General features: G+C 39.0%; 1 protein-coding gene across 5 annotated transcripts; it reads left to right on the forward strand.

The window, feature by feature from the left end:
• The first annotated feature begins 14,636 nt into the window (after nt 1–14,636).
• Nucleotides 14,637–91,158, forward strand: LOC127578701 (polycomb group protein ASXL1-like). Of its 5 annotated transcripts, XM_052031013.1 has the most exons (13): nt 14,637–15,131; nt 25,751–25,833; nt 27,617–27,619; nt 40,550–40,658; nt 60,155–60,272; nt 61,213–61,319; nt 66,818–66,935; nt 70,204–70,380; nt 73,054–73,220; nt 78,888–78,984; nt 79,799–79,904; nt 84,860–85,610; nt 87,453–90,770. In XM_052031013.1, exons 1-13 carry the CDS (start codon nt 15,066–15,068, stop codon nt 90,768–90,770), a joined length of 5,220 nt encoding a protein of 1,739 aa, XP_051886973.1. In that variant the 5' UTR covers nt 14,637–15,065. The 5 variants fall into 5 exon arrangements, with proteins under 5 accessions (XP_051886973.1, XP_051886968.1, XP_051886969.1 ...); XM_052031008.1 differs by lacking the exons at nt 25,751–25,833; nt 27,617–27,619 and having other exon boundaries at nt 73,057–73,220; nt 87,453–91,158; XM_052031009.1 differs by lacking the exons at nt 25,751–25,833; nt 27,617–27,619; nt 40,550–40,658 and having other exon boundaries at nt 87,453–91,158.
• Nucleotides 91,159–102,319: the final 11,161 nt, after the last annotated feature.

The following is a 102,319-nucleotide window of genomic DNA, read 5'->3' on the forward strand; positions in this document are numbered from 1 at the left end:
GCGTGGATAAAATTACAATGCTTAAAAGGCATTTGGACAAGTATTTAGATTGGAAAGGCAAGGAGGGATATGAGCCTAATGCAGCCAAATGAGATTAGCATAGGTAGGCCTCATGGTCGGCATGGAAATGGTGGGCTGAAAGGACTCATCTCTGTGCTGCACAATTCTATGGTTCTACGAATAATATGTCATGAATACTGACAACTTCTCCACCATTGAAAATGAACTTTTACTCCATGAGATTTTTATTGTATTTGAAGATTTTATTTAAAAAATTATACTGTCCCTACACACAAGCTTTCTTTCCCACTCATTATTTTGCTTTCTATATTGCTTTAACTCCATATTTAATGTTCTGACACACCCCAGTGCAGAAATTGTGCTAATAATTATTTGGTTTTGGTGGAAGAGTTGCCCAACTGCTTGCTCTGTTTACATAGGTCCCAAATTCCATGATAGTTGCTGGAAGGAACTTCCAGTGAACACCTATGACCATGTTTATTGAAGGACTGTTTGCCTCCTCCAATATGTCTGTTATTATAACTGGACTCATTAATGCAGTGCTATTTTGCATCTTAGCATCCTGGTGGGCCAAAGTTGAAGAGGTAGCAGGTGATGAGGGTATGAAGCTATCCTTTCTTCCATCTTTATTTTACATCGTGTATATTCCAGAAATAATGAGCAGGGGATTGTACTGAGCTGCAGGAGTGGAGATGAGAATGGTTTAATAGGTGCACAAAATCCATGTGTGGAAAAATATGCCCTGACAATTAAGTATCAGGATCAATCAGGCCCAGCACTTATATTTCAATTCAGCTATCTAATTATTAATAAAATGTATCTGGATTATCATTATCCTGATCATTATGAAATCTAAATATCAAACTCCTTCACTCAGTCCTATAGAGTACATTGTATGATTTATGGTCAGTTCCAAAATGTGAAACATATAATACTCATAAGCAGAGTAAGTGAATTGCTGCGGTGGGAATTTATTCTTATTTAAATGTAGAGTGGAACTTCCTGATTTCCCCATTCAAGAGCATCTTAATTTTAATCAGCAGCAACCTTTACAGTTCTGGCATCCTGGCTTAAGAATGAAAGAAGCTGTACATATAATACTGATTTTATGGTTGACAGCACTCAGTTCATGAGCATTGTTTAAAGTGTCTGTGAGCTGTGCAATTGCTGCCCAAGAAGAAAAAGTATGATATTTAATTCTCATATAATTCTGTTTCAGAATTGCAAACTAGTTCTCCTTCTGTACCAATCTGTAAAACATAACCATTTGTGAAAATCTGCCTTGCACAAATAAAGTTTTGAACCTGCCTTCTGGACAACTTTAAGGATTTCATAGCACTTAATGTATAAAGGAGCAGAGTGACCCTGAACCCAGCCCACTGGATTCATGGAAAGCATTGTTCACTTGTGGCTTAGGAGGACTGAAAGGCATATAGCAGCTCACTGGTAGGATTTTAAATTAAACTGAACATTAGAATATTAATCAATTCCAATATTCAAATCATGTAGTCTGGTTTTTGCTTCCCCTACAATTTGAAACTCCATATCTTCCCAATTACACCGTCCCTGATCTGACCACAAGCTCAAATTGCCTCCACTCCCCTTCCAATAGCTACCTACCCTTTCACCTCTCCGTCATTCCTAATCCCACCCATTCTCTCTGTCACACTCGCACCCCCCCCCCCCCCCAACCTCATATTGTCAGGTACTCAATTTGCAAATATTTTCCTTCTGGGTGTCCCTCAAGGACTTGCAAACCACTATTCCTTGATACGGTGATGCAGTTACGATATTATTGAACTAGTAATCCAGAGGCCTGGACCAACAAGCTAGAGACCTAACTTCATTTCCCACTTGGCAGGTGTGAAATTTAATTCATTTAACACTCAGTGATGATGACCACAAAATAACCAGATTGTTATAAAACCTACAGGGTTCATTAATATCTTTCAGAGGAGGAAATCTGCCATCCTTACCCAGTTTGGCCTATATGTGACTCAAGACCCACTAACGTAGTTGACTCTTAAGTCCTCTTTGGAATGACCTCACATGTCATTGATTTCAAAGCGGTTGAAGTTTAGGCTATAGGTGCTGTCCTTGCCAAAGATGCCCAGGTTCTGAAATTGAATGATTTTGTTTTTCTCTTTTTGATGTTATACCTGGGATATGTAACAGGTGAATGCAACTTGTTGGCTCAATGATAGTGCAACTCAACCTTAAATTGGCTTTGGAGCTGTTCATCCATGCAGAGGGATTGCTTCCTGTGATCCAGAACTCTCACTTTGTGACACACTTGAATTTCTTGACCACAATGTCCAGAATGGCTTCCCTCACTAAAGTTCTTTGCTGGGTAATCCTTGTATCATCTGGGTTCTTTTCAATTCATCTTGCTGCCATCAGCAGCGCCCTCATTTGACAGACATGTGTCCAAACTCCAGGTCACCCTGTGTGTTATGGATGCGATGGGAGGTGAGGACCTCAATACAATCACTGTCACTAAAGAGGTAGTGATGAGCAAAGTTGTGGGCCTAAAGGTAGACAAGTCCCCTGGTCTTGATAGGATGCATCCCAGGGTACTGAAAGAAATGGCAGAAGCTATAGTAGAGGTGTTTGTGATAATTTACCAAAATTCTCTGGACTCTGGGCAGGTCCCTGCGGATTGGAAGACAGCAAATCTCACACCACTGTTTAAAAAAGGATGTAGGCAAAAGGCAGATAACTATAGACCAGTTAGCTTTACATCTGTAGTTGGAAAAATACTTGAAGCTATCACTAAGGAAGAAACAGCGAGACATCTGAATAGAAGTGGTTCCATCAGGGAGACACAGCATGGATTCAGGAAGGACAGGTCTTGTTTGATAAACTTACTGGAGTTCTCTGAGGATATAATGAGTGCAGTGGATAGAGGGGAACAGGTGGATGTTGTATACTTGGATTTCCAGAAGGCGTTCGATAAGGTGCCGCATGAAAGACTTTTCCATAAGAGGAGGGTGCATGGAATTGGGAGCAAGGTATTAGCATGAACAGAGAATTGGTTAACCAATAGAAGGCAGAGAGTTGGGATAAATGTGTGTTTCTCTGGTTGGCAATCAGTGGTGAGCGGGGTGCTGCAGGGATCGGTGCTGGGCCGGGAACTGTTCACGATATAGATTAACGATTTGGAAGAGGGGACCGAGTGTAGTGTATCTAAGTTTGCTGATGATACTAAATTGAGTGGAAAAGCAAATTGTGCAGAGGATGCAGAGAGTGTGCAGAGAGATACAGATAAGGTAAGTGAGTGGACAAGGGTCTGGCAGATGGAGTACAATGTTGGTAAATGCAAGGTCATCCATTTTGGAAGGAAAAATAGAAGATCAGATTATTATTTAAGTGGTGAAAGATTGCAGCATGCTGTTGTGCAGAAGGACTTGGGAGTGCTTGTGCATAAATCATAAAAGGTTGGTTTGCAGGTACGACGGTTTATCAAGAAGGAAAATGGAATGTTGGTCTTCGTTGCTAGAGGGATTGAATTTAAGAGCAAGGAGGTTATGCTGCAACTGTACAGGGTACTGGTGAGGCCACACCTGGAGTATTGTGTGCAATTCTGGTCTTCTTCCATGAGGAAGGATATACTGGCTTTGGAGGCGGCGCAGAGGAGGTTCACTAGGTTGATTCCGGAGATGAGGGGGTTAGCCTATGAGGAGAGATTGAGTCACCTGGGACTATACTCGCTGGAATTCAAAAGAATGAGAGGGGATCTTATAGAAACATATAAAATTATGAAGGGGATAGATAAGATAGAGGCAGGAAGGTTGTTTCCCCTGGTAGGTGAGACTAGAACTAGGGGACATAGCCTCAAGATTCGGGGGAATAGATTTAGGATGGAAATGAGGAGAAACTGCTTTTCCCAGAGAGTAGTGAATCTGTGGAATTCTCTGCCCAGGGAAGCAGTAGAGGCTACCTTATTACATATATTTTAGACACAGTTAGATCGATTTTTGCATAGTAGAGGGATTAAGGGTTATGGGGAAAAGGCAGGTAGGTGGATCTGAGTCCACAGCCAGATCAGTCATGACCTTATTGAACGGCGGAGCAGGCTCGACGGGCCAGATGGCCTACTCCTGCTCCTATTTCTTATGTTCTTATGTGTCAGAAGTTTTGTGATGATTAACTATACTTTAGTAGAAATACATTAAAAGTTACTCAAAGCTCTTGAAGCTCTTTACTTTTTTTCTCTAGTCTCACAGTTAACTGGAGCCTGGTCACAATCTCCCAACAGGTCTTCTGCACTGCTGTTCATTGGAATGGATATCTTGGTATGGCAAACCCTTCTTACATCCATTTTATGTAGTTGCTCCATCAAGAAGCTATTCCACCCTGTCTGTTAAGTGACTTTACAATAAATTTTTGCTCATTTATTTTTGTTTGAAACTTAGTTCATCCTATTTGATCTTGGCAAAGGCAATGAATTTTAAAACTTATTATGAAAGCTGAAAAGCTATTTGCCACTACAATCAGCCACTTACCTTTACCAGAGTGCACCCTTGCATCACTAGCCAGAGTTTCCACAACTATTATGAGGTGAGGTCTTGGCATGTGGCCAAAATTGTGCAGGGAACTCCTGCTACTTATTCAAATGAGCTAAACCCTGGAAAATACAAGTTATCAGATTTAGTGTTCCTTGTGCACCACCAGTGAGTGATTAATGGCTCTATTTTGCTGGGATATTGAATTTGGTGCATACCAGGATACAAAATCCTCTAAGAATCCCCCTTCATAATCAATCCACTAGTTCCCATTGATTTTGCTTATAAGTGTAACAACCCTAGCATTTGGGATATCCAGGACAATGGAATTACCAAACGCAGAAAAAGACATCGAATGTGGACAAAATATGGTAACACAAATGAATATAAGGTATCAAAAACATTGTCTTTCCCCATGTTAGTTAAATTGCTTGTAAAATGTTGTCGTAGGCAATTATAATAAAAAAACTTTGCCGTTCCTGCCATCATTTGCCTTTGAGTTATGCTACAATGTAGACAATACCTAAAGACTCAATGGTGGGTATTTTATTAACCAGGGTTCAGGATCATATGGCCTGTCAAACATAGACTGACTCTAATAATTCTTTCTGCCATGGCAGGACAATAGAATAAAACTTGTACTTTTAATCAATACCTTGGTTATTATAGCAACATGACTCTCTATGTACATTTCAATTGCTGTCTGCTAATTGAAAGTTCTTATTACCTGAAGTCAGGCTTTTAGTCACCAGATTTCCAGAGGTATTAATTGCAAGTCTCACTTATTGATTGAGAAAGTTTTGTTACTAAGATTCCCAAGGCCTGGTTTTAATACCAAAAGCATCATATTTGGTTTTCGTTGTAGATTCTTAGGAGTGTGGCCAACGATACAAAACCATTTGCTTGAAGTGTTTCACTATAAAAACTATAAAAGAAGTATTGGAAGTTAAATTAAACAAATTTTAATCAATGCAAATGTTACTGCTCCTGTCATGTTCAGGAATGTGGGTTTTCACAGTTTACTCCACAGTGTTCAGCTTCATTCATGTCAGCTCTAATAATGAAGCTGTCCCAGTCTGCTGACCTGAGGAACATTCAGGATTGTGTTGACAAGTGGCAGGTAGCAAGTGACCATCTGCAGCGAGGGAAGACCCGCTGCCTTTTCCTGACCTTTAATAGCATCACTGTTGCTGAGATGCTATCAATAACTTTGGGGTCACTGTAGACCTAAATCTTAACCAGGCTGGCTGTGGTTACAAGAGAATTTCAGAGGCCACATACTCTGCACAGGGTGGTTCGGTGTAAATGCAACCATTTATTACATTCAGGTTTGGAGTGTGGTGGGATGCTTAGCTGCACGGTACAGCTAAAACAACGTCCAAGAAGCTCAGTTGCATTCAGAATGGAGCAACTCAGTGCAAAGTGATTAAATCCACACATAATAACAATCAGGGGAATGGAATGGAATTGGAAGTGGCAGATCAAAAAAATGCTTAAAAGTTCTTCTGACCATTATGACTTTGCTTAAGTGTCATAATGGTCAGCACAAAGGCAAATTAAACTTATTATAGACATATAGAATTAAAGAAAATTTACAGTTCAGAATAAGGCCATTTAACCCAGTGGGAAAAAAGCTACTTGGTCTCATCCCACCTTCTGTATCCCTGCAGATCATGGCTCTTCAAGTAACATTTCTACCTCTATCAATCCTTCAGGTGGACTTTCAGACTCCACACCATCTTATGCGTGAAAAACACTTTCCTCATCTCCTCTCTGACCCTTTTACCAATTATTTTAAAGCTATGCCCTTTAGTTTTGGACCCATCTGCAAAGGGCAATAGGCACTTCCCATTTACTCCATTTAGGTCGTTCACAATTTTATGCTCCTCAGTTACGTTTCCTCTCAACTCTTTCTTTTCCAAGAGAGCAACCCTAGCTGATCCAATCTTTACAATTTTCCAATCCTAGCAATGTCCTTATAAGTTTTCTCTTCATGTTCTCCATTATAATCATATCTTTCACATAGAATGGTGATGAGAACTAAGTACTCAAGCTGTAATCTAACTAGCATAGTATACAGCTCCAGCATAAACTCCCTCCTTTAATATTTAATGTGTTGGCTAATAAAGGAAAGCATCCTGTATGCCTTTTTAGCCACCTTATTGACCTGTCTGTGAACCTTATGGATCTGTGGACATACATTCTAAATTCCCTCTGTTCCTCCAAACACACAATTTCCTCCTATTTATCATACATTCCCATGCCCTGTTGCACCTCCACAAATGCTTAATCTCATACTTCTCTGCATTAAATTCCATTTGCCAATTTTCTGTCCAATTGACTTTGCTATCTATACCTTTCTGAAGTCTAACACTTTCCTCCCCACTGTGAACCATATGGCCAATGTTTGTGTCATCTTTAAACTTTTTTATTATAGCTCCCACATTAAGGACTAAATCATAAGTAAAGCAAGGAACTAAATACTAAGCACTGTGGAAATCCACTAGTAATATTCTTCAAGTCACAAAGACACCCCTCAACTATTACCCTTTGTTTTGTTAAACAGAGCCAATTTTGGATCCAACTTTCCATTCTCCCTTGGGTTGCATGGGTGTTTACCTTTTTGACTCACTTGCCATGTGGGACATTGACAAAGGCTTGCTAAAATCCAAATGGACTTTTTCAAACTGCCCTCATCAACCATCCCTGTTACCTTCTCAAAGAATTCAATCAAGTTAGTCAGACACAACCCTCCCTAACAGATTCAACTGTCCCTGATTATTCTGTGCCTTTTTAAATAAAGCATTATACTATCCTGTACAATAGATTCCAATAATTTGCCCACCACCGAAGTTAAACCAAATGGCCTGTAATTACATTTTTATCCCTACCTCCCTTTTTCATTAACAATATATTAGCGGTCCTACAGTTGTCTGGCATCACCCATGTAGCTAGAGAGAATTGAAAAATATTAGTGAGAGCCTTTGCACTTTGTTTTGACAGCCTGGTATATACTTCATCTGGAACAAACGGCTCATCAATTTTCAAAGTTGATAAACCCCTAAACACTATTTTTATCCAATCTCATATTTCACAGTAGTTTGCCTTAAGTATAACATAAGCTTCATCTGCCTCTTTTGAGAAGACAGTATGAAATGCTCATTGACTGAATTGCCCATATCCTCTGCCTCTACACATAAGTTACTTCTTTGGTTCCTAATTGGCTCTATTCTTTCCTTAGTTATCTTTAAGCTCTTTATGTAATAATAAAATATCTTTGGATTTCCTTTGGTTTTATTTGTTAATAATTGTACTCCTTCTCTTTGCTTTCTTTATTTCATTTTTAATTTCACTCTCTCACTTTCTATTCTCTTTTACAATTTCAGCTGTATTAAGCTCCGTCTGTTTCAAGAAAACTTCTCTTTTTTGCCTTACCTTACCACAATGTACCTTGTCATCCACTGAATTTAGATTTTGCAGTCCTGTCCTTTTTCGTGGAAACATTTTTATCCTGAACCCCCTGAATCTCTTTCTCATATACCTTTCATTGCTCAGGGAATGATTTACCTTCAAACCGCTGCTTCCAATCGACTCTTGCTGAATCCCTTCTCAGTCTCATACAATTGGACTTACCCCAATTTAAAATCTGTTTTATCTTTGTCCTTTTCTGTAGCTATGCTGAATCAAATTAAATAATGACTACTATCCCAAAAAAATTGCCAACCTACATTCTGTCAAACTAAGTCCTTGTTAGGTTTGCTACATTCTGGCTAAAAATGTTCTCCTGAAAATAGTTTAAGAATTAAATGACTACTATAGCATTTACATTGACAGTATCTCCGTTAATATTAGGATAACTGAAATTGCCTCATTATTACTCCCTTAGTGCTTCTGCGTGTCAGAAATTTTCCTCAAACCTGGCCTTATTTGTCCCTTGGACATTTTGCAGATCTGTAGTACACTTCAAACAGGATGATTGCCTCTTGCCTCTTCCTTATTTCAGGTTACATTGCCTCATCTGATGACCCTTCTGACATATTATCTGCTCTCACAGCTGTAATTGTTTTTTTTAACCAATGTTACCAATTTTTAATCCTCCTTTCTATTTCAAGATAAAAGCCAATAACGGGAACACTGCTGCTATTTGTGTTTAAGCCACATTTCAGTAAGAAGTAAAATATCACACTTCCGTTTTTCTCTCAGTACCTTGAGTGCATGTCTTTTGCACTAAATTCCTTGAAGTTAGGTAAGTACCATTCACAGCCAGATTCCGTTTTTGTCAATTTTCCAACCTTTCCTTTGCCTTTCAAGACCGCTCACTAATTTTCTGCTATTTCTGATTTTTATCCCCTTCTGAATTGATCCTCTGCTTCCCAACTTGTTGCTAAACTAGATTAAACCCTCCCCAATCGTCCAAGCAAACCTGCTCTTGAGGAGAAAGGTTCTGGTACAATTGAGGTGAAACCCATATGACCTGTACAGATCCCACCTTCCACAAAACTGCTCCGAATGCTCCAAAAATTTGAAGCCTTCCCTCCTCCAGACATCCACCAGCACTATCTTTACAAAGATTTAAAGGGGACCTGAGAAGCAAATTTTTCACACAGAGGGTATATGGAATGAGCTGCCGGGGGAGGTGGTAGAGCCAGATACAATTACAATGTTTAAAAAACATTTCGACAGATACATGGATAGGAAAAGTTTAGAGGGATATGGGCCAAATGCAGGCAAATGGGATCAGCTTAGGTAGGCATCTTGGTCGGCGTAAACAAGTTAGCTAAATGGCTGTTTCTGTGCTGTATAACGCTATGAATCTATGAATCCACCAATTTCTAAACCCACTGGTACGCCTCACTGGGAATAACCCAGAAATTATAATCTTTGAGGTCTGCTTTTTAGTCTCTTGACTAGTTTCCTAAAATCTGCCAGCAGGATCTCATCCCATTTTTTTCTGATGTCATTGTTTCCAATACGCACCATGGCCTCCCCTTCCAAATGTTCTGAGCTGCTCACTAACATCCAGGACCTTGGCACCATGAAGGCTACACACTACCTTGGAATTTCAACTGCAAAATCATACACAGATGAAGAACAAAAATGACACAATATACACTCTAAAATGGCAATTAAACATTAAAGGAGAGTTGAAATAGACTTTGGGCTCCTGCTGGGTTCAATGTGAAACATGCACAATCAATATAGAGCAGCATTTGATAAAGCCAATATGATGTTGATCTACATTGTCTAAACAATAGCATGGAGATGAAAGGAGATAGTGATCACATTTTAAAGTTGAACACATCATCCGTTTCTGGTTACCAAGAAATAATGCCAGAGGCACAGCAGAGGGAAGCTAAAAAAAAAACAAATATATAGTATCATATTATCAGAGGAATTATATTTGAGAGGAGACTGAAGATACTTGGATTTTCCAGTGTGGGAAAGGGGCTTTTGAGAAGTAATGGGCTGAATAGAATAGCGCTGGAAAACTGGTACTTGGCTCCCAACATGAGGCTAACCTGCACCCATTCAGTCTGGTACAAGATGGACACAAAATCATGATGTCTGCAACCAGCGACACTAAGAGTGCTGTTGATTGCTTTCTAGTGTCAACATGGAGGCTAACTTTGTGATCACCCTGCACTGGTTCAAAGTTAGCCTACATCAACTAAACAGGGGGACCTTTGTGTCTGGCACCAGTGGTAGAAATCATTCCGGAGAGAATAACAGCTTGCTGGAAGCCATGGCCAAACAGCAGAGAGTGCAGGCTCCCAGATTTCAAGATGTAGCCCTGGAGGTCTGGGTAGAAGTGAAGAGGAGAGCAGAGGTTCTCTACTCACAGGGGACCAGGAAGCACAAGGTAAAGCAGCCTGGGAGGCACCTGTCGAGATCAATAGAAAGAACCAAGCCCAAAATGCATGAGGCAATGTCACAAAATATTTGTACTCCCATGCATATGGCCAAGGTCAAAGAATGCACCTTCAAGTCCCATTGTCTGTCAGCTTGACCATTTGCCTTACTGGCTGGACATAGAAGGATGTGAGCCAAGTACTGGAAGATGGGATTAATTACAGATGGGTGCCCACAGGTAAATGTGGATGTAGTGGGCTGAATAGTTTGTTTCCACGTTGTATGACTGTATGTCTCTATGACCCAATATACCACAACTTTATCAGTTACGTTAGGACTTGAGCCTAATATACACGTGCTTCACCGTAATCTCGTGCTTCTCCTCTGGCCCTGCATCTTCTGAAATTCATTAACTTATTATATGGCACCTTATTGAAGTTCTTTTGAAAATCTAAATAACTTACACCTACAGCATTAATCTTGTCTAGTCCCTCTGCTATCCCTTCACGGGATACTATGAGGTTGGTAAACCAAATTATATCTTTTGAAACCTGTGCTGACTATTCATTATTTTCTGTTTAGTTACTAGACTAGATTAGGGTAGGAATTCTCTTATTTTGGTTTTTACTTGTGTCAATCTGAATGATTATTAGAGTCATAAAGTCAAAGAGTTATAAAGCACAGAAGCAGGTCCTTCAGTCCAACTCATCCATGCCGACCAAGATGAATATCCAAGCTAGTCCCATTTGCCTGCGTTTGGCCCATTTTCTTTGCATGTACCTGTCTAAATGTCTTTTAAACATTGTAATTGTACCCACTGCTACAATATCTTCTGGCAGCTCATTCCATACACCTCCACCCTCTGTGAAAAAGTTTCCCTGCAGGACCCTTTTAAATCTTTCCCCTCTCACCTTAAATCGATGTCCTCTGGTTTTAGGCTCCCCTACTCTGGGAAAAAGACTGTGACCCTTAGAGACAAGAGATTCTGCCTAGAACGTACCTATCTTCCCCCTCTCACTTGGACTCACCTATCACCTGCCTGCGTGTGCTCCTCCCCCTCCTCTGACCTTCTTATTCTGGCTTCTGCCCTCTTCCTTTCCAGTCCTGATGAAGGGTCTCGACCCGAAACGTTGACTGTATTTCCCTCCAGAGATGCTGCCTGACCTGCTGAGTTCCTCCAGCGCTTTGTGTGTGGTGACATGCACCTTACCTATGCCACTCAGGATTTTATATACCTGAACATGTTTTATTTTTCTTTTCAACTATAGCTATTATATTAGCAAACTGCCCGTCCTCTGACAGCTTTTTTCAATGAATAATTCTATTTCTGTAATAGTGCCTCTGTTACCTCATCCCCACATTATTATTAAGTACACAGATGTAGTCTATTTAGACCAAGGGTTTAATCCTCTGAGTTTCATTAGTTAATACTTCTCCTCTTTATTTTAACTGTAGTGGTATCATATCTAATCACATCATCATTGTCACATTTACTTGATATTCCTGGTAAAATGAATCAAAGTAAATACTTAATACAATCCGTTATTTTGTTTCAGTGCCTGCAATGTTATCCTCTTCATTGCCCTGTAGAATTCTTTCCATCCTCACTTTTCCTTTAAATTTATGTGCAAATTATTTTACTGTTCCTTGATCATTTAGTTTTTATAGTTCTACTTTGCCTTCCTAATTGCTTTCTTTATTCTTACCTTCCTCGTTCATATTCTGTCTTGTTCCTGAACCTCTGCTGCCCATGTACTTAGTATATGTTTCTTTTTTCACTTTTAATCTATGGAATAAAGTTTCCTTGGACTCTTTTAAACACTGCTTTAACTACTTGCCGTTGCTGCATATATCATTATTTACCAGTATATAATTGTCCATTATATTTTTCCTGGCCCAGTCCCTCAAAATCAGTTTTTCTTCAACTCTTTACCCTGTCTCCAGTGTACTTCTGAATTCTGATCTTGAAGCACATAATATTATGGTCACTATTGCCTAATATTCTCAGGGTGAAAATAACTTAAATCTCATGCCGATGCAGCTGTATACACATTCTGCTGTGTTTTAATGATTTACACTGAATGATTCAAACTCTTTCTTACCAATGTACCGTACTGCCTTTACTGGTTTAATTTCACCTCTGGATGTCCCCTAACTTTTTTTCTTTTCTGTTCTGATTCATGTCCTATTATGAGAAGCAGTAGCAAACTCTTCTTAGTGTACTGGGTTAGAAAGGAGACCTGTACAAATTGTAGAAACCCTATTCCCTCATTCACTTTATTGAATTAATTTTAGGGGAGGCAAATTCTGCTATGATTACCTATGTTGTTTACTCATTTCCTTAATTCATTTAAAATAACGAGAATAGGGAGGCCACGTGATAGGGAGGTCAATGTGGGGACCATGATTAAGAACTTAGATGGAGGAAGAGATTATGGGAGATCCGGATGTCTGTGAACACAAAGTGAATTTGAGATGAAGATTGAAATCAATGGGGATGAGCTGTCACTCGCCACAGTGGCTGAGAGAGGAAGGAATTGAGAATATATCGCTGGGAAACTTTAGGTTGGTATTGAGGAATCAATAGAGAACTAGGATTTTCAGGAGACAGAGAGAGAGAGATAGGGTGGAAGAGTTTGAAGTACTCAAAGGAACAGAGATGACAGAGAAATAGAGGGGACAGAGAAATATAGAGGAAACAAGTATAATGAAAGCCATTTCACAGCAGTTTGAGCAGCACAGAGGTTGAAAAGTACTACAAGGCAGGACCATTATGTAAGAGGAAAGTTGTCAGCCCTGAGGCTTATGTCTATTAAGTTAGTGATTGCAACATAATCAAGAAACATTTGTAGATGGCAATTGCATTCTTTGCAAATGAACAGATATTCTGAACAGATATACAAAGAGAGGCAGTTATTGTTGATCCATGCAAAGTCAATTGTTGCAGGGATGTGCAGATGAGAAAGGTTCAAGAGGATTTTGACCCAGGTTGCTGCATGTTTTTGTTGAGTGTTTCCAATATTTTTGTTTTTAATCTCAAATATAATATTTATTTTGTTTATTTTTTGTTCTCTATGTAGAGTACCTTTCAAAATGCAGGAACAGTCTGAGTTTATAGATAAATGTAATTTACAGTTTTATCCAATAACTTTTGAGCCCTCCCTAAATTTGCCATTGATAATAGGGATAAAGATCAACAAATAAAGTTCTTTTGCGCAAGTTGCCTGACATTTTTAAAGCGTTTTCTAATAGTTCAAACTCATGTACATTTTAACTTCCAATTTACATATCATTTTAACATGTAACCTGACTATCTCTCAAAATTATACTTTCTCATCATTTTGTGAACTTTCAGCGTTTTGGTAAATTAAATCACAATAAAAGCATTTTACTTCGACCATATAGGTTTTAAATATGTATATTTTTCTGCACCCAAACTAATTTAATCAAAAAAATCTACGCCATTCATAGAACAATAATTTTGTTTATTTAGATGATAGGCATTTAAAACAATCTTTAGCCAGTAGTCTTGGAAGTTTTGGTTCTAAATTAGTTCAAGTGAAACAAGGTATATTAATGGGACAGATTGCAAAGAGACGTAGGCATGCTGCTATTGATGAAACAATGTTTGATGTTGACACCGAACATTAAAATAGGAATATTATATTTCACTCAGTGTAACCGATCTGTGAAACTAAGTGTCCCCATTTTCATAATTATTGTTCAATCCTTTTAACAAACTATATGTATATTTATTAAAATATGTTATTTCCCAATACTTTTTTTTGCTTTTATTTAAATTCATCACTTTTATTTAATACAAACATTCACAGGGAGATTATTGATCGAGTTTTTGGGACTCGTGGAAAAATACATAGGATCATTTTAGTGTGCATAGACGACAGGAGCTATGCTCATAAAACTATTTCGGGATGGTTACTGGCTCGGAGATAGGACGTTTAATTTAGTAGAAGACCTAAATCGGCTGCACATGTATCGAGCGGTCCCGTTACTGCAATACCACTCACTGCCCCGGGGCGGCAGAGTCGGCCCTTTGAAGTAATCCCCTCGCATGCGCGGCCTTCCCAGAGGCTCACGGACGTTGTAGTTCGCGCCAGAGGAGCGGCCGCCTTCCTCGGAGGGCGCGGCCTCCCGCTGGAACTACAAACGCCAGAGTGCACTGTCGGCCGCTTTCAAACAATAATTCAGCCGCGCGAGAGAAATCTTTCCTCTCCCCAACATGCGCCCCCTCCTCCTTCAATCACCCATCCCCTCGGGGTTAGTGAGCAGCGTGAGATTCGGGTCCACACGACATAAATTGCTCGGGAGGGCAGAGCGCGGCGTGTTTTGAACGCGCGGGACTTTGCACGGCGTCCGTTGCAAAAAAAAATAAATAGGCGAAGAAGAAAACAACAATTGCTGCGGCTAATGACGTCAGTTGCCCTTTGGCCCTGTTTTCATTATGGCCGTTTGCGTAGCCTAGGAGCCCCGGGATCCGCAGAGTGAGCAGCGTCCGCCCGGTTGCAGCCCGACCATTGCACCGCTCTCCTGCCCGCCCGCAGCCCGCCCTCGGCTTTGGAACGCGAGTGTATCCAGTGCGGCGCCCGGCGCGGACACAACGTTCTGAGCTGTAGCTTTCCCTTTGCAAGAAGCAACAAAGAAGAAGCAGGGAGGAGGAGGAGGGAGAAAATGAAAGACAAGCAGCAGCAGCAGAAGAAGAAGAAGGACCGCACGTGGGCTGAGGCTGCCCGCATGGTAACTAAGAGCGTTTGAGATTTTCATTCCCCCATTCAGAGTCATCTGAAATGGGTTCATGACCCGATGGGGGGCGGGCGCTTTGCTCTGGCTCCTGGAACAATAATAAATGGAGCAATCAAGGCTCATCCAGCACACGTTTATCATGTGTGTCACCCTCCGGGGCACCCGCATCTCCTTTTTTTCCCCCCCCTAAAAGAATTTCCAATTCACTCTCTTTCTCTCTGCCCTTGCCATCTCTTAAAACCAGTTAAAGTTTGTGTTTGCTTTTACAGTTTTTGTTTTAAATTTATTTATATTAACACATGCATGTAAACATTTTAGTGCGCATCATGCCTGTGGGTAGCATTTACATGAGCATCAATAATCCATATGTGTTTTTTCTCTTGCTTGGATTTTTTTTGCTGTTGTCAGATATTCGTACAACAACTTAAAAACTATCAAGCTGTTTTCCCTTTTTTTTTGTGGCTTGCATTGTGGTGAAATTTAATATACAGTGTATTAATTTCTGGCAGTGACTCATTCTCCTTCAGTTAGTTTAGACTGCTTTGTAGTCTCCAAGAATTCCATAGCTGTGAGACGTGGTTCCCGGTCATAAATGAATTTTGCGCTGTGTAGCGTAACAGGTTTCGGACATAACCGAATTAATCTCTGGCGTGGTCATGGTGCCATGTCACAGAATGTCTGGAACTTATAACATTTGACTCTCCATTCCATTAAGGAGGATTGGCATTGATTGCATTCCCTTCCCTCTGTCGCATCACTTAATTGTGAACTGAATGCAGCTACTGTAACTAAAATTGATTGATATTGTATACTGTTAGGATAATTTAGCTCAAATGCACTCAATATTGTACTTAGGATTGTGCCATAGACATTGAGCATAAAAGCCCATGTCTATTTCACTGCTATTTTAAGGCTAATTTGTGGCATATGTTTTATCTAATCACATGATGTTTCATAGTGTCTTCTGTTAATGCGTGTTATGCATTTGTCAGCACATTGCTTATAAATAGAAATTTATGTGTGGTATCAGACTCTAGGTATAAAAGCAAAACACTGCAGATGCTGGAAATCTGATTTTTCTTTTTAAAAAGTGCTAGAAATACCCAGGGTAGAATCATCTTTGGAGAAAGAAATGGTTAATGTTTCAGATCACTCCTTCTGTTCTATGGTTTGGTTTGCTTTGTATTCTCAGCATTTTTGTTGTTTAGTACTTATGAGATCTATAGCTCTTGGTTTTGTGTAAATTGTATAAGTACTGATATAATAGAAGTTCCTGTTTGTTTTAATTTAGTGCTAAACTTTTAATGGGAACAGATATGAAATGTTTAGTATGAATCATTGGACATGGATTGGGTTGTGACAAGCACACACTTAGCCAGTGATTGTTGGATTGTGGTGTTCTGCAGCAACAATAGTAATTTAAGCCTTTTGGAGTTGGAGTGGCTGTGTTAAGCCTTTTTCCCCCATAACCTTTTGTATATCGTTGTTTTTGAGAGTTGGCATTTCATGGTGCCAATATTGTGTGCCATTTTTAGTCCTTAATTCAAATATGCTAATTATCAAGCCGTTTACAGTAAAAACATAATGGAACATTGCTTTGTAATCACTATCATACTAGTAAGAATCTAATGAGTACCCTTGTGACAGATAACAGAATGATTTGTCAATATTTTTAATGTTTAATTTGAACGCACGTGTAGTGATATGTTTTAGACATGCCAATAAAAGATTGCACATTTAGTCTTGAAGGAAAAATGAAGTTATTGACTGTGCAGTCTTTAATTTCAGCATGTTGGCTGCATTGTCGTACTCAATCTCACAGTGATCTAATGGAGAATATTGCACTTTCCACAAGTTAAAAGGGACAGCCTCTTCAAATGAACAACCATGCTGCTCTGTTTTTGGTGTCTCTTAACCTTTTACTTCCTTCCAAAACAATTAGAAGAGCAGAATATCAGGCCTACTAGTCTGCAATCTGATGCTTGTTGTGCTGGAACTGGTGCAGAAGAGATTCTAGGGACATTGCCTGGACTGGAGTACTTCACTTACTGGGTTTGTTTTCCCTGCAGTGGAGGAGGCTGGGGGGTGACCTGATACAGGTATATCAAAGTCTGAAGGGGATAGTAAAATTCTTTTTCCCCATGGTGGAGGGTGTCAAAGGCAAGAGGGCATAGGTTTAAGGTGAGGTTTCGAGGAGATCTGAGGGGGAATTTTTTTCACACAGTTGTTGGGAGTCTAGAATGTGCTGTCTGAAGAGGTGGTGGAGGAAGATACTGGTATGTAGACAAGCTATTTAAGAGCTTGTCTAGATGATTCATTTCAGAAGAATTCAGACAAGCTCTGAAGCAGCCATGGCATAGAAGGCTGTGGACCTAATATGGGTAAGTGGGATTAGTATGGATGGGGTGCATTGGTTGGCAGAAATGAGATGGACCAAAGGTCCTGTTTCTGCTCTGACTGTTTTTACTTCTCAAATGTCTTCAATGTGCTCCTTTTTTTTTGTAACGTGCTTTAGGGTAGATTGGATGTCCATTGGTCCATTATAGTTCAACATGTGTTTCCTCGGTAACCGCTTGTTATTCATGGGAGCTTTATGAACCAGTGAGGTTATCTGTGTTGTTATCTGTAGAAGAGTTTGAATTTTTTTGCAACAGAAGTATAAAATGCCATCATTTTAAAAAGTTGTTTAATACTGGGTTCTGAGTGTTACGGGACTGGATATTGACTCTGGGTTATTTAGATAGGAAATTATCAAAAGCAATACCTGTTTAGTTTGAATAAGTTCAGGCATCATTCCAACATGCTGCTATCATAAAGTAGTTTTGGTTGTTGTCTGAAACCCTACAATTTATTGCCATATATTTTCAAAGTTGGATTCTGGAAGTCTGAGACTCCCTTTTCATTACTTTGTAATTGGCTATAATTATAATAATCAGCACAGTGCTCTACTTTGATCTACTTTACAGGTACTGGGCCAAGATTTGCCGTCAAAATAATGGCGCTCAAGGTTTATTTATGTGCTAATTGTACACCAGCATTAGGAGTTGCAGCACAGCCCAAATTGTGCAGTTAGCGTCATGAGCGTTATCTTCCTCTCTGGCCACTATTGAGATGGATTGAATGGCATCAATTGCTGAATTGTATGATAGCTACAAAACTGAGTTGTGATTGTCCATTTCAGCCCACGTATCCCCTTGGCGTCATGTGAATTACTGCCAAACAATGTCTTGGGCACCGACATTTAATTTGTACAAATGCAGTGTTATTTTTGTAAACTTTAATTAGATGTTATAAAACCTGGGCTTTTATCTTTTTCAATTTAATCCCTTTTTCTTCATTTCTCATTTTTGTAATGGCATTAGATTCAATCACTCACTAATTTGCATTTTCTTCAGTCTGAGCATCTATGGGCTAGGTCTTGCTGCCATGTCCAGCCAGGGTCACGATGCCTGCACTGCCCATGCAAGAAGTCTAACTTTGCTGGTGGGCAGATCCTAGACTCCATTGACTCCAGACTGAGTGGTGCCAGTAAAGGAGCCCCACCATGAAACCCATGTTGACAGTGAGCAAAGCCCAGCTCCCAGCTTTGCTAGTTGTCAAATGAAAAGGGTTTTTAAATATTAAATGTCTCTAAAATTCAGAAATGTATAAATCTTTAAAAATGCTATGAGTTTAATTTTCAAAAAAAAACCTTTTAAAAACAAAAAAAAATTTCCAGGAATATCTGGGAAGTCTCGGTACGATGGTATGTGGAGTCCAGTGCTGGAGCAAGCTGATAGATTCAGAACTTGCTCCCATTGAAATCATCATGTGATTGCATTTCTATTCAAAGTTGCCAGGATTTACTGGCAAGATCTGAGCCAACGTAACTGCTTCTGTGAAAGCTTTTTGTATCTTCAATTCTAGCATTTAACTGCTTTACTGATACCAGTTTATTTTTTCCCTTCCCACTGCCTCCAATAAGATGGTTCCTCCTCCTTGTTACTCCAAAGGAAAGTTGCTTATAGATCCCCTATCCTGAATATGCTTTATGATAGATTGCACCTATTGTCTCTTGCGAGTTAACATGTAAGTGCACTCAGGATTAACACTTACTATTCCATCCAGTGTCCTCTAAATCATATGGCTCCTTTCCATGTAGTTGGCTTTAAGGTGGGAGTTTTTTATTCCCTTTAAATTTCTCTCATAGTGAACCCCTGTTATCCCAAGGATTAATGCTGTTTTTTGTTTTACCCAAGTCTTGGATAGTTTTGTATTTTAATCTGAACTGGATGTGTAGCTCAAAATGTAGAGTAATATGGAATCTATGTAGGTTTGGTACTAAAGGTACTTTTGAAGTGTTTCAAATGAATGCAGACATGACCATGATTTTTTTAATACAGTTTATGAAACCAGAATGCATTGCTTTAAGTTTTAAAAAAATAGTTTAAAATTGATTTTTGGACTTTCCCATTCAATCCACTTTCTGTTTTAATGGTTATTGCTGTTTTTGCTGCCCTTAGGTTGTAGGTTTCAGAATTTATCACGAAGTGATGCTTTTGATGCAGCTAGTTATTTGATGCAACCAGTGCAAGTTGGAGCTGATAAATATCACTCTTCCACATGTCTGGTGATTACTGTATGTGAAAACATTACTCATAGTATTTGTTCTAAATGTCAAGGGACTGTAGTAAGATGAGTTCATTGTGTTGGGTTCCAGATGCTGTGTTAACATGCACTTAATATGTTGGAGCTACATTAACAGTATGAAGTAAATTGCTTTGCCTGAAAATTTCACACTGCTGCTTCCTAACTTTTCGATAAGGGTTTATGCTATAAATTTTAAAAGGATTACCTGAAACTGCATTGTATAATTTTCTGGATAAAATACTGGCTAAAGGGAGATTAAAACCTTGAAAATTGACATTGAAATATTTCTTTTTTTTTAAATAGCCTTCCCAAACCTTTGAATAGCAGTTGAAATTTTTAAGGTTAGCTGTGAACCATTACTACTTGCTGCTGATGCTGAGAACACACTTGCCATTTGGTAGTTTAAATTTGCTGGACGAAAGCTTCCAAGTCTTTACTGGCAAGGCCCTAAATGAGAGAGGGCCATAGGCTTCAGGGAGGCAACACAGGCCAAGCCCTGCCTTCAGTACAGCTGAAAAAAACAACTTTGACAACTATCTTATTGGCAACCAGTTCCCTGTCAAAACTATCAAAAACAATAAATGTTAATGCTTTACACCTTGATGTATTTAAAAATTATTAGGACAATTAAATATTTTATAATTTATCTTTGATTAATTTAAGCCTTTTAAATAATCTTGAACAAGCCTATTCCCACACAGCCTTCTCTCTCTCCATTCAAATGAATAGCGATGCGGTTCCTGGTTCAAGTGTTGTGGAATTATTTCAAAGTGAATCCCCCTCTTCCAAAAGTGGAAAAGGAACATCTTGAGTGCAGTCGAGAACTCACTGGCCCAGTGCAGACAGCAAAGTTTGTCATTTGTGGGTTTGTGTGAATATATTTCTTTTAAGGAAAATAAAAGGGAAATGTGAATGTTGTGGCATTGATGTGGAGGAATGCTGGCAATTCCATGTGGAGCTGCCTGCACTTCCTGGCAAAAACTGGATTGATGGTTTCCTGCATCTTCTAAGACTGCAATTACACTCCACCTGTAGCTGTGAAGTATGTCCCTCAGGGGCAGAATGATGCCTCCTTTACCTTGCGTCCATCAGTTTGGAGTCCATGCCAAGCTTGTATAGTGATAGTGTATTAGAGTACATTTTAAGCTGATATTTTTTGTGCATTGCACCGTCCTGGATTTTATTTTTGAATAAAAGTATTTTGCAATATTTGTTCCTGTGCCAGTTTGGGGCCCAGTACCGGGCAATGTATTGATGCACATCTAGAACTGCAGCTTAGCCTTAGTCATGGAGAGAATTCAAAGGATCTGCTTGTACTGAATATTTGTCTCTTCCTACATCCTATAATGTTAAATATGAATATTTTACTTTGGTGCTTTTGCAGTTTGGATCATAGGTGAAAAATATTTGTGTTAGCTTCTGTGTTCATTAAGCTAAAACTAGCAGCATTGAATAGAATTGGATTTAATATAATTAAACTACACAGACTCCAATTTGGCACAGTAACTTGTTCCTGACTGACTTTGTGGTGATATGGTAAGAGAACAGTGTTACAGAAGCCATGTTAGAGGTTAGTTGATTTCTCTGAAGTGCTCAATTCCAACTTGCAACCTTCATCAATGTTAGGATTAAGGTTTCTAAATGTCACACTTCATGTTGCTGTTTGTTGATAATGATTGTTATTAAAGCTTCACATTGCTTCAGACTCAAAGAGCAGAACAATGTATTGCTATTGCAAAAATTCAATTCACAATTGTTCTTTATTCTAGGGGTCATAAGTGCTTACTGACATTTCTGCACTGGTCTCTAGTGATTTGGAAAAGTTTAGATAATGTGGAAAATAGTAGATTTTGGGCGCAGTGGATATAACTTTACATGGTGTTTTGCAGTTTGGGACTTAATGTGCTACAAGATGAACTATTGGTGCTTGTTTATTGATTTGGTTTTATCAGTTTATTGCAGATGCTTTTGTTTGGAAGCAGAGTGCTTTATAGCACAATAATCTGGCTTGTGAATTTCCTAAATACTATGAATGATGAGCAGTCTTATTCAGGCCATTTTTGATGTTTAGTTTTGATGCCTTTTAAAACTTGATCTGGCTGAATTCCTTGCTGAGTAATGTATGTTCTGAGTCATCAATCTAGGAACATATTTCCTTCCCAACTCTCATGACGCTCTACATGTTTGTTTTAAAAAAAATTTTTTGATTTTTTTTTTGAATGCAAGCAAAACTTCAATCAGAAATCTGCTATGATGGAAAAGGGGAGGCAGGAGGGCTGGAAGTAAAAACTTTCCTTTTTTGGAAACAAAATGGCATATATTTTGCATATCTTCAGGAAGTGTAATTTTCTTTATCCATTGAAGGCAGATGTTCAATATTACTTAAAGATCTGCAAGCATTTTACCCTTCATCGGTTTAAGATGTGGCTGTTTTTTTTATAGGGATGACCAGGAAATATAAATCTTTCTCTCCTTCATTAGCCAGTTTCTCTACAAAGATTTAAATATTTAAACCAAACCTTTTGTCAGCACAGTTTAAATTTGGGACTTCTATGTAAAATGAAACTTGATTGATGTCAGAATCCTTCCAGATCTTGATATTTATGTGAATGAGAAATTGACATCTGTGTATGTAAACATAAAATAGTTTGCTGTAGATATTTTGCATAGTTTGCAAAGTTTTCTTCATTAAAATTTATGCTCACTTAAAAGTTTTATTTTGTTAATATAAGCTGTTGTTAAATGACTAGAGGAACCTATATTTTGCTTTAAGGAAAAAAAGTTCCAGTCAGCTAGCATGTATTGCAATGAATGGAATATTTTGTTTGTCAACTATGCAACATTATTATACTTTCAATTTCTTAAACACTAAACTAATTAGAATAAAGAGCTAATGAAGAAATAGCTTCAAATTAATATCTTGAGGTCTTGAGAGAGAAACTCTTCATGTTGTGGTGAAAGTTTTGTCCTTTCTCTCCTTAGCAAGTTTCTCTACAAAATCTTATGTTTTTGTAGCAAGTAGACCAGGGGAAAAACTTTGCTAAATGATTTCACCATTTTGTATAGTTTGTCAGTTCATTGATCAACATTCTTGAGCATCAATCTTAGTAAAATTAAATAGATTTTGTAAATCTGAACTAGCACATCTAGGCAATTATTGTACATTTTGTAACCAAAACCATATAACATTATTAAATTTGTTAGTGCAATATATTCCTCTCATTGAAGTGGTCTGGGCTATAAATACTTTAGTACTTTCTTCCTGACTTCCTCCAAACAGATTATTTTTCAAATAAATTGGCTTTTAACTAGTATTTTCATTTTTTTTTAGTAAGGAAAATCTCGTAATTAAGAACTGGCATTGCACGTGATGCCTAAAAGTAGAAAATGTAGATAAATCTTTCAGGATTAGTTTTCTCTTTGGCAGTGACTCGTGTCAGGCATGTTTTGAGCAGGCAGTATACAGATTAAGAGATTCCTTGAACCGTTACCCCACTGAAGGATGTGTCCAGTTAGCAGCCTTGATAGTGAAATCTTCAAATGATCTGAAATATCTTTCTTTTTTTCCTCTTCTTGAAGAAAAACTGAAATTGTTTTTTAAAAAAAGTTATTCTTGTTTTGAGCAAAGTGACACAATATAAATTTACGTGGTAAAGTTATACCTTAAATTTAAAATTTTTTACCCCAGTTGGGTTCACACAACTGCATTTCTCGAGCACTGCTTTGAATTGGATTTAGAATGTGGGAAGACTGAACTATTAGAATGTAGAATATGGAGCAGGCCCTTCGGCCCATGATGTTGTGCCAAACTAATTAAATATGTAACTAAACTAATCCCTTCTGCCTACACAATGTCCATATCCCTCCATTCTTTGCACCTTCATGTGCCTATCTAAGAGCCTCTTAAACACATCACCTGTATTTGCTTCTTCTACCACCCCTGGCATCATATTCCAGGCACCCAACATTCTCTGTGTTTACTTTTTAAAAAAAAATTTGCCCTGTGCATCTCCTTTTGGATTTGCCCCCTCTCATCTTAAATGCATGCCTGCTGGTATTAGACATTTTGACCTGGGGGAAGAAAAGATACCGGCTGTCTACTCTATTTCTGCCTCTTAGAATCCTAGCAGATACAGTTTTGTAAATGTTCATGAAATATGTACTGTCCAGTTGTATGACTGAGAAGATTCTCAGTGATAATTACCCCTTCCACCCTATTATAAAATTTAGTTTCTTAACAGATGCAGTTGATTTAATTCTTGGCTTGCTTTGCATGTTGTTTTTTGCCATGTATCATCTCTGTTGTGTTCAACCAAGTGGTTGATGTGTTCACATATATATTTTCCCCTATTCCTGTGGGGAAGCACCTCACTCGTGTTTGGGGCCTCCCCTGACAGCGCAGTACTTCACAAACAAAGTTTATTTTCCATTAAATACTTTCTAAAATGGCATCCATGTAGGATTATTTATGTTATGTATGCCTGGGACTGGCTATTTACCAGCAGCATTCTTGTAGTACACATGAAAATGTGCATCCTGAAATAGTCAGTTTGTGCTGCATTGAGGTTAGTATTAGTGAATGTCATTATATTTCAACAGGGAGGAGGGGCACAGATCCGTTACCTTCCTATTCATTTTTATATGACCATCTGAGAAAGAAATTTCAAGTTAACACTTAAGAGGTGGTCTTCCATCAGCATCCAAATGTTGAATAGAGTTACAAACAAAACATGTGGAAACCTACAGAATTTTGCCTGAATGACTTCTGTTTCCACAGCCATGTCAAGAACTATCAAATCCCCAATTTTTTCCATTGCAATTTTACTGTTAACATAGAAGTCCAAATCAATAATGTTGGCTGTTTCATAAAGAGAACTGGCAATCAGTTACGATCTCTCCCTGCATATTTGTTTTGCATGTCTTCAGTTATTGCAATTGAAATGAACATCAGCCAGACTAAACAAAATGCATGTAGGATTTAATCAAGTTCAATATTACTGCTGTTGGAATGATTTATAGTGCTTGGATTGCTAGGCAGTTGTGAATCTGCTACAGTTTGCAATGTTGCTTTCTATAACAGCCTTGGACTCTCAAATAAAAGTGAATGACCTAATCTATTATACTCTCAGAAGTTTGGATAGCAAACTTAGAATAGCAGGTGTTTATACATTTGCAAGCCAACATACTAAAGCTGCAAGGGGAAAAAACTGAATGGAAGTTTCGGTCTGAATTTTCTCTTGCTCATATGGATATTCCCAGATACTACATGAAGTTGTGATGCTTTAGCTTTAAGGCTTGTGTAGTGTTTCCTGACTGGCTCACTGTGTTAATATTCTCAGTGCAGTACAATCTCTGAGACTAGAAGCTTCCACCTTTTAAATGCTGGTATTGCAGGAATCTCTTTATGGTGTCAATATGAAACAACAATTTGGCTTTGGCATAAAGAATAATTTATGACAACTGGAAGTACACATATGTGATGTCCATGGTTATGTTAAATTTAAGATAGTCTTTTATCTAAAAAAAAAATTGCTTAGCACTACTTGCTGCCTCAGTGCATGGAAAAACAGTTAGGCCATTGCTGCTCTGTTCTGCCCAAGACTATGTTCAATAGGTACTGTTATTACAAAGGCAGAAGTGAAATATTCATCGCCACAGGTGTACCTTCTCAGATCAAAGCATGGGTGGTAAACTGAACTTGTTAACTCTATGGGGGGAAAGAACAGCTTTATTTTGAAAGGAAAAAACTGGCTTTCTTTTAAGTAAATCATAGAATTTTTGTGCAGAATAAATTTAGAACTGTGAATCATCTGAGTACCAGTGTCAATTTCACTCAGACCATTGGAGAATATCAATTTACAAATGCTTTAAAGTCCTATGGATTAGTGAACCCACATCACGTATATTGCTGCACATAATCTTTACAACCTTTTTGTGCTGTCGGGTAATGGTTGACTTGGATTTCAGTACATATTTGTCCACAGGTGTTGGAAAATTACTCTGATGCTCCAATGACCCCCAAACAGATCCTGCACGTTATAGAGACTGAAGGACTCAAAGAAATGAGGTCAGTTGTGGTGAATGGTTTCATTAGGAGAATGTTGAGGGTTTCTTTTAATGTAAATGTTGAATTGGGAGGCAGGAAAGAACCTTATTGTTGAAGATGGACTTCTCTACAATAATAGATGGAAATACTTTTGAGGATAATTGTTTTAATTTGTTGATTAATCTCAACATTTTAGTCACTTGATTTCCTCACTTGGGGCATGCACATACATTTGTGTATTTGTTTGCTCCTTTCCTCCATTGAATTGATAGCTAAACTTACTATTTATAAATGACCAAAGGCACATTATCAAAGATTTGGAGCAGTCATCAAAGAGTTTGTTGTATGTTTTAAGAGTTTTGAAGTTTTTTTTAAGAGATGGGGCTGTGGATGTTGGGAAGATGGGAGGGATGAACATGACCTCCTTTTCAAATAGGCTACTGAGGAGAAGGGCCAAAATGATTTGAGGTTGTTGCACTGCTAATGGAGCAAAGGAAGGAGGCCAGAGTGGGGAAACCAGGACAGGGATCATGACTCACAAGCAAAATGAACTTACAGGGAAGCAATTGAAGAAGGCCTTTGAGATTTCATCTCCCCTACCTTGGGTCTATAACTACCCTGTGGAGGCCATGGAGGGTAAGTGTAGTGGGTGAGCATGATAGATTGGCGCAGGATACCTGTGACCTGGGATTTGGATGAGAAGTTTGAGGATCTTGGTGAGGTTGAACCTGAACTAGTGATTAGTTTAAAAACTCATCCATAGCATAACTCAAATATCAGTATTGGTTGGCATTTGAACTTCAGTTCTTGAATTAAGAATTCAGCATTCTCTGTAACTGGAGCTGCTGGGCTGTCTACTCTCGAAGATTTTTAGTGGATGTCAAATACTTGTTTATTTAGTTGGTAAAAAGAAAAAGACAATATATTTCTCCAATCTTTAACTTTGTTCAAAGGAGGCAATTGAAATAGTTTTAAAATGCGGTCTTGTGCCCTATTCCTTCCTTATGCCTCACTTGGGTGGCCAATTATATTCTGTTGCCCTGTATGTGTGGCCAATTACAGTCTAGCTCACTTCCATTTTAGCAGACAATTGTATTTCATTTTCCCCTTTTTTTCATCTGCTTAATAAAAAAAGGGAAGAAAACTCTGTACTGTGCTTAAATATGCCCCTCATTTCTAAATGGTTTGTGTACAATTAGATATTGATGTGCAATAACATTTGCTGTGTAGACAAATGTGGTAAATGGAAATTTGTACTGCCCAAGGCCTCTGGTTTATGGTAAAGAAATTCAATTCTGTTTTATTACATGGGATTCTGGAACTCCTCACTGGGGTTTTGAGGATTGCATTGTAGAGCTCTTGACATGAAAATCACAAATTACTGCTCTTTTTACGGTTACTAGTGATTTATGTTTCTCATTCTACAAATTCATCCTGACAGTTAACAAAGAAATTTTAATCCTTGTATGTGACTCTTTTTTTTTTACTGAGCCTCTTGCATTGCAGAGCTTATTATCTCTGCCTGATCATTTTTTTTTGTTGATGTTTTATTGTTATGGTTTCTAATAAAAAAATGGAAAAACAAAAGAATAGATTAAAGAATTAAAATTTTAAATTACTGAGTTTAATGCACAAAAGCCATGATTATATACCTATATTTCATATTGAACTTCATTTATTTGGTAAAGCTATTGGATTAGTGTCCCTGTTTTATATTGTTTTTTTTCCAGTGAATACATAATATATGCAACTAATTGTTTCTTTTCCTTTTTCATGCCCGTGTTTCGTGATGCAATGGCTGTAGAAGGTAAGCATAATTAAGCCAAAATATATAAAGATAAATGTAATATTGCTTGGATAACTAAAAATACAAGAATAAAGTGATGTATAATTAATTCTAAGTAAGTTCTAATTCTTAGCACTGATAAAAATAATTTGTTAGCAGATGATTGAATGATCTTGTTGTGACTGCAGCTTTCTTCACCTAATAATAGTGATTTGTGATTCTGTTTTCACAAATCGTCATATTCCTGATCAGTTTACTGCATTCCCTTAAGGCAAGTTTTTCTTTTGTACCGACTGCTATTAGTTGCAATAGCAAGTACACTTGTCATTCCAGGGAAAAAATCATAAGGGCCATTTTGTTTTGTATTAGCTAGGTCCAGGTATGTTTTTTAACTTTTAGACCTGGTTCAATTTATTGTGCTGGAATAATTATAATGTGTGCTTTTACCATTTTCTTTTTAAAAAAAAGAGCTTGGCAGCTGGGCGTATCTTTATTAACCTTGTCTACTTAATTGAATATTAACTCCTTCAAAAAAAATACCTTTTAAACTATGTATTTAGCAAGGTGGAAACCCATTGACTTTTTTAGAATAAAATAAATGTATTGAACATCAGAAGTTTTATAGTTATTTTGCAGCTTTAGGAAAGTAGGAAATGGCAAAGTATTTATTAATCTGGAGTTAGTTCTGTGGGATAATAAACATTGTAGACTTAATTCTTTCTGGTGCCAATATACACAGCCCTGGTACCTTTGTGGAGGTTCAACAAAACACAGCCAGACATTTTTATGTTTTACAAGAAATTTTAGCAGTTGTGACTAAGACCACACTGCTTTTAATCACCACAGCAATCACTTCCTCATGAATAGGAGCTTTTAAAAAGAGAAACAGGTGCTTATTTCCACATATCTTGTTGAAATTTGGCATTCCATGATCAGTGCTTCATACACTCTGTTTAATGTTGCTGGGAAGCCACAACCACATTTCTCCAATACAAAATTTGGATTGCAGATCAGATATGGAGGTTCATACTGAGCCTCCCAACTGTAAAGGAAATACACCCTTAAAAATAGTGTTTTGGTATTTTGATTTTTAAATTAATGTGGCAAAATTGCCTGAAGGATTTTAGGCTGGCTAGACAACAGTGGTTCAGATGACAATTGAGTTATGGGTCATATGAGTAATGATTTGTACTCCTTTTAATTCCTTGATTTTTTTTCCCTCCTAATCTGATGAACAGCCCACTTATAGTATTTGAGTTGCTTTGTATCTGTCTGTGTGTGCAGTAGACTGAACAACAAGCTTTATAAAATGCTGATTGCATCACACTGAATTGCTGAGTCTGCGCTTCAGTTTTCTTTTTCTCATTAGTTTGCTACCCCCAACAAGAAAGAAACTGATAAGTGTTTTTATTTACGAGGTATAAAGTTAGCTCTTGGGCACATCGGTTATGTAATGCGATATTACTCTGTTATACTTCACTACCACCTGCCATTGTTAATTTTTTAAAAATACAGAACTGCACAATGTTTTTCTCATTCTTTTATTTTGTTGTATTCCGGATTTTCATTTCGTTTTGTTCAGAAAATAAATGGTTACTATTCAGCTTTTCAGATTCACAGTGTTACTAATTGTTTGCCTTGGCTGAACTTATCTATACAAATACATGGAAGCTAATACTATTCATGCTTTCCTGTCAGTTTTTTTCTCATTATTGCTGCTGTTTTGTATGAATTTTAAACTCTTTCTATTGTTTCCATATAAATATCCAAATATTGTTTTGCCTGTCGTAGAGTCACTTTGAGAAAGTCATGGAGAGAAGGCAGTTAGTAAATCATATTCGACTATCCTTTCCAAGAAACTAGGGCTCATCATATCTCATCTTTCGTCCCTAATCCTATTCACTTCCATGTCCTTTTTCACTTCCATGAAATGCCTTGGGATGTTCATGTTTGGCAGCATTACATAAATGTGAGTCATTAATAATAACTTGGAAAATTGTATTGCATGCTGTCCAATTCACTTTTAAAGTTCCTTTTCAAAATGTCTTGCAAAGAGAATTTGAGCAGCTTGTCGAATGCTTTTGCAATCTGGTTGAAAATTTAAATGAGACCACAATCACTACTCTGGAATTTCCTACTGCAGGTTATCGTTGGAATTCCTGTTGTTTTGATTTTCTTTTTCTGTTTTACCACTTGATAATTGCTTTTCAATTGTGTAAATATTTGTCCCTAAATATTTGAAATAAGCAATTAAAGTCATTAGCTACATCTAACTAACTTTTCCAAAGTAAATTGGCATAAACCTAATTGCATTATCCTAATCAAGTAGAAATTCTTGTGTCTTTCTTTAAAGTAGAAGTAAATGCTTTGTGCATTTTACAGATGTACATATGTGGGTTGTCATCTCAAAAAAGCTGAATGGCAAAAGATCCTGGTGGTTATAGCTCATGAAAGATTGATGATCCTCTCCTAGTTTGTCAAAGAATACTAAAGAGAATATTGATGTGTATAACAGTATAATTAGATACTAGAACTATGGTGTAATTCCTAGCTCGTGCAAGGCTTTGGTCCAATCAGACCAAAATATTGTCCAGTTTTGGCTCCTTGCGCAGCAGAGGATTTGAGGAAGTGGAAAATGTTCAGCAGAGGGTGGGTTGATTGGTATTTGTGTTATTGAGATGAGTTCTAGCTTAATTAACATGCACTAAAAGTTGGAAAGATTAGATTCTGTCTAAATGAACAGGTTAGTTAAGCTTTATGGATGGGTAAGGTAGAACCAAGGGACATCGGTTTACCTTGCCAAAGCTAAAAGTTGGGCTAACGATTGGCTACTGTGCTTTATTCAGATTTCTTGCCAATGGAAGCTAGGTGAGGTTAGGGCTAATAACAGTTATTTCAGTGTCATGGCACGTAATTCAAGGTTTTTTGACTCTGGGAAGAATTCCTCCTGTTCTCCCAAAAGGATGCATTATCACCGAAGGGAGGATAAGGATGGTGCAACTCTGCAGTTGTGCCAGGTTCGAAGAAGGTGAGCTTGAACTTTTTGGACTTTGCACATTTGCAATTTCACATTACATTTACCCAGATAGTTAACTATAAGGAGTTTTGTTACACTACAGCTTCTCTGTGCCAGTGTCCTAGTCTCCCTTGGCACTGGAAATTCAAACACAAACATGGAAAAATGTAGTTTGAATGCCAACTGCAGATTATTATGCTCTTCATGCAGTGCTTTACCTGCTTAGTTTGCATGTGAAAGCTAAGCTGATACTTTTCAATTCTAAAATAGATTCATAATAGGTTTAATTTCCTTCACAAACTAAACTTGAATGATGTAGTTAATTTGAGGTCATAGCTTAAAAACATAATTTAGACATCTTGTGACTTTAACTTTATTCCATTCAAGTAGATTTTAGTTCCTTTTTATGCTTTACTGAGCCCACCCCTTCCCTGCCCACTGAATTTTCTGCTTGTTCCACAATTAGAAACTAGTGCTGAAAATGCACATACATGATTTATATATCTTAGATTTGGATAAAAGTGAAATACCTTAATCATGGACAAGGCTGAGATCAGAATATTATTATGCATAGGATTTGTTTATTATTAAAATTATGAAAGTTGTATTTTATCATTTATTGATCTTCAGTAATGCATTTTATTCCGGTGTTATGACTACAATTATAAAATAGACTGCTTTAAGTAAAAATCTGGAGTGATGACTGTAGTCTGCAATATCAATCTACTCTCAAGTCCCTCTTGTCCAACTAGAGTGACGCATGATCCATGTTACAAGGCAGTACAAAAGGGTCAGAGATGGTCACGAAAGGAGTGGGGGCTGGTGAGGCAATGAGTAAGCTGAATCGTGGGATATGTGCCATTCAAAGCCTTAAAGTTTGCAGTGAAGATATTGAAATTAAAATTAAGGCCTATGGCAATGCAGCAGTAGTGTGGGTGGGCACAGTGGTGTTCATTGGAGCAGTCATATCTCAATAGAGTTGAAGGGTGGATTAAGGTTTTGAGATCACAGCCAATATTTTTGTGTTAAAGAAACTATTGTTAACTGGATTTGATGAAGAACCAAGCTGAGATTTTTTTTGTATCTTTTTGCCAAACCTGACGTAATCTGTGTGAATAACAGTTGTTGCAGTTTGAAGGTATTGAAAGAGGCATTTTTTTTTACATTCCCTCATCAAACGGGGTAATGTATGAGAACTCGGTGATGGTACTTGGAATTGCAATGTAGTTCTGAAGTTGATAGAATGCACTTGCAAGAGTAAAGAGGTGATGTTGGATCATGAATGAACAGAAGCCCACATAAGTGACAAGCAAGTTTGAATCCTGGAGACAGCACAGAAAAGGGCTTTATGGCCCACAGAGTGCACTGACCACCAACCATCCACTTAGATTAATCCTACATTCCCATCAACTTCCCTGATTCTATCCTTCACTTCTTCACTTCACTTAGACACAAGGGCCAATTTATAAAGGCCAATTAACTGACCAACCTGCATGTCTTTGGGATGTGGGTGGAAACCAGAGCATCTGGAGAAGACCCATAAGGCCACAGGAGGAACGTGTAAATTCCACACAGATAGCACCTGAGTTCAGGATTGAAGAGGGGTCTCTGGTACTGGGAGGTAGTGGCTCCCCTAGCTCCCACTGTTAATGTTGAATTGAAATCCCCAAGGATGTGATATAGGTAATAACATCACATAAGATGGGAGTGATTTTTTTAAAGGAGCCACTGAGGGAGCATTAAATTGTGATTTTTTTTTTGAGTGAAATGTCTGTTAGACTTGGAGTGGGAGTGGAGCCAAAGAAATGGGACAACTATTGAAGGTGCCATCCAGAGAAGAGTGTCATACTGGCTCTGGAGGATCCTTAAATTCTGATAAATTATTACAAAAGCAGTAGGGAATAAGAATGTTTCTCTATTCATTATGCCATGAATGGGCCAGCACCATTAATGCCATTAGACATATTGCGATGCACAGAATGGATACCATATTTAATTATAAAAATGTGGCTAAACTTCAGAAAAAAGTAGTATTATGTGAAGTATTTTGTGATGTGATGATTGTAATTGCAAGTTCTTTCCTTCATTGCCAGAAGATGGTGTGAAATTTGCCTTTTTATCTCTTTGCACCACTGATCTTCCAATTCCATTCAAGTGACGAGGAGCATGTCTGTATTAGATCAAGGTTGCAAAGGAGAGATTGCTTTGATATAGAGTGCTCTGTTGTATGAATGAAGTGTGCTTTTAATCCATTGTTGAAAAGCATGCTTGTAATCCTGCAGTAGGAATTCCTGTCTGTGATTTTTGTATCACTGCTCTTTGCCGTTTATGAACTTAACAAACTGCTTCCACCAGATATACCACACTAGAAGCAAAATATCAATTGCACCATAAATTGTGTGTGTAAAATAGAGTTCAACAACTCATTGGCAGTAATTCAGTTCCTGGATTATGCCAGTTTTATAAACTTCACATGTGTGGTTTAACATTGTCAAAATGGCAGGATTGAATTATTGCTTAGTAATTTGCTGAACATTCCTTGGCCTAAACTAAGTGTAAGCTCTATCAAACATATGATGTTCAGACAGTTAGAATTAATTTTTCTCTTTGTCATCTTTCAAACATTTTGGTATGGTTCAGTGAACTTGGTTCAAATTTGCTGTATTAAATTCTCTTCAGCCTGAATATCACTGAGTGTGATTATTAGATAGACACTCATTGAGTTCCCCTCAATCTGACTACAATTTTGACAGGGGTTAGCTGGTTTAAACAAATACTTTAATGCCTCTTAAAATAAGGGAATTTAATAGAGAGCATCTTTAAATGTTGGTTTGGCCACTAACAGCAATTTCTATTCTGTTATTTTAAGTCTGAACTTCTAGGGTGTATTTCCATGCTTAGTTCCATCCCCTTCTGGTTATTTCTTATGGTTCCTCCTTTTTGCTAATTTGTTCTTGAGGCATGCCACAGGCCACCAATATTTGATGCTTGGTTTCTCTGAGCGTAATGATCCAACCATGGAGCTTGGTGCTGGGGATGGGTGTAGGAGATCTCATCAAGGACACTTGAGAGGCAATTGAGTTTTCACAACCATTGAATATCTTAATTTTTAGATGCCGGCCCACACACATTTTCCAATTCTCTGAATTTATATTTGCACTTTTCTGAGATGATACTGAGTTAGCTGGTGGAGTACCTTGACTACTAAGCCATTATGTTCTGTTTTCCTTTCTCCTTGCATTCCCTTCTCATCACCAACCCACTCTTGAGAATTTAGCAGAACAGATGCAGGCTGAGCCAGGTCAACTGAAACAATCTGTTCCGCTGATACGAAAAGCCCATTTCTGACCTGATTTATACTTGGTCATGGAATTGCAGGAACAATGTTTTCTTCCGAACCATTTCACCTGTATCCTGAATGAATGTGAATTATGTGTTCCTGATTTCACTGTTCCTTTACCATCCATTCACTATCACAATGTTTGTCACACGGTCCTAATTCTGTCCTTGTGCACTGTGGTGTGACAGCTAGTAACCTGTTGTAAAGGCGTTTACTATATTGTTCCACATTGCTTTGCAGCCAACAGTAAGGCACACCTTCTGCGCCATTTTCCTACACTCTAGCTCTTGCTGTTTATCTCTCCCAGGGCCACTATGGAATCATCCTTGTCCTTTCCACCCCTCCAACCTCCAATTTAATCAGAGATCCTCTGCCATTTCTGCCACTACCTAACAAGGATCTTCACTAACTCTCCTGGTATTCTCAAAGCTCCATTCTCTCTGCTGTGCCTTGCTCTCTTCCCCTTTCTGTGCCAGCGTGAGAAATACAACACCTACCCCTTTGAGCATCTCCTATCCCACCATTCAGCAGAAACATCCATTTTACAACCACTCCCACTACCCATAATGTGGTCTGCGAACATTGAGGGAGAGAGAGCTTTATGGAGTATTTTGATTTGTCTTCTAATGTGACCCTGAGGTTCCTGCCTATTTAATTTTCCAGCCCACTCTTATGTCTGGAATTATGCATGAATCTTAGGATGGTGAAGTACAACTTCAGCTTTTTCAGTTTTGTGCTATGCAGTCTGGACTCTTGTCAGTTCTACTCATTTCAGATGAGGATGACTTTTGTCCCATTTAGTGTTTCTACTATTTTCTTTCCTTATTTCGGAATTCCTACATTGGTATTTTGCGCTTTTGTCATTGTGAGCAAGTGGAGTAGTATACTCTGACTCAGCTGGTATTTTTTTTAATGTCCTCTGTTTCAGTTTTCAAAAAAAAATGAGTCAGTTGTCTAAGGCAATAACTGAGTGGCTTTGTGAAGGAAAAGGATTCCACTTTGGTCCCTGTTGTGTGCTAAATTAACTGTTATGAAATTGATGATTAGGGAGCAACAATTGACCTAGTGCTCCAGACTTGAGGAAAAAGTAGATCGAAGTCCTGCTTTGGGTTGCTGACCACTGATCCCAAATCGAAGTGCGAATGTGGATGCTGAGTAAAATTAGGCTCTTGGGCCTGATATGTTTCAATCAAATGACCAATTCGTCCTCATTGTCTAGGCCTGTGTGATGAACCATGTAATAAATTTTGAAAATTAACAGAAGTAACTTTGATGCACTGGTATTGCTAAACCAACTTTGTTTTGATGCACTGGCAAAGTGCCACAGGATTGCTCTGTCAATTTAGCTTGAGCTTGACTTTTCTACTGATATAAGCCTATTTTGATAGAAGGATGATTGTTCTTTTTAAATCTGGTATTGCAGTTCACTTTTGGGGATGGTTGCTCAACATGATTCATGAGAACTGAAGACTTGGAAGCTGTATGTTTTTTGTGAAATCCTATAAAACTCCTGCAGTTAAGTTTGTCCTGTTAAGAGTGGAAGTTTTTCTGCCGTCATGTAATACCTTTCCAATTCACATTTGAATTTCCCTTATGTAAAAACTTTTAACTTTTTCACCCATTAAAATCTTATTTGTAGTGAGCCGAAAAGTATGTTTAAGCTTATGGTGACTTATTGCATAAATAATGGAGTACAAGATATAGTTTGACACATGAGATGGGCCCCAGGGCTGTGAATGTTTAAACAGATGGCCGCAGCAGCAGCAAGCTTTTTAAGAAGTAGAATAGAATCAGTTCCTGAGTAAATTCAGCCATTAGAATCTAACATCTTGTGAAATTCCATCACCCCCCCCACAAGAATTAATTTCATACAGTTGACAGAAATCTAAATTTTAAATGCATGTTGAAACTTGACTGTAATACTTTGGCTGTTAGTTAATACAATTTTAAACTGGTAAATTACTGTCAAATGCATTGCCTAAATGTGTGCTGGGTTGTTCATTGCATTTTAATCTGACTCATGGAATTTTTATTAGGTTCAGTCTTTTTGGCATTTTCTTCAAGGGCTGGTTGTGCTGCTTATTCTTAAGTGTATGGAATTTGGACACTCAGTAACTATTCAGATTTAGCGTGCTAACTATCAGATTTTCCCCAGTGTTTGGATCCAACTAATATTAAAAAGCTTGTAGTAGAGTTGCTAATATGTGAGAATGTATCGATCCAAGGCTAGTGTGTCTTGGCAATTTAAGGAATTTGTCAAGCCTTTCAATGATAAATAGCAACATCCTTTTCTCTATAGTTTGTATGAGTGTAAAGTAAAAATAACTGCTCCTTTTGTAGTTACATGCTATGAAAGTCCTAAACCCCCCGTTTTTTTTATGCCTGCTCTCCAATGCATCAGGTAACGGTCTCCCTAGAATTAACTTATGTGTATATCATCAGATGTACTCGTCTATTTTTTTGGAAAAATAGAAATCTTATTTTAAATGCATGCAAGTCAAACCTGGTTTCCTTTGCATATTTTGTTTCTCCATTGAAGCAAACATATCTACTTTTATTGTAGGTCAGTTTGACTTGGTTAATAGCAAATGTTTTGGTTATGGCTCCACTTAGCTTCTTGGGTCAAAAATATAGGTTGATGCATTGCATTATAAGGCAACAGTAAGCACTGTTGAAGTACTGTTTTTCAGTTTGAACATTTAAACCAAACCTTCATGTATACTTGCCATCATTTTGTTTGTTGAATATTGCTCTGCTTGCCTCTATACAACTATCTCATGTTGGGGCAAGTTCCAGCAACCCCCCAGAATGTCACCATGCACCATGCATGGTGAATGTTAGTACTTGATTTGACTGTAGAATGGGTAAGGCCAACTGATGTCCCCTTGCATTTAAACTGTCAGTTACCTTAGCCCTGGAACTCTTGTGTTAGTTCCACTACTGCTGGCTTTGCCTTTTTCTTTAAAAAAAAGTATTGCACTCTGAAATCTATTGCACAGGTTGGTAATAAAGCTCGGGACCTTCATGTATAGGGCTTGGTACTATATCACATTGCACAAGTAGGGAACTAGGTTTAGGGATAAAAATTAGAGACCAATATAACCAATTTGAACTTGACTGGATCCATAGTACAGGCCATCCCTGGGTTACAAACACCTAACTTATGGACACCTGTACATACAAATGAACTCCCATTACGTTGTTAAATTCAAACGTCTGATGTATGTACATTTCTATGAATGGCTGAACTAGTTTCCTCTCCCTTTACTTTTAGTCATTGTTTCTTTTAATCAATCTTGTGTGCTTTAGATGCCATTCATTACAATACCGTGGAGGTATGATTACCATATCGAGTGTTTTTTTTCTTGTGTGTATTTTCCGACTTGGGGACAAAACCAACTTGTGTCTGTAAAAACAGAACCCACAACCTGACCTGACGATTGCTGTAAGTAGCACAATCTCAAACAGACTTTTGATGTGTTTGAGAATGAGATGCCAAAAATCGATCAAGAACAGAGGACACAAACAGTAATACAAAGCAAATCATTCTAGCCTCAGTAGAATATTGGCTGGGCCAGCACAGCCTGAACTGACCTTAAATTTTTTTAATCAGACTAAACATTTAGACCCAACATGCACCTGACACACACAGCTGGGTTGTACCAGGCTTGGTATCCATGCTCTGCACATGGGCATCCAAAGCTAACGTTGGGAATCTTTGAGGGCAGTTTGATGGTGTTGTGACACCTTCAGTTCTACGTAAGAAATTTTTAGTGTTGAAATGCCTGCTGAATAAATTTCTGTGGCCATCACAATGGGAAACTGCAATGAAATCACACCAACAAGCTTTCTTGTGTTGTAGTGGAAGCTCATGGGATCACAACAGGGTTAGCTTTCAAATGATCATGGTGAGACTTCAGTACTAAAATACTCAACAAAGCAAGATATTGGCTTGTGTTTAATCAAAGTACTTGAAATGACCACACAAGAAATGTGTCGATAGAGAGTTTAACAAGTAATCTCCAGACGTTACCAGACTCATGTAATCCTATTGGGAAGAATCTCCATCTCTGTTCTTAAATTGAATATCTTATTTTGGGGTAAAGGCAGTGGTGGCCAGGCTCTATTTAGTCCCCATCTGTGGATAACTTGAAAGTGAGTATTCACTGGGTTCCTCCTGCAAGCAGACAACTTTGCTCAGGATGATGTTCAGCTGCTTGAATGTTGCCACTACATTCATTGAGGAGATTGTGAGCATCCTCTCATGTATCACAGATTTTGGGATGATTATCAGTTGGTAAAACTGTGAATGCTGTTGTCAAGTTGTTGCGGAGACTGCAATGAATCGACCACCATTTGACGAGTGTTGGTGAAAATTCCTTTTCCAGTTTACTGGGCAGAAGTGAATAAGACTGAAAACTTGAACCTACTGGAAACAATTAACACTGTCCATCTGATGTGTCTTTTATTCTGTTTTGTAGCAGTTATTTTGCAATTCCTCAGTTTGCCAAGCCATTTCAGAGGCTGTGAAATATTGAAGCCATATATTGTGGGATTGTGCTCTTTCATTCTGTAATAGGTTGTGATTTGCAGGACATAAATTGCATCTCATAATTATGTTCTCTGAATTGTTGGAAATTGGATTGCTGACTACTTTTGAGTAATGATGGGTATAATTTGGCATTAGGAAATGCATTTACTTGAGGAATATAGCTCACATGGGTTTATTTTTCTTAGTCGGCCATTTCCTGGCAGAAATACCATTTTTTTTTGTGACTAGTTCCTTTTTTTTCCATTTTAGGGCTAGAATTTAAAGAAAATATACATTACCCAGGTCTTTGAGTTGATGGGGATGTTCCGATTAAGAGTGATTTGAGAAATGTCTTGTTTTGTTTGCTAACAAGTTGGCAAGAGTTGTGGGAGCAAGGCTTATGATCTCTGCTTTGTAAGTGAGGTTTTGACCCCCACTAAATTGATCCATATTGAAATTGGAGACATTAAAAATGTTGAAAAAAGCATAGAATTGTGTGTCCACTGAATGTAGTGAGCGATATGACCCACTGCAGATCCAGAAAATAGAGAAACAAAGGACTGCAGTTGCTGGAGCTGATGTGGGTGCTGATGGATCCAGAAATTGTTTTGAAAATGTTGTTGCAAAAGCATTGTTGCAGATCTGGTAAAATATTAATTTCTTTAGATACTGACGCTTGTCTGGTATTGCAATAGCTGAACAGAGTTTTGCCTCTGGATGCTTTCATTGGCTTATGCAAGTAGTCATTGAAGACTACTACTGCAGCATTTGTTCTAAAAGAACACCTGGTCCCTAATTGTAGGATTTCTGCTTGGTGTTGAGGTCACTTGAGTTGGGCAAAAAAAGACACCAGTGAACTGCATAGTCACCTGATAATATTTTAAAATATGCGAGTTGAATCAGCATTGGTAACTGATACTTTTTGTATTTGGCACAAACATTTGCTGATGCTATACTGTAATTACGTACAAAGTACTTCCCCAACTCTTGTAAGTCTGTTTTGACAAGAAATGACATATGGGTGTAGTGGAATATTACTGGTAAATAGAAGAGAAATTTATTGGATCTAGTTCCTTTTTGAAATGTGAATTCTGGTTATGCTCCCTTTTGAGGGGTGTCAGCACATCTGTGGTTTCATTGTCCATGTGAACCCTTTCAGTACAAGGAAGTATATAGTCAGATCTAGTGATAGCCACATACTCTGTCTTTTGCCTTAACCTCCCTTCTCCCTACTTCCAACAGTTGGATTTGTTTCATAAACATACTATCTGCCTAATCACCATTTGTTCAATACACAGTACTTTATATAATTAACTGATCATTGCTGTTCTGTCCTGTCTGTAGAAATGTGGATGGTAATCAACCTCTGGTCAGTGGTAAAGTTGGTGGCTTACTAATTTTGAGTATCCAATTCTTCTTCATTAGGTTATTTTCCGAAATGCTAAATATACAGCAATTGATATTCCATTCCAATCTATACAAGTAATCTTTGATTGCGTGCATCATTGCAAAAACCAAAACAAAGCCTTTTGTAGCAGTAAGGACTCTGAATAGGTTTTTAAATGTACGGATGGTAACAGTAAAGAGCTAATACTCAAAAAAAAAACAACTGAATAACTATTTGCTGTATAAAAGGAAAAGGTAAAACTATATTGAATCTTTAATGTGACATATCAGTAGAAAATTACATGGCTTTTAATAGTATTGAAAAATACTAATACAAATGGGTACCAGCCCTTGTTCTGAATATTTGCTGTTTATGGAGAAACAAATCTGAAATATTTCAGTCATCCTTTGTCTGAGGCAAAGTGGTGTAGACAAGTACAAATCACAAGGCTTAGCAATTGGCAAGCAATGTTTCAAAATGCAACTGCAAAGTTTTTTTAATTAAACTTTCTTGGCTTTTATGATCAATGTGGCTGCTGTTTTTGGCGTTGTTTACTTGTACAGTTTAAAAAATGATAGGGAAATTGGCCAATTGGAGCAGAATATGTACCACTGTGCCAATCTGAACTTAATACAAGGTATTTACATAAAATGTGCTTTTTAATCTATTTTATGTAGTGGAACATCTCCCTTGGCATGTCTGAATGCTATGCTTCACACTAATTCTCGTGCAGATGATGGAATGTTTTACAGACTTCCAGGGCGGATGGGTCTTTATACGTTGAAGGTAAGAACTATTGTTCCATTTTGTTGCCGTAACTATAGGGATTTCCAAGTTTGCAGGTTGTAAGTAGCACAGGCGGATACTGTGGTTCTTTGGCCCCTGTAAAACACAAATAATCACACATTCCCTTTAATTTGAACTTGTCCATGTTTGCAATTTTTCTCATTTGAGTCTAAGGCACCAGAGTTCAGAACCCCATTCTAGAGCTCCAGCCTCTTAGTTAGTGGGAGAAACCAGCAAGGAAGATAGAACTGAGTTAATTGGATTTGAAAGACTGAATTATTGGGATCAAGTGCCACATGCAACCCACAGGCTTGCATTTAGACATCTCTGCTCCAGTGATTTGTACATTGTAATACATGTCAAGTCACACTTTGAGTGCTATCATCATAATTTGAAGGGTACAGTTGTGTTATGGAAGTAATTTCAGGATAAAGTTCCTTTTCTCTTTTTTTGTTCTGCACAAAAATGTGCTTTAATAATGAACTTTTTTTACTCCTTCCCCTCCCATTCCCCCTGGTGAACTGAAGGGTCTAGTCTTAGGTATGTCTTATAATCTGGTTAGTGAGCATTGACCCTTCTGTATGATTATTACAATCAATATCATTTTTAAATTGTGTGCTTTTTGCATCAGGATTTTGGCCTTGAAGATATAGCTAGCATGAGAGGGTGCATATAATGTAGCCATGAGGATTTATGGATTATGATCCACTTGAGTTCTTGTTGACCAATATATTTTTACTTTAATTGATACCTGCCTTCTACCATAGTGTGGAGTTAAACTGTGTCCGCAATAAGTCTTTGAAAGTGGATGTTTCTTACAGAACTTAATCTCCACAGTATCTCTGTGTCAAAATACAGTGTAGCGGCAAAATTATGGGGAGCTGCAGAAAGCAGATATTTTTGCTTGCTTTTAACAGGTTGCAAGACTCCATTTTGAGACAAATATAGTGCTTGCATGCACACTGCTCTCTGCTGTAATTATTTGTAATTAGTTTTCATAGCTTCCCCTCTAATGGAAGTTCTAAACATAAAACAAACTTGTGCCATCCCTAAATATAAATTGAATATTTTTTGCACATTTTTCTTGTTTAACTACTATCTGTTAGCAAGCATTTGTTTGATTTATGACATTTGCTATGCTGTGGCCAGAGTCCACTATACTAAATTGATTGAGACAGGTATGGATAAAAGGCCTGAAGAGCTCATGCTTTGATGTCCAATGAAGTGCACTGAATCTTATTCTTAAAATCCTGATTTAACATGTGACTGATAGTTGTCTGTATTAGCATAAGTGGAAGTGTTCTGGGCAGCAATCTTGATTGATGGCTACACAAGCTGAATTTGCTGATGTGGTTATTTGCTAAATCTTTGTTTTTGTGGTTGAAATTTGGGGATGGATTTGTATTGCTATATCTTTGGCTTTGCTGTAGTCTTTTAAAAAGAGTCATTTAATAGAAGTGGAGGTCCAAGACTCGATACACCCAAGTTGAAGAGGAGAAATTATTCAAAGCCTTGACTTTAAAACCCTGAATGAAATATTGAATGGAATACTATGGCTTTGTCCCAGGACAAATAGAGGAAGAAACATAGCAAAAATGTCTTGATTTGAGTACACAGCAAAAGTATGTGCAGTTGGTATTAGCTGAGGAAGGGAAATGTGCTGGTCTTCGTATTGGCAACAGGGAAAGATGATGGTGTGAATGATAGGAATGCTGGAAATCAAGAATGAGAGGGGATGATTCGGGTGGTATATGGAGTTTATTAGTATGAAACAGGTGCTGGAAAAAGCCTTCCTGCATGTGCATTTTGGTAGAGTAATATTCATTATGGGCAAAGTGTGGGGGGGAGGGGGGTGGAGAGGGGTGGAAGGACTTGGTTGGAGACGAGTTCTGATTGAGGTGATGTGGGTCAAAGTACTGAAACCTGACATAAGGTTGGAACCATCTTGTTTAAAAAGCAGTACTGTTACTTGGATTTATTAGAGACTCGCAGAGAAACATTGGGTGAAAAAAATTTGAAGAAGCCATTCTTCCTTTAAGTGTGATGTACCAAGATGTTATAATGCCTGAACAGATTGGAAGTTGATTGAGGTTTTCCAACTAACTTGGAATAAAATTAGTGTCAAAATAGTAGATGGGACAGTTTGATGAATGGAATGTATGGTTGATGTAAAGGAGGCAGAGACTGGAGAGAATATATTTTAATGAAATGCTTGATTTGAAAAAATATGGTGACAAGTTGCTTTAATGTGTTAGACATGAAAAGAATTCATAAAATGTAAGGTAATGACTGGTGATTCAGCTATGTTTTGAAGGACTGTTTCAGTGCATGATTTTAAATAGCAAGGTAGATGTATAATAGCCCAATGCTGTAGCCATACTTAGCACAGGTCTGTAATGGATGGAGTATTTTGGGTGAGAACCCATTTGATCTGATCAGTGGTCTCAATCTTCGACTGCAACTTTGAAAGGACAGCTTTCTGGATAGCTGTTGTTCCATCAGGTTGAAGATCCATGCTGCATGGGATGTTGCCATTGTTGATTGTGACAACTAATTTTCTTTGGTTCCTTCAATTTAGGAATTATCTATCACTTGATCACTTGCAAGTAATCTAGATGAGATGAACAGTCACAATTTATGTCTGAAATTGGCAAGTGCTCAGTGCATTATTAATGTGGGTTGAAAACACAAGTTGGTTTTCATCAATGTGGGAAACAACAGGCCACATTGTTCTCCCTCCCTGTCAGTTGTGCCTCCCTCAGTGAATTGGTCATTTCTGGATTCTGATGTGAAAATTGATCAATTTTTTCTATGTTAATTAACATTATCAGGCACACATCTTGTCCTTGGAGAGGCAGAATGAAGCCTTGTATTACATGTCTTTTTTTTCCTGCTGAAGCATCTTGTTCTGAGATCACTATAATGCCAATAAAAAAAAATTATACAAGACCAACAAGTATACTCCGGTTTCTTTTCAGATCATCTAAATCTTTTGCCTCTTACTAGTGAGTTGACTCTCTGGTTTAGTTGTCCTGTGCCTTCTCTGCTTCACTTCCAAATGCTTATTTTTGGGTTATTTTTGCAGTGGAATGATGTTAGTCATTTTGTGGTAGTGGTGAACTATTAGAATGCAATATCTTTTAATCTGGCAAGTGGAGTTTAATGTGGGGAAGTGAGGTAAAAGAAATCAAAAGGTAGATGAATATCTAAGTGGAAAAAGATTGCAAGTGAGTGAAGTACAGAGGGATCCAGGTGTTTGAGTGCATAAATCATAAAAAGCAAGCAGGAGGTTCAAGGTAGTTGAAAAGGCAAGTGATATTTTAGCCTTCATTGCAAAGGGGGTTAGAATTTTAAGATAAGGAGGTTTTGCAATTGGGTAAGGTATTGGTGAATACAACATACAGTTTTGGTTCCCTTACCTTTTCTTAAAAAAAAACTAGTAACATTGGATGAGTGGATTGTCACACCAAGAAAGACTAAATAGCTTGGACCTGTATTCCTTGGAGTTTAGAGGAATGAGGACTGACTTTATTCAAACATAAAAGATCCCAAGGGGGCTTGACACAGTAGATGTTGGGATGTTTTCAGCAGTGGAAGAGTCTCAAACAAGGGGATGAAACTACAAGCTAAGGGGCCAGTCATTTAAAACTGGGGTACAGAGAACTTTTTTCCACACTGGATGGTGAATCTCTGGAATTCTCTGCATCAGTTGGTGGTAGAAGCTGGATCACTGGAGGTATTTGAAGTGGAGGTGGTTAAATATTTGGTAGATGGAGGAATAGGTGTGGGGGGCAGAATGGAGAAATGGCACAAAAGAGGAGTTGAGGTTGTTAGTGATCAACCATGATATTAAATGATGAGATGGGCTTGAAGGGCCTTGTGACCTACTACTCCTCCTATTTTCTTGTGTTCTTGTGTATTTCACTTTCATCCAAATTGCTGTATGCCACAACATAATTTTGAATTCTTTTGCATAAAAAATCATATTTAATGCTCCACATTGGATCAGATGTATCATAAACTTCAGTTGAGCCATTCCACAAGTAAGGCGGGCAATGGTAAGTAAGGTAATTGAATATTTATAACGTGTAGAAAGTTGTGTTTATGTGACGAAGAATTAAAATTAACTAGCAAGAATGAAGTCACTAATGGAATTGCAAAGCTCTGATCATATTAAACATTGAGTTTTCCTCCAGTATTTCTGACATAAAGCAGTCTCTGACAAATTCTCCATGAGACAGTTATCCATAGTATATTTCGTATCTTTGTAATCTACCTTGTAAGAGAAAATGTAGTGAAATTACCAATAAGATGAAAGTGGCTACAAATATAAAATAAGTTCACTGTACTTGCATTGCCATTTATTGGATGTGGATTAGTCAGTGGTTCCATTACAGCTTTATTTCTCATAATCCAGAAGAAAAGTACCATAGAGGTTGTACTACTGGACCAGTAACAGGAATGATGAGCTTATATCCTGCATGACAAGTTGGGAAATTGCACTCAATAAACCTAGTAATTTGTGAGTTGGTGCCAGAAAATGGCCTCAAAAGCTGCTACGTTGTTTTATGCACATAAATGATTCAAGGATACCCTTTGGGCAAAGGAATGTGGTATTAGTATCTGGTGCGCCATCTGCATGATTTTAATATCGTTGTCTGATTGACCCTTTATGCCTTAAAGGAAGCTTGAAATGGGGAATGAATAATAGCTTGCTACTCTCATACTGACTTGATAAATTTCTTAAATTTCTTTCATATTAATTATACAAGTTTAATGCTTTCAACTTGAACCTTCTAATAATGACTTCACATCCTCCTGTTTACAGATATCCTCTTTTTCTCTTCCCTTGCACTGACTTGTAATTTTCTTGCCTGTTTTCTCTCAAGTTGGCATTCATCTGGTAATGTCATTTCAGCATGAAAGTATGAATACAGCCTTAATCTTGCCAGTCAGTGGGCACAGAGATTTGAAACTGAGGTAGTGCATGAATTGTCAGTCTCTTGCACCTTAAACTGTTTCCAGTAATTATTTTGCTCAGGAGCTTGGATTTTCTACTTAAACCTTGGAATTGTTTTGCAAATTTAATACAATGTCCACTTTTAGCCTCCATGATGAAGCAGCTAACTTAATTTGCCTCAGTAAAAGTACTTAACTCTGTTCTTCACTTTTAACACATTATTTGGGATGATGGAAGCAACCATCTCTTGTCTGTAATTTCCCCTTAATGTTCTGTCTACTAATCACCTGAGAGCCAATGCATTTCCCATCCAGAAAAACTGATTAGATTAAGAAACCCTTCAATAATGTCCTGGCGTCCAATGGAATTGCTTCTGCTCCCCCAAAAAAAGTGAGCATTTGGTGGACGCGTTTTGCCTGCCGTCTAATGTAAAGTTAGTTACTGGGAAACATGGGAGAAATGAGGGTGTGAATTTTGTATCTGTTTCTACTGAGGGCAGAGATGGTGCAAATTCCTTTTTTGTCTGTGACCATGCCTTCTGGTATGATTTGCATTGGGGAAAATATTGGTGATGGGGCAGACATCTAATACACTGAAGTTGCAGAGCAGGAAGAATGTGGTACCAGTCACTGTCAATGTTAAATTGACAATATTGCTGCTATTTTTGGATCTCAATGTTCCAAGTAACTTTCTTGATCTTGTGCAGCTGAATGCTCATTCAGCAACATGAAGAATCTTCACTAGAGTGAGTTAAGGAAATTGCTTGCAGGTTAGCTGTTAATTGATTTTTCCTGTTAGTACAATTCTACAATGACTTGGTACTTCAGTGTTCTTCAGTAGAAGTCTGTAGGGAGTAGTGTGACAGGTGATAATGGACTCTTTGACATTGAGGCTTCTGCATAAACATTGCTCCTAGATGTGAATACATTAATGGCCATTCTTCTTGTAAAGCGGCTCAAGAAGAGTCGAGAGCATGCAGAGAGAAATAACCTGGGGATGGGAGAGGTGGGCGGGTGCTGGTGTGGTGTGGGGAAGGAGTTCAAGCAAAGGTAGGATCTATCCTTCCTGATTCTGAGTGAGAAACAGCATTGTTTGCACTTGAGTAAAGAATTCCTTACTGGAAATCTGCTGCAGTCATAATGTACCTTCACCTGGTGTTGGCTGACTTTAACTGGTGCCTAAAGGATCTCTGGCAAAGTGTGCAGTGATTCAGAAATGTTGTTAGCACTAGCTGTTTCCTTGCATTGCTATTAATGTTTGCATCAGAAGCGATGGGCAGTTAAATCCCGCTGCGTTATCCTGGCGTCTGGTTTTGAGTGGTATTGAACTGGGTCCCACATAGGCATTTTAGCCTGAAAGGAAATGCTAGACTTTTTCTTACAAAGGCCTGAAATTTACAACATTTTGACAATCAGCAAGTTCTTCATACAGTGAATAATTAGCACATGGAAAGTAGTTTTAAATACTGTAGTTGCTGCAGAAGTAGTTTGTTAGCTCTTGGCTGTTAATTTACATTGACATGAACAACTTGAATACTTACTCATGGGCTGTACCCTTTTTTTTGTTCTTGGTGTAAGAAATTGGTGGATGCAAATTGGTTGCATGATGGTTATTGTTATTTTAAACTAAGCTGTTAACTCCTTCCTCCTCCTCCTCCCTCCTCCCCCAAAGATTTTTTTGGGCTTTTCCCCTGCTTTCACAATGCCCCAGGAAATGCACAAATTGGCATTTGACTTGTGTTCGTGCCAGTTGAAAAAGAACTAGCCAGCCTAATTCACACCTATTGATACTTGGCGTTTAACCCTGCAGGTCACTGTTCTCCAAGTGCATATCCAAGTACTTTTGAAGGTGTTTGTCTGAATCATCCTTTCAGGCAGTAGGTTTAAAAACTCCACCCTCTGGGTAAAGAAGATTTTTCCTCATCACCCTTCAAAATCTACCATTTACTTCAAATTTGTCCTGGTTTTGATTGCTTGGCTAAGGGAAATTGATCTTGGCTAGCCTCAGTTTTATACCCCTCTGATGCTTCCCTTCAGCTTTCTCTGTTCCAAAGGGAAAAACCATCTGTCAGCGTAACCCATTTTTCCTTATGACTACCACTTTCCAGTTCTGGCAATGTTCTCACAAATCTGTTATGTATCCTTTCCAGAGCAGTTGCATCTTTCCAATAATGTGGTGACCAGATCTGTGGACATTAGTCAAGCTGTGGTCTAACTTGTGTTAGTTGTTACAGCATATTATATTCTTCAGTTTCTATAATAGAGGAAAGCATCCCATGTGCCTTTTTAACCATCTAATAAATCTGTCCTGTCTGCTGCATTTTGAGGATCTGTGTATGTAGGTTCCAAGGTGCCCCTGTTCCTCCACACATGTGGTATGCTTCCATTTATTGTGTATTCCATTGCATTGTTGCACCTCCCCAAATTCATTCATTTTCTCTTGATTGAATTTCATTTGATACTTTTCAGTTTGACCAGTGCATCTATATTCTGCAGTATGAAGCTTTCCTCCTTGCTATGAACCCCACAGATGGTTTTGTATTACCTGCGATCTTTATCATGGCCCATACACACTAATTTAACTCAGTAGATACTACAGACAGCAAGGGACTGGATACTGGGCTCTGTGCAGCCCCAGTGGAAACACCCTTTCAAGTGCAAATTCACTTGACAACAATTGCTTTTGCTTCCTGCCACTAAGCCAGTTTTGGATCCAGTTTGCCTTGGTCTTTATCTTTTTTGACCAGCCTGCATGTGGGAATCGTCAAAAGTATTGCTAAATATTATGAAGACTATATTAAAAGCATTACTCTTGTTACATTCTCAAAAAAAAGACATTTTTCAGATAAGCCTTCACTTAAATATCAATACCAAGTCATTAGTTAATCACTGCCTTTCTAAAGGAAGGTTCAAACTCTCCCAGAATTTAGTCCAGTGATTTGCTCACCTTATGATTATGCCTATTTCTCCATTCAGTTAGGTTGTGGCTTTTATCTTCAGTACCACTTCCCTGCACTGGGTCCATATCCTCTGATCTTCATCTTCAGAAATTATCACCATACTGAAGATGTGTATTAGGACAAGGATAGGCTATTCAGTTCCTGATTCCTGCTCCATTCAATAAGATTCTGGTTGAACTGATTTGAAACCTTATCTCTGCACCGCTGCTGACTCATGATAGTCTTTCATCCCCTTGCTTATCAAGAATCTCTCTCTGCCTTAAAAATATTCAAAGGCTCTGCTTACACAAGTCTTTGAAGAGCACATTTCCAAAGACTTGTGACCCAATGAGAGAAAATTATCCTCGTCTGTCTTAACTGAGCAATTTCTTAATTTTTAGCAGTGATCCGTAGTTCCAGATTCTCCCATAGGAGGGAACATTGTCATCCACTCTCAATATGCTCAATGGCTTGAGTGATTACCATCCCCTGAGTGAAGAAATTGCTCCTTCTCTTAGACCTGAGTGGCCTACCCCTTACACACCAGCCATGCTAAACATAACTGCATCTATTCTGTCAAACATTGCAAAAACAGAATTGCATTTCAGTGTGATGACGTCTTGTGCTTCTAAGCTCAAGAGTATAGTCCCAGATTGCTTTATCTGTTTTAGTATGAGAAAGCTATCAATCTGGTGAGTCTTTGTTCCGGTCTCTTGCAGAATATATCCTTCCCTTTGTGGGGAGACCAGACCTTTGCATAGTATTCTAGGTGGGTGGGGAGGCCAGACCTGTGCATGGTATTCTAGATACAAGTGTAGTAAGATATGTTCTCTTGTATTCAAACCCTCTTTAAATTAAAGGCCCATATGCTGTTTTGCTTCGTAATTGCTTGATGTACCTTTTGTATTAACTTTCAATGATATCTGTAGAAGGACACCCAGGTCCTTTTCAACATCAACATGTTTCAATCTCTCGCCATTTTAAGAAATACTTTGCCTCTTTTATTCTTTTCTATCAAAATTGATTACCTTGCATTTCTCCACATAAAATTCCATCTGCCATGTAGTCTGCTTATATGCCCTTGAAGTCCTCCTTCATCCTGCCTGCAACGTGTACTGGTACTCTGCTTTGTACCATCAGCTAACTTGGATAGATGACCCTTAATCGCCTCTTCTGAATCATTGATACAGGTTGTGAATAGTTGGGGCACCAGCACCAAGCATTGCAACTTCTCCAATCTGGAAGTGTCCTGTTTTCTGCTTGCTGATTGATCCACAATCCATGCTAGTATTTTGTACCCAATCCCATGTGGTCCAATTTTATTTAATGATCTCACGTGGCATCTTTTATTAAAGGCCTTCTGAAAGCCCAAATGTGCCTCCTTTCCATTCTGCTAGTTGCATCCTTAAAATAAACCCTAACGTATTTGTCAAACGTTTTTTTAAAATGCAGTTTGCCACTTAATAGTTTCAAGCATTTTTCTTCTGATGTTGGGCTAACCAATCTGTAGTTTTATTTTTTCTCTCCCTCCTTTTCTTGAATAGTACCATTAAATTTACTAGCTTCCAGTCTGTAGGAACTGTTTTAGTTTATGGAATTGTGCAAGATCATAATGAGTGTATCTATCATTTCCAGAGCTACCTCTTTTAAAACCTTGATGTGGGTCAATGGAACCTGAGGATTTATCAGCTTTCAGGTCCATTAATTACTCCAATACCTTTTTTAAACGTACTAATTTCTTTGGGCCCCTCATCCACTTTAATCCATTTATTTCCAGGAAGTTTTACCATGAGACGTAGGAGCAGAATTAGGCCATTTGACCCATTGAGTCTGCACTGCCATTTGATCATGGCTGATTTTATTTTTCCCTCTCAACCCCGTTCTCCTGCCTTCTCCCCGTCACCTTTGACATCCATACTAATCAAGAACCTGTCAACCTCCACTTTAAATATACCCAATGACTTGGCCTTCACAGCTGTCTGTGGCAATGAATTCCACAGATTCATCACCCTCTGGCTAAAGAAATTCCTCCTCATCTGATCTAAAGGGATACCTTTCTATTCTGAGTCTGTGCCCTCTGGTCCTAGACTCCCCCTCTACTAGAAACATCCTCTCCACGTCTGCTCTGTCCAGGGCTTTTAATATTTGGTAGGTTTCAATGAGATTTCCCCCCTCCCCCATCCTTCAAAACTCCAGCAAGTACAGGCCCAGAGCCATCAAACACTCCTCACATTAACCCTTTCATTCCTAGGATCATTCTCGTAAACCTCTTCTGGACCCTCTCCAATGCTCTCGCATCCTCCCTTAGATAAGGGGCCCAAAACTGCTCCAAATACTCCATATGTGGTCTGACCAATGCCTTAAAGCCTCAGCATTACATCCTTGCTTTTGTATTCTACTCCTTTCAAAATTAATGTTAACATTGCATTTGCCTTCCTTACTACTGACTCAACCTGCAAGTTAATCTTTAGGGGATCCAGCACTAGGACTCCCAAGTCCCTTTGCACCTCCTGATTTCTGAATTTGCTCCCTGTTTATAAAATAGTCTACACCTTTATTCCTTCTACCAAAGTGCATGACTGTACAGTTCCCTACAACACACAAAAAGTGCTGGAGGAACTCAGCAGGTCAGGCAGCATCTATGGAACAAAATAAACAGTCGGCATTTCAGATCAAGACACTTCATCAGGACTGAAAAGGAAGAGGGTATTGGTTTATTATTGTCACTTGTACTGAGGGACAGTGAAAAGCTTGTCTTACAAACCGATCATACAGGTCAATTCATTACACAGTGCAGTTACGTTGAGTTAGTACAGAGTGCATTGAGGTAGTACAGGTAAAAGCAATAACAGTACAAAGTGTCACAGCTACAGAGAAAGTGCAGTGCAATAAGGTGCAAGGTCACAACAAGGTAGATCGTGAGGTCAGAGTCCGTCTCATCGTATAAGGGAACCGTTCAACAGTCTTATCACAGTGGGGTAGAAGCTGTCCTTAAGTCTGGTGGTACGTGCCCTCAGGCATCTGTATCTCCTACCTGATGGAAGAAGAGAGAATGTCCCGGGTGGGGTCTTTGATTATGCTGGCTGCTTCACCAAGACGAGAGGTTGTCAGACCTGAGAGGTTGTCAACAAGAGGGCAGAAGCCAGAATAAGAAAGGAGGGGGAGGAGCACATGCAGGCAGGTGATGGGTGAATTCGAGAGGGAGGAGATGTAAGAATCTGAGAGGTGATATTTAGAAGAGGCAAAGGGCTGAAGAAGGGATACAGTAGGAGAGGGCAGTGGACCATGAAATAAAGGGAAGGAGGTGGGGAAGGGATGAGCAGGTCACAAGGGTGGGGGAATACAAAGGGGGGGGGGAGAGGAGGGAGAAAGAAGAGGGGAGGGGTCACCAGAAGTTAGAGAAATCGATGTTGAGGCCATCAGGTTGGAGACTACCAAGACAGAATGAGATGTTGTTCCTTCAACCTACGTCTGGCCTCAACATAGCAGTAGAGGAGGCCATGGTTAGACATGTCAGTATGGGAGTGGGATGTGGAATTGAAGTGGGTGGCCACCAGGAGGTCTTTGCTTTTGTGGCAGACGGAGCGAAGGTGCTTGATGAAGCAGTCACCCAATCTGCATCGGGTCTCGCCAATGTAGAGGCGAACACACCAGGAGCACCAGATGCAGTAAATGACACCCACAGATTCACAGGTGAAGTGCTGCCTCACCTGGAAGGACTGTCTAGGGCACTGAATGGAGGTGTGGGAGGTGGTATAGGGACAGGTGTAGCACTTAGTGCGGTTGCAGGGATAAGTGCCGGGAGGGTTATTTGTGGGGAGGGATGAGTGGACAAGGGAGTCACAGAGAGAGCGATCTGTACAGAAAGCAAGGAAGGGGAAGATATGCCTGATGGTGGGATCCTGTTGGAGGAAAAGTGCTGAGTTCCTCCAGCACTTTTATGTGTGTGTTGCTCCAGACTCCAGCATCTGTAGAATCTCTTGTGTCTGTGTGCATTTCCTTATGCTGTATTCCATTTGCCACTTCTTTACCCATTCTCCCAACCTGTCCAAGTCCTTCTGCAGACTCCCCGCTTCCTCAACACTACCTACCCCTCTCCACCTATCTTTGTGTCACCCACAAACTTGGCCACAAAGCCATCAATCCGTCATCCAGATCATTAATGTATAATGAGAAAAGTAGTGGACCCAACACTGACCCTGCGGAACAACACCAGTCACCGCAGCCAACCAACAAAAGTCCTCTTTATTCCCACTTTCTGCCTTCTGCCAATCTTCTATCCATGCTGGTACTTTTCCTATAATACCATGGGCTCCTATCTTGTTTAGCAGCCTCATGTGCGGCACCTTGTCAAAGATGTTCTGAAGATCCAAGTAAACAACATCCACTGACTCTCCTTCATCTATCCTGCTTGTTACTTCCTCAAAGAATTCCAACAAATTTGTCAGGCAAGATTTCCCCTTAAGGAAACCATGCTGACTTTGGCCTATTTTATCATGTGCTTCCAAGTACCCCAAAACCTCATCCTTAACAATGGACTCTAACATCTTACCAACCACTGAAGTCAGGCTAACTGGCCTATAATTTCCTGTCTTTTGCCTCCCTCTCTTCTTAAAGAGTGGATTGACATTTGTGACTTTCCAGTCTTCTGAAACCATTCCTGAATCTAGTGATTCTTTAAAGATCACTACTAATACTTCCACAATCTGTTCTGCTACCTCTTTCATATCCCTGGGGTGTAGTCCATCTGGTCCAGGTGACTTATCTACCTTCAGACCTTTCAGCTTCCCAAGCACCTTCTGCTTGGTAATAGTGACTACACTCATTTCTGACCCCTGACTCTCTCGAATTTCTGGCATGTTGCCACAGTGAAGACTGATGCAAAATATTTATTCAGTTTATCCACCATTTCTTTGTTCCCCATTACTACCTCTTCAGTTTAATTTTCCAACATTCTGATGTCCACTCTTGCCTCTTTTACTCTTTATAGATCTGAAAAAACTTTTGGTATCCTCTCCTATATTATTGGCTAGCTTACCTTCATATTTCATCTTTTCTCCCATTATTGTTTTTTTTAGTTGCCTTCTGTTGGGTTTTAAAAGCTTACCAATCCTCTAGCTTCCTAGCTTTTCAACCTTTTTAATTTCATACTATCTTTAACTTCAAGTTCATCATGGCTAGAACATTTTTCCTGTGTTTTGTTTTTGTACCTCGTTGAAAGGGATATATTTTTGCCACAAAAGATATCGATCGAAGCATATAGAATGTGGTTGATGTAATATAATGGGGTTCAATAAGAGCTTTTGACAAAGTCCTACATGTTATTCAAAAGGTTGATTCAAAAGGTTAGAGCCCATGGAATACAAGGCTAGGTGGCAAATTGGATTCAAAGTGGCTTGAGGACAGCAGGCAGATAATGTGGAGGGTTGTTTTTGTGATTGGAAGCATGAGACCAGTGGTGTACCACGAGGATTAGAACTAGCACCCTTAATGTTTTTCCAAATACATTAATGATTTGGATATGAATGTAGGAGGTATGAAAATGGCATGAAAATTGGTGCTGTTGATAATGAGAATAGTTTTGGATTACAGAATAATATTGTTCAGCTGGTAAGTTGGGTAGAGCAGTGGCAGATGGAATTTAATCTTGATAAGTGTGAGGGGATGCATTTTGGGAGGTCTAATGAGGGTTGGCCTCTGGGGAGTATCCAGGAACAGAGGGACCTAATTGTAAAAATCTGTAGATCTCTAGTAGAAGTGGCCGAACAGGTAGATGAGGTAGTGAAGAAGGCACATGGGATGCTGAGTTTTATTAGCCAGGGAATAGATTACAAGAGCATGGCAGCTGTGGTATAACTTTTTAAACTTTGGTTAGGCCACAGATGGTGTATTGTGTGCTGTTCAGGTCACCATTCAGGAAGGACATGATTGCACTGGAGAAAGTGCAGAGGAGATTTGTCAGCATGCTGCCTGGGATGGAGCATCTCAATTATGAGGTGAGACTGGATGAGGTGGGTTTGCTTTCCTTGGGGATGGGGCTGATCGGAGACCTGAGAAAGGTATTCAGAATTATGAATGGCGTAGATAGGGTGGACAGCGCAAAACCTTTCCCTGTAACAGATGTGTCTAAACCCAGAGGGTATTGGTTTAAACTGAGGAATAAGAAGATTAGAGGCAATTTGAGGAGGAGGTGGAGACAGGTACTTTCAAAGCATCTAAAAATTAACTGAACGAGCAGTTGAATTGCTGAGATTTAGAAGGCTATGGATCAGGTGCTGGTAGATGGAATTAGTATAGATGGGTATTTAATGGTTATCATGGACATGGTGGACCAAAAAGCATGTTTCTGTGCTCTCTGACTCTAAACCAGCAATAGTTAACATTTACTGTCATTGTTTTTAATATGGTTTTGCAATGTGCTGTAGCCAGCTCACACCTTGCACTTTTTGTAGTTTGCCTTGGTTAGATTTTAGATGAAAGTTCAATCAGTAACAATTTTTTTAAAATTCTATCATACTGTGATCACTGTTCCCTAAAGGTCCCTTAAGTGCCATATTATTAATCCTTTCTCATTGCAGTTAACAAGATTAAAAATTGCCTGTTTTCTCACCAGTTCTTCATGCTGATCTCGAATACCATCTCATAAACTCCATGATTCATCTTCCATACTATTGCTGCTAATTTTGTTTGATTTCTGTGTAAATTCATATCCACCCATGATTACTGTAGTACCCTCATCATCTGCACCTCTAATTGCCTGGTCATTTTCTGATGAGCTGAAGCTCCTCTGCTTTATTCACCTTAATAATTGCATTTAGATATTTGCCATTAAGCTCAGCGAAACACTATATTGTCAATTTTCCTACCTTTTGTTTGTTCTGACTTAAGGACTCTCATTAAATTTTCTTCCTTTCCAGCTCTGCTTTTTTTCTGAAGTTGTGCTCAGTATCCCATCACCTGATCAGCTGGGTAAGGCTCTGCCCAACATGCCAGCAAATTTCTCATTGAAAGATATTGGTCCTGGCCCTGTTGAGGTTTCAACCTGTCTGGCCTTCAGGGTCTGTACAATGCCTCAAGAATCTAAAGCCATTCCACTCTGCCATTTCTCCAGCCATGTGTTCAACAATGCTAACCTCCTATTTCTGTAGTTCCTGATGTGCAGCTTTGGGAGTTGTCTGGAGATGACTATCTTTTTAGTGCCTGCTCCTTGATCTCTTTCTTGACTCCTTTAAAAATCTGTTTCCAGATCCATTGTCCTATTTTCTACTTTTTCTGACTATCAACATGGACCAACCTCTGGCTGATTGTAGATCCCTCAAACGTTCTGCAGTGACTTGGTGGTTTCCCTGAGATCAGAGGCAGCATACGATCCTGCAATCTCACCTGTCTGATTTTGCCTCCCGCCCCCGCCTCCCCCTCCCCCCCCCCCCTCCAAACTGTAGAACCCTTTATTGCTCTGTTGACTTCTCAACCACTGTACAGCTGAGCCACCTGTATTGCTTTTATTTTGGCTCTGACTACACCACACTAAGGAATCCGCTTAAGAATATTGAGAAATGACAACAGTTTAGAGCAAGATGCCTTTGGGGATCAAGTTTCTGGTAAGCTTTTGATTCATTTGGTGGCGGTAACGTTCCATCTACTGTTTTTGCTTGATTAGAGATAGGATCTTATTGGTTGGCTCTGAATAATCCTTTCTTTTGTACAAGTACTTTTCTATTTGGGAAGTTTCAGCTCTGAATCGCAGAAATAGTTGTTTTGGTGAGGGGACAAATCAACTGGGACTATGTGGTCTACTCTTTTAGATATGTGTTTTGTGTCCCACTTTTTTTCATCAGTCTAGAGTTCATGCTTGCTCATTGGTATGTTAGTATCATTTAGCTGGCAGTCCCTTTCTTGAATGTTAAACAAAAACAACCATTGATCTGGTACAAAAATTGGTGGTGATGGTGTTGTGGATAGCAAAAAAGGTTGTCAAAGGCTGCAGCAGGTTATAGATCGGATGGAAAGTTGGGTTGTTGTTAGATGGAATTTAATCGTGATAAGTGCAAGGTAATGCACTTTGGGAAGTCAAAGGACATGTACAGTAAATGAGAGTGCTAAGGATTATTGATGAACAGAGGATCCTTGAGGTTTGAATCTATAGATCCCTGAAAGTGGAAACCCTGGTAGACAGGGTGGTAAAGAAGGCATATGGCATGCTTGCCTTCATGGGTCATGGTGTAGAATGTAAAAGTTGGGAAGTTATGTTGCAACTTTACAAAACACTGGTTAGACTGTACTTGCACTATTGTGTGTAGTTCTAGTTGCAACACTATAGGAAGGATGTGGTTGCACTGGGGAGAGTGCAGAGGAGATTCATCGGGATGAAGTTTATTAACCCAAAATGTTAACTCTCAATTTCCCTCTACAGATGATGCCTGACCTGCTCGGTTCCTTCAACAGTTTGTTTTTTGCTTAAGATTTCCAACATCTGCAGTCTCTTGCCTCTTTTTTTTCACCTGGATATAACCTGTTTTGCAAGTCTTAAGTTGAGGGCAGTGATCGGATAGGCTGCGCTTTTTCCCATTCAAGCAAAGGATGCTGAGGGGTGACCTGATAGAGGTATATAACATTTCAAGAGGCATAGATAGGGTAGATAGTCAGAATCTTTTTTTTTATTGGTAGGGTTTCAAAAGCGAGGGCATAGGTTTAAGATAAGGGGATTTGAGTTGTAAGTTATTTTACAGAGGGTTGATATCTGGAACTCACTGCCAAAGGAGATGGTGGATTCAGATACAGTCTTTACATTTAAGAGATGTTTACCCAGCCACTTGAATAGGAAAGGCATAGAAATGTACAAACCTAATGTGGGCAATTCAGATTAATGTAGATGGACAAAAAGGTTGGAATGGACACGGTGGGCTGAAGGACCAGTTTCTGTGCTATACAACACGGACCCTTGGTCTGCTTCACCTGTTCCTATTCACGATCCATCTAATGTTATCCCACTTTGATGCTCATACCACCTTAATTTTGTTTTTTTCAAATAAGTAATCCTTGTTTTTAAGAGTAAGCAGGTCTTGCATTCAAAAACATAAAGCAATGAATTTTGATTTGAGTATTGTTCACCAGCCCACCCCTTCACCCAGTGCTCTGCTTTAATAAAATGTTTATCACTCATCACTTAAAACCTTCAAGGTCATGAAGGATTATATCAAGTCACCCATTTGTCTTTTCCTGGTCCAGTGAAAAGGCCTTTACCATGTCTCTTTTCATTACATTTCATTCTTAATAACAATAACAAGACTCATTTGCATTTACTTAATGTGTTTAATGTAGAACATAAACCTGCCTTAAGGTGTTTCATTGTGATGTAAATAAATGGAATTCAAGCCAAAAGAAGTGCCATGGTGCAGCAGCTTTCACCATCTCTGGACATCCCTCAGTGATTTGCAGCCAAGCAATTATTACTGTAGTGTAATGTAGGACTATTCATACGATCATTGGGTGACGCTGCTGTCTCGTAGCTCCAGAGGTGCAGGTTCAAACCTGACCTGGAGTGCTGTCTGCGTGGAGTTTGCATGTTCTCCCTGTGACTGAATGGGTTTTCACCAGGTGCTCCAGTTTCCTCCCACATCCGAAAGATGTGTGGGTTGGTAAGTTCTTTGGCCATTGTAAATTGTCCCTGGTGTATATGTGAGTGATAGAATTTGGGGGCAGTCGGTGGGAATGCAGGGAGTAAAAAACAAGAAATGTGATTAATGTCGGTTTAGTTCAAATGGGTGGTTGAGGGTCAGTGTGGAGTTGGTGGGCCGAAGGGCCTGCCTCCATTCTGTATCTCTATTTCTATGCAGCATGGTTCCTCGAGCACTGAAATCATTGCAATCAGTTAACTTATTTTAGTGAATATTGGGCGCAATGGCAGTATAAATCTCCTACTCTTCTCAGGTTGTACCTTTTTGGATCCACTGCGTCTGCCTGAGAGTGTAGATGTGGTTTAACACGTCATCAGAAAGCTGGCATCCCTTTTGTGTTACCTTGATTCTTGTACTTGAGTCTGTAGAATACTTTGAACTCTGCCTTCAGACTGAACTAAATGTAGGGGGGGGGCTAAAACTTAAGCAAAGAAATTAATTTTAAGCAGTGCTTAAAGGGATCCCTTTGAATTTGAGTGCAGTTTGCTTTTGCTTTGGTGGTCTAGATGTTGTCACCATTGGTGGTTCCCATCTGCTTGCTCTCACTTGATCCAGATATGGAGGGCCAATGTTGCTGGTCCTTCATACTCGAAGGTGACAACTCGGCCTTGGGTGGCACACTGCCGAGGCCCCATTCCTGGAACATTGAAAGCTCAAGGCAGTGAGGCCTTTGAGCAGTGTCTCTGACATTGCACATGGAATCCAGTGACTGAATTGAGTGACAGATGCGGCACCATCTGTCATTCATTAACTCTGGGACTTCTGTAAATGCGCTACTGAACAAGCAAGTCTGACACTTGTGAAGTTTTGATGGCTTAAGGCAGGCAGTCAGACCTTGTTGAGGGAAAAAAAATGTTAATAACTTTTGGACAAACCTGAGCCTATAACAGCAGCAGATTTCTTATCATTGTTCATTACATCTGGCTTCCTCTTCCTTTTGTTTGTATTTTATATAGTTTGTTTCTGGCTAGGTTGGTTGTCCAGTGGAACTGTCAACAGAATTATGCTATATATAGCTGGTGAATTGGAAATGTATTCTTTCCCTACTTGGAAGAATTTTTTGTTCCACACGTGAAGAATGCTTTTTTTTGTCTCTAATAGTCAAAATATTGTTGACCTTAAACAGGCAAGATAGAACTTGAGCCCTTGCTTGAATAAAATTCCTTCTAGATTGTGATAATGGTGACATTATTTTCTTTTTTAAAATTTGTAAATCTTTTTGTACATTTATTTCAATGGATAGATTCCAATCTTATAGATTTCAAACTTTCTAATAAGGGAGAAATCTAATCATTTCATGAAAACACATCCATGCATCTGGCACAAGATGTATCTTAACATCTTTTCAAAGGATGACATACTGCCAGCAGTGTCTCTCATTTTAGTATTAAAGATGCATGCGCTGGCTTAGTAATGGCATTGATAATCTAAATTTTTTCCTTCAACCGTCTCCCTAGTTGAGGAGACGGACAGGTAACCTGTTTGCTATTTATAATCTTGCCAAAAATCTTTCAAAAGCAGCACTGTTTACTTAAGTTTTTATTTTTCCCTCATTCTGGAGAATACCCAGTATTTAATTGGCATCTTCTTTTGGAGATGAAAGAAATTTTTTGATGGGAGCAATATCAATTTTTACCTTTTTAAACTTGAATGTGAAATCTTCAACAAATTGTGTGAAACCTGCACATCATCATTGTAGAAAATATGGGTGCATTTCAATTTTAAATCTACATGAGAGAACAGAAAGCCAAGTAATCAATTTTTAGCATCAGTATGATATTAGAGGGGTTTATGGTTCTGTACCCATAATGTGTTACCTATTGTATTTTGCTCATTTCTACCATCAATAATTTACACCTGGCTTGGCATATTTATTCTTCAGTGAATAACTTTTTTAAAAAACACTCTTTCATTCATTCAGAAAGATGCATTATTATGGTCCAAGAACATGCCCATTGGTGATGAAGGTTATGATGATGGACCTGACTTGGAAAGTTGTGATTCTAATGAAGCCAGTACCACAGGCGAGGAAAATGATGGTAGGTAATGTGTAACATTTCATATTTCATGTTTCCTTCTGATCTAGAAAGAGGCCATTCAGCTCAGAATCTATGCCAACTCTGAGCATTCCCATTTCCCCACTTATTTCTCTCTAACCTACTTAACACTGCCACTCCTCTCTTTTTTGGTTACTATCCATCATGCCTTTAGGATGTAGGAGGAAACGGAAGCATCTGGAGGAAGCCCATGCTGTCACATAAGCACGTGCAGACTCCACATAGATAGTACCAGAGGTCAGGATTGAACCCAGGTTACTGGAGTTGTGAGACAGCGGCACTATCTGCATTGCCACAATGCCACCCTGCATTTGAAGCAAGAATATCTGTTTAACATTATAAAGGAAAAAAAGCTTCTTCATCATGTTAGTTATTGAATTGAGGTAGGAGGCAATGTTTGCAAAGTAGTATTGAGGAGATCGGTAAATCACAATTTGCTACAGTGAAAGGTAGAGGAGGATTTATTTTATTGAACCTTGAAGCAGTTTGGAAAACTTTGAGAACATGTTGAGGTGGTGACCATTGCAACTTTTTAGGGTAAGATTGCTTGAGGTGCGATTATAAGGTGGTTTACGTCATTTGGTACATAAATTTGTCTAGTAATTCTGCACTTGTACTGTAGAATGAGTGTTTTGAAAGCTTGAAGATAAAATGCTAATATTCCAAGGACAAACTGGATTGTGCATTCCTGGGTCCATCGTAAAATTTGAACTTGTGCATTAAAAGCATGTCTTTCAATTCGCTGTTGACAGATTTTTAAAGTAACAAGAAATAAGAAAAGTTAATGTTGCTTTAAAGCCACATGAAATGAAGTTCCTAAATTTAAATTGCACCTCTGAATGCTGGTTATAGTATTGGTGAAATGCAGTGCAGTTAAACAAAGGGAAGCATTCTAAACATCCTCTTTACTCTCTATAATTAGCCTCACCAGTGTCTGATGAGAGTTCCTCCAATGCGTCATGTTCCACTGAGATTCAAGGAAAACAGGTGTCTCCTGGCAAGCAGAATAGCCATAAAGCAACCCAACAGGTAATTGAACTCTTCTAATGAATTTTTACTGTAGTAGACAAATTCTTAACCTCTCCTCTCCTCTTCCCCCAATCAGTTTTAGAATTTAAGAACCTATCCTACATAGATATCAGGCTGCTATTTTTGGTATACTACAGTGCAAAATACACTGATAAATTACTCTATAAAAATTGAAATGTTAGCTTACATTGAGCCTTGATTGCTTGTAAGATAGCTTTGTAAGGCTTTCTGGTTTCCTCCCCAGAGCGGTGTTGCTTAGCAGCACTACCTTTTAACCTTATTATTGGTGATTGTTGTACAGCTACACTAGATCTGAAAGGGCAGTGATTTACTGAAGAGTTGGAATGTTTTTGCATCTAATTCTGGTAACCAGTGATTTGTTTTCCCAAATATAAAACACCAAAAGCATGGATGCTTTTTAATTATTATATGAGCATGTCTTAACTCTGAGTATATCCTCCATATAGATTTTTGTGCAGGTGGTCTACAATCCAACTAGAGGTGTAATTTATTTTTGTTTGGCAGAACATATAAAAGAATTACTTGAAATTCAGGCTTTCACACATTGACATTGACATTGGATACCTGTTTCAGTGACGTATATACAGAGCAGTTCCAGGCTATATTTATATACAGCAATGTTTACAAGTTACAATTATCATGGTCTTATTTTCTAAATCCAAGAATTCCTGACATTTATTACCCATTGATGGTTTTCCTTAAGACCAGTGTGGGCCACATTGAACCACCTGATGTGCATCTTTCCAGAATGCTGTTAAACTGACAATGGCAGTAATTAGATCCAGGAGGGGGAGGGGTACAAAAAAATAGGTGATTCGGGGGGGGGGGGGGAGAATTGGAGTTGGGGGTTTGTTCATATCATTTGGGTTCATATTACAGGTGGAGTAAAAGGTGTTGGTTGTTGTGCAGTCCACTCGCTATAGGATTCTACTTCCACACTGAAGTGAATCTTGTGATGTGAAATTGAACTCTCCCCTGAAGTGGTCTTAAGTCACTCAATTCTATCAGCAGTTGTTCTGGGTAATGAAAAGTCAGCTGGGTAATAAATACCACCCTTGCAAGTGGCATCAATCATCCTAAGAATTGCTTTTTTAAGAAAAAAGCCATTTTTGCACAGCCAAGTCCTGCAAATCAATATGAGATGAATATCCAGTTAATCTTTTGTCTGTAATACTATACATCAGGAAATGTTGTGAATTGTCTAGCTGAGGGAGTAAGAAAAACCTCTTCTCTTCTCTCCATTCCCATTTCTCTCTCCTGTTCATCTATTTTTCTTCTATTTCCTCTTTACTTTTTTCTTTTTTCCTTTCCTCATTTTCTTCCCTTGATTTTTGTTAAAGCTTTAAGTTTTTTGTCATTGGTCAAGGTTGTCAGAGCAGAATCTTTTCATAAATTGGGATTCTTTGTGCATTTGAGTCAATTTGGTCTAATTAAATGCATTTTAGAATGATTTGCCATTTCTGATGCCACTTTCTTAATTCATTTTGAAATGATACTGCTAGTGTGCCTATTGTTAATTGATGTTTTAAAGTATTACTTATTGTACAATTCTGATTATCTACAATTGTTCTGAGTGGATCCCCAGTTATCAGACACCAGAATGAACTTTAATGGAGTGTAAAAGTCAGAAATTTGGGCTGTGTGGGAATTCAGTGCAGAGGTGAAATGAGGTGTTTTAATACACCCCATACTTGAGGTTTGTGGAAGTTTTGGATATTATTTATATTTAGTATGTTAGTATATTTTTAAAAGCAAAACTTAAAACAGAATAAAAATCAATTTAATATTGAATAATAATTAAAATATCAAATGAAGAGAAACTAACTAAATGAATTTATTAAGCAAGATTTGATGGAGTAGCAGGGCTGCTGATATTTGTAGCTGAGTTGCATGAGCACTGGTGGAGACAGTGAGGTTATCACCAACCACAAATGAGATGCTTACTTTTTGAGAAACTTTGGCTTAAATTTGTTGAGCCAGAATCCAATCTGCAAGCATTAGGCAGGGATAGAATTGTCTGGAAAGTTTAATTCAGAAGGTATTCTCATGTCTTCAGTTGAGTAGTAGCTTGGATGTGGGTTGGAACAGAATGTGACTGCCGGTTGAGCAAGTGTGAGGAATCAAGTTTTAAAAAAAACAAAGTGCTGGAGGAACTCAACAGGTTAAGAAGCACCTGTGGAATTGACATTTCGTGTTAAGTCCCTAAGGAATCAAGTGTTGCACTGTAGGATCTTCAGACTGACCTGGTCATCGGGTGTGAGATATTTGCTGTGTGTTTAGATATTGGTGAAGTTTGTAGAGTGGGTGGGCCACTTGACCATAGCATTCTATTACAGGAGACCATTTGCATGGGGGAGGGAAGGAAGTGGGTGAGTATGGAGCAGTGACTGCAAATGGGAAAGGATAGTCTGGTCAGGGAGATGGGCACCATTCTTTGCAGCTGTGACTGGGAGTCCGGAAGGCTGTGTTGCCTGCCTGGTGCCAGAATTAAGGAAGTCTCTATTCTTCTGAAGAAGAACTTGGATTCAGTATCATGTCTATAAACAAACCAACAACATCTGTAAAACAAAAATAAAATTCTGTATGTTTAATTAGTCCCAAGCTGCTCATTCTCAGCAGAAACTAAAGTGCTTAAATCCTATGATTGAGCAATCAGTACATTAACAATGTTCAAATTGGCATTGGTTTAAATATTTTGGACAACTAAAAGTTTGTGGATTAAATACTCATTTACAAAGGACAGACAGAATGGAAAGGAAGGGGGTAATTTCCAAAATGTAGAATGACATGAGCTGAGTCTTAAAGGAATGGTCTTGGTCTGGAGAAACAGGAAATGGGATTGGTGTAAGAAGTATTAGGAAATTAAATGTTAGTTGTGGTGCTTTATAGGACCCAGAACTGCATCACAATGGAGAAATGAAAAAAATAAAAAGCATAATCCTGGGGGACCGTGCTTAATCTTTGCATAGACTGGAGAAATCAAACTATCAAATAGTTTGAAGGATGAGTTTATAGAAGGCATTCGGGCCAGAGTCCTGGAATAATGCCCCTCAGAACAAAATGGGGAACAAACCATCTTGGATGTGAAATTGTGGAAGAGTTGATTAATCACCTAATTAGAGACCCTCTGAGGAAACTGTTTGTGCGGTAGAATTTTGCATGCAGTTCAGGAGAGATGTCATTCTGTCAATAGCTTGTGTCTTTAAACATAAAGCCAATAACGTAGGAATTAAGGGTGCACTGGCTGAGATAGGAAAAAGGGCATAAAACGCTTGTGGGTAGATAAACAATGGCAGTATCTCTAAACTGTCAACAAATGCACATTGAGTCATTAAAAACTGCATGAGAAAAATGATCCATTTGTGTCTTCTAATGTTGCCAAGAACGGTAAGCCTGAGGATTGAGCAAGTTTTTGAAAGTGGTAACAAAATGAAGAAAGAAATTGAAGCAATTAGCTAGGTTGGGGGTGGTGTGGAAGGAATGCAAAAGCTTATGAAAGTATGTGGCTCCCATGGAGGCAATGATGGGGGAGATGATAATGACAAATAACGAAATGTCAGGCATTAAATAATACTTTGCTCCAGAAGACCTAGATGCAGCATAGAAACAAAGGTGAAGTTGGGAATAGGGCAGGGTAGTGGATTTGGGAATCATTATTTGAATGGTGAAGCATGCAAGGGGCTGAATGGTTGTCTACCGTTTTGTTATTCTCTTGCAAGGGGAGACCCAGCAACAACATGAAATAATGAACAAATTTGAGGTGGTAAATGAAACATTATTTCTAGTAGTGTTCATTTCAGGAGAAGGGGCCATAAAAAGATTGAAAGAATTGCCATGCAGTGAGAGGCTGATCACTGAACCCAACTCTCTCCATCTCTCAATTTTGTTTTCTATCACTCAATTATGTGCAAAGTACTAACTAATGGAAGGAATCAGCAACTAAGATTTTAGAACGACCAACTGTTACAGAGCTAGCAAAAGCACACACCTAAATGACTACTGCCTGTAAACACAAAAAGCATTAGGAATAGAGGCCATCTTGTCCCTGTTCCTGCACCATCATTCAAGAAGTGGTGTGGACCCATTAGCTCCACACCACTGTCCTCCACTAATTCTATATCCCTTGATTCCATCTGTTGATTTGTGCTTTAATTCCCTGCTCTTGCAAGGCCTTGCTGAATACTATCAAATGTTTCCTCCATCTACTGTACAAAATATATACTTGTCTCCTATGGGAACTTTTACATTTAAAGCAGATGATATATGTGAGGTTTTTTTTGTCAAAGCAGAAACTTGGCCAACTCCGGGCAAAATCCTCTTTCTAAATGTCCACTTTGAAGTGCATCTTTTCACTACTATTAACATGGTATAAATTTTCTGTTAAAACCAAACTATGCAAACGTTGTGGAAGATGAAAATTTTGTTTGCCTTGGTCTTGAATTGAAGGAACTGCTATTTTTCTCTAAGATCCTTGATAATTGCTTTTGTACATATCACTAGTTGTCTGCAATTATCATATTTTGGTACCAGGAGAACAATAGCTGATGGGAAATGAGGCTGAATATGGGGGGGGGGGGGGGGGGGGGGAAGCTTTTAAGCACAAAAGATATTTGAAAAGTGGTTGTTCATTTTGGGTGATGTCCAAATTGCTTGTTATCTTGATCCATGCCACTGTGCTATAGAGCTCTAGACATTGGTGACTTTTTACATTGAGTGTTTCTATTAACTTGTATGTGTGATAATGGAAAGCTTGTGCTCCCATTTCGTGACGCTACCTTTTCCAAAGTTCACTTTTTTTTGGAAAATTGTTGTTCCCACAAATTTTGTTCAGAGTAGCAAATACAAAATATAACTACAGACTGGTGCATGTGTTTTGAGCTTCAAGTTGTGAGAATGTGAGTTGGATATTGCCTTGTGTGATCATAGAAAAGTAATACTTTGTTTGCTGTGACATGGAAGCTTTCAGCCAAAACTTTGGTTGGAGAATGTAAAATGCATGGTTAATATACTGTTGAACTTTGCTGTTAATTCCAATTGTGTGATTGTGTTTAATATAAACCCTAGATGCAGTGTTAGTTGCTGTCTGGTCTGAAACTGTACGAAATGGATTTGAAATTGAGAGGCAGAGCGTCTTGCTCCATTGTTCTGAGCTCAACCTTGATGCAGCCATTGATGATAAATGTGTAGTTTAAATAAACCATGGGAGTCTAATATAAATGTACAATTTTGATTTCAGTCTTATTTGCATACTTATTCTCTGAGTCAACACATCTAGACTTCAAACAAGTCCAGAGTGCTTGGGTGTGTTATCCTGATTGACAATTGAATTTAGATTGCAAATAATTTTTCACAGTAGTTTTTCAAGATGACATTATAGTTACGAAGTACCCTAAAACATTCCAAGATTGTGAAATGCAGGGCATATGTAATTGAGTTGTTTTGCTTTATCTAAATTCTTGTATTATCACATGCAACAGCCTGTGAAGCAACAACCAAAAAAGAAGATTGGAGTTCCAGTAATGATGAGTAAATCTATTCCAAGAGTTGTACTGACACCATTGAAAGTTAATGGAGAACATGTGGAGTCTGCTTCAGGTAAGATGAACAGAATACACACAGCTGTTTCCCCTCAGGAAATCATTTGGACTCCTTAGATTTTGCACCCTTTCTCCCTTTTGGGGGTTGAAGTTACTTGATTTATCAGGCAGTTTACACATTCCAGTCTTCCTCATGAGGAGGCAATATAGCCAAGAATTCTGCTAATCTTCTAATTCACAATTCTTCTAATCCCATTACTTTCACAGCGATTTCCTCAGTTGTCTTGCACTGGTAATTTGTGTTCACGTGATACAAGTCTGAGCAAAATTGACTCTGCTTAGAAAGCAGTGATCTTGTTCCTCAAGAAATTGATTGGTGTTGAAATATATTATCTTATAGTTCCAAATTTTGCTTTTACTCAATAGGTAATCCAGTTTTAAAACATCTATCCCTGTTTGCTAATTGATATTTCTGATCTATTGCATGTTGATCAATAAGTTTTATATTACTCTCTAACTGAATCCAAAAAAAAAACAACGATGTTTTTAAGTACAATCATTCATAGAATGTTGATGCTGTTGGCAGGTCCACCCTAGCTGCTTGGAGGGCAGTGGTGTGCTGGCAATTGGAACCACTGCATAATAGTTTGAAGCAACTAAGTTGTTTGCTAGGACAGTCGAGAGTCAACCATGTTACGGCAGGACTAGAATCAATATTGAATCGACTGAAAAAGCAGTTTTCCTTGAGGACTGACTGACTGACAACTTGGCATCTTCGTGACCTCCTTCATTGATTTAAGTGTATTCCGATTCTCACTGTCATGGTGTAATTTGAACGCAAGTTTTCTGAATTAGTATTCAAGTCTAATGCAGTGACATTACATTCCCCAGTGTGGTGAGGAATGGAAATTTAGATGGGGCCAAGTTATGATGGCTAGGCAATGACCAAAGTCTGCTGTTACAGCATTTATAATGCAAATGCTTTAAAGTGACCAGAGTCTCAAATATATAATTGACCCTGTAAAACCATGTAATATTTTAAAAAGGCAGTATAGCCAATTGAAATTCACAAATTAAGTTCTTATAAAGAAGCAGAGCAAGTCATGCTATTGTGCCAAAAAGAACCTGGATTTTAATCGTTTGGCAAATTAAGTGGAATTTACTAAGTTGTTTTTAAAACAAAAAAAAGGCATAGATGTCCTTTGAAGTTCTGTGAAAGAACCTAGTCTACAAATAGATGTATGGGGATTCTTTCATTTCAGACAACATTAAACTGTATGTATGATTGGTCTGAGAGCACTGCAAATCTTGGCTAATCTGAGATATAATGCATGGAATTGCATATGTGGCTTGGGATTCAACTTTGGGATGTAGAAACTGATAGTGGTGGATCAGCTGCCCTTGATGCATTCCTTCTGACCTTCCTTTCTATTGAGTTTGATTGATTACAGTCATTTGTGCCCTGTCAAATCTTGTTTCACCATTACTACATCCATGGTTCCATAAAGCAAATACTTGCAACTTCAGCTCATGTTTTCCGTTTTAATTAGTCCATGCTAACTTTTTTAATGTTTTCTATTTTGACTCGGCAGTAAACCATTGTGCGATGCCAACTGATTTAATAACTGTCTAGCTTGGCTGTGCTCACAACCTGATGTAATTAGATTAAATGAGGCAACCTAACCTCTTCAGTACTGTTTTCTTTTCCCTGTTCCTTGTTCCATTTCCCAGATTTGAGTGCCTTGGGCCTAATTTGCGTGAATACCTGAGAGAAGTTGATGTATGCCACTAACGTATAAACAGTCTGGGGCTCTTTATAAAGGCTAGCACCCTAACATAAAGTGGGTTTGCTAATCCAGAAAGAAAGGATTGCTGTCTTAGGATATTTCTATGTCATCTGTGAACTTGCTCATGATACCTACTACATTCACATCCTAATTAATGTATTTACCAACCAGCTAGAGTGCCAGCATGGATCTCTGTGGTACACCACTGGTCACAGGCTTCTAGCTACGAAAACAATCCTCAACTGTTGCCCTCTGCCTCCTGTTACCAAGTCAATTTTGGATTCAGTTTGTCAACTTGCCTTTTATCCTAAGGGATTCAATCTTTTTGAGCCAGTCTCACACGTGGGACCTTGTCATGGGTCCTACTTAAAGTCTATGGAGATTACATCAACTGCACTGCCCTCATCATTACACTTAGTTACTACTTTGACTAATTTGAGTTTTTCAAACATGATCTACCACTAACAAAGCCATGCTGACTACTTTTTATTAATCTCTGCCTTTGCAAGTATAGATTAATCCTATTCCCCGGAATTAACATTAGATTTGCAGGCCTGTAATTGCTTGGCTTGCTGCTGGCTGAATCGAGGACAAAGACTGTAAAATGGTCTTCAACCTTGAAAGGCTGGGAAAAGTGAGAAAAAGAAAAAAAACTTCTCCATTTGGAACTAAACCTGACATGAAATAAATTTGCTTATTTTACACAAAGATAGTAAATACTTGCATCTAGGAAAGGAACTGCAAAGAGCCAATAGAATTCCAGGACACTGGAGAAATTGTATATTATAGATGGCAAAACTCAAATTCCTTTGCTGAAATTACAGCACTGTCCCTCCTTTTGTATTGTTTGCTATATTTTCAGTGCATTCTTACTATTTTATTAATTAATACTTTGCTTTTGAGGAGTAACTGAGTTGGAGAATTTCTTTCAAAGGCAATGAGCCACAGCAGTGTCACTGGCCCAGTATGTGCATTCCATTTTGCATTATTTCAGGTTCCCTGAATATAAAGTGCAAATTAAATATTTTTGTCCATGTGAGAAAGTACGGTTGATATTCTCACAAAAATCTACGGTTGTGCTCTGTAATCACTTTTCTTTTGTTCCTTTGCTGTACTTCCAAAAAGAAGGTTACGTTATTTAATGTCCCTTAATAATAGCAATTGTTTATGATACAAATAAGTCCTGCCTTGTTTAACGGTTAGCAGGCAAATTCAATGCAAATAAATATAAAATACAGTTCAGTGGGCTTCATTTACATTGGCAATTTCTTTTTCTGTATTGCATTCATGAAAGTTCTACTTAAATAGTAAAATTCTTACTAGGAAATGTGTAGTATTTTAATAACAAAGCTAATGTATTCACTCACATTTTAACCTGATGTTTCCAGTGGTCGGTAAATTTTTATGTAGGTAATGCCTGATCTAATTCAGTTCCAAAACCAAACACATGGGATGAAGGCCATAGTTTCCTTTTTGTATAATCTACATAAGTTATGTTTCTTGCTGAAAAATGTTGAGTAAAGTAGGATTTGTTTTCAGTGTTTGCAGCCAAGCACACAGATGGTGAATCAAGCAGTGCATCTAATGGTAGTTCCTGCACAGTTACCTCGGGTAGCACTCAGTACAACAGAACAGAAATGAATAAACTTCAATGTAGGCCAAGCCTGAGCCGGAAGCCTGGACAACACTTCAGAGCCCTGAGGAGGTCAAGCACAGGTAGGGAGTGAATTTTATTCTATTTTATTTTTGGAACAGTGTATGGATCCATGTTTAAATATGAAGGAAATTGTGTCAAAAGACTGCTGCAAGATGCTCCACAAAATGTATTAGTATCAGCTAAATATGAAATGCCCCTTTTTTTTAAAGAATGTATTCGGCATTATACAGGACAAATTGTAAAGATGCATGTTGACTTGTACTTAAGAATTCTTGGATTCAGCTTGTCTAGGAAGGTTTCCTTTAACTGTTGATTCCTTTCAGTAACATCTTGAGCATCTTGATATAGAAAGTCCTGTTATTTAGTTAAATTATTACTTCATACTTTATTTTTGAACGATGTAGGGAGGCACCATTCAGCCTATTGCATGCCAGCTCTTTGAATGAATCATGAATTTACTCAATTCCTAATATTTCTTCATGGACTTGTAATATTTTCCAGTTGTATACCCATTCCATTTTGGTATTAATTATTAACTTGTTTCTACCACCTTCTGGGGTATCACATCCAGATCAAAACTTGTTGCATAAAAATATTTCTCCCTTTCTCCCATCTGGTACTTTTCCCATTTAATATTTCCTGAGAATTTAGTTATAGAGAAATCTGCATGGAATTCTTCTACTCCTTTCAAACAGTTTTTAGTTAGCCTCATGGAGAATGCAGAACAAGGCATTGTGAATCTTGAAACTGGAGCTCTACATTTCTGAGGTAATGTCAGGAGCTACTCTTCCCTCAAAGCTGAGGCTCTGTTTGAACTTTCAAAAGTAAGATTGATGGTATGAAAGTGTTTTCAAGGAAAAAGTAGGTAAATAGAGCTGATATTCACATTGGCTGTGATGTAACAAGGGTTCAAGGGCTACTATTTTTATGTAATGTTGAATTATTATCCTGTAGCCACACAAGCCCACAGATGAAGAATTGGGCAGTATTGGACTCTGCACCATGAGAATAATTGTTGGGCAGTAGACAGGACCTCCCAGATACTCTGGGATAGTGCCTAGTATGGTGAGGGAGGGGGAGGAAACAGATTGGTATACAAGTCTCTCTTGGTAGAAAGTGAGCTCTGCACGCAAATTGATACGATTGAAGGGAGGAGATTCAAAATGTTGCTCAAGATAGTGATGAAGGCTTGGAAGACCAGAGAGTTTGTAAAGTAAAAGTCACTTTTTGAAAGCAAACGAGGGTTATTGGCTGTAAATTCAATCTGTGGACTTTGGTGCTAGGTAGGAAACTAACAGTAAGGGAAAAGGTTGTGGGTTTGAAGGCAAATTTAAAACATTTATGCTAATGAAAGTAATTGACTTTCTTTTAAAGATATTCTTCTTCTAGACTGTCCTGAACTAGCAATTAATTCTTAGCAGTGAATGTCTGTTTAACTAACAAATCTTTGAAGTTAAAATATAGCCATATCTGTTACTGTATGAATATGATTGCTTATAATTGAAAGAATTTGCTACATTAGTTTTATCCTAATGCACCTGATTAACTGCTCTGGTCAGTTTGTATTTTGGATGCTCGTTGCAAAGGATGAAGCTTTGTATCTGGAAACGAAACTCTGATCCTCTTCAGCCGACCTTTCATCAATTTCCTTGTATTATCTCCCTTTTGTATTTTTTTTTCCCAGTTTTATTACCTTGGGCTATTTTTTTCTGTTATTCAATGTGCTTTATGACTCCAAGGCCTTGACATTGATGTTCTATATAGGATTAGTGTAAAGCTTATAGGTCCTTTACAAACCACTAAACTCTTCGAAATCCCTTCTAAAAATTCAGTCACTTGTAGCAGAGTATGATACTAATTTTGAAATTTGGAAGAAATTGCTTTGGAATATCCAAACTCTATTTTAATTTATCCTATTTTAGACATGTATCCTGGGTTGTACTGATTCAGTATTTTGGCACTTGACGGTGGGTTTAGATCAATGTGGGTTCTTGCATCCACCAAAGCACAAGTTAATCAATTTTTTTCAGAAAATGGATTGAATTATCTAATGAAATCCCAAAACACTAAATCTTGGAATGAAAATCAAATTTTACTTGTTCACTAAACCAGTGTTTCTAATCAGGAATATTTATACTTTAAAAAGCTCTCTTTGGCAATCATTGAAACATAACTATTTGTAATTTGAGTTGCTCATTAAGTGGTTAAGAAGGTCAGTTACAAAATACCCTTGATGCTTTCGTGAGAAAGCAGTGGATTTTGCATGATTTATCTGCTTCACATCCAACTGCATTGTCAAGTGCTTAGAATCCTTTTAGAATTTGTTTTTACATGTCATACTTTTCAGACTTCTCATGCAGAATGCATACTGGAATAAAGAAGATTCAGTAGTTGCTAAAGGATCAATTTTTAAAAACTGCATACTGGCATGAAATGTGGTGCAGCTGAGTAGAGTTTTGATTCCTAAAATGGTAATTCATCACAGAAATGCTGTTCACTTTCATTCTGACACACCTGGAGCTGTGTTGGATTAATGGGTGTCAGGGAGCAGGTGTCCATTCAGGAATGATGGCTGCTGCTGATTTGGCTTTTGTGAAAGGATAAAAATCAAATGAACCTAAATGCTACCAAGAGCAGTTTTTCAAAAAAAAAACTCATTCACAATATGTTTAACAGTTATTTGTGGTCTAATCAGTTGTAATAAGATTTTGCATTGTATTGCATTGTTCAAGCAGGACAAATGAAGCGAAACAGAGGGGAAGAGATTGATGTTGAAACACCTGGATCAATTCTGGTTAATACAAACCTGCGTGCTTTGATCAACTCTCGGACTTTCACTTCTTTACCACTACACTTCCAGCAGCAGCTGCTGTTTCTGCTGCCAGAGGTGGACAGGCAGGTATGCTTGGCATTTAAAATGACTTATTTTAATTTGAAAGTTTGTTGTCTTCTTTTCAAAAAAAAAAGAAATGGTGCAAACCCTTTTGGGGAATCATGTACTCGTACCCTAAGATCTCTCTGTTCAGCAACACTCACCTGAGCCTTGCCTTGTGCATGTCCTACTCTGGTTTTACTTCCTGAAATGCATCACTTTGCAGTTGTCCAAGTTAAATCTCAACTGCCATTTCATCGCCCACTTTCCCAGTTAATCTATATCCTGTTGTAACCTTGGATAACCTCCTTCATTATCCACGATACCACCAATTTTGGTGTCATCTGCAAATGTGGAAACCATGCTATTTACATTGTCATCATTAATGTATAGGACAAATAGCAGAGGACCTAGCAATGATTCCTGCAGCACATCACTGACCACTGATCTGTAAAACAACCCTCCACTACCACCCTCTGCCTCCAACCAGCAAGCCAACTTTGTATCCAGTTGGCTAGTTCACACAGGATCCCATGCGTTCTAACCTTTCAAACCAGCGTAGCATGTGGGACCTTGTCAAAGGACTTGCTAAAGTCCACATAGATGATGATTACCTCCCTGCCTTCATCAATACTCCTGGTCACCTCTTCAAAAAAAAACAAATTTATGAGGCATGATTTCTGACGGACAAAGCTATGCTGACTTTCCCTAATCAGTCCTTGCCTTTCCAAATGCAAATACATTGTCTTTCAGAATCCCTTTGAATAACTTTCCTACCAATAGCGTAAGGCTCACTGGACTGTACTTCCCTGTCTTATCCCTGCTGCCCTTCTTAAATAAAGGCACAACATTAGCTATTCTCCATTCTTCCAGAACTTCACCCATGGCTAATGAAGATACAAAAATCTCTGCCAGGGCCCCAGCACTCTCCTGTTGCTTCCCATAACATCCTAGGATACACCTGGTCAGGCCTAGGGGATTTATCCACCCTCGTGTGTCAAGACCTGCAACGCCACCTCCTTTGTAATGCTGATCATTCTCCAGAATATCACTGTGTCTGCCCCTGGACTTCCATGTTCTTCTCCACAGTAAATACAGACAAGTATTCGTTTAAGACCTCACCCACAGCCTAGATTAAGGGGACCTACTCCCTCGCTACCCTTTTGCTCTTAATATACCTGTGGAATCTTTTGGGGTTCTCTTTTACCTTATCTGTCAGATATTTCATGGCCCCTTTTTACCCTCCTAATTTCCTCAAGCTTCCTACTTCCCTTTTATTCGAGGACTTGCTTGATCCCAGTTGCCTTTACCTTGTATATGTTGCCTCTTTCCTGACAAGATCATCAATATCCCTGGCCAATCAAGGTTCCCTAATCTCGCCTGCCTTGCACTTCACTCTAACAGGAACATGCTAACCCTGAACTCTTCCTATCTCACTTTTTAAAAGCCTCCCACTTGCCAGACATTCCTTTGCATGCAGACAGCCTCTTCCAGTTATAACACTTGTGAATTCCTATCTGATGCCTTTGGAAATTGGCCCCTTTGCCCCCCCTCTTCCCCCCCCCCCCCCCCCGAAGTTTTGGGCCAATTGAGCACCAGCAATAAGAGAACGAAGTCTGATGGAGGATGTAGCAAGTGCTTGCTCTGTGCTTAGGGTGGCTGCAAGATGACCTTTTTAGTATTATAAGTTTGGTACTGTGAAAATGCTCCATGCATATTGATTAATTTGGAACAAAACACTGGACTGTTTGATCAGATTCTCCTGCTGCAGACCAAGTGAAAACATTGTCTGCAAAATAGATGACAGGGTTGAATGGTGGAGGAATGGTGATGAGTACATAATTATATGTGCTGTATTTAATTATCTATAGGTGTGAAATAGAAGAGTAACATAGGAATTCATGTATATGGCAGTCTCTACAATTTTCAAATTCACTGTTGCTGGAGTCATTTCTCAAATTTTTTGCATATTGAACCAAGGGTAATTACTTGGGTTTGCATGTCGAGTGGGAATGCTAGGGATGGTGGAGACGTGTGGTCTGAAGCTAAAATAAAACTGGGTTCTGTTAAGTTAGACTTTGTATGTACTAATCATACAACTGTGGTTGAAGGTCTCAATAACCTTTTATTTATTCAGACTGTTTATTCTTGCATTTGAGATAGTTATCCAGTGTTAAGGTGAATTCTGTACAGCCTGCTCATTACAAAATATTTAATTATGTAAATAATACCCAGTTTTCATAGTAATCAGAGAAAATCCAGAACTGTGTAGAACCAGTTGAAGATTACTGTTAATTGGCTAGTTTGTTCAAAGAACCAGCACAGGCACAATGGACAGTTTAACAATATTTTTTTTGCATTTAACTATTTAGTTTTTGCTTTTGAGAAGCCAGTGGAAGTACTGTATGGCCATTGCAGATACAATGTTCTGATACAAGTTACTTCATTTTATCTTTGAATGTTAGCTAGTGCAAAGTATGAACATCTTAGAAAAGACATGAGCTGTTTTATGTAAATGACTGAGCATTCTTCAGAGGTTTTCAAGTTACAAGATATACTAATGTCATGTTAATGTCTTAATTAGCTACCCAAGATGTAAAATTATCTAAGTATTGTATTTCATAGAACACTCTATTTTGCTCCTAAAATGTGTTCTCTTTGGTGTTCTACTTTTTGTGGTTTTGTTGTTGACAATGATGAAATTTTAATCCAGTTCAGTTGTACATTTTGATACTCTATGAAATGGTAAAACCAGATTCTTGCCTTTGATGTTGATGCATGATGAGTTCTCAATCTTGGCTATGCCACATGAGACTGAGTTTAATAATGGATAAACAAAATGGATATGGGTTTCTTTGTATTTAGTTGGTTGCATGGGGTTAGAGTCTGATTATCTGCACTTAAAGAGAACAAATGGAATGATGCAGAGTACATCAAAATGGGGAGAGATTTGATGTCAAACAAAAGTCACTTTAATTCTTGTTCCTGTTAAGATACTTTTGCATTACAACTTTATATAATTGCAAATTTGCACACTGCTCTTAATTTTAAATTGAGTAACTTAGTCATTGAATATAGTTTTGTACACATTTTTGTTTCATTTCTACAAGACTCTACCAATTACTAGCAATGAAGTGAAAGTAGACAAGAATGCACTTGAGACCCCTACTTGATCTTGATTTAGTGTATTCTCACAATATTTAAAAGCTAAACTTCTGCATTTGAGAAGGGATTTTTATTTTGTTTTGAACTAAATAGGTTTGAGCAAAGCACAATTTGGGGACTCTTCGTTGTTTTAAATGCTGGAACGTTCAAGATGTATGAATTGGAGTAAAATGGTTGATGGATGAGGTGGTTTATGATGCACAGACCAGTGGGTGGCACTGTGATCTGTGACCAAAGGAAAGCTTAAGATTCTTTGTGAATCTGACGTGAATGGGTTTTTTTTTATTCCCTTCTTGACAAGGGGTTTCTGTTCTAGTTAGTTGAATAAATTCTCTCTTCTGGGGAGACTAATTGTTTATTGTCACTGGATTTTTTTTTTCTCTATCCTTTGGGTCCATGCAGTAGTAAAGTATGCTTTCTAAATTTATACTATTGGGCATTTACAATACCACCAAATTCCTTATGGTGCCAAGTTCTTCCTCATGAATGGCCAATCTTAAGTTTAAATTTGTAAGTTTTGAGCACTGATATTCAACTGAGGAGGTCATTATAAAACACATACAAATGAGTGGCCTTGTGGAGTCTTAGTCATTATTTCTCATTTGAAGAATACAGATATTTTGCCTGTCAAATGCAGATGCTTCATTGGTGTAAGATTAACTATTGCCTCGCCAAACAGCATTCTAATCTCACTTTCATAAACTGCAATCCTAAATTTAAACAAATCCAGTAAAAGCAATTACTACCTTTTTTTAATTTCCCTTTTGGTCACAGCTGAGTTTCAGTAGAACTCAGTAACAAATGTAACATCTTACTAAAATTGTTTGTACAATGATATTAAATTGCATATTTTGCCAAGCTCCACTCCCACACTTGTACAATTGTAACCTGATCATACACAATCCCTGCCCCCACACTTCATGTACTTTTAACATGCCTGATATCCACATTCATGCTCTACCATTGGAGGATGGTTGAAGTGCAATCAAGAGCGAGACCGACTTTTTTTCTCCCCACCCCTGCCACTTCAACTGCTCGGCATTGTTGCAACCCCCTTTGACATACTCATAAAGCTCAGGTACCTCTGCACAAACAAGGAGTTGAATAGACAATAGGAGCAGAAGTAGACCATTCGGCCCTTCGAGTCTGCACCGCCATTTTGAGATCATGGCTGATCCTCAACAATCAATATCCTGTTCCTGCCTTGTCCCCATATCCCTTGATTCCCCTATCTATAAGAAACCTATCTAGCTCCTTCTTGAAAGTTCCCAGAGAATTGGCCTCCATTGCCCTCTGAGGCAGTGCATTCCACAAATTCACAACCCCTGGGAGAAGTTTTTCCTCACCTCTGTCCTAAATGGCCTAGCCCTTATTCTTAAATCATGCCCCCTGGTCCTGGACTTCCCCAACATCTGGAACATATTTCCCGTCTCTATCTTGTCCAATCCCTTAATAATCCTGTATGTTTCAATCAGATCCCCTCTCAATCTTCTCAATTCCAGCGTGTACAATCCAAGTCTCTCCAACCTCTCAGCATAAGACAGTCCCTACATCCCCGGAATTAACCTCGTAAACCTACGCTGCATGCCCTCTATAGCCAGGATATCCTTCCTTAACCCTGGAGACCAAAACTGTACACAATACTCCAGGAGTGGTCTCACCAGGGCCCTGTACAAATGCAAAAGAATCTCTTTGCTTTTGTACTCAATTCCCCTTGTAATACAGGCCAACATTCCATTAGCCTTCATCACTGCCTGCTGCACTTGTTCATTCACTTTCAGTGACTGATGAACAAGGACTCCTAGATCCCTTTGTATTTCCCCCTTACCTAACTCCACACCATTCAGATAATAATCCACCTTCCTGTTCCTGCTCCCAAAGTGGATAACCTCACACTTATCCACATTAAACTTCATCTGCCAAGTATCTGCCCACTTACCCAACCTATCCAAATCACCTTGAATTCTCCTAACTTCCTCTACACATGTCGCACTGCCACCCAACTTTGTATCATCAGCAAACTTCATCAGGAATCTAATTTTTTTTAAGGCTCAGCTATTATCTAAATTTTCTGATCCAGTACAAGAATGACTTAATTTAAATGTGATGTGTTTTGACAGATGGCAGTGTCATTCTAGTTCCAAATGCCATGGGGCAAGAGGCTAAAAGTTTGAAAACACAGAGCTACTTTTGAATTTCATGCACCCTGTTTTGTGGAAGGGGGGCAGGAAATATTGCACCAACTAATTGCACATGTCAAAGTTGTGTTATATTTTGACATAAATGAACACTGTTACGGATTGTATTTAAACTTCTAGTGACTTTTCTTGTATCCAATGCCGAGATATCACAGTGAAAAGAACTTGGCACTATTGGATTATTTGTTGATGCTCTACTGACATGTTCTAGGCTTGTAAATGTAATGCTTGAAGAAGGTCTTTAAGCTTGTGTTTAAGTTTTGAATAGATGGAATATCCCAGTTTGTGTACTGTTTTGTTTTAGTGGAATTGTTTCCTTTTACTTCTACAGGTTGGTACTGATGGTATAATGCGGCTCAGTAGCTCAGCCCTAAATAACGAGTTCTTCACCTCTGCAGCTCAAGGATGGAAAGAGCGCTTAGCAGAAGGTAAAATGCTTTTCCTAAAGCTCCAGTTGAAGAATTAATGCAAGGCATGTTAAGCTGAATGGTGAAGGAAAATTTAAAAACTGCACATGCTGGAAATCTGAAATAAAACAGAAAATAATGGTAAAGTTCAGGTCAGGCAGCATCTGTGGAGAAAGAGGCGGGTAACTTTTCAGGTCCGAGACTCTTCAGCTAAACAGTATTTTCTAGTTTTATTTGTAGCTGAAATGGTGTACGTGCTTAGTTCAGCCCATAACATTGGAAAAGTGCTTCCTTTTTTTTTGGTTCCCTTCCCCCCACCCCCCACCCCATTGATTTTGTAAAAGCCCTGATGGGAAAGGTTTTGGATGATGACCCAAATCTGGGACCAAATTGCATCTGAAGTTATGCCAAGCATTTGTATAGTGAGAGTGATGCAAATATGAGGCTGGAGTTCAGATCCCTATTAGCGTTTTTTGGGAGGGGTGTCAAAAATTACCCCATAGGACAGACTGGAGTAGTGTATCTGGGTCACTACCATTTTTTGTCACTGCTGAAGAGATTGCATGGCAATTGCCAAGAGTGACTGGTTTCCTCCTCTTCACCTCCCACAAAAATAAGACTCGCCCTTTCATCCCAAAGCAAGCAGCTGGGCTCTGCCAACCACTGTGTGGCACTATATGTAGCAGCAATTAATATGTCATTGTCTAGCAAATCTGTTGACTTTAAGTTTTCTTAAAGCATTGATTTTTTTTGCCCTAAATTCAAGCTCTGAGTGCTTTGCAGGTGTGAACTGTTTTGGGTGTGAATCTTATGGCTGTGCTTTGATCTTGTGTAGGTGAGTTTACACCTGAAATGCAACTTAGGCTACGCCAAGAAATGGAGAAGGAAAAAAAAGTTGAGCTGTGGAAAGAGAACTTCTTTGAAGATTACTATGGACAGAAGTAAGCACCATGTTCTCACTAAATATGTCTGTATGTTAAGATGTAGAAGTTAGTTTCAGAATTTTAGAATGTGAGGAAAATGTGCAATAAAATGGCGGGTCTCCTAGCCTGTTCTGGTGAAACCTGCTCCCCTAAGAGTGAATGTAAAAGATTCATGACTTTCTTCAAAGAGCAGGGCAGCTTTTGGAGGTATCTTAGCCAATGTTTCTCCCTGATTAACCATTTTTATAAACAACAATTTGAGTCATTATCCCTTTGTACTTTCCTACACTTGTTACCACACAATCAATTTTATTTCTAAATGTACTTAATTGGCTCTGAAGTATTTTGTGATATCTTCATAATGTGGAAATTTATTCTTGAGGACAAAAGAATGTTCTTTTGCTTTGCCCTGTGCTTTGTTTGGGTTTACATCAAAGGGTTCTATGAAGGAAAATTGAACACATTATAACTAAATGTTTGTGACTGTTACATAAGATTTCATAAAATCTCTAGCAGAAAACTAAGTGAAGTAACAAGTGAACTGGTTCAGATAGGATTCATCCTTGGTTGCTGAATGAAGTCAGGGTGGCAATAGAAAGGCTTTCTGTAATCTTCCAGGCCTTCGTAGGTGCAGAGTAGAGTAGCAGAGAACCAAAGAGTGGCAAATATCCCATCCTTGTTCAAAACAGGTGCAAGGGCATGCCAGGCAATTACCGAACCATAGATTTAATCTCAGTGAGAGCTTTTAGAAACAATTGGTGGAGGGAAAAAAGTTGAGGCACTTGGAGAACAAGTTTGAGTTAATAAAGGAGAACCAGCACAGACTTGTTAAAGATGAATTGTGTTTGATCAATCTGATTTCAATTTCCAAGGCTTATCTTTTAATACATATTAATGTTTTGGATGTTACACAAAAACTATTGGAGGAACTTGGTGGGTCAGGCAGCCTCTATGGAGGGAAATGGACAGTCAACATTTCAGGTTGAGACCCTTCTTCAGGACTGGAAAGAAAGAGGGGCGATGGCCTGTATAAAAGGGTGGGGGGAGGGGCTGGCTGGTGATAGGTGAATCCAGGTCGGGGAGGGGTGAAGTGGGAATGATGTAAGAAGCTGGCAGATGATAGGCGGAAGTGACAAAAGGCTGAAGAAAGTGGAATCTGATAGGAGAGGACAATGGACCATGGAATAAAGGGGAGGGGAACCAGAGGGAGGAATGTGTGGGTGCTGGGCAGATTGAGAGGGTGGGGGAGGGGAAGAGAAGGGGTACAGGGGCCAGTGGGATAAGGGTAAACAAAAGGGGGTCAGAGGGGAATGGTTACCGGCCATTGGAGACATCTGTGTTCATGCTGTCAGGTTGGAGAATACCAAGGTGGAATATGAGGTGCTGTTCCTCTAATCTGCGTCTAGCATCAACTTGGCAGTAGAGGAGGCTGTGGACAAACATGTCAGTGTGGGAATGGGAAGTGGAATTAAAATGGCTGGCCACTGGGAGATCCTGGCTGTTACAGCAGAAGGAGTGAAGGTGCTCGATGAAGTGATCCCCAATCTGCATTGGGTCTTACCGATGTACAGGAGGCTGCATCGGATGCAATAAATGACTCCGATGGATTCACAAGTGAAGGACTACCTCACCTGGAAGGACTGTTTAGGGCACTGAATGGTGGTGAGGGAGGAGGTGTAGGGGCAGGCGTAACACTTAGCGCAGTTGCAGGGATAAGTGCCTGGAGGGGTTTTGGTGGGAAGGGATGAGCGGACCAAGGAGTCACTGAGAGCGATCCCTGCGGAAAGAGGGGAGGGGAAGATGTGCCTGGTGGTGGTATCCCATTGGAGATGGTGGAAGTTGCGGAGAATGATATGTTGGATGCAGAGGCTCATGGGATGGTAGGTGAGGACAAGGGGAACCCTGTCCCTGTTGTGTTTTGTGGGTGATGGGATGATGACACAGATGCAGGTGAGGGCTGCATCGATAGTTTGGGGGGGGGGGGGGGGGGGGGGGCGTGGTGGAATCCCCATTTTCTGAAAAAAGAGGACATCTCTGATGTCCTGGAATAGAAAGCCTCATAAGAACGGATGCAGTGGAGGCAGATGAACTGAGAGAAGCGCAAAACATCCTTGCAAGTGACGCTGGGAAAAGATGTAGTGGAGATAACTATGGGAGTTGGTGGGTTTGTAGAAGATGTCAGTGGATAATGTGTATCCTGAGATGGAGAGAGGGGTTGGAGATGGGCCAAATGAATCTGAGGCCAGGGTGGAAGTTGGTAGCGAAGTTGATGAAATTGAGTTCAGCACGGGTGTATGTGTATATGGAGATCTTTGAAAGTGGCATAACATGTTGAAGAATTGTTTAATAAAGCAGATAAAATTATGGTCTTTATAAATGTGTGAAGTGCAAAAAGAATTAATAATAAAATCTTTACAGCACATAGTAGACCACTAAAGTGTTATTTCTAATACTGGTCATCATACTTCAGAAAAGGGGTGAAGGTGCTGAAGAGATTTACACGTATGAGGAATTTCATATGGAGGGTATGAGGGAAAAACTTTTTTATGCAGGATGATTATCATCTAGAACTTTGCTTGTAAAGATGGTGGAAGCCAAATCAATCAGTGTCTTTAGATAGGTGCTGGATAGGCACTTGAGGGAAATTTTGCATGATTACTGGGAGAAAGCAGGGGACTAAATAGATTGCTGTACAAGAAGATGGCATGGGCGCAGTGGGCTGAATGCCCTCCTGTGCCAGCAAGGTTCTGATTCTATTCAATGAGAGTTAAGTGTAATCAGAGATTTGGTGCTGTTTTACATTGGATGCACACAAGCTGCTTGCATTATACGCCACTCCTGTGGGTGCATTGCAAATGACAGACTTGCAATGCCAAAAACTGCACTCTAATGAATTTCCTAATGGTGGAATAAGTTTGAAGCTCTTTTCATATGGTGATTTATTTAAGTAATTATATTTATGATGGCTATTTTCATGCCTGTATGAGTTTTGTTATTTGCATCAGTAAGTTTGTATGTATTTTGTTAACATTTATCTTTGATCTCTGTGGACCTAACAGCCACAGGATGTTAGTGTTTGTAAATGTGAAGGGATCAACTGGTACTCTCTATGTAGTACAAGGCTGCCCTTTCACAATTGTTTCAAATGTTGGAGATGCTTCAAACGAAAGGGATTACTATGTCATCATATGGACACAACTTCTTAAGGTAACTTTTTCAGAAGTGCATTTTCCAGATGATGGAAATGGTCTCTGTTCTTCAGGTGCTGTATGACTGTCTTTTGTTTGCATTATCTCATTCCATTGAGAATGCTGCAGTCTGTTAGTTTGAGATTTGAAAATCTCTGGATTTTCTCTTGGTCTGGGAATGTTTTTGAAGTAATTTTATTGCTTGTGCATCCTTATGGTAAACTCGTTATAGTCTAAAATCACTTTTTTTTTCATTTGCTGCATCACAAAATGACAACAATGGAGGGGTGGTTGTTACCCAGACTGAATTCGTGTCTTGGTTGGTGTTGTATGAGTTTCTGTAGAGCAGATACTATAGAACAATTTGGAGTACTTCACTTAGATACTAGTGTTTACTCTACCTAACTGATAAGAATTAAAGGAATCATTGATTTCAAGTATGTCAATCATTCCATCTCTGAGCAGTTGGTATTATGATGAATTGGAGATGGTGTGCAAAGTGCCAACCAAAATTGTCACTCAAGGAAGTAACTTGCCATCTTTTTTTCCAAAGGAATCCAAATCAGGCAATTCTTCTGAGAGCTAGAGTTTTTTTTTGTTATTTGCATCAGTAAGTTTGTATGTATTTTTTTTTAACATTTATCTTTGATCTCTGTGGACCTAACCACTCCATGCACAGTAGGGTAAATATTATTAGGCTGTGCTCTCCAAATAGTACCTCACCTGAAGAACAGATTGGATGATTGGACAGAAATGTCAACCTGTTCCATTTGCATTTTTTTGCTGTGCTAAATGGATTTTTGGTTGGGGCCACTGGGAAATGGATGCAGCTTTGAAAATTGAGTTTTATTTTGCATGCTGAACATGTTACAGTCTTTCGTTGTGTTCCCCGTATGAGCAAGGTTTAATGTATCTAATTTTGTTTATCACTTGATGCGTGAAGAATTGGTGAATTTGGCCGTACCCTCAACCTTTTGTATTTTAGGCATATTTTAAAGATTTTGTTTAAAAGCAACAGCTTCAAAATTACAACCACCCTCTGCCCCTGCTTTAAGACGTCTATAAAGCAAAGTAATTTTGCAGAATTCCTCAACTGTAATTTCATGTTTGTTTCTTAGCTGTATTCTATGCACTTATTTTACATAGTGGCATATACTGCAATGTGTCTGCCAATTCAGATTTACTAACCTAGAAAGAGTCCAGGCATATGAGTAGGTAAACTAGTTTCACAATTCATGTACGTCATGCCATTTAGTTTCTTGGATGGCTCTGGCTCCAAATGTGCTTATTCCAGCATGATGCTACACCTGAATCAGGACATGTACTGGTCATCGAAATTGTATGCATTTCAGTCTTGCTCTTTATAATGCAGTTTTAATGCTACTTAAATTCAGAACAAAACTGTCCCTTTTGTTGCCTCTTTATTAAGCACTACTTTAATGAAAATTTACATACCAAAAAGTTATTCATTTTACAGATTGCAAAATTGTAAGTTAGATGCATTCTCAATCAATGACTATAAGATTAAAATTTGTTTCCAGCTAACTTTTCTATCCAGTGATTTTGTTTCATAAATTTAAAGTTTAAAAAGTATCACATTTTCTGTTGAATCCTGTTTGATGCCCCACAATGCTCCTGAAGCTTTCAATAGACTGGTGTAAGTGGCTGTAATAGTCCAAGCTGAGGAATGAAGTAGCACAGAAGACAAAGAAACTTAACTTTGTAAGACATTGCCATACAGTCTGATCCAGTGTATCTGAATATTTGTTTTCATTATATTGACAGATTGGGCTTGTCTAAAGCAGAATCTGAGCAGCAGACAGGTGTACAAGTGGAAATAGAAAATGAAGCTAGCTCACCTGTATTAGCAGGACCATCTAAGCAACCTAGTCCAGTTAAAAAGCAGGATGAAAGAATAAGGAAATGCACTCGAAGTTCAAAGGTGGATCTCAAATGTAGAGTGAGGAGGACTCTTATTGCAGAAAGAAAGCCCGAACTTCCTGAACAAAATGAAAAACCAGTTTCGTGCGCTGTATCATCTCATGATACCAGAAGCCAGAAACAGCACAATCTTGAGGCCAAGGCATTTCAGACAGTTAGCTGTGCAGATGAAGATCAACTTGGTTTAATTAACAATGAAGCTAGTCCTGGACAACCAAAAGAGATGCTAACAAACAAATCTGCCTTAAAGTCCAAATCCATGTTGCTTACTGAGAGACCTGCTGAAATACAATCTCAAGAACGTACCAAATCTGATGGCCACTTAGAATTGACTGATGTTCAACCTGCTGGAATTTCCAAGGATCAGGTCACCTGCCTTACTATAAAGAGTGCTGTTTTGAAAAGTGAGTTGGAGCACAATTTCGGAGAGTCCAAAGATCAAAAAAGGAAGTCATCTGAGTACAGTGCCTCCACTTCTGGCCCCGAGAAGAAGCCGCGTCTTGAAGATCATCAGTCCTTTCGGACCGCAATTGATAGCTTTCGGACAGAAAAGGAACATCCTACAAAAGAAGAGCCAAAGGTGCCACCTATTAGGGTATGTGGTTTTAAAAAAAATTTTGGTCATTATTTCAACAAATTTTGATTTAACTGGAGGTTTAAAATTTGGGACAGTTGCAATGTTTTGTTTTTGAGATTAAAATTTAGTCTACAAATTTTTGATAGATCAATTTAACTTTGTTTAATTAAAAGTGCATTCTCCTCCTTTTCCCCCTTCTCTATGCAACATAAAAACTAAATTCCTCATTTCTTTCAAAATTGGCAAATGCTTTTTTTTAAAGTTGTTTCTCTTTCCGTTATTGATTGACCCAGGATCTTTTGCATATGTGGTATCAAAAAAGCAGCAGTGCTTTTTAAGATTTTCCGACCCCGTTAATAACCTGGTTTGTTTTTGACTTGAATTGTTCTCAAGGTGACAGTCCAATCTTTATTGTGCTCAATGATCATTAAATGCTCCCAGGGAAGATCCAGACTAAGTTGTGCCAAATAAAATTCCCATTTCATTTTTTCAATACACATTTTAGTGATCCCCAAGTTGGATATCTATCTGCTGACAATTTAGTATCAGCCCAAAATGAACTGTGAACAACGTTTCTACTGTGTAATTGCACTTATGCCCCAGAGTGACACTACTTGTATTATGAAGGATACATTGTGATTTATTAAAATATGGATCTTAACATTTGCAAGCATGATATAATATTAATAAGAAAGCTTTGCTCAAATGAAGTACTCCAGGCTCATGAGTTTTGGTGGGATCAGTCCACAATTTGGACGTGAAAACACAATGTAGGCTAATGTTATGGTTCAGTACAGAAAGAGTGTAGTTGTCTAAATGAGATGTTACATGAAGTTTCTATTGTTTTCCTACGTAGACTTCCTAGTTATAACACAGGAAGAGGCTGTTTGGCTCATCTAGTCCATGCCAGCTCCCAATGTAATAATCCTATCTGTCCCGTTCCCCTCTTGTTTCCCTGTAGCTCTGCAATTTATTCTCTCGCATATCCATCGATTTCCTCTTGATACTTTTGCCACTAATCTACAATGGTGATAAATTACAGTAGCTATTTAACATGGTGACATATCTTTGGAATGTGGAAGGATGCTGGAACATCTGGAGAAAATGCATGCCGTCGGGGGAGAATGTGCAAAATCCCCAGGGACAGCACACAAACCTGGTCCTTGGAGCTGTGATATCATAGCACTGACTGCTGTGCCACCCTCAAAGTGCACTAGACTTTGAAGGTCCCATGATGATACTGTCAAAAAACTTAGTTTTGTCTTGATGTCCTGACCAATATTCTTCCCTTCCAAATAGCAGTATTTAAATGCATTATGGTTTTTAATATGCTGTTTATGGTTGATATTAAGACATTAACTTGTGAAGCTATCTTATGGACCAGGTGAACTATTACACAAGTGCATGCTGTTAGTATCTCTCACTATTTGTAGTAATCTAGGGTACAGTTAATGTATATTCTGTTGGTAAATTGTAACAGCAAAGAGAACAGTGCTTATTTTCTATGAATGTAAACTATTGGAACAAATGGGAATATTAATAAATTTCAGCTTGCCAATGGTGGGTTTTGCTTGCGTGCAAATGTGACTGTTTTACGGGGCTTAAAATCTGTACTGTCTCTTTAAAGCTATTGATTTTCCTTCGTTGGAAATGTACTTTCTGCTTCTATTCTAGATTTATATTTGCAGTTTCCTCTTTCATTACATTGGTGTTTCAAAATTTATTAAGTACAGTAGAATTAATGTGTCTAATCCGGTCACTACCTGCAAAATACTGTAGAGTATAACTGGTTATTATCTATATCATAAATTCTGTTTCAGGAGAGCATTCATGGTCAATTTTTGATTATTCTGCTTACAGATTCAACTCTCAAGAATCAAACCACCATGGGTTGTCAAAGGGCAGCCAGCCTATCAGATATGCCCCAGGATCATCACTACAGTTGGAACATCCAGTAGAGAGAGGACAGGTGCCAGAACGCTTGCAGATATCAAAGCCCGTGCTCAACAAGCCAGGGCACAAAGGGAGGCTGCAGCAGCTGCAGCTGCCAATGTTACAGTGGAAGGAGGGGGAAGGGGTAGTGGTGGTAATGGACCAGGGAGCACTGACTCCCCCGGACAGATCGACAGAAAGACTAAAGTACCAGAACAAGCTACGGGAAAACATCAGTATAGAGCACAACTATTCCAAGCCTGTGCAACAGATGATGAGCCCGAGAAACCCAGCGATGGAGAGAATAGTATTAAGCAAGGTGTTATAATCGAGGAATGTTTGGAAAGCAATCTTATTGACACAACGCCACGCAAGTCAGTGACAGCAGATGGTATCCATCACATTGATTGGGAAGGTGATGCTGGATACAATATAATTAGCAGTAATTCACCAGATTTATTAGATGATGTGCAAGACCAGGTTACAGTTTCTGAAGTGAGTGACACAGTTGTTTCTGATGGACAGACTAACAGTGATGAAACTAGGCTTGTTCAGGATGATGCACCCCCTGAAACATTGGAATTGCCTGCAGAGAGGGATGGTATTTTCATAGAAAGTAGCAAAAATGTTAAATGTGAAACTGTAATTCTTTCACTTGCTGAGACTGATAATCCCCTGCTGTTACCCTGTAGCCAAACCCAGAAATCTGATCTGAATGATAAAGTGACCTGTACTGATGAACCTTTACAAAAATATGTTTTCTCTGGAACAGTAATTGCGGAAACCAAGAATGCTGCAGTAATTAACACAATGGACGCCCCTGTTCCAGAAGTGAACACTGCAGCCTCCGATTCATTACCAAGTAATGGCAGTGAAAGTAAAACAAGCACTACAGACATTTTGTCAAACCAACTATCAATTAACTTTCCAGAAAATGACTCCTGTGAGCAAGAGGTTAATGGATGTACCATAGAGGAAATTGGATCTCCGTTGATCCACAAAGTAACTTCTCCAATTTTGCAGTCACATGAAGAAAAAGAGAATGTCTGTGATGAATTAAAATTACATAATCAGCCAGAAGCAAGCACACTGCTGGAGATATCAAATGAACCACATGTTGCAGAGAAACAAATGACATCTGTAATAGTGTCGATATGTTCTAATAAAGATCCCAGCCATTCATTAGCACAAAAGTTCTCTCTCGAGTCTGAGAGGCTTGAGAAGCAGCTTGACTGTACTGTTTCTGTTGATGCAGAAAAATGTGTGAAAGACCAACTTGTAATACAAGAGCAGGCATTGGCAGATGGTGGGCACCAGTCAGTAGAAGCTAACATTGCTGTGTTAGAGGACACCTTTGACCAGCTCACCAGCAAAAGGCAGAAAAACTGTGAAAGTGACAATGAAAATAGCTTGTATTATAAGCCTGAAATAAGTAGTCCACTGTCTGATGAAAGTTGTGTACAGCCCACAAATGAAAGAATATCAAAAGATGACAGAGCCCCTATTTGTTCTGAAAGTGGTGTAATTGTAGAAAGCCTTGATGCCTGCAAAGGGTCTAATAATGGTGATCAGCACCAACCGTTACATTTGTCAGAAGAAAATCAGCTGCAAAAGGATGAAAGACTGACTGAGTGCCAGAGACAAAAGCCTGAGATTTTGCATAATTTAAATCAGAACAACTCTCCACTAAATCCAAGTGTTGAAGGGCCAAAAAGGGTTGGTAATTTTAATCGGCCGCTGTCATCAGTTGAAGTCAATAACCCACTGGTAACGCAGTTGCTCCAGGGCAGTCTTCCTTTAGAGAAGGTTTTACCCCAATATCATTCTGGTACCAAACTGGAGATAACTAGACTGCTAGTGCCACCTCCAGTGCCTCCTGAGAGCCCACCAGCTAAGCAGGAAAGAAATTTCAGTCAGTCAACTGTTGATCATGTTGCACAAACAACTGATATCAAAAGTATAATCAGCGGAGTACATAGTGGAATTAAATTAGCTGATTATCATTTGCATAAAATATTGTCAGGTGATTTCCGAGACCTCTCTCAAAAGCGACTAGAGCAAATGAAATCGACTGTGTTGCAATCTAGTAAGCACTACGTCCAATCCCAGATGGTCTTGGACAGAGATTGTAAAAGTCTAGATGGTCCAGTTTTACAGGAACAGCTAAATAGAACACCAATTCTTTCTAAGCCTATTGAAGAATCTAGTCTGACAACACAAAAAATAGTGTCAGCTACTTGCAATTTTGAAGAAGGGTGCAAAGAATTAATGAACATCTCCTCTGGAAACACTCAAAGTAGCAATGTGCAAAATCCTACAGTAAGAAGCATGCCTGAAACATTAAAGCAAATTAGCAGCTCTACTGTGTCTGGTTATTACATTCCAAACACACCAACCTTTTGTAAAAGTCTGGAGAACCAGAACACTATTTTTGGTTCAGTAATAGCAAAGGCTTGCAGTGGGATGCCAGGAAGGCAGAAGGTTAGTCATGGTTATTTGCATAACACTGTGGTTGTGCAAAATGATGGAAGTTGTAGAGGAACAGAAGTGATTAAGATTCAGTCAAAAGGTTCTGTTTTTGAGAATGTGCCAGCCGTTACCCAAACTTCACCAGAAAGGAATTTAATTGGAACGGAGAATGTGCCAAATGTAAGAAGGGATTGGCTTCCGAAACTGCACGAAAGCTTTAAAGTCATCAAAACTGAAAATATGCCCACATGTAGGGAAATTAACAAGAATCAAGATATCATTGGTATAAAAGATGGTGCATACATTCCGTTTGATTCCAAAGACAAGCTATATGTTGGTCCAATAAAGATGGACTGCAATATTGGAAAGGTTATGAAAGAGTCTGGTCTACAATTTCAGCATTCATCAGAACATTCGCTCGTCAATTCCCAGCTCAGTATTCAGCAGCAGCTATATGGTAAACTTCCTAAACTTTCCTTCAGTACCACGGGATTTAGTCATATTACCAACACCTCAGTTTCAGAACTGTCCATGGGTACCTTTCCAGTGTCTCTTGCTGGAAGCATGATGTCACTGAGTCAGAAGACTAACTTTGGGAACCATAATTCTGCAGTTCCCACTCAGACGTTTGCTGAAAGCAGTGGTGTCAACGAAATGACTTTTAAATGTTCTTGCAGGCTAAAGGCCATGATCATGTGCAAAGGATGTGGTGCATTTTGCCATGATGATTGTATAGGTCCATCTAAACTTTGTGTATCATGTCTTGTGGTGAGATAGTAAAGAACTATTGTGAAGAAATTACTAATCTGGACCACTCGTGGATTATTATAGCATGGTGAAAGTGCAACATATATGTATCAGAATTGTGTATCAATGTGTATAATTTTGCCTTTTGAGTCTAGTCTGACCACTGTATATAAATGGAAGGGCAGATAAACTGCATGCAAAAACATTAGGAAGTGTATGTTGGCAGTTCATAATGAACAATTATAGGACTGCAAATCATGAGGGACCTATATGTTGATAATCCTATTTTATTTCTTGCTGATAATGTCTTTTCTTACCAGAAATGTGTAAAGGTGAAGTTGTTGACTCCACAATAATGCTCTATGCACTGATTTTATTTGTAAAACCTAAAGCAACATGTTAATACTGTAAAACTGACCACATTAAGCATGTTGAGTTTTAGTTATCTGTTCATGACCTAAGAGAAAGCAGTGTTCAGTTTTTTTCAATGTTAAAATGCATATAGTCTCTTACATCTAGTCTGCTTTGCATGTTGGCGTTGCTCTTCAGAGAGATTAGAATGGAGAGTACAGTAGTTGGTGCTTCCAAAGCATTATTAACACAGTGTCTTTGATTTTTTTTTGCTTGCTTCCACAGTATTTGGTAGAATACAACTTTGAACACAGTGTTAGCAATGATGCAAGCTTATTAGGTGGCCTTAAAAGAAGTGGTTTATTTTATCCATCTGTAATTGCTAAGAACAATGAAGCAAAAAGCCTTTTACTTCATGTTTGGCCTGAGTCTCATTCCCTGTTTACCAAAGACATTCTGCAAATATAAATTTATTTTAGAAGTGGCTTTACAGACTCATTCTCAGGGTACAGTAATCTCTCTAGCCATCAAGTTTTTCTCCTTTCCATGATTTGTCTATCTTAATGCTGTTGTATTGACTGAGTATATGCTTGGGATTTATTGGTCTTTGATGCGTGGGTGACTTCTGTCTGTATTATGCTGTATTTTTATTTACACCTTTACACAGTATTGAAAAGTTGTGTAGTAAATTGAATAAAATGCATTCATTATATTTTGTTGCAGTACTCTGTTTGTATATCTAACTACTTTTATACTTTTGATTTGCAGATTTTACTCACTTTTGAATTAAGACCAAAAGTAAAATTTGTAGCAGTGGTGAAGGTGGGAGTTTGGTCCCACAACTCTACTAAGATGTGCAAATAAAAAAAATTCGGTGTTCATTGACTTTAAATTGTAACATCTTTAGTTTGTCTCGAGGACACGGTGCTCTTCCACCTAATTGGCACGTCTGCTAGTTGACACGTACAGCCGGCACATGTACGCTGTTCACGCTAACACTAGAGCAGAACTCATTCATAGGAGAACATGCGTCACTCTGCCTTTGCAGTTCTTAGGCAGTGAGAATTAAGATATTTATATTAAGTAAATTTGGAGTGGGTTGGTCTAAGATGGAAAACCAAATTACTAAAGTAAAATTGCTTGAGTTTTAAAATGGCATTGACAAGCATTTAATCCCCTTGTGGGAATAATCATCATAAATCAAGGATGAGTTCATGAACAGCTGTTACTTCTGTGAGTACTGCACTGGAAAGCAAAAGCTTTAAACTGAAAATAAATACCTAATTGAAAAAAATTGCCAAAAAAACAATGAAATAGGGATCAATATTGGGCTTGGGTACAACATTAGTTATTGCCTTTGGAATAAATTGTTACCTATGCACCTGTTCCGTGCTTGTGTTTGATTACATACTAGTACTTTTAATTTTATCACAAATTGTCTTGCATTCACAGGCCACAGTGCAATTGTTTACACAAACCAAAGATGGGTTATGGAGGTATAAACCATTTGAAATGATTACTTTTATCTGGCTTGTCAAGATTATGAAATGATACCAATTATTTTAATTTAAGGGCATTTATATATAATGTATTTAGTGATAATTATATCAGTGTTCTGTCAGAGCCATAAGTTTCATTTTTGATAACTAACCCAGATGTATATCTTGTTAGTTATGCTATGGGAAAATCTATATGCTCAGTATCACAATTTATGTAAAGAGCTAAGTTTATCAATGGGTCTCTAATAAGAGCTCAGTTTAAATTTTCAAGTCTTGCTATCGCAAGTATCTCGATGACCTTGACGTCCCTATCTCCTTCGGCCGTGCATTCCTATTCTATGCCTTTCATGCCTCGCCTTTGGCCTATTGCATCATTTCCAGTGTCACTGGTTGAGCCACGAGCCATCTTGATTGTATTCTGAAGCTCTTGCCATCAGCATTACTATAGCTCTTGGCTTTTAAGGTGGCTGCAGATGTTATCAACTCTTCATCAATCTACTCTCCATACTTCTGCTGCTGTTGAACTTGTGCATGTTGGGGTATTACAGAAATGCAATGCTTAAGATGCTAGAAATTGAAATTAGTTCTGATGCAAGATCTTGGACCTGAAATGTTAACTGTTTCTATCCACAGATGGTTCCAGACCTACTTAGTGTTTCCAGCAGTTTCTGTTCTTGTGCCTTGGGATTAAAAGAGATTTCACAGCCTGAGACCCTGGTGTATTGTAAGAAACCACTCTTCAAATTCAAAATTAATAATTTAGAAGAAGACTTGAATAGCATGTTGGATGTGGCTGAATTGATGGCATTTGCACAGGTAAGTCACCAGGTTGTGGGTTTGAGTCTCTGCAAATGAATAGGAATATCTGGACTGATGCACCAGTGCATATTGAGGGAGTGAGGCACTGTTAGGACTTTTGGAAGAGAAGTTAAGCATAGCTGTTAATCTGCCCTCTCTTATTATAATGAGGTTCCGGAGTTATTTTTGGTCGGTTTATATCCCTTAACTACTCTTGCCTTTTTAAACATTCTTCAGTCATTATAGGGTTGTGGGACTCCCTGTAGGCAATTTGGTTCAGGTGTTTTCCGCATTGGAACAGTAATCTTCCATCCAATGTGCTGCTTTGGCTGTAAAATATTAGGAATTCCTAAGATCTTGAAAGATTTCATTAAAATGTAATCTTTGGTACTCTGTTTTAACATTTTTGTTTACCATTTGCCACTTATTTTAAACCATGCTTAGTCATTTAGAAAAATGGAATGCACAGCTCAGTTTCTTTGAAGTCTGCACTCCATGCCTTTGGGCATAAAGTATTTGGGGGATGGGGGGGGGGGTGCGGGTGGAGGTGGAAATGTCAGACTTGGATCTGGACCTTTTCCTTCTGAATGAGGAACAGGAAAGATTGAAATAAACATAACTCCTGGAATGGTAAATTTGTGATTTGAATTTGTTGAACTGCACTCCTAAAATGTATTGTTGCTATTTTTAGCTTGAGGCTGTAAATCAGTTGGAGGTGAATGTCAGCTGTGAAAGTGTAGGTAAAAATATTCAACCTGGCTATATTTAAGGGAGCGCTAATGAACTAGATTAATATACAGTGGTCTGTCTTTTCCATCAAGCCTAATTATTTGGTAGGACGCAGATGGTGGTTGATTTTTTTTCTCTAATTTAGTGAGATCTGGGGGAAAAATGCATTACTAATGACGTACCTGTTTTTTAACTAAAATAACATGCCGGGGATCAGTTGAAAGTGTACACGTGCATTCCATTGAATTGATTAAAACTAAGCTCAGTGATGATCAAATGGCAACCAAGCCATTATTCAAGGAGCACTTAATTTCAGGACTTGCTTTTGTAATATTGCATATTAAATAATTAACTTGTTTATTTTAGTGGGACCATGATTGGAAAATTAAATTTGCATTGAAGTGAAAAATTTAGCATTCAAAATTGACCATTTAGCAATTTAATATTGTGTTGTTCTGAAACTAGTCTAAGTCAAGTAGTCTTTCAGAGGTTAGATTCATTTTGAGCAATTTTTGTCACATTTTGTCCAATTAATAGGGCAATTTTCTTTTGCTGAATTATAACCAATCAAGCCTATGTGAACTTTCCTTTGATAAGCTCAACTGTGTGATAGTTACTTTACATAAATTTGAACATAGTTTAACTGCAGTAAACAATGCAATTATTTGTCTTTTTTTAAAAAATCCTTGTATTTCCTTATGTTTCTCCATGTTGAAAGGTTAATGTTTATAATCAGTACTTATTTTATGTAGGGTGCAGAAAGAAGTGTTTTGAAAGTCGTGTTATTCGAAGACTAAAATGTGTTCTCATTTCTTGGAGGCAAAAGTCAGTTGTATAAACACTGCTGTTTGTATGGGAATACATTTATGCTGTATACTTGTTACTTGAAAACTACTTACTCTGCAGGAAGACTCCAGGGCAACACTTGTGGTGCTGAGCAATCTGTCTTCAGTGTGTACACCAAACTTCATACTTGTATTACCTGCAAAATCCCTAAATCATTGTCTAGATGTTTTTCTAGCCCAAGGGTGGTGTTTTGGAGGGCATCAATGAGTCTAGGCTGCCATTCAGTAAGATCTTAGTTGAATTACACCTCTATTCTCTCAGCCTATGCCTGTATTTAATTCTCTTAGTGCTCAAAATCTATCGGCTTGAGTTTTGTATCTAATCTTTAACCAAGCATCTATATCTGGGCCACAGAAATCCAGGGATTCCTGGTGCTCTGGGCATTTCTAATCTTAGTCATAAGCGGCTGACTGCTTGCCTTGAGACTGACACCAAGTCCTAGATTCTTCAGTCAGCAGAAACTGCCTCTCTGCATCTACCCTGTCAATCACTCCAGTATTTGGTATTTTGGTGGATCAACTGTCTTTTTAAACTCCAGAAAAAGTAAGCTCATTCTGTGCAGTTTCTCATGAACATCTAATTCATCTTAGGAATCTACTGAAGATTCATTGCGTCTCCTCTGAAACTTGTCTATTTTTCCTCTGTTGCTCTGGGTGTTATCTCACCAGAGCTCGATATAATTGCAGCAAGACTTAATTTCCTTTGTACTTCAACTCCTTTGAAATAAGGTCCAGTAAATAATTTACCTTGCTGATTGCTTGCTGCACTTGTTCATGTACAAAGACACGCAAATTTCTCTAACTGTATTTTACTACTTTTAAATGCTGCATCACCTTAAAATTATTCTGCCATTTTCCATTCTTTTCACTGATGTGAATATTTTTACTCTTCCCTACACTTCAACCCATCTATTCCTTTATTAATGGATCTGTACCTATTGCAGCTTTTTGATTGCTCCTCTGTTTACTTTCCCACCTGACTTTGCATAGTCAGCAAACTCGGATATTGTAAGTAGCTGGGGCCCAAAGACCTTGTGCCACTTCACTAGTCACTCCCTGTCAGTCTGCAAGTGACCCACATATTCCGATTGTTATTGTTTGGTAAATAATCCTCAGGATTATCTATTACCCTAAATAACAAGAACCCTAATTCTGTAGAGCCTCTTTGTGTGGTGTCTTCTGAAAATCCAAATATTCCATACCCACTGATCAACATTCAAAATAAAAACCAACTAGATTAGCGAATAGTTTTCCTGTCATAATGCTGTGCTGACTGACTGTTTAATTACCTTGGCTTGTTTAGATGATTAAGCATACTAATGAAAATTCTTTCGCCTTTATAATTATCTTGTATGCTTTGGAATAAAGTTGAATGAATTGGAAATATAGTTACCTTGATCACATTATTTTACCTTTTGATAGAGCTCTGGTTTGGAATGTCCTATGCAGCTCCTCTTACAATCAATCATTCTAAAACTTTGTACAAATACTGTGATGTTGTGACCATTAGAGAATTGGTTGAGTGAAGGGCAGGACTGGCAGCCTAACATTCCAGGATTCAGATGTTTCAGACTCTATTACAGAGTGATACAAAAGAAATGGGGTGGTTGCATTACTGATTGGAGAATGTCACAGCTGCACCTAGTGAGACATCCTGGACGGCACATCCAGTGAGGCAATATGAGTAGTGCTCAGAATAAAAAAGGTGCAGTTGCTATGATGGAGTTATTCTATAGGCCTCCCAATAGCCAGCAGGAGATGGAGGAACAGATATGTAGGCAGATTATGGAAAGATGTAAAAGGAACAAAGTTGTTGCAGTGGGTGACTTTAACTTCCCGAATATTGACTGGGACTCCCTTTGCACCAGAGGCTTAGGTGAAGCAGAATTTGTCCAGTGCGTCCAGGAGAGTTTCTTGACAAAGTGTGTAGGTAGTCAAAGCAGAGAAGAGGCAATATTAGACCTTGTATTGGGAATTGAGCTTGACCAGGTGATTGGAGTTTCAGTGGGTGAGCACTTCAGGAACAGTTATCATAACTTGCAGGTTTTCAGATAGTTATTGATAAGAATAAGACTGAAACTCTGGGTGGGGGTGGGGTGCTAAATTGGGGGAAAAGCTAATTGCAACAGTATTAGGCAGGAATGGGGGGAGTAGATTGGGAGTGGCTGTTATAGAGCAAGTCCACATCTGACGTGGGAGTTGCTTAAAGATGAACTGGTCAGAATTCCAGACCAACGTGTTTCTGTGAGGCAAGGTTCAGTAACTTTGGATGGTGAGAAATGTTGCAAATTTAGTCAAAAAATGAAAGGAAGTACATGTAAGGTTTAAGAAGATGAAATCTGACAGGGCCCTTGAGGGATATTAATGAAGTAGGAAAGAACTTACAGGGAATCAGGAGGGCTAAAAGGGGCCATGAAATGTCCTTGGTGAGTAGGATTAAGGAAAATCCCAAGGCATTTTATACATGCATGGAAAAAAAAGCCAGTAACTAGAGAGTGAGTAGGACCACTCAAGGACAAAGGAGGGAATTTATGCCTGGAACCAGAGGAAATGGGCGAGGTACTAAACGAGTATTTCCGATTGGTAGTCGCAAAGGATGTGGAGGATAGTGAGATCATGGAGGGGTTTACTGATAATCTAGGGCATGTTGCTATCAAGGAGGTGTTGGATTTCTTGAACACTTAAGGTGGGTAGTTCCTCAGGGCCTGATGGGATATATCCCAGGTTTTTGAAAGAGGCAAGAGAGGAGATTGCTATGGCCTTGGCAGAGATCTTTGTATCCCCTCTAGCCACAAGGTAGGTCCCAGAGGACTGGAGAATAGCCGATGTTGTTCCATTGTCTAAGAAGGGCAATAGAGACGATCAGGAAATCATAGGCCGGTAAGCCTTGCATCAGTGGTAGGGAGATTAACAAAGAAGGTTCTTGGGGAGAGGATCTACTCACATATGCAAAAGCATGGACTTGCTAGGGGTAATCAGCATAGCTTTGTGAGGGGGAGGTCATGTCATATGGACATCTTTTGAAGAGGTGGCGAGGATGATTGACGGTTGGGCAATGGATGTCTTACACATGGACTTCAGTAAAGTATTTGATAAGACCCCTCGTGGTAGGCTGATTGATTGAAAAGATTAAGGCACATGAGATCCCTGTTGACTTGGTAGATTGGATTCAAAATTGGCTTGGCTGTAGAAGACAGGATAGTGGTGGAGGGGGAGGTCTGTGACCACCAAATTCTGATTTGGAGGTCTGACCAGCAGTGTTCTGCAGAGAACCTCTGGGATATATACAAATGATTTGGCTGAAAATGTAGATGAGCTCATTAGTAAGCTTGCAGATGACACAAACATTTGTGGAGTTGTGGAAAGTATGGAAGGTTGTCAAAGGATACAACAGAATATAGATCAGTTGGAAATATGGGTGAAGAAATGGCAGGTGGAGTTTAATCTGGACAAGTGTGAGATGTTGAACTTTGGGAGGTCAAATGTAAGTGGAAAGTATACATGGCAGGATCCTTGGGGGCACTGATGTACAGAGGGATCTTGGTGGGCAAGTCTATTGCTCCCTGAAAGTGGAGACAAATGAATAGGGTGATGAAGGCATACAGCATACTTGCCTTCATCGGTTGTGGCATTGAGTATAGAAATCGGCAAGTCATGTCACAGCTGTATAAAACTTGGGTTAGGCCACATCTGGAGTATTGTATGCAGTTCTGGTCACTGCATTATAGGAAGGATGTAGATTTTGAAGCTTTATGTAGCCACTTTCAGTGAACCAGACCTGGACCCCAGGATCCCTCTGTACCCCAATGCTATTAAGGGGCCTACCATTAACTGTATACTTTCTCCTCGTTTGACCTCCCAAAGTGCAATACCTCACACTTGCCCAGATTAAACTCCAACTGCCACTTCTCTACCCAAATCTAACTGATCTATATCCCGCTGTATTCTTTGATAGTCCTTTTACACTGTCCACAACTCCACCGATCTTGGTGTCATCCGCAAACTTGCTAATCCACCCATCTACAGTTTCATCCAAATCATGATGTATATCACAGAGGTCCCAGCACTGATCCTTGCAGAACACCACTGGTGAGGGACTTCCAGCCAGAATAACAGCCTTCCTCCCCTACTCTGTCTTCTATGGGCAAGCCAATTCCAAATCCAAACTTGTAATTTACCCTGGATCCCATTAATCTTTATCTTCTGAATCAACCTACCATGAAGGACCTTGTAAAATGCCTTAACTTCCATGTAGATAATGTCCACTGCCTTGCCCTCATCAAGCCCTTTGTCACCTCTTCAAAGAAAGAACTGTTTGTAAGACATGACCTGACTGCCCCTAAGCAGGCTATGCCTTTCCAAAAGTGCATAAATCCTATCCCTCAGTATCTACAATAGCTTCCCTGCCACTGACGTGAGGCTTACTGGCTTATTATCTGGATTATCCCTATTTTCCTCCTCAAACAAAGGCACAACATCTGCTACTCTCCAGTCCTCTGGGACCTCACCTGTTGCTAGTGAGGACAGAAAGGTCCTTGTCAAAGCCCCGGCAATCTCCTGACTTGCTTTCAATATTCTGGAATATATGCCATCAGGCCCTGGGGACTTATCCACCTTTATGCTTTTCAGAAGACCCAGCACTATCACCTCAATCTCGAAATGACCCAGCACATCAGCATGCCCCACATTGCTTTCACCATCCTCCAATTTCTTCTACTTGGTAAATACTGGTGCAAAGTACTCATTTAGTACCTCAGCCACTTGCTCTGACTCCAAGCACAAGTTCCCTCCTTTATCCTTAAGTGAACCTATGCTCTCCTTAGTTTTCCTTTTTTTTTCTTCTTAATATTAGTATAAAATGCCTTGATTATCCTTGACCCTGCTCACTAAGGACATACTTTATGGCCTCTTTTGTTTGGCCTTCCTAATCGACTGCTTGAGCACTTTCCTTCTGTCTTTATATTCCACAAGGACCCAGTCTGATTTTAACTTCCTAAACCTTGTGTATACTTTTTTCTTCCTGACTTTAGGACCTCTTGGGTTATCCAAGGTTCCCTTACTTTACCATCCTTGTCCTTGCTCCTTGATCCTGAACTCTGATCAGCTGTTCTTTAAACAACTCTCACATGTCAGACGTGGACTTGTCCAACAGCAGTTGCCCCTTAGCCCCAGCTTATCCTGTCGTAATTTGCTGTCCCCCAGTTTAGTACCTTCCCGCAAGATCTAATTTTATCCTTACTCATAACTGTCTTAAAATATATTGAGTTGTGGTCACTATTCCCAAAATGTTTACCCACTATCAGGTCTGTCACCTGGCCTGGCTCATTTCCCAAAACTAGATCCAGGATGTTCTCTCCTCTGGTTGGACTCTCCACATACTGTTTCAAGAACCCCTCTTGGATGCACTGAAGAAATCCCACCCCATCTAAGCTGCTTGTATTAAGGAAGTTCCAGTCAATACGGGGCAGTTAAAGTTCCCCACTATTGACAACCCTGTTGTTTCTGCACCGTTCCATAATCTGTCTACGTGTCTGTTCTTCCACCTCTTGGTGGCTATTGGGAGGCCTATAGTATAATCCCATCAGCATAATTGCACCTATCCCATTTCTGATCTCCACCCAAACTGCCTCTGTGGATGAGCCCTTCAGTGTGTCCTCTGAGTACTGCTGTGACATTCTCCCTTATCAGTAGTGCAACACCTCCACCTCTTTTGGCCCCCTCTCCATTATGTCTAAAACAACGAAACCCAGGACCATTGAGCTGCCAGTTTTGTCCCTCGCACAAGCAGGTCTCTGTAATGGCAACGACATCATTATTCCATGTCCTGATCCAGGCTCTAAGTTCATCCTCCTTACCCATATACTCCTAGTGTTGAAATAGATTTCAGTCCATCAGTCCCACCGTGTTTATTAGTCTGTCCTCTGCTGTCCTTTCAGCCTTACTTGTCATACCATCTTTGCTGCCCTCAACCCTACCACCTGTAGCCCTGCTGCTGTGGTTCCCATCTCCCTGCCATTTGAGTTTAAACTCTCTCAAGTAGCAATAGCAAATCTCCCACTGAGGATATTGGTTCCCCTCCAGTTCAGACAAACCATCTCATTTGTACAGGTCCCACCTGCCCTGGAAGAGAGCGCAATGATCCATGAATCTGAAGCCCTCCTTCCTGCACCAGCTCCTTAGCCACGTATTAAACTGCACTATTTATCTATTCCTCACCTCACTAGCACATGGCACGGGTAGTGATCCTGAGATTACAACCCTGGAAGTCCTGCTTTTTAACTTTCTACCTAGCTCTCTCAAATCTCCTTGCAAGGCCTCATCCCTTCTCCTGCCTATGTCACATGGACCACAACCTCTGGCTGCTCTCTCTGCCCTCAGAATGTCCTGTATCTGCTGTGAGACATCCTTGACCCTGGCACCAGGGAGACAACACACTATCCTGGAGTCTCTATTGCAGCCATGGAAATACCTATCTGCACCCCTTACTATAGAGTCCCTTATCGCTCTCGCTCTGCCTTACTTCACACCTCCCTTCTTTGCCTCCGAGCCGAGCATGGTGCCACTGACCCGGCTACTGGTGCTGGCCTCGGAAAGGTCATTTCCTTCTCTTTTCACCCCCCCTCCCCCCCCATAAAGTATCCAAGGGGGTATACCTGTTAGTGAGAGGAATGGCCACAGGGGAACCCTGCTCTGTCTGCCTTGGTGGTCACCCATCTATCTGTAGCCTGCACCTGAGGTCACCAAAACTCTTATCTGATGTTCTCAGGATCATCCAGGAATCTGAGAACATCTAGCTCCAGTTCCTTTACCTGGTCCATCAAGAGCTGCAGCTGGGTGCACTTCCCACAGATGTAGTCATCAAGGACCCCGTGAGGTTCCCTGACTTCCCACATCTTGCAGGAGGAGTATTCCACTGCCCTGACTGTCATTTTATCTACACTGTCAAAGGTTACAGATCAACAGGAAAATAAAAACCTTGCCTGCTTCTTACCTGCTTCTCCTCACTGAAACCTCCTGCCAAAGCCTCAGCTCCCCACTCCTACACTGGGCCCCCTTTCACAATGGCTGCTCCACTTGACCTAACCTTTTTATTGGTAAAAGTGTGTGGCAACTCAGCCAAATCAAAACCGAATTTTTAAAAGCTGCTGGTTCCTCCCCTCTGCTGCTCTGGCTGCTGCAACTCATAAAATGAGATGTATAGATGGGGTACATAGACTCGTTTTTCCAGGGTCGAAATGCCAAAATTAGAAGGCATAGGTTTCGGGTGGGGGGTGGCAGGGGCAGAGTAGTTTAAAGGAGATTTGGAAGGCAATTTTTTTTTTAAACAGTGGTAGGTGTTTGGAATGTGCTGCAAGGG

This window comes from Pristis pectinata, chromosome 16 (genome assembly GCF_009764475.1).
Source record: "Pristis pectinata isolate sPriPec2 chromosome 16, sPriPec2.1.pri, whole genome shotgun sequence".
In the NCBI taxonomy this organism is placed as follows: Eukaryota; Metazoa; Chordata; class Chondrichthyes; order Rhinopristiformes; family Pristidae; genus Pristis; species Pristis pectinata.

Excerpts from the sequence above, each read along its gene's own strand:
- LOC127578701 (XM_052031013.1), top strand. The coding sequence starts at position 15,066 with ATGAAAGACAAGCAGCAGCAGCAGAAGAAGAAGAAGGACCGCACGTGG. Across the intron at positions 66,936-70,203 it reads ACATGTGGAGTCTGCTTCAG|TGTTTGCAGCCAAGCACACA; the intron begins GTAAGATGAACA and ends ATTTGTTTTCAG. Across the intron at positions 85,611-87,452 it reads CAAAGGTGCCACCTATTAGG|ATTCAACTCTCAAGAATCAA; the intron begins GTATGTGGTTTT and ends TTCTGCTTACAG.